The 144,179-nt window shown below is 42.2% G+C and overlaps 1 protein-coding gene across 1 annotated transcript; it reads right to left on the reverse strand.

The window, feature by feature from the left end:
- Positions 1 to 7,761: 7,761 nt before the first annotated feature.
- wdr11 (WD repeat domain 11) lies at positions 7,762 to 120,333 on the reverse strand. The gene is made up of 30 exons (XM_080781806.1): positions 120,172 to 120,333; positions 116,546 to 116,657; positions 112,764 to 112,917; positions 111,771 to 111,944; positions 110,599 to 110,800; positions 103,643 to 103,808; positions 96,333 to 96,435; positions 93,043 to 93,241; positions 90,324 to 90,424; positions 80,692 to 80,868; positions 67,878 to 67,962; positions 63,327 to 63,433; positions 56,485 to 56,560; positions 52,245 to 52,353; positions 50,747 to 50,868; positions 48,765 to 48,912; positions 42,845 to 42,951; positions 42,360 to 42,474; positions 34,852 to 35,023; positions 33,316 to 33,424; positions 30,792 to 30,854; positions 29,660 to 29,725; positions 27,076 to 27,289; positions 24,218 to 24,313; positions 16,958 to 17,123; positions 16,548 to 16,645; positions 16,285 to 16,430; positions 14,742 to 14,833; positions 13,394 to 13,642; positions 7,762 to 12,149 (listed from the first exon to the last, which is right to left on the reverse strand). The coding sequence occupies exons 1-29, from the start codon at positions 120,255 to 120,257 to the stop codon at positions 13,422 to 13,424; spliced, it is 3,786 nt and encodes a 1,261-aa protein (XP_080637932.1). The 5' UTR covers positions 120,258 to 120,333; the 3' UTR covers positions 7,762 to 12,149; positions 13,394 to 13,421.
- Positions 120,334 to 144,179: the final 23,846 nt, after the last annotated feature.

Genomic DNA, 144,179 nt, shown 5'->3' on the forward strand with positions numbered 1-144,179 from the left:
GGAGATATAGCTCTAGTACTACAGGGCCTCAGCGGAACAGGAGATATAGCTCTAGTACTACAGGGCCTCAGCGGAACAGGAGATATAGCTCTAGTACTACAGGGCCTCAGCGGAACAGGAGATATAGCTCTAGTACTACAGGGCCTCAGCGGAACAGGAGATATAGCTCTAGTACTACAGGGCCTCAGCGGAACAGGAGATATAGCTCTAGTACTACAGGGTACTCAGGGCCTCAGCGGAACAGCTCACCACCACCACTCCTGGGCTCGGCGGGGCCCTGCAGTGTCCGCCCCCCACTCCCCCAGGTTCCGCCGTCCTCTCTCTCTCCCTCCCTCTCCCTCTCCCTCTCTCTCCCTCTCTCTCGCACACACATGCAGTGCTTGGTGCGTCCGGCCCGCCTGCACACAGAGAGGAAACACACGTACTCCGCTCGACTAGAAACGAAAACACGACCCGCGCTCGGCAAGAGACCGCCCGCTCCACAGGATACTCACTTACTTTCCTGCACTAACACAGGAAAGAGGCCAGTGCAGCCAGACAAGGGCTCATATAGGGCCGCGCACACACGCACACACCATAGTCACAGAACATATGTTCGTACAGTCACGTGCAATGATACACAAACACATACATGTAGCACCCACGTTAAGGTATACCCACACGACACATAGGCTACCAATACCACTACAACCCCCCCACACACACACACACACACACACACACACACACACACACACACACACACACACACACACACACACACACACACACACACACACACACACACACACACACACACACAGGAAACATGTCGGCTGCAGCATCGGTATGGTATCTCATGCAATCTCCCTCTGCTCCTGTTGTGTGTATACCACTGTAAGGGAACCCACCCCTGGGCTTAGATGGTCGGGTTTACAGCAGCCTTTAAGAGGCCATTTCCTTCATAATCATCCCTGCCTTCCCCTGGTCTAATCTCCCAAAGGTCAGTGGCAATTAGCCCAGGGGGGGCCCCCCCTCTGGGTCCACAGGGGGGCCCTCCCTCTACAACAGGGACATCTCTGGCATCGCCGTTGCCTCACAGGCATGGTCACTGTGACCAATGGCTGACCACCATCCAAGAGGATGCTTGAACTATCATTATACGGCGCTAACCAGACAGTGGATTTAATTGGCTAGATAAAGCGGTTAATCAGTTGGGGTACATTTTCACTATGAATGGGTATTCCTTTTGATTTTGAATTTTCCTTTGGCGCTTTGGGTTTAGCATGTGTAAATATATCTTTTGAAGCCTCGCCAACTTCAAATTACACACACACGTTCCACACCCCCACAGGGAGTGCAGGGCACGGAGTCGAGTCAGTCGGAACCCACGGTTGTCCAGAACCGCCACAAAAGGCCTCTGCCCGGGCTCTGGACAGGAGCTGGCCTATTCTGACATCACAACACTCCTTTTGGGCATGCCTGACACAGAACTATATATATATATATACACACACACACACACACACACACACACACACAGTAAAAGGACACGGATAGAAAGATACAGGCATAAAGGGGACACACACAGATGGGTGGAACGGGTACTCTGACATGGATACAACGGGACGGGTACAGCCGGGCACCGGTCTAGTACTGTACTTTTAAATCAAATGTAGCCTATGTTTATGCTGACGTCGACATTGACAGTGATATTTGACTCTGAACAAAATGATACATCATTTTGAGCTTGCTTAGAGCATAGTACCCTGGATTTGTGTTGTGCTTTGGTTGACAAGTCGTTTTTCCAGTTTTTTGTTAAATGTTTTGTATTTGTATTTGTATGTGTATAAAGTATATTGCAGTGCGTTCTTTACTACCCCCTCGGAAACGAGATGCTGCATCTCAAGGTGTTATTCATAATAGAACAGAAGGAGCTACCAATCTCTCTAATTTGTACTCGGGGCCACTTTGGACATTTGGATTCGAACATGCATTCATTTCCGTTACCCCTTCACCGTCCATTGCTGCCAGCTTAGTTCATGTGTCTTTTCCTCTCTCTCTCTCTCTTCCTGTCTCTACCTCATTGTCTGCTTGTTATTAATTCACCTCACAGTCTTTAATGGGAACCCTCTGTGTCAACTTCTTGTTTTCACATAGACATGCACACACACAACCAGAGGGGAATGAAAATGTGTTTACAGATAAAATGTCCATGTGCGCGCACACGCACACACACACACACACACACACACACACACACACACACACACACACACACACACACACACACACACACACACACACACACACACACACACACACACACACAGACAGAGCTCTGGCAGTGGTGTGTATGTAAGCTCAGTAAGTGAGAACAGTTAAGGTGGGGATCTTTCAACCGTGAGACTATGTGGGGGACTGTTGACAGAGCAGCTAGGAGTCCTCCTTTGTATGCGGCATTAGCATCATTAGAGGTGGCAAAAGCTCATATTATACTGTCTGGAAATGTCTGCTCCCCCCGCCGCATTAATCTGTCCGATGCAGTCTGCACATCTCCAGTGTCTGAGGGAGAATTAACCTGGTTGGATCATAACCCTTTGTGTCGCCCCAACACAAACACAAATACTCATAAAGCTTGTACGAAAAAAGAAGAAAAAAAGACACACACACACACACACAATTCTGTGAGGGATTAGCCGTGTAGAATCAGGTAAAAGCATGCCTTGGAGCCAGAGACCACACTACAGTAATTGACACAGGCGACTCACACTGCACGCTCTCGACACAATGTGTACATTGATTCATTCGCCCCGTGTGCTCCTGTAAATAACGCTTGTGACCGCAGCATGCAGGCGTGGAGGCCACAGAGGAGCCGTTTTGAGAGACGGCGCACACGCTTTTTTTTCTCCCCCTTTTAAAAAGAAATAATAAAATAAAAAGATTATCCCCGTCGTCGAGAGTCATTATGGGGGATGTCGATAACAGCATGTCATCGCACGGTAATGTTCCAGAGATCCTGTTGTTCCCCTATGCCCCCCCCCCCCCCCCCTCTCTCTCAGGTCTTGTTTTAAATAGATCCAGTGTGGTGCGGTGAGGCGAGGCCATGGCCTGCCGAGTACTGTGACATTCATCTAAATGGAATCAGATAAAGCCGAGGGGGGGGGGGGGGCTGAATACCTTCAACATAAACATCACCTGGGGGCCCCCGGCGCGCACACGCACAGCCCTATGGGGGCCAGCCTGCAGGCCATGGCCAATAAATAGCAGCGCTATACGGAGTAAAGTGAAAGATGTCGAGCCTGGCCAATCGGAAGAGTGGTTTGTGGGCTGCCTGCGGGTATATCAGATGAGATCAGGCCTAGCCTGTGGGCCCTGGTTTCCTGCCATGCCAAACGATACCCCCCCCCGCCCCACCCCCAGATGTGGGCGACGGGACGGGAGGTGATGTGGCGGTGAGGAGGCCGATAGAGTGTGAGAAACGGATATGACCTTTACATGTGTGGATCAGGTTCCCCCTGTAGAGAGGCTGAGGGAGGAGTGAAGGAACAGTTGATGGACCTGGTGAAGAGAGAGCAACACACACACACACACACACACACACACACACACACAACTACAGTGACGCCGGCCGGGGCAAAAGATGGATTGGTTGTTTAGGGGTTTTTTTTCTTTTGCACTGAAAAGGAACAAGAAACACGATAAGATGTAGGTCAAACTGGAGGACAGTGTTGATTTCTTCGACTAATACGACAACAAAAATGTTCGTCGACCGCCTTCGTTCACTGGACGAAAACTAAATGAAAACTAATCTATGATGACTAAAACTTAGACTAAATATATTGACAATTTTAATGACAACTAAAATGTTAGGAAGGGACTAGTAGACAAGAGATACAGGCTTGTAGATCGGCTATTTTCAGCAAGTCTAAAATCAGCCATTACGGCCTGCCAAAATACATTTTAGTCAACTAAATCAACTGTAGATTTAGTAGACTAAAATATCCTATTTAGTCGACTAAAACAAAACACTAAAACAGTCCAGGTGACTTCTAGAGACTATATGACTAAAACCTAAAGCCAGTGTTGGGGAGTATTAAGCTACATGTAGCTGAGCTACGTAGCTTAGCTACATTTTGCTGTAGCTTGTGGTAGCTTAGCTACATTCATATTGGTGTACCTCGTCAAGTAGCTCAGCTACTTTTTGGGTCATTTTTGGTAGCTTAGCTACTCAAGTTACAAGCTACAATTTTGGGCAATAACATGAAATAAATATATTCATTTTGACCATTGGTTGCTGTGTTAATTCTTGTACTAGAACCCCCTTTGAAAAATCAAGGACTGTTCCTTTTTCTGATTGCTTTGAGGGCATGTCAGCTCTTGACAAGCCAACAGCTGCCTCTAATTGTTTTATCCTTTCTTTAATGGGGGAAAATCTGTCTAGAACAGGGGTCTTCAAATGTTGACGATCAAATGTCATCATGTAACAGTTGTTTAGTTATAATGTAGGTGTAGTTATCTCATTATACAAGGGTTTCTTTTTTTTTTACAGTTAAGATGTGTTAACATTGACGATCAAATGCCATGTATAACACACAGTATCCTCAACAGATCCTCTTTTATTTGTGTAAGTCTCTAAGTCTTTTTTATTTATTTTTATTTTTTTAAACAAAACCGTTGAGAGGCATATTTCAGCTGGCATCGTGGCATGTGACTTTTTTGTAGGTTATTATATTTTGTTTCATATGCACCGCATGTACATTCTCAATTTAACGCTGAAAAATAAAAAGTAGCTGAGCTACTTTTTCCATGTAGCTGTAGCTTTACAAGCTACATTTCTCCAGGGGTAGCTATGTAGCTTGATCAAGCTACTGCCATGGTGAGCTACTTGTAGCTTTACAAGCTACGCTTTCAAAGTAACTTCCCCAACACTGCCTAAAGCCTGTAAGGTAGTTGGAGCTATGGCAAGTGCTGCGACAAGTGCTACGGGCTAAGAACCATACATCGCTACAGCATTGAAATTGTGGACAAAATCTTATCCAACAAACAAAATGTTCGGTAGTTTTGGGGTCTGCAAGGCTAAATCTCATTGAATGGTGGTCCGTGGTTCAAATGGCAAATGGATAGTGGGCCTTGATATGAAAAAAACAAAAGGTTGAAAATCACTGCTACTGTATATGCAGTGAAGCCTCGGAGGTGAAAAAAATGGGCTCAAATGAGGGGTTGAAATGAATACAGTGCACAAGGGGAATAATGAGGAATAGGGTGATTAGGGTGGGTATATAACCCTCGCTGAGAATGAACACACACAGAAATGAAGAACACTATTATAGCTCAGAAGGGGAGAGTGGGATTTCTTCCCATGTTGTGGGAAGGCAGGCTCCAACTTGTCCATTCTTTAGATAAAGCCATCTGTCAACAGCAAGAGGAGAGACTCCTGTATGGGAACTGCATGATCGACTGCACTGACTTGATGACTTCACCACATGCACTAGTGGGTAGTGTGGGCTATGCCTCTGCTTGCCAGAAACAAGCAGTGGTGGAAAAAACAAAGTACTCAAGGTTTTTACTTATACCTATAAGTCAAAGTATCAATACCTACTGCAATATAGAAATTGTGAAGAATGTCCCATAAACAGCAGATCTACAAGCTCACATTGCGTTGCATTGTGGGCTTGTAGTTTGGCTATTTTCAAATGGCTGAAATGTATATACAGTACTGTATAGGGCTGAAGTTGTTAATGTATACGTTTTGTAATAATAATAAAAATCAACAAAGTTTTAAAATAAACGTAGTGAAGTACAAGTATTGGAAATTGGAAATACTCAAGTAAAGTGCAAATACCTCAACATTGTACTCAAGTACAGTACTTAAGTAAATTTACTTTCCACCACTGTAAGCAGGAGCCTGTGTGGACTGCTCACTCGCACAGGTTACATGACTGAAAGTACACCATGTTGCTTGAAATGAGGCCGTTTGCCTTCAAACAAGAAAAGTGCTGCACGCAGACCCACATGACCCAAATGCATTTCAATTTGTATTATTGGATAGGCCTGAATGGAGTCTGTGGCTGTGCTGTGGGGGTATACAGAGAGGTTAAAACCAAGAAACACATGAATGGGTTTTCTTTAGATCTCTGTAAACAAAGTCATCCAAAAAAAGGGGGGGGGGAAGTAAAACCCAATTAAAGGTATTGTACAGCAGAACAGTGTGTTGGCCCCATGCCTCCCAGCTGTCCTCCAGTATGAAACAGGCATGATATATATATATTGGAAAAGGGAGTGCGGCTATAGGGAACCAGCGAGCTGGAATATGTGGGGAAGTTAAAGCTAATTCATAGCCTACTCCGTCGCACGACCATGTCACTTAATGTGAATGATTTTCAAGTAAAAAATAAATTGGTGATTTGGCTAGGTGGGAGGTGGTGTCCAGACTGCTGGGGATCGGCCCCTGCAAACACCACGCATACTGATGTCCTGGCTGTTAACGGCTGGACCTGAGCTCCGGCAGTCATTCATTAAAAGCCATTCGAAAAAGAACACACAATCGGCCCATTTGACTGGCCTTCTGTTTCAGCCTGCTCTCTCCCCACCTCCCTCCCTCCCTCCCCCCCTCTCTCTCTCTTTGTGCACTGGCTTTCGTGAAAGGGAGAAACGGAACAGAATGGACGTCAGTGAATAAATCGGAGGGAAACCGTTAACGTGTTGATTTATGCTTCGTCGTTAAGACCGCGCTGCGCGCAAACAGATCGACATGCTCACGACGTCACATCCACATCAGCTATTTTGGGTGCGAGAGACAAGTCGTACGATGATGGAGCATGAATTAGGCTTTACCAGACCTTCGGCGGTGAGCTGTTGAGCCAGCTGTTGGCAGTGGTGGAAAGTAACTAAGTATTACATTTATTTAAGTACTGTAGGTATGAACAATTTTGAGGTATTTGTACTTTACTTGAGTATTTCCACTTCTACTCCACTATATCTCGAATCCAGATATTGTACTTTTACTCCACTACAATTAGTTACTATAGTTACTTTGCATATTTTGATGATTATTACAAGACATACATTAACCAGCCATTTGAAAAGAGTCGATCTACATGTACTTGTAGATCGGCTATTTTCAAACCATTTATATATAAAAAAAACTTTAAATGTGACATTGTGCACAATGACTACTTTTACTTTTAGTACCTTATGTACACTTTGACTCCAATACCTCTGTACTTTTACTCAAGTACCTTTTGAACTCTGGACCTTCACTTGTAACGGAGTAGTTCTCCATTTCAGTATCGATACTTTTATGTAAGTAAAAACAGAAAATGTGAGTACTTTTTCCACCCACTGGGTGGAAAAACACATACCTGGATGGGCAGTGAGAATCTGTTGAGCCAGCTGTTGGCCGTCCCACCTGGGGCAGGAAAGGAGTTAATTCATTCTGGGAACCAGTGGAGCAGCAGGGCATGCAGGAACCAATTCACTCCTCCTGGGACAGGTTGATAAATGGACCTCCATGCCCCATTCGGTCTATACCTGGCCTGAAATTAAAAGAGCAGAACTCAAAGCAGCACTTGATATGTGTGTGTGTGTGTGTGTTTTTCGCAGAGCCACTGTCACTGAGAAGCTTCAGGGTTTACAGGGCAAGATCTTCACTGCAGCCTCACTCTTCTGTTTCTTGCATTTTAAGTGCAGGAGCGACATCTTGTGGTGAGAATATTGGATAGGAAAAAAAGAAAAACATAACACACAGACACCCCAGCCAGTGAATTATAATATAAGTAATTTAAGATTTTTTTGTTTTTATTGCTATCCATATATACATATATATCTTTCTTCCCAGAATATTTATAAAGCTGAAAGCAGACATATAAGTCACTGTGTAAACAATAACGTAAGAAAAAAAGACACTGATTTTGTATTTGTGTTTTGGACCCCATTACAGTGATTTGCTGTCTTTCTGCATGTTATTATTTTCTGTAGTACTCATTTAACTACAAAACGACGACACAAAACAATATGATCACAAAGTCTAGTGACTCACGATTAGGAAGGAGTGGAGTATACATTGCTTCTTTTACAATACTGCACAATATGATTGGAGCTGAAGCTATACAGTGTTGTGTATATACAGTTTACTTGGATTAAAGGAGAATACCATGCTAGAAGGATTTCTTACCTTTATTTGTAATTGTTACATGCCCACCAAAGAGGTCCAGGTGTTATTTTGTGCAAAAGCGCATTATTGGCCATTTCCCCTACCATAAGCCCTCAATGGATTGCATTGAATGGAATGGGGCTATGGGGTGTTGTGCTAATTCGCTTATTTCCATCGCTCGCTTTTTGTATATATCCTCTCTTCATAATGTAAATAGTATCCCAAGCGGCACACTTTACCACATATTTTGATGGAAATAAGCAAATTAGCACAAAAACCCAACCCCCATTGAGGGCTTATGGTAGGGGAAATAGCCAATAATGCACTTTTGCACAAAATAACACCTGGACCTCTTTATTGGGGACGTAACAACTACAAATGTGGTTGGTATGGTAACACAAGGCTGGCCTGGGGTCACAACAGCATTATAGAGAGGAACAACATGGAGGTACTTCTGGAACAGAATGACACACTTCTGCAATTAAACACACAATGCACCGTCTACAAACTATTATTCACATTGCCGGGTGCAACAGAGATATGTTTTCTTTTTCTTTTTAAGTGTTTTAAGTAGATATCTTCCATGTTAATTCCATACAAATTACACACAGACCACAGAAACATTGGCTCCAACATTGACTATTAGTCTCGCATAGCCAGACAACTATTCCACAATCTCCGAATGCTATATAGACTAGAGTCTAGAACTACACCTCTCAAAATCAGAGTAATCTCCGTTCACAAAAATATATTTTAAATGTTATATAAATTTCTGCTAAGCAGCAAGCTATATATGCTTAGATGCTTTCTTTTTATATTAGGATACATTTGCGCGACTGTAAAGACGAAACGGAAGGCAATTGCGAGAGGCAACAGTCTGGCAACACGAGACTACATAGTTGACTATGGACTACTGTATGCATATGATTGCGGGATATGTAAATCGTAGCTCAGTGGTCTGATAAAAAAAGGAAAGATATTGCACGCACGCGCACACACACACACACACACACACACACAGACACAGAAGTACATTATATTTATACCTTTTTTTTAACCAGCATTCTAATAAAATGAAAAACAAATTAACAATGACAACGCGACGCAAAACCCTCCACACATCAGCTAAACAGCCTTGCCCACCGCATGTTACCGGCTCAACCGTTTTCCATCGGGCAAAAGTTGTGGATAGTATGTATATTGGTACGTACGTACCTGGTAAGTTTTTTTTTAACAGTGGTCCCAATCCCTCTTCGCTGTGTATGTGCGTGCACGCACGCATGCGTGTGTTATTACAATTACAGAAGTGGTTTTCAACCAGGGACGCTTGAGGGTGTTCCAGGTGTTCCCCTGCAGCTAAATGATGGAGAGTTATTAACCAAATGGACCCTTAAAGATCTTTAACTCTTGAGTGTAAAATGAATCATTATAAGCTCTCAAGAGTTAGATTATTGTTAAACATCTGCATTACTTAACCTACAAGATGTCTACACTATTAGAGAATGTAGATTTTTATATATCTTTTGATCAACCTGTTCAACTCTCTACAGTACTATGGTACCACAGAACCACACCAAAATCGTATCAGACAAACAACAACATATCCTTTAGTTTTGGGTCTGAGAAGGCTAAATGTCATCACATGGTGGTCCGTGGCTCAAATGCTGAATAAATAATGGACCTTGACATGAACAAGGTTGAAAACCACTGCATTACAGAGGAGGCATAAACCACTGTATTACAGAGGAGGCATGGCTGAATAGAGGACATTGTGATGCATTGCCACAGTAACGGCTGCAGCACCCATGCTGTGGTCCCTCGCATGTACGTACTGTACTACTATAATGTATACTGTACTAAACTACTACTACAAATGCTATACTTAGTCGCTTCGCGGGTTTCGCCCCACTAAAAATAGCTCCACCGGCACAGTGTTGTAAGCTTGTAGAGTGGCTATTTTCTCGGGGCGACACCCACGCACAACTATGTACAAATCGAGCCGTGTGTGGTCCGACTGGGCAACATTGTTCAGTGTACATAAGGTGTCAACCAAACAATGTGGATTGGGTTCAATTAAATGTGCAAAAATATATTATCTTTCAAATTCAGTCACGGCGTAGAGGCTAGTGATCACACTAGAATTCCATAAATGGAGTGCATTTACAAAATGAAAAGGGAAGGGGGCGATAGAACTTTTGGGGGTTGAAATCAGGGCACAACATTACCAAGTGGATACGCATCTACACACGACAAGCAAAGAGTAGCACTTTGGACCGATATTTCACACAGTGGCAAGATAAAAAGAATGCACTCTGAACATAAAACTTGACAAACCGATCACCATTCAAAATGTCAAATGACTTTGCACAAATCAACACCGTTTAACACTCAGGATTTACAGTGCGCTCGCATGCACACACACACACACAGACCGAGGAAATGATCCATTTCATTTTGATGGACACCACTGGGGACAAGTTGACGTGCGCATGCACACGCTGTTCAAATCAAAGACATCAAAGAACATTAGAAGTCACAGGCCAGACTCCAGTGACAGACTGACAAGTCCCTCCTCTCTCGATAGAAAGATGAAGATCACACTGCCCTTCCCCAACGAGGACAGCACTGACGACACTTTGGCCCATTTTCCACCTGGGTTGAAGCGGCCCGGTTCTCAGTCCATGAGCCAGAGCTCCAAAATTGGACCGTTAATTATAAATTGAGTGGGCAAAACCATACCCATATTACATTTTTTATAGGGTCAATATAAGCAAATTAATATATGATAACCCTTCCACAAAAAGCTACTGAAAAATCTACTACAGCTTTTTCATAATTTCTATCTCTTGCATAATGTCCTATATAATGCCTAATAATTTGCATATTTAAATGTGCAATTTCAGAAAACTTAATTAATTAATAAATCATTGTCTTCGTGTAAGTAATCAACTGGGGAAGTTTCATGGTGATAACTATTAATTTACATACATTTTTACCTATTCACCTATCCTGTAGGTGAAAATAGGTGTGGTTTTGCCCACTCAATTTGTAATTGACGTTCTAATTTTGGGGCTCTGGCTCATGGACTAAGAAGCTGGCCGGTTCAGCCCTGGTGGTAAAGAGGCCGGTTCAGCCCTGGTGGTAAAGAGGCCGGTTCAGCCCTGGTGGTGAAGAGGCTGGTTCAGCCCTGGTGGTGAAGAGGCCGGTTCAGCCCTGGTGGTGAAGAGGTCGGTTCAGCCCTGGTGGTGAAGAGGCTGGTTCAGCCCTGGTGGTAAAGAGGCCGGTTCAGCCCTGGTGGTGAAGAGGTCGGTTCAGCCCTGGTGGTAAAGGGACCGGTTCAGCCCTGGTGGTAAAGGGACCGGTTCAGCCCTGGTGGTAAAGGGACCGGTTCAGCCCTGGTGGTGAAGGGGCCGGTTCAGCCCTGGTGGTAAAGGGACCGGTTCAGCCCTGGTGGTGAAGGGGCCGGTTCAGCCCTGGTGGTGAAGGGGCCGGTTCAGCCCTGGTGGTGAAGGGGCTGGTTCAGCCCTGGTGGTAAAGAGGCTGGTTCAGCCCTGGTGGTAAAGAGGCTGGTTCAGCCCTGGTGGTAAAGGGACCGGTTCAGCCCTGGTGGTAAAGGGACCGGTTCAGCCCTGGTGGTGAAGGGGCCGGTTCAGCCCTGGTGGTGAAGGGGCCGGTTCAGCCCTGGTGGTGAAGGGGCTGGTTCAGCCCTGGTGGTAAAGAGGCTGGTTCAGCCCTGGTGGTAAAGAGGCTGGTTCAGCCCTGGTGGTAAAGAGGCAGGTTCAGCCCTGGTGGTGAAGGGGCCGGTTCAGCCCTGGTGGTGAAGGGGCTGGTTCAGCCCTGGTGGTGAAGGGGCCGGTTCAGCCCTGGTGGGGAAGGGGCCGGTTCAGCCCTGGTGGTGAAGGGGCCGGTTCAGCCCTGGTGGTGAAGGGGCCGGTTCAGCCCTGGTGGTGAAGGGGCTGGTTCAGCCCTGGTGGGGAAGGGGTCGACGTACATTCATTTCTACCTTCTTCCTCTTCTAATGGCCGAGGCAAAGGATGGAAAAGGGATGATTAACCAATTTAGACCTGAGGACGCCTCTTTGTCACCTTATAGCTTTTAAACACCTCAACCACTATTTAGTGTGGTTGCCCAAATGGCAACCAGACTCTAGTAACTGTAACACTTTCTTACATATTCCATACGTTACTGTAGTAAGACAAACTTTGTCGCACTACTCCTCCCACAGTTTTGACTGTACGCACTTGAGTCACATCGGGAAAAATCGGGAATCGTATGCTTGTGTTTTGCTAAGAGAAATGTTGTATAGTTTAATTGATGTGAATTTATTAGTGATTAAATTTCCCTATTGACTTGAATGGGAAAATGCGAAAAATCACATTCAAGTATTTTTTCCTCGGAGACTGTAAGCACTATAGTTACAAAACTTGGAGGATAAATTCATAATTATCACAAAAATTAATTAACCTATAATGTTATCGGTCGGCCTCATGGTGGCGCTATAACAGCCCACTTTACCTTAAAAATACCATTTTCCCTGGATTCCTTGGGTCATGACGCATCTCCCAATATAGGCCACACCCATTTCCGCCATGATATATTTTCCGCCATTTAGAATTTTGTCCAAAACACACTTTTTGCTTTTCCGCCTACAGATTTTGTCCAAATCTCACAAATCTGTACACGTGATCTCTGGACCTTTTCGATGAAAACTCGCACGGCGGAATGTTGATAGTGTTTAATCAACCAAGTCTAAAAGCAATTCCATTTTCATGCGAGAAATGTAACCGTTTGACGCGAAAACATGAATTTTGGGGGTTAAATCCCCTACGAATTACTTACGCATGATCACAGGGGTGACACGACATTGTAATTGGCTGTCAATATTAGTGGGAGGGGCATATGTAAGCCACTGCGGCAACCACACTCTGCAATTTTCTAGTTTAAGCTTTAGCTGTTGAAAAATAGCAGATCTTTGAATATATATATTCTTTCACAGGGAACGTTTTTAACTCATATCTTTGCTTTTTTGGAGTGGGGGGTCCCTGGAACAACATATTTCCAGATGGAGGTCGGCAGCCAAATGCAGATAATCCTGTGTGTCCTTGACATGAAATAGTTTGACAACTACAACCTAGAAACACAGATTTTTTCAGGAAACCCTCAGACTCGGGTCCTCAGGTCTTAATGGATTAACCGACCTGATCCGCAACAACAACAGCACCGCCCCAACTGCACATTGTCCCACTCTCTCTCTCCTACCCAAACATCCCCAACGGGGAGGAGGTGGTCACTCGACGATGCTCTCCGGGGACGACATTGCTGCGTCCGTCAAGTCTTTGTATGCAGTGGCGGGCTCGGGTGTGGTGGTGGTGGCCGACCCCTCCTCTGCTTGGAACAGCTCCTCCATGAGCTGCTCGCCCGCCTCGCCGGCCCGCGAGGCCCACAGTGCCGCGCCCTCCCGCAGGCCCAGGGAGCGCAGCAGGCGCGCGTAGTCCACGAACGCTGCGCCTATGAGCTTATGTGCAACGAGGAGCAGCATGTCAAGGAAGAAGGATGTGATGCGATTGCCCGATACACGCGAACACGGTACACACATCGTCAAACACAAATATTTGCTGGACTGCCGCGTCCTTTCCTCTGAGAACACGTATATCAGTTAAAGGTTAGGGTTTGATTGATTGGAAATCCGGTACATTTCAAACGAAAGCACAAGTCAATACAAAGACTGCGAAGCGATAAGTGATGAAAAAAAGTAAGGGTAAATGATATTCTTTGGTTCAAACTGTTCAAACGAAACATAATTGTTTTTGTTAAAAGGATAAATCACTATATTCTGATAGTAATTACTGCTATGGAGTTTTGTTCAACAACGGGAGACTCCCTGTCTCTCCAGCTCTTTAATGAACAGAAAATACATTTTCAGGTATGTGACAAAATTTAAGCCAATCAGGAGAAAGTAATAATTTATCAGCTTCATTGAATTAGTGTTCCAGCGCCAATTGTGTCTGCTCATTTCTTTGCGTCATCACTTACAATTCCACTTGATTAATCTGTATCCTGACTGCGTTCTCTATTCTGATTGGATAAAATTGGTAACCCCACCAGAAAATGTTCTGTGTAATAGAAAAGCTGTAAAGACATGGACACTCCTGTTACTGAACAAACAAACTGTATACTCTATAGCAATGAGTACCATCACAATATATTATTTTAACCAAAGAAAACCACTTACCCAATACCTTTAAGGCTTCATTAAAACTGTATTTTATGCAGTGTTTCTCACAGAAAATAGCAGATCCACAAGCTTGCAACGCAACGTGTTGTGAGCTTTCTAGATCAGCTATTTGCAGTGTGCGCCACCAGCACACTGCAACCAGCATCAGGCTTAAGAATGAGCGAGCGTTCACAATTGAAAAAGTACAGCTATTTCATGCTTTCAATCTGGCTAGAGCACATGATGGAACTTAAGAGCTTTGATGACACTGCAGTATTGGGCTAAAACAGATTTGTATTATTATACAGTGCTCTCTGGGGAAATGAAAGAGATATAGTTAGCGAGGCAGGTGGGCTGCATTGTGCAGGCTATTAGGTCCAGTAATGGACTTGCTAAAAAGGATATTGGAGGAATCGTTGGCCTCCATCACCCCATACTTCAGACAGGCTTCGATGAAGAGCGCGGCGCGATCAAAGTACCTCATGCTGCCCATGGGATGGAGGGAGAAGGAAGACAGATATGGGAGGGAGAGAAAGAGAAAGCTATTGTCAAGAGTTTGGCATCATCCCGTGCATTTTGACTCTGGAACCCTAAGGCATATACATCAGCAAGCCTTCCATTTTGCTGCCAAGGGCTTTTCAGAAGGAGAGCCGTCAAGATGCGCGCGCGCGCACACACACACACACACACACACACACACACACACACACACACACACAATTTGTGCCATTTCAACTCTGATTTGGTGTCTGTGCAGTAAGCTAGTCTAGGCTGCATGCCACCCGCCTTTCTCAAATTCTTCTATCGTGCTAAAGGCTCAGCTGACGTTTGGCTCAGTTCAGATGACAATAATATGGTGTGTGCTACTAAGTCTGCCTGTACATGTCACCTTTTCTGGCGGTTCTGGACAACCATGGGTCCGACCGACTCGACACCGGGCACTGCACTCCCTGTGGGGGTGTGGCACGCGTCTGTCGAATTTGAAGTCGATGGAGCGAACGGTTCTCGAGTTATGTGGATTATAGACGTACACACGTACAGAGACTTGGTGCATTTATAGATGGATGGATCTGTGCAGATATTCATAGATAGCTGATACAGCACTGTGTCTCACATCTAATGACAATTATATTTTATAGTTTTACATTTCTTCAACAAAAGGGAAAAAGATTGTTTACACTATCCATTGAACAGATACTGACGTGACCTCTAAATCGAGCACTCCCTAGTTGGCACAGACACAAACACACACACACACACACACACACACACACACACACACACACACACACAGTGACGCTGAAGGACTCGTTTACGGTTGCGTGAGTGATGATGAGGGACAGAGGTGACAGGAGGAGGAGGACAGCCAATCAGAGATCGACAGTCGTCCCCGTCAATCATCAGGGGAAGGACGAAGAGCTTCAACAAAGATGTAGTGTGAGTGAGTCGATAGAAAGATGTGTACCATTATAAAGAGTAGAGAGAGAGATGATGATGATCGGGGCATCGGAGTGATGGAGATGAAGATAGATAGAAACAAGACCGCAAGGACTATTTTGGTTTACCCCTTTAGAACTGAGTGTTTGACTCTGACTGTACTCTGTTGCTGTTTTTACATTTCTGTACAATGAACCATTCAATCAATCAGCCGATCTACAAGCTCACAATGGTCACTGGCCTTGGAACGCCTCGGGATCCCCCAGGACGAAGTTACTAATGCTGCTCTGGAGAGGGAGGTCTGCATGGAGCTCTCTGGTGGTGGCGCTGTTGCCCCCGCGACCTGACTACGGATAATCGGTTGAAGATGGATGGAGGGAAGTACTGTACTTAAGTAAACATACTTAAGTTACTTCACACCACTGGAGATGAAGATAGAGATGGAGCGAAAAAAGTGTGAGAGGGATAGACGGCTGAGAGAGAGAGAGAGAGAGATTACCTGTGTAGCATCTCTCCTACTTTGTGAAAGCATCCGAGGGACAGGAGGACCAGGATGGCCTTGGACTTCTGGTTGACCTGCGGGGAGCAGAGGTGCTCTGCCCAGCGCTTCAACACGTCAGAGCTCTCCGCTGGGTTCAGGCGAACCTGCACAGCACACATGGATTGTACACACATATTAGCATGGGGCCGTTTACCACGGCACCTGGAACCACACACGCATGTACGCGCACATCCCCTATGTGTCATGTAGGAGTTACGTACCTTAGCCAGCCACGCGGCACGGTTCCATTCCCCGTAGGTCTGCAGGTAGCGACACGCGTCTACCGCCTTGTCAATCAAACATAACAGCTGCACACCCTCTGAGAGAGAGAGAGAGACAGAGAGAGGTGGAGAGAGAGAGGTGAAGAGAGAGAGAGAGAGAGAGGTGGAGAGAGAGAGAGAGAGAGAGACAGAGAGAGAGAGAGAGAGACAGAGATTACACAAACATGATGGATTGCTGATGTCTGATCGCAGATGAGGGTAACTACTAGCTCTGTCGATAGTTTGACCCCCCCCCCCAAAAAAACAAAACAAAACAAAAACACAACAAAAGAAAGAGAGAAAATCTTATAATTATTTTATTAAACCCGATAATAATAATAATTAGATAGGAAACGGACTAAGCAGTGTACCTGCCAGCTTGCCATTGGCGATCATGTTGGTGGCCACCAGTTTGATGGTGGACTGGGAGGGCCCTGAAGAGGTGATGGTGGTCACCAGGCAGGCCTTCAGGGAGTCACAGTAGTAGCTGCTGTTGTCTGCTGAAGTCTCCAGGAGCAGCTGCACTGCCCGGTCCGTCTGGAAGAAGATATATTAATCCATTTAGACCCGAGACCTGAAAAACCTAGGTCAGATGCTCCCCAAAAAATATATGTAATTGGCCGGACCCCCATCTGAAAATATGTTGTTCCACAGACCCTCCCAGAAGCAAATATTTGAGTTAAAAACGTTCGCTCTGAAATTATATATATTGATTTATGATGGTGATGATTTATGTGTGCGGCGGCCCACCATGGACAGCTCTCGAACCTTTGGAGATTAGGACGGCACTTTGAAAATCGGGTTATAATGGAGGCTCAACGGAGCTGGATTTCAAAATCCCATCACTGATGCCGGAGCAATGCTAAAAGGTAAACAGACGGACGGCGCATTCATATATGGAGTATAAGTTGTCTACGAACATACCGGTACGCATAGATAGCACCAGTAGGTACCATTAGCCTAGCTACGTTTATAAACGTAGATGGCACAGAAAAGGTTAAAACAGCTTCCGTACAAAGTAGGTACTGTATGTCCCGATCATTTGAAAATGACATGATCGCCCCCGATTTCCGATCACGTGATCAGATCAGGACAACCCTAGTACAAAGCATCATACTATTCTTTTTTTATGGACTTTTGACATGAAAATACAAGTCTCTCTTTTGGCATCTCTACTTAATGACCCTCTATGCTCCGTGTGTGAAAAACATATTTTTCATTTCAGCTTTAAATAAACAAAACTCTGCCAGTCTGCCCTCATCCATTTTCCTCATCTCCTCGACGGGTTGATATGTTGATCTAATTGGACATGGACCGATTCTTCACTTTACCAAACTATAAGGTCTTTATTAACATAATGGCCACGGGCTGTTGGATCTGTAGCTGCAGCAGCAATTGAAGAAAACAAGCAGTACCATTCGATGAAAAGAAAGAATAGTAAAAACTTTCAAAACTTCTCCAAATGATCTTGGGGGCTCCCCAGATTATTAAAAAAAGCATTTTTGCAACAGACTGCCTGGAGTACACATAGTACATGCATAAACCTTTCTTAATGATTATATCTGGTTTCGGTATTTATTTATGATGTATTTTGAATATTTTCTCAATTATAAAGAGTATTGTATGTATGTATACTATGTATGTATGTATGTATGTATGTCGGTAAGAATGGCCAAAAGTCATATGTATGTATGGTATGCATGGTATGGTGGTCTCTAATCGGCTGTTGATGGTGACGTAATTAAGATAATATCTTAATTACGTCACCATCAACAGCCGATTAGAAACATGAAACATATTATGTTTCATGTTGGGTGGGTAAAAGGACATGCATGCATGCATGCATGCATGCATGTATGTATTTGGTTAAAATGGGTGGGGTTTAAAAAAAGGCAAAAGCTTGCTCTGGTGCACTGGCCTAAAAGTGGGTCCTTAAAAACTGCTAAAACGTCTGTAATGTATGTATGTAGGTATGTATGTATGTATGTGTGTGTAGTATTTAAAAGGGGGGGCTTTTTAGTAAAAAGCCCAGCCCACAAAACCTTCATATATTTAAAACAAATCCAAAATAAGGTTACCAGTGAAGGGCAAAATGCCTATTCACTGGGGACTATGCAAGGCAGAGGCGTCCACCCCCCTGAGTCCAAGTTAAGCTAGACCGCATACCTAAACCAATGTCCGAAATGTATGTATGTATGTATGTATGTATGTAAGTATGTACAGTATGTATGCATGTATGTATGTATGCATTTGGTTAAAATGGGTAGGGTTTAAAAAAAGGCAAGAGCTTGCTCTGGTGCACTGGCCTAAAAGTGGGTCCTTAAAAACTGCTAAAACTTCTGAAATGTATGTATGTAGGTATGTATGTGTGTATGTATTTTAAAAGGGGGGCTTTTTTGTAAAAATCCCTGCACGCAATACCTTCATATATTTAAAAATAATTCAAAAATGGGGTTACCAGTGAAGGGCAAACTGCCTATTCACTGGGGACTATGCAAGGCAGAGGCGTCGACCCCCCTGAGTCCAAGTTAGACTAGACCGCATACCGTATGTATGTATGTATGTATGTATGTCGGTAAGAATGGTGGTCCCTTATTGGCTGTTGATGGTGACGTAACTAAGGTACGCTTCAAGGTAGGTATAAGGTCAATAACGGGTCTAAAGGATTTATTAGTTAGTTAGTTTTTATATTGGTTAGTAGTACTTGTGTGCATGGCGCAAGTTGGAACCTCGACAGAGTGCATTTCTAGTTCCAATTAGCGATCGCGAGCGACATACGTAGCCCCTCTAGTTAAAAAAATCCACAGCATATCCGCGATTAGGAGAGGAGTGAGAGGAACAGTGTTGAGGAGGACGCTACACAGGGGGACACATATGGAACCATATGGACTGATAATAATAATGATGCTGTTGTGGTTGATGTGTTGTGGCGTGAGGCCAGAGGGCCCACTGTGCAGTGTGCACACTGAACGACAGGGGTGGAAAGTAACTAAGTAGACTTTACTTAAGTACTGTACTTAAGTACAATTTTGAGGCATTTGTAACCTTTCCAATTCCTAATACTTTTACTCCACTACATTTATTTGAAAACTTTAGTTACTAGTTACTTTGTAGATTGTGATTATTATTAAAAAACAATACATTAACCACTTCAAATGTATATACATTTCGACCATTTGGAAATAGCAGATCTACAATCTTGTAGATTTGCTCCTTTCAATAGATTGTTATACATTTGAAAACTTGAAATGGGACATTCCACATAACGAGTACTTTCTACTTTTGGTACGTTTTATGCCAATACTGCACTCACATTTTCTATATTTCTATATTGCAGTAGATACTTTTACTTAAGTAAAATATGTGTGTACTGTACTTTTTCCACTACTGCTGTACAGCCAGGCTGCCCATTAGGGGGACGGCACTTTGTCTGACCTATCCTCCCCTCTCTGCCCATTGCAGCACTGACTAGGTAGGTGACAGAGAGAGAGAGAGAGAGACTCCATTCTCTCCGTGGGAGTGAATTATGGTAGAGAGTATAGGGGCAGCGCTCATTCCCCTTCTTGCTCCATCAGGCCCGTCATTAAATTGTTATCACAGGGCTCTTGTAGTACACAGCTGAGGAGGTTGGATGTGGATGTGTGTGTGCGCGCAGAGAGAGAGAGAGAGAGAGAGAGAGAGAGAGAGAGAGAGAGAGAGAGAGAGAGAGAGAGAGTAGGTGAGCCTTCATTTGATATATTTACGTGTTCAAACTGCCTGCCTCTCTTGTCATGTTAAGACATTAGTGAATACATCCTCCTTACGTTCCTTATCCGTCTCTGTAAACACAGTTTAGGGCTCCCAGTGCGTGTTCCTGATGGCATGCACAAGTAAAACGTAACAGCACGCACTCGACCCGTTTGAATCTATCCTTGCCGTAGCCCTAGCCTCGACGACCTTACAGGCATAAGCTCAATGTATGTAGACATAGCACTCTATAGTGTACACGCATAGTTTCATTATATAGATATTCCACAGTTAGGTTCTCATCTTATGTATGATTCATGATTTATGTACCAGTATTTGATGTATTACCATGTTTTTTGTTCTTGCTTACTGTAAATCGCTCTGGATTAAGAGCATCTGCTAAATGCCTAAATTGTAAATTGTAATTGTATCCGATCTAAACACAACACTTACAGTATGTTCAGCGGCAGAGGTGGCGTTTAAAGCACTCAATCCTTGATTCATCCTATGAAATGACTGAAAAGGTTGCCACTGTTATGCCCGTTTTGCAGTAGTTGCATCATGCCGTGGTCACTGAAAAGAATATCTGATCTCAAAGCTCACAAAGCATCGCAGAGCGATGCGTTGCGAGTTTGGAGATCAAATATTTTTGAGCGGCAGTATAGCGTGCAACTGAGTGAAACATGTGGATGTATATCAACTCTTTTGGAGAGCTCTGTCCGGCTGTCACTGTGAGTAAAGAGAAATGGGGAGAAACACAACACACTGGGATGCTTTAATATAGTGTCTTGCCCCGAGTGTGCCATGCCTGGATCGCCTCCCTGACTTTTTGTTGCCTCCATTATGTTATATTGCCCTGGGAGGGCTTTCTGAGTTAATTACCGGTAAAATAAATCACTAGCATGTCTGAACTCATCTCATCTACTACTATGACTATGAAAGGTCAAGATGACCGTGTTTTTCATGCGATTTGATTGGCCACTCTCTCCCCCACTCGTCTAATGATCTTCAGACCTCTCCCTGTAGTACCTGCTCCCGTTGACGGCTTGCCATTGTCTTTTAAATGTACATTCCAACTAATTCCTCATGTGTATACAAATGTAGGCTACTCACAACATGTAGACTAAATGTTGTTTTAGAGGTTATATTTTATGCGGTTTGCAGAAATAACAATGTCTGTTTATTTCTCCCGAAAAAGTTTGAAAGCGGATAAAACACTGTCCGACTTTGTTTTACCTTTGGGTAGGCTAGAATTGCGTGTGGGGGACGACGACAGGGAGATTTATTTATTCATTATTTTGTTTATTTCCCCCAGATGGTCTAAAAATGAGTTACTTTGACCAATGTATTACCAATCTTGTACACCATTGCTCACGAAAGCAACACCCTTGACCCAATTATAGCCACTGCATCTAGCTTTTAATTAAAGTTCCCGGGCATCGTTTTGGTATATTTTGGTCAGTATGGGTCTTTTTCTCAAGTCTTAAGTCAGTGTGTTCCCCTCCCGGCTCATGGCTATTCACGGACGGCACACAGACAGCAGCCACTCCGCTGAACATGTCAGTGTGTTCCCCTCCCGGCTCATGGCTCTTCACAGACGGCACAGAGACAGCAGCAGCAGCCACTCCACTGAACGTGTCAGTGTTGCTACAGTGGTGTGAACTGTGAACCGTGCGGGCATTGGTGCTGCCGAGTGCTGACAGCTTCTTCTTCTGAATTACTTTATCTTTGCCTTGAAAAAGACCGTAGCCGTAGGCTATATCCATTTTGCGTTTTGCTGTTTTCCAAAACAAACCAGCGCGCTACCGTTTGCTACAAAGCGACTGGAAGGACGAGGTTATACAGACATACCAAGTATCCAATCTGCTGATTAGGCTACCCGATCAGGCCACCCGATCAGCGACCACACACACACACACACACACACACAATAGAGCGTCGCAGTCCCGCCCCCGCGAGAGACCCGGAAAATAAACCCCCGTTCATTTTCCTCATAGACTTTTCAGAAAGTATTTAGTTAAAGACGTTTATTTATTTTTTATTTTTTCTTCTTTGTAATTATTTGTTTGGTCCAAAATATTGTGTTTGTTGTCATGATTTGTCACGACAAGAGTTGGCACTGTACGACGCTTATAAGGTCTTTAAATAAATATGTTTTGAAATGTCTATGGGAAAAATGCATTGGAAACTATTTCCTGGGCCTGGCGTTGTCATGAAAGGGGGCGGGACTGCGACGCTCTATAGGCTTCTATATAATGCTGCGCACATATATTATATATATTAAAAATACCCAACATACTTTTTGGGAAGGCTAAGCCTTGCCTAACCTTACATACCCGCCCCTATGATCGATGTATATTTGATTGATTGTGCCAGCAGAGAGGTCCGCGGTAGAAGAGAGGGAGAGAGAGAAAAAAAGAAAGAGCCTTGCGTGCGTGCAGGCAGAATTGCAAGTCAGTTCCACGTCGCTTGCAGAAAAGTTTACAGTTGAAGGACGGACAGAACTGTCATATTTTAACTGACAAAACATTTAGAGGTTCGGTAGGTCTATCTGGTTGAAATGATTTCAAACACTGTCATTTTTATTTGGAATCGCAGCGGCAAGCATTCTCGCTCCATGGAAAGGAAATGTCGGTCGAGTCTAACCGAGCATTCAATAACATCCCTCATCATGGATTATAATCATTGTATTCCTATTCATATTATCTCAACATATTAAACAAATTCCAAGTTAACCAGCCAAACATATATTAGTGCTGCCAACGAATATTCCATATTCGAACAAATTTCCGAATCAAAAGAATAAATGAATAACTGAATATATAAAATTAAGGTTTGAATAAAAAAAAAAGCTGTGCAAGTTTTTGCGAGACGGTGCCGTGGGTAAGCGTAGTGAGCTTGTAGATTACCGGTAGTTATATTTTCCATGCGACACGCCGACACTGGCATATATTGAAGAACAAATCAGCTGCCTCGCACTCTTCCTAAACGCAGACTACGCAGGCTGCGTAGGTTCCCCGATTCACAAAAGGCCCCCGCCCACCCTGCGCAAAGTCTGCAAAGAGCGTGCTATGTTATTTGCGCACGGACGGTGCGCAAAAAATGGTGAGCACAGGGCGGACGGGGCTTAGAGTAAGGGCCGGGGCTGCGGGGGCCTTTTACGTTCTTTGCGCACCTAGTGATCAGAATCGGGGACAGGCCTGGCCTACACCGAAACTGTTTTATTTTGCAACACACAGATCTATCACTCATCAATCTTCAATCATGAAGCGACTTTATCCTTCAGGAATTTATAAAAAGATAAATAAAATGCGTAAGGATGAACTGCGGCGCCGGTCCCGAATCGAAATATAAATCCGAATGGCTCGAATCCACGTGGGTTTTTTAAATTAATATCCAAATGTAATTTTTTAACAAATCTGGTAGCACTAATATATGATTGAATTAGTTGGAAATGGAATGAAGGCTTGGCAGTTGAAATACAAATGACTCATTAGCTTGAACAATGCCGTCTCCAGCTGTCGGGAGGTGTGAAACTTCACTGCTTGCGGGGTAGAAAGGGTGACGGCGGTCATTTGTGCGAAAAAGAGCAGACCTACTAGGTATAAGTATGCCTAAAATCATATTTACAAAACGTTTCAGATGAAAAAAAAACAGAGATGATTTGAATCGAATATTTAGAAAAAGTTATGCAAGGGGAACTTTCTCAGAACTTCCTGGGCAAAGAAAATCCACCTAAAAATCTCAAAATCAGTCAGACTGACCGCTTAGACGTGCTAGTGTTAAGTGCAATTCGTTGTTGCCTAGGTTATTCTGCATAAGGGTCCAAATACTGAGGTGTTCCTGACATATCCAGCCACTCTGAGCCACTGGTCTATGGTATGTATGGGTAGTGTAGTACCAACCTGGCCCAGGAGGAGGAGCTGGTCAGCACATTTCTTGGTGTGTTCATAACTGGATCTTTTCACCTCCTGCAGGTGGACTCGATCCAACTGGAATTTCTGCAAAACACGAGATAATCAAGACCATGTCACTTCACACGCACAATGGAGCATGTTTACACACATGCAACCACAAAAATATCATGTATAAAGACAGATGATCAAAGGTGTGGTTGAGGGAATGATCAACCTCATGTGTGTACTGTAGGTGTGTGTGTGTGTGTGTGTGTGTGTGTGTATGTGTGCGTGCGCACGCACGAGTGAGATACATAAGAGATATAGAGAGAGATTAGATTTTTTTGAGGGGAGTTAGCCCCTCCTATGTCCAGCTTTGAGGGTTTGTGTAAACACATTGAAGACAAAAGTGTGTAAAGACAAACATTGCGTAAACACAAACATTGAAGCACCCCTCACTTCACACAGGTGTGATTTCTTTTAGGTTTTAACACACTGTTGACATAATCACATTTCATATTCCCCATAATCACATTTCATATTCCCCGCTGCAGTGCGGATGGAATTCAAACAAATGAGCCCGAATGGTGATTTTAGACACTGAAATAAAAATAATAAATTAGTACTGTTAACTATCTGTAAAACTATCTGCAGATTTTTTACAAAATGTGAATGTCATGACAAGACTGGGGCAAAGACATACAGTACAAATGAAGAATGTATGTGTTGTGCTCTGTGTGTATGTGTTGGTTAGAGTTAACTTTGCCAAAGACAAAACCCTAATTCAGGGGGTGAGAGACAGATGTTTTGTTTGTGCTTGTGTTGATGCGTGCGTGCGTCGGTGTGTGTGTAAATCACGAAGCAGATATGTGTTATGCTTTTGTGAATTCTCCTCTGAGGCACAGCCATTGTTATGAATCCTCACTTAACTTTGGTGCAGCTTGTATTGAAAAAAGTTAACGGGCTATTGTGTGCGTGCGTGCGTGCGTGCGTGCGTACGTGCTTGCCAGCATTCTGGGTAGCTGATTGCTAAATAAGTGTTTCTGTTATAATAAAGAACAACAAAACATTTCCAATTTGGAAATGCCAGAGAGAGAGATACATTTTTGCAAAGAATAAAAACACCATCATTTTAGAACATCCATTATCAGAAAAACCTCTAAAAGCTTGGAATAAATCTGGCGGGCTGTCATGGCCATCGTTTCTCATGAAAAATACAAAAAATAAAGAAAAAAGGAAAGATAATAATCAAAATGCTCTTCCTAGGCCTCATACAGACATATCAAACACATTTTTGATGGCCGCCTCAATGTTTTTCCAATGGGAGTCACAGTCACGTTTGACCTAGTCTGGGCACCATTTCATGGGGGGAGATCCGTGGAACAACATATTTTCAGATGGGGGTTTCCGACCACATGCATATAATTCTGGGGGTCCTTGACATGAGAACCCCCTGACATTCAGAAAACTGTCAGGATTTAGAATCTACATTTTGTAGAATCTGGTCTCAGTCCTAAATGGGTAAAATATTGGTAACATTGATCAATTGTGACCAGATTTGACTCAGAGCCTGCCATCGCGCAAATTCCAGCTTTTCACCAGAGGAGAAAACCATTTTTATTTTTTTCTCCAAAATGAATGAATAGCACAGGCAGACATGCTTAAACATGTAGCTAGGTGTAATGTTAGAGACCACAGAAATGAACCTTTCAAGCCTGTTTTCTCAACTCGCTGTTTTCTGCAAGACATTACTCTATAAGCCATATCTCCAAAACTGGTGGGTCAAACTGAACAACCAATGTCAATTTGAAGCTAATGATTCTCTGCTTTCATATGACAAATGTCAAATTTGGTCACAATGTCTGTCTGAAAGGGAGCTGCGATAACACTGCATACAGAAGAACGGGTTCATCAAGAACTACCACGGCTTCTCCGCCAGCCCTCAGAGATCTTTGATTAAAAGCCTCCACTATCACCTAGGCAACAAACATGGAAGGATGTCTTGTCTCCACTTGGTTGGCTGCGTGGCTGCCATGCCAACAGGCAGCCGTAAGGGAGAAAGAGACGGAAGGGGCCAATCAATGAGTCTTCTATTAAGGTAAACTTTTGCCAACACAGTCTAGGGGGGGGGGGGGAATCTGTGGTCGATATTAAGTTTGAAAAAGTCACGCTGCATTGTTTGTCAAAGCTCTCTACGCTCTACTATCAGCCTCCCTCCTCTCCCCATTCATTTTCATACCGACCCAGCTGTGTCATCGACGAGAGACATTGATCTTCCCAATGACAAAACCCTGCACAAACAAGGACATTTATTGTTTTTTTCTTTCATTGCTGCTCACTATAGCTGGGTATTGACCCAGGGTGACAATGGAACGAATTCGGTGGGAGTATGGAGGAAGCTGAAATGCTAAATTTGAACCGCAAAAGGCTCCCTTCAAGCCCAGGCTTAGTGAGAGACTAGGGAAAAAAAGAAACACAACCACTTTTAAGCCCGGCATCCCTATTTTGGAGACACGTTTCAAGAAAAGAACAAAACAAAAAACAAAACAATGTTTTATTGCTTAAGCTTATGTAGTCACTATTCATTGATTCAGTCGTATACCAAAATCCATTTGAAAAAAATGTTTCTCACCGTTCCCAGGTCGAATATTGATATGCAATTAAAATGCCATTAATCGAGATTAATTAATTACAAAGCCTCTAATGAATTAGATAAAAACTTTTAATCGCATCCCAGTACTAAGACATACACACAACAGTCCAGGTGCTGTATATCTGAATGTGCACACACACACACACACACACACACACACACACACACACACACACACACACACACTCGTGTCTCTCTGTCTCTCTCTGCTTACTTGGAAGTAGGAGCTCTCGCACAAGGTGTCGTGGCAGATGTCCAGGTGGCCCTGCTTCTGGGAGGAGACGACATGTTGGGGGGTCTCTTTCTCGTCGCCCTGGGCCGGGAGGCGCTCCGCCGTCGGCACGCTCAGCTGCCGAGCCTGGGAGAACGACTGGAGGTAGTGGGCCGCCACCGTCCAGAACTGGAGGTCGGACTCGTCCCCGAACAGCCTGCGATGTGTGTGGTGCAGCAAAAGTATTGGTTGAAATTACTCAAGTAAAGTACAAATAACTAGAAATTGAGCTCAAGTCATTGACCACTGACACCCCTATCTGGTGTTTGAAAAAGGTACTCCAGGACCCAACTTTTGGGTACCACTTAAAAAATATATAATAGATGAGCCACAAATCTAGCTTCTTTTGAGCCAAAAAGAAGAATCCGAGACATTACGATTCTAAAAACTGCGTCCCCATAGACCGCAAAAGCCAAGGGAATTGTCATTTCCGTTTTTTCTTCTTCTTTATTGCACTGCTACCAGAGTGTTATGAGCGTGTACAGGACACAGTTGTGAACCGCAATCAATTTATATAAAATTAGGCGCCAAAAGGCGAACTCTGCGCAGAGGACGACCCTATTGGCGCAGAGTGAGTTAAGTACAGTTAAGTAAAAGTTACTTTCCGCCACTGCCCGCGGGGTGCATCACAACCACAGCAAGGCTTTAGTTGAACCCAGTGTGGATAATGAGCCCGATGACATTAGCTTACTGTAGTTAGCTAATGCCTATACTGTAAGTATAGGCTGTATTCTTTGTTGTGTACCATGGAACTTTGTTCTCTAACGGTCTAACCCATTTAGACCTGAGGACGCATCTGTGTCGCCTTATAGCTTTTAACCACTTTAACCATTATCTTAAACTTTAGCAGTTGAAAAATATTTTTCGCAAAAATCGTTTCACAGTGAACGTTTTTAACTCAAATATTTGCTTCTGGGGGGTCCCTGGAACAACATGTTCAGATGGGGGTCAGCGGCCAATTACATATACATTTTGGTGATTTTAGAAGACATTTTGTAGAAGCTGGTCTCGGGTCTTAATGGGCTAATGACCACGTCCATTGTCCAAGCCCACGCTTCGCCCCTGGCATCAAGCCAGCTTTAGGACCTTTCATGCCTTTCGTTATTATCAGAGTTTTGCAGATTACACAAAGCTGTTGCTAGGTTACCTTTACCGATCGAGAAAAGGCAAGGAATACCGAATCTATATAGATGTGGGGGGGGGGGGGGGGGGGTGACGTCGTTAAGATCTCTCTACGAAGACAAAGTTTTAGTGGTATTCTGTGCAAAGCAGGACCTTGGGTGTTCTCAGGTAAATTAAGGGTTTAATAATGCAATGGAAAAAACAGGGAAAAATTACAGTTCAGCTCAGAATAACTCTTCTAGGCATTGCCCGGTGGGAAATTAAAAACTGGGGCGAAGAAGACGCAAGAAATGAGGCTTGTCGACATTTCCCTCGCCTGTCATGCATTGTGTGGAGATGCAGAAGAGTGGTGTACACCACCACCGCGTCTAGTTATTACATCCCAATCTGTCAGGCCAAACACAGAAACTGACAAGTTGAAAAAGTGCATTATGACTGCCGTCTGCCGCACTTCTCAAAACAGCCAGCCAGCCAGCCACAGACAGACAGACAGCCAGCCAGCCAGCCAGAAGAACATAAATCCCTCAAGTCACTGTCAGACATTGTGATGTCTTGCTTCATTTAATTTTTTTGTAACCCATTGTTTCACCCAATGGGTTACATTTGTATCTAATGTAATCCTGGGCTCTACAGGCATTCCCCGGTTGGACGTAGCGTGTGGAAGGAATACGTTATTCCAACCAGTTCCTTCCCCTCCATCAGGCGCCCCGGCTGGCCAGGGGGAGGCAGTTTTAGAGACCAGCATTACTGCATGGTATTTGTGAGGGTACTTTACTTGTAAAAGAGACTTTATAAAGTCTCTTTTACAAGTAAATAAAAAATCACACACGTGTGAACTGAGTGGTGCAATTCCCCTCCCACTCCCCCCCCCCCTCTCTCTCTCTCTCTCTCTCTCTCTCACTCTCACTCTCTCTCTCTCACATTAGACACAGCACTACCCCTCTGTTTCTGGCGCCCCCTACTGGTATAAATAAGTCACATACTCGTGCTCATTCAGGTACACAAACAAACAGGTACACGGACATTGCTGGTTGTAGGAGTGGTTGCACCACTCAAAAACATAAGAAATGATGTCATGTTTTCTGACCGCCAACGGTTATGGTACCACAACCGTGACCCGAAACGAAGCGGTGCGTGAAGCCTGATTGACACTTGGGTGTCTCCGCTGTCTCATGCCGAAAATACCAGATCTACAAGCTCACGACGTGTCGCGGTGCGACACGTCATGAGCTTGTAGATCTGGTATTTCCGTGCACAACACTGATGTGCAACCAAATATAAATCGGGCATTATCGTGTGGTCTTACCTTCACGGTGACATGTTGTTTATGGTCAACGGCCATCATTTCACAATTCACACACCAATTACCCATGAGGCCGTGCAACGACGGCGAGCGGCGACTCACCGCGAGACGAGCAGGCAGCGCTGCAGCAGGTTGAGCTCGGGGTCCTGCAGCACGCTCTTCATGTCGCTGCGTGGGGGAGCCAAATAGTAGTCACAGAAATCACAACAACACAGTTAACAGCCAATTACACTTCAGCATGCGCATGCACGCACGCACGCTGATGGTGGGAGGGTCTGCTGCTTATCTGTCAGCTACATATAGCTGCCTGAGCTCGTCGCTGTCTAAAGACAAAGGGATTGCTGCAGTGTTGTTTTCGTCGACGAATACGATGACGGAAAATGTTTCACTGACGAAAACTAAATGGAAACTAAATGGAAACTAAGCTACGGTGACTAAAACTAAGACTAAATATATTGACAGTTTCGTCAACAAATAAAAACGGTTGCAAGGGACTAGTGGACAAGAGATCCAGTATAAGAAAAAGACAAGTAATTTTACATTTTGTTGCATGTTGAAAATAGCCGATCTACAAGCTCACAGCGCGTCACAGACCAAGTGTAAAATCATCCATTACGACGGCATCAAGGCCCGCCAAAATACATTTTAGTCGACTAAATCAACCATAGATTTAGTCGACTAAAATGTTATGATATCTAGTTGACTAAAACTAGACTAACAGTAAAACATTTCAGGTGACTATTATGACTAAAACTAAACAAAGTTTCATTCCAAAGACTATGACTAAAACTAAAATAGAAAAACACTGGATTGCTGTTGGTGAGGGAGGGAGCCTGGCTGAAGACACCCATCTGGAAGTCCTGAGTTGTGAATGCAAAAGGACACAGCTCACTTCTACGGCCGTGCACGCCCACACCGCAGGCACATGGCCCAGTGAAGGCATACATGTGCTTCAGTAAATTAAACCAAGCATAGTTGCACAGGCCGTGCCTGTGTGAATTCACTAAAGCAAACAAGCATGCATGTATAAACCCACACAAGCATACAGTACTGCAATAAAAATAGAAACCCACATAAACTAAATGTGCGCACGCACGCACGCACCCCAACTCATGCTGTCACATTCTGGCCAGCTCCGAAACAAACAAGGCACTATCAGACTAGTTCTCCCAGCGTGTGCCAAGAGAAGGCCTTGTGCTGCTGCTTTAGAAGACAGCATAGAGTCATAACTCACTTAGACATAGCGTTGAGCTGCTCCTGGATCAGCCCCTTTATCTCCTCTTTTTCAGTGTAGTCCCTGGAAGAGAGGGAGAGAGAGGGCTCAATCTCAGCATGCTACAAAGACCATCCCATGCTATGATGCTCCCCAACATGTAAACCCTGGACAGAGGTTCGTTCCGTAGGCAGCTCAGAGCAGTGGTGGGAAAAGTACTCACATGTTTTACTTAAGTAATAGTATCCATACTGAAATATTGAAATACTTCGTTTTGCACGTTAAATGCACTGAATTAAAAATGTACTTGAGTAAAAGTACAAAAGTATAAAAAAAAAAAAAAAAGGTATTGGTATCAAAATACTTAAAGTACCAAACGTAGAAAGTACATATTATGCAGATGTCCCATTACACAAGTTTTCAAATGTATAATATATATATATATATATCTTTTGAATATATATATATATATATATATATATATATATATATCTCTTTTGAAAATAGCAGATCTACAAGCTCACAGTGCGTCGTGATGCGCAGCATTTTGAGCTTGTAGATTGGCTATTGTATTTACATGTAGGGCTGATGTGGTTTTGTAATGATGTAATGATCAGTTTTCAAATGATTGCAGTAGAGTAAAAGTACAATGTTTGCCTCTGAGTACCTCAACATTTTTCTTAAAGCGCAAATAACATGCATTTTAAAACTACTTTTAATATTTAATATCATATTGTTTATGTCCTCAAAGTTATTTCTAATGGTTTGAGCCTCAATCACCACACCAGTCCATTTCTTTCTGGACTTTGAAAGCAGTTTTAGCTGCAGTAACACAATGTCCTGAGGTGGTGGGGGTGCTGATATGCAGAGTATTTCAAATTTGAGTCATTATAATACTGATGCTAGATAAAACCAGGCTTGTTTCCATTCCATGCCAGCTTGGAAAATCAACAATGGTGGACATTGTAAACAAAGTGGAAATGCAAATTTGGAACTGAAGACTGAAGAAGAGGAGGAATTATATAAAGTAGGGTGACATTGATGACATCACGATGAGGACAAAATCAGTTGAGCTGTTCCTGAGAGCAATTTGCATTAAAGCGCCTACTGTATATGATATGAAAGCCTGATTGTTCAAAATTGGTTATTTGTGGGGATAGAAAACACATATGGGAGCCCCAAAAACACAAAATAAATGGAAAAGGTTGAATTTTATGTTATAGGTCCTTTAACTACAGTACTTGGTTACTTTAATCCACTGGCTCAGAGCCTTTTCTCTGTCTGAAATCAGTCAGACTGAGAAATAATAAGATCGCTCTCATCTAATATTTATGTCGAGGTTAGACTGCATCCACAAGAGCACCGGCAATATAACTTATCAGTGCTTTTATCATAAGCAAGATGTTGGGGCAGGAGGGTGTGCGCTGGATGGAGGAAAAGCTCAATAATGCCAAAGGTCTGCTAAATGGGGATAACGTCAGGTTGCAGTTAAGAGGCATCTACCATAAAAGGCCAGACCTCTTCAGTGTAAAGTTTCTGAGGGGCGCGAGCCCTTCCAATGCATGGCTTTTGAAATTACGTCATAATAGCAGCCACGTCGATCTATGGAAAAAAATGTTTGTTTAGAGCACCTTTAACAAAAATAATTTGCCAGCTCGGACGTGACAACGTAATGTTGTCATGTGGCCAATATTAAATACATCTTGTGACTGATTTTTGCCGCTCCTATATCCAGCTTTTGGTGTGTGTATCCACAACCAACGTTGTCCTACACAAACATTAAATTCCCATTGACAATGAATTTTACGCCATAGCGTCTATTCTACGTCATGATGATGTACGATGATAAGAGCGCCTCTCACTTCACACGGGTGTGATTTTATTTTATACAATAACACACTGCATTCATGTCTCGTAACGTGTATTATAGTATAGTGGCAGTGAATCTACAATAAATGAAACTCTGCCACAATTTTTTGCAGGCTTCTAAAAGTCAAAATCATGCTTCATTTCAACATTACCAGGCAGCCCTCACGTCACATGAGGGTGATTTTTTGTATTCCCATGATGACCTATGGCTTTATGGAGTGCGTTTTACACTGCTGGTAATTGGCATTTCCTTTATGGCAACATTAACCCGAGTGTTAGGGTGTGTTAGCACGGCACCGTCTCATCACACTCGACAGACCATGACAGCCGTGACATCAATGCCGAATTGTTGAGAGTTAAGACACTTAACCCCTTCTCCTGGTTCACAGGTCCCCACGGGCCTGCGTTTCTTCATGGTAAAATAACAAATATAAACAAAAAACACATTTGTTTGTTCCCGAATTCTGATGTGAGCATGTGTAGAATGTAACGTACGCTACAGTACACATTGTGCAACTGCTGATAATATCAGACAGACAATCAAATGGTTTGATACCCTCCTCCTGGACAATGAGCATTTTGCTCTTGCGTCATACTTGAGGAGAAGGAATCAATAATCACTAATCAATATGGTCAATTGATATGGTCCAACTCCATGATAAGAGGTTACACCTACACTTGAGTGATGTCCATGGTGAAGGATCCTGACCATGGCTGCAGCAGCAGGAAGGCCTTCAGGGTGAGGGCAGCTCGGGGTAGCAGCAGGTAGGGACACCACACTGGGTCTGACAGAGGTTCAGATATACAGCAACAATGAATTAAGAACATTAGCAGCAGGTAGAGACACCACACTGGGTCTGACAGAGGTCCCCAGATATACAGCAACAATGAAATAAGAACATTAGCCCTCGTCTCCTTCAGTGGTGATAATGCATGTTAACATAATTAATTGTAATAGTGTCCAGCCTATACAGGCATCGGTAAAACAGTGCCATTGCACGCACACACACACACACACACACACACAAAATATCCATCACTTTTCCTATCAACTGCAATGGGCTATATGCATGCACGCTACATTGGAAAGAACTTGGGCCCCTTCCCTGCTTCCTTCACAGGTGTAACCGCTGACAATAGTGAAGGTCCTGTTCCATTCTGGACAAACAAAGTCAGGGTGCTGTTATTGTGCGTGTTGGCTCACTGGAAACAATGCTACACCAGTGGGTCTGAAAGTGTCCTTGAATGGGTTACAAATGGCCCCGTACGGGTGTGTAACTCTGGCTCAGAGTTATGGGGGTCCTTGAAATGTAAAGGTTTGAGAACCACTGCACACTAAATGGAACAGAGCCTTAATTAGTATTATTGGTAACACCTGTGAAGGATGTAGGGAAGTGGCCCGGAAGCAAGGACGATTATGAAAGGAAGAAGACATGAAGTCACGTGACTGGACGCCATGACACTCATCGGTGGCAATTCTCGCACCGGAAGTTCGATGAAATACATGGCAGTGGATGTGAGCCCGCTGGATAGCTTGTAAACAGACATTATTTATGGACGATTGAGACTTTTGTCATATAATTGGTACAGGAATATAAAAGAAGACATATCACAGGTTGTTTTATAAACACTTGCTGTTCGATGTGCACAGTACATAATTTTATTGCGGCAGCTAAACAGCGACAGATATAGTTTGTCTCAGAGGTATCGCGATATTTGGTTGCCAGACAGGAAACGGTGACAGTTTTGCGATACTTGGCACATACAGAAACATACTTTGTGCTCTATAAAATGTCTATAAAATGACAGTGTACACATCGGAAAGCAACACAGCAGGCAATGATGTGTTATATGTCTTCTTTTATTTTCCTGAGCCGAGTATTTTATAAAGGTCCCAATCATTCAGAAATAGTGTTTGTTCATATGCTTGTCCACTCGGCTCCATTGACTCCAATATACCGTATTCCACCAGAGTTTCGGCCGCAGTTTGCCACCGAGTGAGATGAACCTGCCGGCTGGAATTGCAGGGTAGAGAGAATGATGCTGGCGACAATTCCTCGTAAGCTTCCTTGCCCGGAAGTAGGAAGAGTAAAGGTGGTTGCACACTGGACGCGTTTGACGGAAAACCGACGGGAAAAAAATCCGAAAACGTGTCCGGTGTGTAGGGACCTTTACTGTATTTATTCTGTGTGCATAGAGGCCACTGTGTTACCGGTGAGGTCCTGCTCGTCCATGCGGTAGCTGGCAGACTTCATGGCCATCTCCAGCACTCGAATGCAACCGTCGTCCGAGGCCAGCACCACCTTGTCCGACGTGCACCAGTCGATGTCCAGGATGCGGTAGTTGACGTTCCGACCGATCCTTATGCTGCTCACCATCTGCACCTGCAGGAGATCCAGGGAAGGACTATAGTGTTGACTTTGACAGCATTTCGTCATCATTTTAGTCGACAATTTTTATTTATTTTTATTTAACTTATTGAGACTGAGTCTCTTTTACAAGTGGGAACTGAGGCAGAAATAAAAATTACACTTCAATACCACATCGTCAATGTTACATTTTGAACCAGCAAATACAACCATAATACACCTTAAAGTACCTATGCATAAATACAACAAGTCACCTGTCCTACTTTTTAGTAGCAGGGCAAAATACACCATATACACAATCTCCACGATCTGAGCCTATATAATAAATATATAGGCATGAACATAGGCTAGTACATATCCAAACATGTGCAAGTGTTGGATTGTACATCAAAGATGATCCTTTTTAAACTTCTCAAGGGGATTTTCAAAGCCAATTTTAGTCTGGACTGTAGATCATGCCACGACCAAGGGCCAAAGAAGGCCAGACATTTTTTACCACCCTCTGATTTGAATGCTGGTACTACACACCGCAGCCAAGCATTTGACCTGAGGTTTAGGCCATTTTGGACCAGGTCGAATTTGGATGAAATGTAAGACGGCAGGTCACCCAGAATGGCTTTATAAATGAGAATATGCCAATGCTGAAGCCTGCGAGCTGCCAATGAGAACCAACCGACTGCAGCATACAACGTGCAGTGATGTGTTCTGAAAGGTGCATTTGTTATGAATCTCAATGCATCATGGTACGTACAAAGGGATCCAATTTGGTCAAGGTTGAGGAGCAGGAAAACCTATAAATGGTATCACCATAATCCAATTGGGACACAAAGAGACCAATGACCAGTTTTTTTACGAGCTGAACAAGCAAAACAAGCCTTCAATCTGTAGAAGAAACCCAGAGTGAATTTAAGCTTTTTGACAAAATCAACACTACGGAGAGGACCCAGAGGGGTTGTGAGGCGTGAAGAAACCACTAAATTGTATCTTTGTGTGACACTGTCGAGACCCCAATCAACCCCTGCTACCCTTTATAAAATTCAGAGAAAATGACAATGATTTGATTGAAATAACAAGTGGCTGGTGAGTGGTGCGGGTTGATTGAATGGATCGTTAGTGCCGGACAGGACAGCTTGTCTGACACACACTGCCGAAAGTCTGGGGCTTACGGTGGCAAAAAGACCTGCAGTGGAGCAAACCCGGTCCCCACAATAGCAATTATTTTTGTCTGCATTGCCTCAAGAGAGCCAGTGTCCCTACTAGGGGTGTAACGGTATAGTAACTGTATCGAAAGATATGTAAACAGCAAATATTGTATCGTACCATTTGACTTTGTATCGTACCGTTTTGCGATGGAAATAATCGGTATTGAATCGTTGTAAATAATCAATTGAATCAATACTAAGTACTTAATGGGTTTAATTACTTTTCCATTCCATATAGCTACACTTGGTCTATTGATAAATGTGTGTATTCTCTGCGTTCATGTCAAGGCGTGGGTTTGTCCATATGTGTGTTCAAATACAATGTCCATCTATTTGCCAGAGAATCACTGTTTACTCATACTTATATCCATACTAATAAATCTTTCCCTTAACAGGTCTACTGCATAACCCACGTTCCCTGCTATTTAATCCAATATTCTACGCTGTTCACTGTTAAAATGTATTGTTACACCCCTCTCAGACCCAAAACTAAAGGATATTTTGTGGTTGTTGGATAAGATTGTCCATAATTCCATGCTGTATTGATGTTGTACCATTAGGAGAGATAACAGGCAAACGTTTATCAAAATAGCTATTCTTCTACATTCTCTAATTGTGTAGACTTCTTGTAAATTAGCTGACGCAGATGTTTAACAAATAACTCTTGAGAGCATAACATTAAACCAAATGGACTCGTACAGGTACATTTGGTTTCATTTTACACTCAAGAGTTAAAGATCTATAAGGGCCCATGTGGTTACCAACTCTCCATCATTTAATGTAGCTGCTCGATATAAAAAAACCATGATCCGTTTCATCACATCTCTTATCAACAATTGTGCGAGAAAATAGCCTTACAACTCGCTGTTGGTTATCATGTCATTGCGAACGCAGTGATTGCGAACGCAGTGATTGCGAATGCAGTGAGCACTTACTATGAGACCTAGCAGATCATGTCTGTCTGTGTGTTTGTCTGTCTGTCTGTCTGTCTGTCCCGCTATACGTCCAAATATGGAGTGTGTTGCATCATCAGCTCCATATATGGGCACAAAAGGGGCCAGGTCCAAACAGCGGGACAGACACATAGACAGACAGACAGACAGACAGACATGATCTGCAGGGTCTCAGCTGCGTTCGCTTCCCGCGTTTGCGCGTCTTACTGGTGCATACTAAGCTGACAGAACCAGAGGCTAAAAACTGGCTTAATAAGCCAATATTTGCATTAACCAGTGGTGGTAGAGGGATAGAAGCTGTGTTCGGTGGTGGAAAGTAATTCAGTACTTTTACTTAAGTACTGTACTTAAGTACCACTTTGAGGTATTTGTACTTTACTTGAAGATTTCCAATTTCAAATACTTTTACTACTACTCCACTACAGGCAAATATTGTACTTTTACTTCACTATAATTATTTTACTTTTGTTACTTTGTAGATTTTTATTATTATTACAAAACATACACTAATGACTTCAGCCCCTACAATTTACAATTTACAATTTAGGCATTTAGCAGACGCTCTTAATCCAGAGAGACTTACATTAAGCAAGAACAAAAGCATGGGAATACATCACATAAAAACATTCATCATGAAACATGTGTAAGCTAAGAAAGTAACAGTGGAATATCTATATAATGAAATTTATACGTATAAACTTTACATATATACTACTATGCTATACATATGTACTATGGCGTGCTATGACTATATACAATGCAATTCTAGTGCTGTCTACATAACATGCTATAAGTCTGTTTCAAATGCTATCTAAGTCTACAGAAGTGCTATCTAGGGTAGAGTAAGTGCTATGGGCCCCTATATACATTTCGGCCATTTTAAAATAGCCGACCTGCAACTATATAAACGTGTTGTTTTATTGTCCTCCGAACATCTTAAAATACCATTACAGAGACCTGAAAAACAACCTTTGTTTGTCAAAAAAAAGGTTAAGCCCAAGACATATACAGTAAGCAAACTTAAACATTGATTTTGACGTCATGGGGACTTTAAGTCAGTCAATATGGCATTTTCAAAGCCCCTTTCTCTGGCTTATTTAGGGGCTGTATGGGAGCCATTACAATGCAGCCGTCAGCGAAGCACTGGTGCATTTCAGATATCTCTCCATTTGATTCGCCTTCTCTCCCTTTCTCATCTATGGCTGTCGCTCTCTACTTTCCCCCTCGGCAGCTTTCTCCACATCTGTTGTCTGCTTTTACCACAGGGGAGTGGAGATCTCATTTTGGATCCCCATAGAAATGCATTTCTCCCTTCATACTCCATAGGGGACTCCCCCAACACACCCACCCAGCCCCCATTTCTTTATGTTCCCCACCTCCGTGATTTGCAGTCATGCACCAGAGCATCCATCTTTGTCCAGACTCATATGTGCCTCCATATATTTTAAGTGTTCTCTAAGCGCCTACACGCTCGCCTCTTAACTAGATTTGCTGTTTAACATGCATGGGGAACAGCGGGAGGCTGGTCTATATTATATTATATTATATAATATCTATATTAGATATTAGATTGAGTGATGAGTTGGAAAGCCTGGAATACAAGGTAGACATAAAGGACATATAACATATAATGAAGGCTGCACTGAGAAAGTAGCCATCCCAGAGAGAAAAAAAGACCATTGTGGAAAACAGATTTACAGAGAGTGTATCCATCCATCTATTCATATTACGGATAATTCTATGAGTGTCCGCGGAAAGCGTTTAACCTTTATGCTGCGTTCACACGGGCAGATGCAAAGATTCAGTCTACCATTTATTTTCAATGGAAGCCAGCGACGTCAAGATGCAACGATACATGAGACGTTTGTAGCTGCTGCAAAAGCTACAACAGCTACAGTTGATCTGGCTTCAACTTCAGCTACAAAGATACAAAGACACAAATACGCTGTGTAGCTTTGCATCTTTGTAGCTGGTTTCAACTTCAGCTACAAAGATACAAAGCCACAAATATGCTGTGTAGCTTTGTAGCTTTGTATCGTTCGCATCTGCCTGTGTGAATGCAACATTAGAGAGACCTTTTGTGACATACTGACATTGTTGTTTAGGGACAATTACAGTCCCATGGAGACACATACAACAAATTCAATTCTACAACAGGTCGTTAAGAGGAAGCAATCTGATTGGTTGAAACAGCCTTCTAGCCGGTGGTTTAACCAGCACTGTTCACCAACTAATCAAAACAAAGAATTCAGCTGCTCTGTTCTCCCAGAGCGCTAGCAAACTCGGTGGCTAGGCTAGCTAGTTTCTTTGGACATTTGTGGTCGTAGTGACTACATCTGTCATTAAAAAAATATTTTTTCTCTTTGTTTTAAGGGTAACTGTTGTAGAATAGCAATATTACACTCAAGGGTGTTGTTTAACGTGATTGCCACTTCAGTGATGCTTGCGGAACTTGACTTCGTCTCGTTCCCCTACCGCATCACTGTCGTGGCAATAATCACGTTAAACAACACCCTCTCGTGTAATATTGCTTAAATACATACCTGAAAAAGAAACTTTCCAGACCATTTCGTTTCATCTGAGTTATGAGGTGCTGCTCTGCTAGAATCGATCAATTATGCAGGGGGTGGGGGTGTCAGTCAATGACACAGGCTATTCAGTAATTACAGATTATTTTTATATTTTAATCCGGTTGATTTAAGAGTCTGTTCATTAATTTATGAGGAATTCAGAGCACTTAGTCAATGAACAAAAGAAGAAAGTGACCCTCACCAGCACCTAACAATGAAAAACGGTATAATAGATCAGCCCTTTCTGGATCAGGGACAACTTGAACATTATTCAAAACGTAATATATAGCAGCCTCTATCGGCAGCTGTGTTAAGTGGTCAGATGGGTGGGCCACGTGCATTTTCAGAGAACGTTATGATTAATCAATATAGAATAGATTGTGTTCCGACTTCCGACTTGGATATACTTTAAGTTCCTATCGCAATGAAACCTTACTTTTCAAGGCTATAAAGAAGATGTTCGGTTATCATTAAAGTGTTTTATCAATTATTTGGGGGTGCAAATGCAATATCCTCACAGCTCACTACCAGTGTGCCCCTGGCCTACTCATTTCAAGTTTTCAAATGTATACAAATCATTTCAAAATAGCAGATCTACAAGCTCACAATGTGTCGCATCGTGACGCATTGTGAGCTTGTTTTCAAATGGCCTAAATGTACAGTATACTGCATGGCTGAACTGGTTCATGTATGTTTTGTAATAATAATCAAAATCTACAAAGTAACTAGTAACTAACGTTTTCAAATTAATGTAGTGGAGTAAAAGTACAAAATGCTCAGAGATGTAGCGGAGTAGAAGTAAAAGTATTGGAAATTGGAAATACTCAAGTAAAACACAAATACAATTTGTTTTACTAATTAAGTACAGTACTACAGAACCACTGAAAAGGATAACTTGAGCCATCGATCCACATGGTTTGTGGCCATTGCTGTGAGACAGCAGCAACTCAGCTAACACCCATTTTATTCATGTGATGATTCAAGTTTCTTTATTAGGAAAAAAGACCCCTTGAGATGTACCATCTCGTTTTCGAGGGGCTCCCAACACAGATACATGTCACAATCATTTCATTTTGATCCCTTTTCAACAGATATTTACTTCAACAGAGAGAGACGGCAGCACAGTTGCGGCGCCATGGGGATTGGCATTTATGTCGGATGGCCACGTCAAAGTGGTGGGTGGGCAGAGTCGCTGTGCATAACTGAATCAGAGACGGTATCTTTGGACGAACCCCCCTGTACTGTAGTAGAGAAGGCTAGGGGGAACTGTCATAACCAGCCATGATACTCCCCACTACTGATACGGGAAGTCAGAAGATGCTTTTCATTTTGCCTAAAAGTTTAGCCATTTCTTCTGTTATTTTTCCATCAAAGAGAACTGCTGTAAAAAGTTGACTTCTTGTGTAGATGGTAGTCAGTCTTGAACATGTATGAATAGGACTCCGGTTCTATTTTGCGGGTTTTATGATCTGAACTGAGGCCATAATTAAGAGGGACGGCCGGAGGGATTCGAATTGCGCCGTTGGAGATGTAATTCTCTGAAAGAAATCGATCCCGAATAACATTGCTGGGCTCTAGCTCTGAATATGTTTTTTTTAATTAGCTACGAACATTGACAATCTATAATCTCAATCAGCAGCGAGCCCTCATACGTGGAGAGGACACTGCTTTAAAATGCTAAACATCACCTCATCAACTCAAAATGAATGTCCTATGGAGTGTACATACCTGTATGACTGAGCTGTGGAAATTGCTCTCTGCTCTTATGTTTCTATGTATGTAACTGTATTTTATTTGTTGTCCTGTGTTATGTCAAATGTGTACACTGTGTGTTGCATACAAGGCCGCTGGGTCGCAAAACTAATTTCAGCGCAAACTGACAATAAAGTACTATATCATATCATATCGTATGAGCAGTCAGCTCAATTACCTTAAAATCTATACAACTAATTATGAAAGGTGCAACATTAGCTTTACATTTCTTAAAACTTTAAGTTATCTAGCTAACTGGTCTAGCAGTTAGCAAGAATAGATAACTCCCCATCATCCAGCCCAGGCTCCTCCAACGTGGTACATCCAGGGAAAAGCACAAACGGTATTGTGAGAGAAAAACTGTATAGCTACACAGTTTGCACTGGTACCCCTAGGTAGTGTCCAATGAGTTCAAACTGTCCCACAGGGCAACACACACAGGCTGTGCAGCGTAGCAGCACGGTATCGATGCCAGCGAAGTGCCGCCCAGAAGCACCAACAGGACGCGGCGCGCTGCCGCACGGCTGCCACATTTGTGGTAACAAATCCGCTCTGTTTGCAGCCTGTGTGTGTTGCCCTTTTAGTACTGCGGGACTGAGGCTTGTATGGTTCTCTACAAATGTATGAAAAGAGAATAATGGACTGAGCTCCAAACTCAATAATTTATTTTCTCACCACAGGGGACATGACGTTTCAAGCCTCATGTCCACTGTGGCGAGAAAATAAATTATTGAGTTTGGAGCTAAGTCCAGTGTGAGGACCTTATTCTCTTTTCTATTATTTACCTTAGCCCAGCATCTGGCGTTTTAGTTAGTGGATGTGCGATTGTGCGTGCTCTAGTATCTTTTTTTGTGTTTTCTCTACAAATGTGTACCTCCTTGGTGTCCCAGACTTCTGCCCCATCTGTGTACATGACCAGCAGCTTCTGGTTGCCCTTTCCTGGGGCAAAGCGGATCTTCTTTACCCAGCCACGGTGAGTAGGGATCCCCCTGGAATAATACGTTAAGTTAGTCAAAGCTATTTGTATACCACATTTCATACAGAGGAAAACTTAATGTGTTAACACTGGCGGCACCAAATTTGGAGCGACGCCCCTCTGCACTATTATTGGTTAGCGAAATACAAAGTTTTATTGATGATATTGCATTTTGTTGTTATTCATCATGTCATGTCTATGAATTGATTGCATAGCTTTTTGTGATGCTATCCCTTTTGAACTGAATGTTTGACTGTACTCTGTTGCTGTTTTTACATTCATGTTCAATAAGCTATTCAATCAATCAATGGCACACTTAATCACTCACTGCAGACACCTCGATTTTATCCTATTCCTAAATAAATAGAGGCATGAGCTGTTACCTGGACAAACGGGCCTTGAGGTCCCAGAAGTTGAGGTTGCCATCCACATCTCCAAGAACCAGTGTATCACCTTTCCAGGCGATGCATGCAATGCTGCCCATGCTGCCCTGCAATACAGGAAGAGATTACAGTCAGACACGATGAAGGGGCATACAGTACATACAGTATGTGATCAAAGCAGGGGAAGCCCACTAGCAGTACACACTCTCACATTCCCATTCAGTCCCATAATGTTCACATAATGTAGACTTTGAATAAGCCCAGTGTTGATTCCGTCGACTAACACTATGACAAAAAATGTTCGTCGACTACCTTTTTTCACTGATGAAAACTACCGGTAAGCTATGATGACTAAAACTAAATATAAATATATTGACAATTTTGTCAACAAATAAAAACTAGACTAAAATGTTAGGAAGGGACTAGTGGACCCGAGATCCAGATAAGTTATTTTACGCTTTGCTGAAAATAGCAGATCTACAAGCTCACAATGTGTTGCAGCAGTCAATATGGGCATATAGTGGATATATACTTTATGTACATCTATCAACAGCTATTCCCGATTACATGAACAACAAATCACCCCCATAAGATGTGATGTTTGTTTGTGTCTGGACGTGAACGGGAAACAAAGGAATAAATAGAAGGCAAAAGTCAAAATGATGCAGAAGTGAAAGACAAAGTGCCGGCGAGACAAGATACGATCAGATCACCTTCAGCTGCACTACTGCTGCTGAATGATACGATGGAACTTTAAGGGAGCAATTTCATCAGCTTCCTGACAGAGATATGAAGCTCCTACATCATCCCACTACAAAACCTATTGGGATATGCAAATCCTCTCAGCGTAGAAAACTTTGGCCGTTTCACAGATAGCGCTTTAAATCCCCCAGGAAAACCTTCGCTGTCAGTCCGAGGGCATGCAAGAGGCGCAGCTAGTGGAACAGACTTTTAATCAATCGAAGAGAATGCTCAGAAAAAGGACAACTTTATATAATTAATTGCCTGCACACTGCATTGATTCAGTCGGAATGACTACTTGGATGTTCATGGATGTTACGTGCATGTGCGCACGTGCGTACGTGTGTGTGTGTATGTCCTTGTTTGTATGGTAAGGGGTTGTGACTTGTGAGTGAAATTGTGTTGTGTTGGGAGTTTACAGCGTACCACCGGTGATGCAACAAGGACACAGAGAGTCAGTACACGTTCAATTAAAGGCCTTGTTGTGTCTAATTAATTATAGCTATTAACAATAGGTTGTCAGAGAGATAGACTAGTCATGATAATTAAGGTTATTGTAGTGGTCAATTTGTATTGGGGGTGGGAAGGGGGGCCGGGCAGGGGTCGTGAGACATTGCCAAAGCATTTCCGGGGGTCCCCAGCCAAAAACGTTGAGAACCCCTGAGATAACTCGCAAATAGATTGAACAAATATTTATTATAGAATGAAAAGTGTTCATAATATTTTATCTTGGTGCAACAAGATAAAATCTGCAACAAGGGAAATAGATATACAATAATAGCGCTAGGACGTATGTACGTCCTCTGGATCCATCGGTTGAATTTCATATGACGTTTCCACATGTCCCACGGTCTGAATGTGTTAACAAAGGCTTGATGAAATCCTAATGCTAGGTTCATCAAGTTCATAAAGTCGTACGATTTGTCTAACACAGGAATCATTTGATTAGTTGATTTGACCCAATCCAACCTATTGATGCTGAGTGCCAGGCAGGGAGGCATTGGGTCTCATTTTTACAGTCTTTGGTATGACCCAGCCGGGGATCGAACCCCCGACCTCCCAGTTTCAGGGCGGACACTCTAACCACAAGGCCACTGTCTGGTCATCCTAGTTAATATCCTAGTTTTATGAGGCACTACATTGTTCTCCCGGCAATGATCTTGCACGTAAGTAGGACACCTACTGATTGACAATGTCAATAAAGTTATTTGAAGCAGATGGTGCATTGGAACTCAACCCGGAAACGTATAAGTTAACATTTGGAAGCGTATGTTTCGCCATTATCGCAGTCAGCGATCTGTAGGCATTTCATAACAAAATTTTACTTGCAAGTTCATTCAAATCATCTATCCAGTTACATGGCTCATCAAGTAACTAGAGAGCAGCAAAAACACAGCGAGGACTCGGCCTTGTGAGAATGGTTTAGAGAGCATTCCGAGGATTGGTAATCATTGTACAATATGCACTCAGGTAGCTTTACTAGGTGATAGCTCACTTTCATGGGACATCTGTGGCTCAAGAGGTAGAGTAGAACTGTTACATTCCAGGTTCAATCCGTTCCTGGTTTAGTGTCAAAGCGTCCTTGAGCAAGACACTGAACCCATAACTCCTTTCGATGAGGGTGGTTCCCTTTCATGGTTGCCTCCGCCATCAGTGTGTGAATGGGTGAATGTGCACATTGTAAATTGCTTTGGAAATTGCTTAACAAATGCAGGCCATTTTAATGGTTAATGCTGAGAATGCAAATTTATTTTATAATTGAGTTAATGTCCCACTGTCGCCACCACGTTCGGCAAAGAAACAGTTATACAGACCCGTCTGAAGTGAGTGGTGCTGTACTGTACTTATGCTGTAATGTACTGTACTGTGGTGTACTGTACTGTACTGTGCTGTACAAGCCCTCCTCCCTGGCCTGTGTGTGTCTGTGTGTTAGGCTGTGCAACAGTGACACATGGTGGTGAACAAACGCCATAACGCTATTTTCGTGCTCGGACACAGCCAGGGACACAGGGACATACCCAGGGACACAGTCTGTGGTTGCACCACTCAAAAAATGCTAAGCACAGACAGTGCACATAAACAACACATATTATAGGTGCAGTAGAGTTACACTTACAAAATCATGGCATGTGTTTTCAAGGTACATTAGGCATGTCACTCAGTACTTTATGGGTATGAGTAGCAGTGCCCCCGCCATATATAACGGCTGCCAATTATAGCAGAAACACCACAATACTTTGTGAGATAAGTATAAGATCCCAGTGATCGAAACGTGAATTAATAAACCAGTGGAAGCTGAGTTTTCCTTACCAGTGCTGCGGACTCTATTTCTTCCTCCTACACCACAATACTTTTCCAGCCTTTTTTGCCTCATTTTTCAGCATCCCAAGTTGTTGGAACCCTCTAACAAAGACAAATAGTCTGCACCTATAGCGTAAGGATATGAGACCCCACCAATGTGGGAGAGTTTTTCAGAAAGCCTGTGCAATGTTTTTTTACTACATCCACAAAAGTAGACCATGTAGGTCCCCCCAAAAATGGTCTGATCAGACATTCTGCCACATGCATGCAGCTCACGCACACACCTCCCAGGACACCCAGGCCGCAGAGCTCACATTAGCATAGCATTAGTGATGCATAGGCAAGTCACTGTAGCGGTGTAGCCCATAAAGAAGGAAGATAAGCTTTTTTCCCACTGCAATATGTTTGAAGAAATGTTAAGACGTAAGGTACGCCATTATACTTATACATAAAAGGTTTCACTCTCAAGCCAGTTAACTCATCATTACTTGCGCAAACAGAGCGTGCAAGTAATAGTTTCTCCCGGTCCGTATGCACCGTCCCAGCCAACCCGACACTTTTGATGCGTATGCAAATAAAACAGCAATTGTGCCTGATTTGCTGGGACCAGATTACATACATGACCATATGTCTTACGTCATCATTGAGAGCTAGTCATACATATACTATATATATGTAATTTGTAAAAATAAAATAGCAAATTGTGCCTGATTTGCTGGGACCTGAGTACATGGTGTGTATATGTATAACTAGCTCTCAATAATAACGTAAGAAATATGTGGATTAAAGGACCCAATGCCAGAGTGTAATTGGTCTTCGATGGTGACGTAGTGACGATATGTTTTAGTGTTGGGAGGATTAAAGGTAATGTTCCTGTGTATACATGTATGTAACCTGGTCCCAGCAAATCAGGCACAATTTGCTGTTTTATTTGCATACGTATCAAAAGTGGCGGGTTGGCTGGGACGGATTTTGGCGCAAAGTAAACACAGTATACCGCTAATCAACTTACAAATTACATATATATGTATAACTAACTCTCAATGATGACATAAACATAAAATATACCGCTAATCAACTTACAAATTACATATACATACATGTATATGTATAACTAGCTCTCAATGATGACGTACGGTAATAAAGATGTGGGTTAAAGGACCCAATGCCAGAGTGTAATTGGTTTTCAATGGTGACGTAATGACGATATGTTTTAGTGTTGGGAGAATTAAAGGTAATGCTCTTATGTATACATGTATGTAATCTGGCACCACTGCCATATCAGGCACAAGTAGTCATTACGTAACATGCATAAAGTAGGTAGGTAGCAAATAGTTAAACCTAATCAACATTTCAAACGTTCCTTCACAGAGAAACTGAGATTTGACAGTTTGTAGCGGTCGAAAGTACTTGCGCGCTCTGCTTGCGCACTAGTAGGCCATTTATGGCCTACTAGTGTGCAACAAGCAAGTATGCACTCGACAGAGTGCAGTTCTAGTTAATTATGCTATCGGAGAGCCTTTACTGTTGCTGTTGTCGGATGCCATCAACTTTAAGCAGTAGGTTGCGCCCGGCAGGACACACAGATCTAAAGGAAATTGCGGAGAGCATGAAACATCTGCAGTGCTTACTGCTCACTGAAACTGCATTTACATGGACCCTAATAATATTCTACAAACAGATTTACATGGACCCATAATCCCATATGTTGTACTAATATCCAGAATGACAGCCCGGAATGCCTCCTGTAAACTGGAAGAGAATATTCCGATGCAGTCTGATCTGAAAGAACCTTCATCCTGGTTGAGAGGAGTGGTTGAACCTTTTTTGATAATCAGATAGAATATCAGCATCTAAACACTTATTCCGAATTGTTTCTCTCTGGTTGGTATTAGGCATTAGCCTATCTTATGTATGATATATTATCTTATCCTTCACCCAATGTACTATGAATCCTCTGTATCAAGGCCTCGAGGCCTGAGGAGTAACGAGCAGGCTGCTGCGGGCGGTAAATTAATAAACACATTGACTGCCAACCTAGCCTGGGATGCATACCATTTTCGGGTTTATGATCCGGTTGGGAGTGGATGGTAACTTATGTCATGTTTATAGTCACTGGTTTATTTGTAATCATCAGGCAAGGAACCACAAACCCAAATCAGAAGAACCCAACATTCCACGTGATCAAGGGCATCATCATTTTAGGGCCTAAAAGACCGGATCACATGATGTGGAAAGTCTGGTGACGTGAGGTTGTCTCAAACCCGACGCTTGACTCACTGCCATGGACGTAGATTTATGTCATCTGGTGTTTTCAGTGATTACGCTAGAGGGCGCTCTTCGCTAACCTATGAATGATGCTATAACTTGCAGAGAAGAATACACCCGGAAAGCATGGGATCCAAAATAACTCCAGCCCATCCACTCCAACGCAAAGATTTATACAAATGCTTCCTTCTCCTATTTATTTTCCGAGGCAAAATCCATAGTGGCTGGCTAGACACAGGTTCACTCACTTATTCCCGCTTTTCTGTATTTTTACGGTGGATGGATGGAACAACGAGGCTTATCTACACCATATTATTATTATTATTATTACACCGCATTCTGATTGCCGTTGTGATCAATTAAAAAAAAATCACACCCGTGTGAACCGAGTGGTGCAACTCATGGTGCAAACATTTGAAAACTTGAAATGGGACATTCTGCATAAATTCTACTTTTGGTACATTTTGATACCAATACTTAAGTACTTTTACCCACGTACATTTTGAATTCAAGACTTTTACTTGTAACGAAGTATTTCTATATTGCAGTATTGATACTTTTACTGAAGTAAAAAGTATGCGATAAAGAGCTGCAGTGAATATGGACTCACGTCAGGGGGGATCCGCGCTCCATCTTTCACCGTGTTGCCTTCCACGGTGATGTGGTACACCTGTCCATCTGTGTCCGTGAACACAAAGTGTTCCCTGGCAGAGATGTTCTGACTGGTCTCAGTCTTACTCTCCGCATCCTGCAGGAGACTGTGAGGGCAACACACACACACACACACACACACACACACACACACACACTTCAATTCAATGGCATAAACTAGGGCATCTCTGTATGAACATTTGCAATCATCAAAATATGTTTTTAATTGATCAATTAAAAAGCTTCCCATAGTGCCTTTGAAAGAACTGCTAAACTCCGATAAGCCTCACATTAATAAAAAACAAAGAAAAGAAAAAAAGACTGCCAAATCCTGAGTGTTAATTTCATTCGCAGAGTGTACAAATGTACCATCGTTTTGTGCACTCTCCCGAGTTAGATTGTATGATGTTGACTGGTACATTTTTCAGATAACACATTACATACATGGGAGATCCAGGCACTCGAGTCAAAAGAGGGAGCAGCTTTTACTAAAGTGCTTGGACCACAAGCGCCTGGATCTTTGTTTTATCTGATGTCTGAGCCAGGAGCAGCTTTAACTCTGTTGACTTAGGTCTCCGGTAAGAACCTGGTTGCCTCGTTTTCTGTCTGGTATATTTTTTTATGATGACCACTTCTGTAAACACTATTAAATACTATTGTCGGGGGCCCGACACTCACCCACAAATAATGTAGTCACGTAAATTGTAGCGGAGATGTATTTATTGCGACCAAAGGTCGCAGTTAACTATGGAATCGTGCGCAATACTGAAAAGTACAGTACAGCACCACTTACTTCAGACAGATCTGATTTTTTAGGCTAGTTTTTTAAGATTATAAAAATGGCTGTGGCTGCGACGGTGTGAGTGGGTCATCAACAGGTGCTTTGGCTGGGCACACAGCTTGGCAGTGTGGGCACACACTGTGAGGGCAGCTGGGAGCAGGGCACACAGCTTGGCAGTGAGCACACACACTGTGAGGGCAGCTGGTAGCAGGACACACAGCTTGGCAGTGAGCACACACACTGTGAGGGCAGCTGGGAGCAGGGCACACAGCTTGGCAGTGTGGGCACAGGCCTGGCGGCTCTGTGAGGGCAGCTGGGAGCAGACAGGCGTGGAGGTGATAAACGGAGAGATCACGCTGCTACACTCTATGCGTTGTAATTGTTGACGATAAAACGGTCTTGTAGTTGTTGAATCTGTTGTACTGGTCTGCATGTTTCTACAACATGCCTAATAGAAACTAACGTTTCGGTATTACCCCTATTGCTGGCAAGATCATCAGACTTCCCACACCTTTCCCACAACTTTCTGATAATGAACAATAAGGCCATCACACGGCTGGCACTGAGCATTACATACACGCGACACTGATCATCCCCAATCGCTTTTTCACCCTCATGCCATTTCCTTGGCAAGAGCCTTGCCAAGGAAAAAGTTACATTTTAGTAGCAGTTTTGTCCCCTCAGCCATCGCAGCATAAAACTAAACTGCCCTGCCGATAAGATGGTTCTGTATACTGTACAGTGGGGACCATGTATACATGTTTTTGTATTGTCTTGGTGTAATGTTTTCTGTACCATGTGTTGTTTTGTTGTGGGTGTTGTTGGACAGACCTGTGAAGATGTATATCCTTTGGGACAATAAAGATTATTATTACTGATTAATATTATATCGACAGATGCTGGTCCGTTTGATCGCCTCGATAGGGCAGACATACAACAAAGGCGGTCACGGATAGCCTTGTTCCATTGGCTACTGTAATCACACAAATCAACGAGTTTCTGGGTTTCACAGGAATCACGTGACGTGTGTAGAATCAAATGATATGATTTCTGGCCGTATCATGGGGTAGTTATTTAATAATGTACAGTGCCCTCGCACTTGCACTAGGCTTGTCCATGACTTGACTGCTAATGAGGCGCGGTTGGCCCGCGATGCTGACCTGATGACAGACGACTCCACACTGCTCTGCTCATTGTCCGACACAGTCTGCCGGGCGATAGCCTCCCTGGCTGCCATCTGCTTCTTCTTCAGACTCTTCAGATTATGAGATGGGGACCACTCCTGTTTACACACACACACACACACACACACACACACACATTTGAATTATTTTATTTGGTCCACACTTTAAAAGGAAAATGCATAAGGACACAAACAGTATGGGTGCAGTTATGTTACAATCACAAGCCTATGACACGTGTTTGGAATCATGATACAGCATGCAAGAATGTCACTCAGCAGCGTCTCTGATAGCCATATACGTTCACACGACGGTGCTCAGGATTAGGCTTAGTCTCATATGGTGGCATAGACAGTACAACAGGGACAGTACAACACCTCGCAAGTCCTTCTGCCTCATCCTATGGACACTCCAAACTGTCGAGAGTTCGAAACGCTTAACGCTCCCACAAACGCTCCCACGCTGTGGACATGTCCCATGGACCATCAGAGAGAACGGAGCCAGCAGTCTCACTCTCACACCGCCGCCCGGTGACAACACGCGGCGTCCGCTTGCCGTAGGGAAGTTGCCGACTCACCGGGGGTTTCTCCCGGTGACGCTGCACCCTCCACACTCCACAGCCGCTCTCATGGGCCTGCAAGTCCACACACCGCTGCCCCGATGGCGGACCGACACACTGTTGTCGGACCGACACACGGGAAGTCTGTTGTTCACGGGAGGGACCAACAGGCAGCGTGGTCGCCGGTAGTAGACTACGTCGCTGGGTACATCTTGACGTGATATCCTGACACACAGCCACCGCCACAGGAGTTGCAAAAGTTCCAAAAGCTGTACCCACTACATTAACGATCGTAGTTAGAACGGGTGCTGTTGTTAGATGTACAAGCAAAGTTGGCGTCCACCGGCGTTTCCACCGTGCCGCCATTGCTGCGCGTGCGCACACACGCACACGCACACACACACACACACACACACACCATTATGATAAAACTAATATTGAGATAGAGACAGGAGATAAGACCTATTTCTATAATAGGTCCATAACAACACTATAAATAAACCCACAAAACTGCGGCTCCCATCGTACAGTGGGAATAACGACAGAGGGCTGCAGTCCGTTGCGCCGCAGGCCGCAATCAGTATGGAAATGAGGCAACAATGAGGGAAGCCAGCATGCACTATTACGGTTACATGGGCTGTTATTTGCACTGTGGAGGAATTTACTGCCACACCGTAAAGTTTGTCCAGCATAACTCTTCTTTTTTATGGGCCTTTCTTCAGCCTTAATGAAGCTGGTGTTCCTTGCTGAGCCCAGGAGAAATGTCTCCAGACTAATCTTTCAAATGGCCACTGGTAGGGAGGCAGAGTATACACACGGACACCATCGCCCGAGGCATCGGCATGGGAGTTCTGGACAGATTTGTTTTTATTATTATTATTAATGTATGGTATATAATGGACGCGTGTGCGCCATTACCAGTGCAGTGACGGTGGGGAAGTTCTTGGCCATCTCTCGAAGCAGGGTTCCAGTCCTGACATCCCAGAGCTCCAGGGGCTTGTCTCTGAACACCACTACCAGGTACTGCCTGGGGACGACCAGAAGGGGGCGCACACACACACACACACACACACACACACACACACACACACACACACACACACACACACTTAAAGATGGAGTCTTGGATGGGGGTCTTTATGTGTGTAATATGTGGTTTTAGATATTTTAGATTGTAGCAGTGAGCACAGTGTCTCTGATGTCATGGACACTGGTCTCACTACCTTCCTGGACTACAATTCCCATCATTCTTTGGTGCACTGCTCCTCCTTGTGGATAGGGGGAGAGCTGTCTTAGAGACAACATGTAGTCCAGGAAGGAAGTGAGCCAAGTGTCCATGACATCAGAGACACTGGGCTCACTGCTACAATCTAAAATATCTAAAACCACATATTACATACATAAAGACCCCAGGAAAGTGTTCTAAAGCTTCTAAACGTCATTAACATATATTTTTTTGCAAAAAGGGTGAAGTGTCCCTTTAAGTATACCTGCTTTTCACCTTAGCACCACCCACCTGAACTTAAGCCTCGCCCACAGCTATGATAATGGGAAGGGGTTAGGGGAGGGGATGATGTTATGAATGATGTCACTAAAGTGGTGTATTTCGATTGGGCCTATTGACTCCAAGGCTTTCAGCTTTCAGGAAGAAACCAATAATACACAGGGAAGACTTATTTGAATATTATAACCAGACCTGGGGGTCTATTAGGGTAATCTTAACTCCATAGATACATACAAAACAGAAAAAGTACAAAAATCACGGCACTTGTTTTGTGATCACGGCACGAGTTTTGTGGTCACTGAAAGAGCTTCTAAGACGCTCGATGCCAAATTAATCTGGACCCTCTATAAACCCATTATTCCAAATGGCCATTCTCCAGCTGTACTTTGATAGAAACATCTCAACACAGTAGCCTAGCAACACTCTTCAGACAGAGTTTAACTGGAGGCGCAAGTGGCATGCCTGGGGACGTTTCCAAATGACCATCAGACTGCAGGCTGAAATGGTAGATAGGAGCTACTGTTGAAACCGAGTAGCCTCTTAGATCAAGTACTGACTATCTACAATGGCTTGGTTTGAGGCCACATCATGTACAATAAACGCATGCAATGTCTGATATGTCTCCGACAATTACTGTACAACATACAGTACATGGGCAACTGGTGACGGAAGGTGGGTCCGTGGCCCTCAGGTTAATACTGATATATTATTGATTTCAGCTGTTACAATTCCAAACATGCAAACATGACCCGCTTTAATTACTTCAGTCTAAATTAGGAGCTTAATAAGTAGTATTAAAATGTTTTTTTTAAATGTCCAATGTATTTGTGTTTAGTTCATAAAGTTAACATAACTATAATTAAAGGCATTTGAAAGGCTTTTAAAAATATATACTGTTCAGGATTCCAATTCAAAAATAGCAAAAACATATTCAAATTCAAATAATAGCAATAGCAAATAATAACAAAAATAGCTGATTTACAAGCTGAAAACGCGTCGCATTGCGACACATTTTGAGCTTGTAGATCGGCTATTTTTGCTACGACAGTAATATGCAACGTGGCCCTCTGCAGTGAGTGTGGAAATGTAGTGGCCCTCTCCATCGTCAAAGTTGCCCACCTCTGCTGTATGCAAACACCATAAATAACATAGTCAAACACCCAAAGTAACTTTCAGTAGAAGAAGAAGAAGACGACGAAGAAGGAATATATTTAATTGAATTCAAGATGACTACAGTAAGAGCTTTTATGGCAATCGGACAGATGCTCATTCATTTATGGTCAAATGGATGGCAGCTCACCTCAAAGACTAGGTGCTCTCAACTCAAAGAACGTGGGGTCAAGCCGAGTGCAGATTCTTTACTACATAAACAATTTTGAAAAGAGCATTACTCACGGTAATTGAAATCTGGAGGTTAAAGCAGATGTTGTGAGCACAAGAACAAGATTGGCGGTTCAAATCCCGAGCTGGCTGGGAAAATCAACTATGCCTACATGTCCTTGAGCGTGACATTAAACCCACCAGCTGCTCCTGTCAATCTGGACAGAGCCCAAGTGTATAGGTGCACTGTGTGTTAACTGCTGAGCAGATGCCTGGTATGATTGTGTTTATCCTTCCCTACAACTTCACTGGCCAGATTAAGTGATAGTGATGATAAAACTGCAGTGTTCATTTTGACAGCAAATTTAGATTTTTGTCATAGTCTTTTGAATAGTTTATGTAGTCACATTTTTGTCACCAGCAATATTTTAGTTTTAGTCTAGTTTTAGTCGACTAAAGATAAGATTTTAGTAGACTAAATCTACAGTTGATTTAGTTGACTGAAATTAATTTTGGCAGGCCTTGATGCCGTTGTAATGGCTGATTTTACACATGCCGTGAGACATGGCCAAAGCATTTCCGGGGGTCCCCAGCCAAAAACGTTGAGAACTGCACTGAATAGATATTACAGGGACCCCCATAAAAGAAGATTTGTACGGCTCTAGCAGTGATTCTCAACCCGTTTAATTTAAAGGACCCCCAGTTTGACATGCATTAGCCTACAGACCCCCATTTAATGGCATTTTTTTCTACCCTGAGTCCCTGACCCCCAATTTATATTGTAAAATCAATGTTAATTTAACTCTGAGAGTGTACAAACGATAAGGGTCCATTTGGTTCCTAATCTATAATTATAACTGGGGACCCCCTGGAACTCTCTCAACGACCCCTGGGGGTCCCCGGACCCCACTTTGGGAACCACTGAGCTAGAGGCAGGATGCGTCAGTGACATCAGTGTCATGCGATAATTGCAGACAACTTTGCATTGCGAGGTTTCAAAGACCGTCAGCGCACACTGCTTTGGTGTGTGTATTGTTGTTCTGTTATGACTCAAGACAAGGTCAGGAACACAGTAAAACTTTATAATTCGCTCTAAACTCTGACAAGTGGCACTTCTTCTGTCACATCTTTATCATCTTTTACGATCCAGACAGATGGAGGAAAATCCAGGACTCTCTGAAACTGAACAAACTGGTCTCTATAGAATCATTTAAAGGGATAGTTCTTGCCATTTATATAGTGGTTGCAACTGTATTAATTGATTGCCCGAGTACCGTGGTGGAGTTCGTGCTCTGGTTTTGGTGAAATATTAAGTAGTTCCGGTCATTTTGTGGGGGTCACTGGGGGTCACGGATTAAAAGTAAATGAATTCACAAAACTAACGTCATTTGTATTGTTGACCTATTTCTAAACTAACTTTTAGAACTTTCGTTCAAAAAAGAGCATGCTCTCAATGGTGTTCCCTGATTAAATAAAGGTAAAAAAAACCATGACATTCTAAAACGGTTAGTCCCAATACTTCTGATTGGCTGGTTTCTGATTAGACCACGTAGTAAATTCTATTCTAGTACTATTCTATTCCCCCGTCACAGAGACTGTCCGAGTAAAAACAAGGAAGTGTGGCTCGCTCTGGTGGGGACAAAGCGGCGCAAAGTGTAGATACGTTAGTGAATTAGGAATAGCTTTATGAGGTTAATATTGCTATATGTTTGTAACCGTTATAGAAAAGCAATAAGCCAGGTCTCAGGTTACAAGGTATTTTATAATGTCTGAGAGGGTCGGAGACACTCCGCTTCGCGTCGTATCTCACTACGCCACTCAGCCATTATAACCCGGTAACCTTGAGACCTCTTGTGGCATATTATTGCTTTATTCTCCATCTCCCAAATCCCCAGAGGTCCTCGGACTAAAGGGAGGGCAGGCGCCCTCCCTTTAGTCAGACATGTGATGTGGGTTACAAATCACCCATGCTGCAGGTAACAAATCACCCGTGGCTTCCTGTGAGGTTGGGGATAGTGTTAGTAATGGTCTGACTAAAGGGAGGTCTGAGAAAGTACCACTACAGTTGAATATACATAGTGTACTCGGGCACGGAATGTGAATGCTGGCCAACGGGGAGAGGGCAATCGTACTCGGGAACGATTCAAATCGATCGTACCCGGTCTGAATCTACCCTAAGGGTGCTAGGCTGCTGTTTTTAAGGGTGTTTAGAGGGGTGTGGTGTCGTTTTGAAGGGTGTTTGGGTGTGGTGTTGACAAGAAGAGCGGTGTGGTGATCAAGCAGGGTGGTTAAAAGGGTGTCTGATTGTCCTTTTGAAGGGGTCTTAGAACTCACTTGAGATGAGACACTTTAATCATCTCAATGGCTGGCTCATCATTCCCTCTCTCTCCTCGGAATGCAAAGCACCTGCCTGAGAGAGAGAGAGAGAGAGAGAGAGAGAGAGAGAGAGAGAGAGAGAGAGAGAGAGAGACGGAAGAGAAAAAGTAGAAGTTTGGGTAAAGATTGAAGAGAAAAATAGACTGGCCTATCACATCAAATCAAACGTTATTTGTATAGCACATTTCTAACGACCAAGGTCGAACCAAAGTGCTTCACATAATGGAGCATAATAACATACAGTAGACTGAGGCAAAGAGGATGAGACAGATAAGAGATAAAAGAAAAAAGGAAGGAAAAGCATTAAAACAAAGTGTCAAAACCGTCTAACACATAATCTTTGATTAGAATTGGACGGAATGATTTAGATTTAGATTGACGTTTTAAGATTTTTCTAAAATATATCAAAAATATCAAAAATCTACAAGCTATAAGTTCGTAGGTCTGCTATTTTTCAATAGCCAAAGTAACATAATCCTGAATGGGTTAAAAGCGAGTGAGAAAAAAATGAGTCTTTAATAACTTTGTACTGGTAGTGTAGAAATCGTTTAGTGGTGTGGCAGTGGTTTCATCTCCCTGCTGGAGCAGGACTGAAGCAATGGGTTTCATTTTAGTGGTGTGGCAGTGGTTTCATCTCCCTGTTGGAGCAGGACTGAAGCAACGGGTTTCATTTTAGTGATGTGGCGGTGTTGGTTTCATCTCCCTGTTGGAGAAGGACTGAAGCAACGGGTTTCATTTTAGTGATGTGGCGGTGTTGGTTTCATCTCCCTGTTGGAGCAGGACTGAAGCAATGGGTTTCATTTTAGTGGTGTGGCAGTGGTTTCATCTCCCTGTTGGAGCAGGACTGAAGCAATGGGTTTCATTTTAGTGATGTGGCGGTGTTGGTTTCATCTCCCTGTTGGAGCAGGACTGAAGCAACGGGTTTCATTTTAGTGATGTGGCGGTGTTGGTTTCATCTCCCTGTTGGAGCAGGACTGAAGCAACGGGTTTCATTTTAGTGATGTGGCGGTGTTGGTTTCATCTCCCTGTTGGAGCAGGACTGAAGCAACGGGTTTCATTTTAGTGGTGTGGCAGTGGTTTCATCTCCCTGTTGGAGCAGGACTGAAGCAATGGGTTTCATTTTAGTGATGTGGCGGTGTTAGTTTCATCTCCCTGTTGGAGCAGGACTGAAGCAACGGGTTTCATTTTAGTGATGTGGCAGTGGTTTCATCTCCCTGCTGGAGCAGGACTGAAGCAATGGGTTTCATTTTAGTGGTGTGGCAGTGGTTTCATCTCCCTGTTGGAGCAGGACTGAAGCAATGGGTTTCATTTTAGTGATGTGGCGGTGTTGGTTTCATCTCCCTGTTGGAGCAGGACTGAAGCAACGGGTTTCATTTTAGTGATGTGGCGGTGTTGGTTTCATCTCCCTGTTGGAGCAGGACTGAAGCAACGGGTTTCATTTTAGTGATGTGGCGGTGTTGGTTTCATCTCCCTGTTGGAGCAGGACTGAAGCAATGGGTTTCATTTTAGTGATGTGGCGGTGTTGGTTTCATCTCCCTGTTGGAGAAGGACTGAAGCAATGGGTTTCATTTTAGTGATGTGGCGGTGTTGGTTTCATCTCCCTGTTGGAGCAGGACTGAAGCAACGGGTTTCATTTTAGTGATGTGGCGGTGTTGGTTTCATCTCCCTGTTGGAGAAGGACTGAAGCAACGCGTTTCATTTTAGTGATGTGGCGGTGTTGGTTTCATCTCCCTGTTGGAGCAGGACTGAAGCAACGGGTTTCATTTTAGTGATGTGGCGGTGTTGGTTTCATCTCCCTGTTGGAGCAGCACTGAAGCAACAGCAGTTTGTCTGATCTCCTCCTTTATTCATGGGGTTCCTTCCAAACCGCCGCAGACAGACAGACATTATGCAAAATGTCAACGGATATTAAACGACCTTCAAGCTGTTTTTCGCCGCGCCTGTTTTTAAGGAAGCACTGATGCACTTGGGAGATGACATACTCTGTGGTCTGTTTAAAATGCATGAGAGAGGAAGCGGACGGGTCCCAAAGGTGAACTAGATGGAAATTAAATAAAAACTAAGCTATGATGACTAAATATATTGACAATTTCGTCGAACAAATAAAAACTACACTAAAATGTTAGGAAGGGACTAGTGGACAAGATATCCAGTATAAGTCATTTTACAATAAAATAGCCGATCTTGTAGATCGGCAATTTTTAGCAAGTGTAATAACAGTAATTACGACGGCATCAAGGCCCGCCAAAATTTAGTCGACTAAATCAACCGTAGATTTAGTAGACTAAAATATTAAGATATTTAGTCGACTAAAACATTGCAGGTGACTCAAATGGGACTAAAACAAAATGAAAACTATTCAACAGACTATGACTAAAACTAAAATCAAAATTTGCTGCGAAAAAAACACTGTAATCAGGCTAATATGGAAAAACCTTCACATACCCCTTTTTGTGTTTTTCCTCAGAAATACACAATGGCCAGTGTCTAGCGTCCTGATTAGCGTAGCTCTAGAGATGAGCAGCCCGGAGCGACGTGCCATTGTAATCACAGCAGTGTTTGTCAGACATATGTATAGGTAGGAAAGGCACGAGCATTGTCTGAAGTGAGTGGGGCTGTACTGTACTGTACTGTACTGTACTAGCTCTCCTCCCTGGCCTGTGTGTGTGTGTGTGTGTGTGTGTGTGTGTGTGTGTGTGTGTGTGTGTGTGTTAGGCTGCACAACAGTGAGACTTGTTGATGTGTTAGGCTGCGCAAATTCTCACCACTTGGTGGTGAGAATTAGCTATTTCCGTGTTCAGACTCAGGGACACAGGCAGCCAGGGACACACAGCTGTCTATAGGAGTGGTTGCACCACTCCAAAAAAAGTTACAGTTACAGTACATTTTAGGCATTTAGCAGATGATCTTTGCAACAGTAAACCCTGTTTGAAGTTCAAAGTTAAACAATTGAATAGCAACCAGGGAAACATCAAAGCATAAACTAGTGGCAAACTGTATGAAGTGTGCACAGTATGTCTCAAAATAATACAACTGTAAACCTGTATTTGAACAAGCAAAGGTGGAAAATGTGGAGTGAATATTATTATACTTAATAATAAGGGGTGTAATGATACATTTTAACAACGATACAATGCGTATCACGATACATGGTTGACGATACGATACATGGACGATATTGGTTCATTATGATACGATTCAATGATGTGAAATCGATACAGTAACTATTAAAATACATTGACATTATTTTAAATTAAGTCATTAAACCCCTCTTTTTATTTTTTGCGCGACACTGGCATCGAACAAAGAATAAATCAGGCATGAGACTGCAACCCTGACAGCGAGGGCGGGGGTGGAGGTCATTCCACACCTTGGGAGCCAGGAGGATGATGCTGCCAGGACTGCACCAACCTCGGTTATTTCTCCACGGATAGTAGCTAAATGTGCAGTCAAGGTCTCTTTTTGACCTTGTAAAAGCTCAGTAGAAGTATTTTGAACACACATGAACTTGTTACAGGAACTCGGGATAATTACTAGTGTGCTATAAAATAGACAGTAACCAAAGCTAATGCTGTGGACTGTTAACTTTGACGACTCTCAGCACAAAGTCATTAAGGAAGTGGCTCACCCCTTTGGATGAACTGAGGGGAAAGAACATTTACTATCTCTGCCATTTTTAACCATTACACTGTTTTATGTAGTCAAAGTTCATAAGCCAAGGCAATATAAGTGATTGGAGAGTTCCAGGGTTCTACAATAAAAAGTTGGACAAGGAGCACTGTACAGACATTTTTAACACTTCGTACTAAAACAAGAAGGAAATAAACTGATTGATGTGTACATTTTATTTAAGAGCAAAAGGCCTATAAAAGGAGCAAATAAAAATCATGGCATATGCCATATTTTATTAGCAAACTCATTCCCCTTTTGTCGTTCCATTGACGTTTTATAGCTCTCCCCTTTCAAATTTGTCGACTAGCAACGCCATCCATCTCTTCCCAACGCACTCATTTGTCCTCTACTTAACTCTGCCACCATACCCTGTGTCCTCTTTACCCCCTCCAGGATCTATGGCCACTGATGGGGAAATGATTCTATGGGCTCAGCAGGCAGGCTGCGTCAACCACCATCTCATTTTCAAAGTCAGACACCCTTCAGTGATGCCTTCAGAGACAGACTATACTCCTGGAGAACGAGATTAGACGACTAAAGACAGAAGTAAACAGAGGAAAGGGGATCAACCCGAGAGAGCAATGGAGAGAAGATGGGAATTAAATTGTCCAAAGTGTACCAGATGATCAGTATGCAGTGTAGAGATTGGACAAAGAGCCCTGCTAGTGGCCCCTAGAGGCTCTGTGCTGCTCCTTACATCCAAACAGAACAACGTGGTTTGAACCAACAGACATTGGCATCCCCAATTCCTCATGTTTGGTGGGACTAAAACTTTATAAAATAAATTTGTATGGGGGCTGATTGGAGAATATAAATATTATCTATGTTCAATTAATACGCTTTAACATGCTGTTCTCCAATTTCAATGCATTCAGCAACTGTTATAGATTCCGAGCAGTTCCTAGAACAAACCAACTGCTTAGATATTTCTGGGGAGTACAACTACTGATAAGTGAGGACACGGTCAGAAGGCCTCTCTGAGCAAGCAGATGCCGCGTATGCTATACCACTGCTGGCGCTTCCTAATTCTCAGGAGTTTCACCTTATCAGGTCAAGACACTTCGCTACATCCATCAATGGAACCAGTCAAGTTACCAGTTTAGGCTGGTTGCTGGCTCGGCTCTCTGCCAGTTGTCTCCCACTATGTTAGAACCTGTCATCTTAAGACCCACCCATCAGCTAATTCTGTGCCTAGATATACCCAATGAATGTGCATTTTTCCCTCATGTCTGCCTAAACTTTTCTTCCAAAGAGAGAGAGCTTGAAACGTTCATCACTTGTATACATTTTAACTGGGTCACAAAATCAGTAGGGCCATTCTCCAGGGAGCACACATTAAGAAAGCAGCTTATAAGGGGAACCAATGGTACAGCCCCGTCATGACACTAGTATATCAGAGGGACTGACGATCCTTGATGCCTAGATGCCGAGTGCCAAGCAGGGAAGTATTGTTGATTTCGTCGACTAATACTAAGACAATTACCTTTTTTTCACTGACGAAAACTAAATGGAAACTAAATAAAAACTAAGCTATGATGACTAAAACTAAGACAAAAAATATATTGAAATTTTTGTCAACACAAAAACTAGAGTAAAATGTTAGGAAAGGACAAGAGATCCAGTAGAAGTCATTTTACAGTTTGTTGCATGCTGAAAATAGTAGATCTACAAGCTTGTGAGCTTCTAGATCGGCTATTTTCAGCAAGCGTAACATCAGTCATTACAACTGCATCAAACTAGACGAACACTAAAACATTACAGGTGACTAAAATGTGACTAAAACTAAATTAAAACTTCCCAATGAATGTCAGGACAGACACAAGGCCACTGAGCTGGTGGAGGGCATGGAGGTGCACAGCCAATGCTGTAGCAATCCAGACCAACTTCTTTGGGACCGATTATTGTTGGATGGACCGACCGATCAACATAGCCAACCCTAACGGCACTCACATCAAAACGACAACAAGAAGTCGGTAGTCATTCATTTCCATTGGTAGATGGCAAATTGGTGACAAAAAAAAGGTTGAGGATATGTACTGTACTTCCCCTTCTTCCTCTGTGAAACATTCCTGAATTGTTAAAACTAGTTATAAATGTGAAATGAATCAATATTAACCATGGCCTATTTTTCCTGATAAAATATTATCTATTTTTGATAGAATCTAAATTGTTGTACAGTATGCGTCACCCATTATAGGTCTCCTCATTCCTTGTGTCCCCTTCTTGTCTGCAATTTTGTGATACAGTAGATGCTAAATAATTACACTATGCAGATAATACCTACTTGTTGCTTACTTCACGTACTGTATGTCATATTACTTACATAGACAAATGCTGTTTGCTTGGCCACAAATGCTACTGTTAAGAATGTTATTTCCCAAATGTTATGTCGTACATAGCACGTTGTTTAGTCATATGCCAGGTTTGATGTTTACCAGACATCCTAGTTACTTTGTTTGTAGTACTTCATTGTTTTTCTTTGCACTCACGTGACCATGTATCCTGTTGTCATCAACAGGTAATACGGTTCATGGCATTTACTCTCAGCTTGCACGTGTAGGCTATAGTAAGTAGGGGTGGGACGATATCGATATTGCTATATTGTGATATATATATATATATATATATATATATATATATTATCATCCTCCCAATCGTGATATTGATTAGTTAGTACTAGTAGTAGTAGGATACCCATTATTGTGGACAAGTTGCAAAGTTGCAGTCAGTGTTTTACCGTTTAGACTACTAGAGGAGGCAAGATTCATTATTGGCCAGTTTGTGACGTGTTTGAAGATTGATGAAATCTCTTGCAATATTATTGAATATCGCGATATTATCATTATCGAGGGCCTAATATCGCCACGGATATCGTATCGTGAGGTCGGTACCCATATCGTCCCACCCCTATTAGAAAGTCACAAAAGAGCATCTGCTAAATGCCTGAATTGTAAATTGAAGTAGGAGGGAGCACCACCTGGAAACTTCACTAGAGGGAGAGAATTAAAGTGCGTGAAAGAGTGACTGGAGGTACACTCATGCTGGGACAGTAGCAGCACTCACCCAGTGTGTGTGGAACGAACGTGCATGCGTGTGCACGTGTGTGTGCGTGCGTGTAATCGACTCACCAGTGGGCAGGTCGATGTGCTGCAGTTCATTCCGCACCATGCCCATGTTGTTGGGGGCAGAGGTAGCAAAGCTCAGGAAGCTGGTAAGACTCACCCATTCAATCCCCCTACATACACACACACACACACACACACACACACACACACACACACACACACACACAGTCAACAAGAGAAAGTCAACATTCTGGGAGATGAGCCCAGTATGGGCGGTCAGCAAGCATTGCACCATAATGAGATGCTAAATATACGCATGATTAATTGCTACAATTTCACCCACAAAAATGTAGATGAGATGCTAATTATCTGGACCTCCCTTGGTGTGGCTAGGCTGAGGCAGAGGCTGTTACACTGACTTCAATGCAGTGTCCCTTATTGCTTTCAGCCAAACAACCATACACTTATAGAATTTAAGAGACAGTTTAGTCCATATAGAAGTATACAAGCATGTTATCTTAACTGAGCTACTGTAGTTAACACAGGAACAGAGAAAAGGAAAAGATAAGGAAGGTGTGTGTGTGTGTGTGTGTGTGTGTGTGTGTGTGTGTGTGTGTGTGTGTGCGTGCGCGCAACAACTGCGTGTGTGCGTCCGCATTTGAATTATGTATGTGCTTGTGTAGTGCATCGTTTATTTCACAGTTTATGCTTGTGCGCCTTCGCCCTGGCGTGCATGCTTTCATGTGTATATTTGTTGTTTATGGCTTCATTTGAGCAGCCTCTGTAGCGACATAAATCAACAAGTCAACAAATGGCAAAGCTCTAGACAAGCAAACTGAAGGGAATGGATACACATTAAGTGTAGGGGTGTAACGATATAGTTACTGTATCGAAATATCGATATGTATAGATATGTAAACGATATGTATAGTATATCGATATGTAAACAGCAAATATGGTATCGTATCGTTTGACTTTGTATCATATCGTTTTGCAATGGAAACAATCTGTATCAAATCGTTTTGCAATGTAAATAATCAATGTTATCAATACTATAATCTATCGATAAATGTGTGAATTCTGTGTTCAACTTCACCTAGACTGTATTACCTTAATAAACATGGTCATGAATACTTTTTGCTTCCAGTCACTAGTTTAAAGTCTCATTTCTAATGTCATAATATTCTTTTTGGAAAATGATGGTCCCATTTATTAAAAAAATGACCATAAAGTCGTGCATGTTCTGAGGGGCGTGGCTACCGTTACAGTCTATGAACGGGATCCCCCACCCACTCGAGTCAAAATAAAAACCAACGAAGAAGAAGGGGGAAGTCCCGCCTCGTTGTCTGGGCCAGCTGGCCTGAACTGGGCCAAAACGGATCTAGAAAGATGGCGACTTCCATTGCAAGGACTGACAGGCTTCATTTTACGTTCACGTTAGACCCGCGGAACGCTTTGTCCATATTTTTTACAGTCTAACACAGGGCTGAGACGGGGAGCTCATGAAATAAGTAAAACAGTGACAGGCTCTGATGTTTAATATTGTATGCAGTGTGTAAGCGCACTAGATTCAGTGACAGCTAACAAGCAGCGTCCATGTGTTAAGTGACAGCTAACAAGCAGCATCACGAATGGAGAGCGAATTACAAAGCTCTGCTTTCTTAAGGAAGCAAAGACAAACCCAGGTCCGTGCATGAAGCAGATGCTTTGAGTTGCAAATATTACAGCCACCTCTGTCGGAGGAAAAACTAAAAAACATCTCTTGGGAAATAAAGTAAAGATTGATTTGCCGCATAGTGTAGCAGCTGAACACCATGCACGATCAAACTGCTTCTGGTGGTGGGCAGGTTGGCTAAATTGTGCATGCGTGTTGGCATGGCAACACGCTATAATATCACACCCCCCCTCCCCCGCCCCCCAACACACACCCATAGCCTAAAAGGGAGTCGTGACAACAACCTGCATGATAAACACAGTTTAGCTCAAAATGTAATTCTCAAAAATTGCCAACAGGGGAATCTCATACAACAGTAACAACACCTGTGGATGAAAAATGGCATAATTATATCTGGCTGCATTAGAGCTGGTTATGAGCCCTTGAAAGTTTGTGTTCATAGAGAGAAACTTAATCTCACTGGGGAAAAGCCTGGTTCTGCTTGCGGGGATGGTGTTCCCTCCCAATCGATCTCTTAGTGGTAATAATTAATTCAATCCTGCGGCTAATTAATCACGTTGATATAGTTTCACTGCTCGTTAGAGAGTAATAATTAATGAGGCGAGGCCTGCCCTTTTTGCTGGCGTTTTGACCCTTTCGTTGTATGGTGCTGTGGGGGGACTACCGCTCTTGACTTTAACTCTCATCAAGGCTGGCTGCCACTTAAACTGCAATTAACCTTCACAGCGGTAGAGCAGCACATAGCAGGGGAATGGGGGTTGGTCTGGAGCGTTAGTTGAACTGGAACAAAGGTAAATAAATTACCCGCTCCCTCAATTACCAGCTCGATATATACTGACTCCATCATTATACTAGTCTCGCATAGCCAGACAACTACGTATTCCACAATCTCCGAATGCTATAGAGCGCCGCAGTCCCGCCCCCTTTCAGAAAAGCGAGTGGCCCAGGAAGTGGAAGCCCCATGCATTCTCCCATCGGCACTTTTAATATAATTTATTTAAAGACGGTTACGCCGCGGACAAAGCCAATTCGGATCGTGACGAATCATGACAATGAACACAATATTTTGGGCCGATCAAATAATTTATAAGACGAAAAATAAAACAAATAGTGTTGTCTCCTGACTTTCTTTTCTTCTTTCTAATGATTTGATCGTCCCAAAATATTGTGTTCATTGTCATGATTCGTCACGATCCGAATTGGCTTTGTCCGCGGCGTAACCGTCTTTAAATAAATTATATTAAAAGTGCCGATGGGAGAATGCATGGGGCTTCCACTTCCTGGGCCACTCGCTTTTCTGAAAGGGGGCGGGGACTGCGGCGCTCTATAGTCTGGAACTAAAGCTCCCAAGAGCCGAGGAACGGAAGCTGTCTCTAATGCTCAGATCGTGAAGATATTCGACCAATCACGACGCAGTACTCACTGAACTGTAGTGCCATTGGAAACACAACCGAGACGGGACCATAGAGTCATACAGGTGGGAGATTCATGTTATTTGTGCACGGATACTTTAACACAGACAATAATCATGTAATTAACACCGACATAACTAGTGGAAGTAGAAATAACGCTGAAAACGAACTAGCCGTCTTGGCGTCAACAATCGACATGCTGTTTTGCTTTGAGTTGGACTTGTTTTTGCTGCTGCACCAAGTGATGACCTCGCCAGGAAGCTGTTCAAATCTAACTTCAGGAACTGGCTACCTCCCCTAGATCTCTGGACGTCAAACTAGAAATGGAGATGACCTGGACACCTGATCATGCAGAACTGAGACATACAGAAAATCACCAATTCCATATATGTGGGGGACTTGAAAATGATAGTGGATTTTAGATTTGACTTTTACACCATTTGGAAAATAATTCAGTGTTTTTAATGGTACCTCTGTCTTTTAAAACCTGTGATCATGCTGAAAGTTGAATAAACATTTTCCATGGCTTTATCGCTTACTCATGGAACGAGCTTCCGTTCTCCAGACTGTAGGATGGAAGCGTTTGGAAATTGCGAGAGTGTGGCCACGTGAGACATTATCATTATGCTGACTCCATCACCTACTGCTTCATCAATACCAATATTAGCAGCAGATAGATAAGTAGATGTTTGTGAGAATTTTACCACGGAATTAAAAGATTCCATGATTCTGAGTTCAGATTGGTTTCGTGTTATTGAGCTTCATCGTTTTTATTTTTTTATTCCATAGGGTCTAAGGCGTAGAAACAACCATTTGAAATGTGTATGTACTGTACTGTACTGTACTGTACTGTATGTAAGAATTTCTGTGACATATTATAATTTAGTAATAAACAAAACATGTACACTTTGTTGTCACAAATGTCAGTCTTCTGATTTACTGTATGTCATTTTAAGGTTTAGTGACGGGGGCCAAACTCTACGGGTTTGCATACGCAGACCCGGGTGCCATTTGACTACTCTGAGTTAAATTAGCACTCAGGACCTTTACAGTATACCCACTGAACTACAGCAGTGGTGGACAGTAATTTAGTGCATTTACTTAACGTACTCCTACTTAAGTACAATTTTGAGGTATTTGTACTTTAATTGAGCATTTCCAATTTCCAGTACTTTTACTTCTAGGCATATATTGTACTTTTACTCCACTACATTTATTTGAAAACTTGAGTTACTAGTTACTTTGATTATTATTGCAAAACATACATTAGAGCCCTTTATACATTTCGGCCATTTGAAAATAGCCAATCTACAAGCTCACAATGCGACACATCGTGAGCTTGTAGATCTTGTATTTTCAAAATATTTGTATGAAATAGTGAGTACTTTCCACTTGTGGTACTTCTGAATCTGATATCAATACTTAATATACTTAATTTTGATTACCGGACCTATAATTGTAACGGAGTAGTTCTAAAGTACTTTGCAGTATTGATACTTTTACTTTTTTCTCCAGCACTGCTCTTACCTGACTTCACATGAGTGGACGCTCAGCTCCTTGTGGAGGAGACCACTGGTGAGGTTGTACACCAGCACGGAGCCGTTACTGGTCCCTGGGGAGAAGAGAGACACAGAGAGAGAGAACCAGGGTTCCTTTTTATTTCGTTTTAGTCATAGTCTGGCCTGACGCCGAAATAAAAATAATGTCTTCTAAATTCTGACAGTTTTCTGAAATACCTATGTTTCTGTGAAAAAAAAGAAGAGGATCCAAGGCACTCTGTTCCAGTGAAGTGAAAAAGCCTTTATTGTACGTTTTAAGGCTGAAAATACCAGATCTACAAGCTCACATGTCGCAGTGTGCGTCACGTTGAGAGCTTGTAGATCGGCTATTTTCAGAGCGCAACACACTGCATGGCATTTTATTTTGAAGTTTCACTCTGAAACAGAAAGCTGTGTTTTTTAACCAATCAGAGCGTCTCATCCCTCCAGACTATTGGACGTTGCATATAGTATACTCCAAATGATATAACTTAGCCATTGAGTCATCACAGATGTCTAGATATTGCAGGCTATTATTATACCACCAGTAATCCTCCAAAAAAATCTGTGCACCCCCCCCCCCCCCCCCCTTCCCTTGAGGGGAGAGCCAAAGATCGCCTATGATCACGCATCACGTTTTCGTTCAAAGGAAGTAATTAAAAATGGATTTTATGGACTTTTGATATAAAAATACACAAACATTTAAATGTTCCCATTGTTTTGGCATCCATAGGTATGCCCATATGACGTCCACGGATATGGTCTAAGTGTGAAAAACGTATTTTTCATTTCACTAGAAAGCAGTGGCAGTGATGCAGCAGCCCCTCTCCAGTGGATCAGGTCGACAGCACCGTCAGTGTGACATGTTCTTGTGCGTGTCCTTTGTCTCAATATACTGTACAGCAGTTGGAGGCAACGTGCCAACAACGCCTGTCACTAAGCAGCACCCATAGGACTCTCACGGCTCTGAAACAATACCAAGGGCGAAAATACCACCCACGCCACCAAATAAATGTACCCGTGATTAAATGGAAACCTCCTGCGACCAGGTGTTGCGGTGCACGACAGCAACCCCTCTGGGCAGGTTTGATGAGGCGAGGACATTTTTGGCAATCTGTTAAGTGTTTTGAATGTTGTCCATTTCTATACAATGAGAACCCATCGTCAAAAAAATATTGGAAAAACAGTCAGTCTGTGTCGAAAGACTAATTTCTATGAGCCGTCACTGTGGAATGGTGAAAACCTTTCTCAATTATTGTCCCTCTTTTATGATGAAGCAATAAAACCAATTCATTTACCACAGTAATTACTAATCAGCGATTTAAAGCATGAATACTGCTGAAAAGACTGATTTAATTAAAATGTGTTTCATGCTGAAGAAACTACAAAAACAAACAGCAAAGATGCGTTCTGGATCCAAGCTGTAAGTAACTAAGTACATTTACTTATACTGTACTTAATATTTGGAGGTATTTGTACTTTACTTGAGTTCTACTCAACTACATCTCAGAGGCAGATATAGTACTTTTACTGCACTATACTGTATTTATTTGAAAACTTTAGTTACTAGTTACTTTGTAGATTTGTACATTATGACCATTTAAAAATAGCCGATCTCATCGCAACGCCTTGTGAGCTTGTAGATCTGCTATTTTCAAACGATTTTTATACATTTGAAACCTTGAAACGGGACACTCTGCACAATCAGTACTTTTTTACTTTTGAATTATTTCTTTCTACTTGTAACGGAGTAGTTCTACTGTACATTGCAGTAGTGCTACTTTTACTTACACTTCACCACTTTTCAATTTATGTTCATATAATTGGTCCTCACTAATGTTCATGATAAAATACCACATTTTTTTTCTACTCAGTCTGTGTCTCATAGGAGGAGGGCTGTGGGCAGTTCAGAAACCCGTCCACCAGTGACATAATCGTTAGGCAGATTTTTTTTTTTTTAAACAAGATTTTTTTTAAATAATATTTTGATTTGTATTATCGTGAGAACGATGGCTACCATTATCGTATTGCAACTTTTCAGGAATAGAAAGCCTGCCGTTTCTATTAGCTTGGATTCCCCATCGATGATGTCACTGGTGGACGGGTTTCACCAAGTAAAACATCTGAGTACTTTTTGCACCATCATGAATAAACTCCTTTTTGATGGACACAAGGAGGCGCAACGGGGACAGTAGGCTCTATAATTAGCTTGCGTGATGTTCGGACGGCAAAAAGAGGGCATCTCAGTCAAAACAGCTTGGAACCAGAGACAAGAGCACATGCAGACAAAACATCTGGACTGCATAGTGAATAGTATGTGTAGAATAGACATCCGACTGTGTGTGTGTGTGTGTGTGTGTGTGTGTGTGTGTGTGTGTGTGTGTGTGTGTGTGTGTGTGTGTGTGTGTGTGTGTGTGTGTGTGTGTGTGTGTGCGTGCGTGCGTGCGTGCCTTGGCATATGTTTTTTTGTGTTGTTTTTCTCCCCTTTCATTCACCATTTGGCAGGTAGTCAGAGATGGTGTAGCGGGGGTGGTTTGTTGGGGGGGATGACTGCATCCACAGGCATCTGTCCTGCTGTGTTCTTTGTTTGAGGATAGCAGTGGGTGGGATTGGTGAAAAAGAGAAAGAAAAAGAGAAACTGAATCTCATTTTCTTCCTGCTTTCTCTTAAGCACCTGCCTGGTTTTATACTTCCGACGTACATGTGGTGTCACTGCTTTGCATTGATTTCATGAATGTTCACAATATGATACTTGAGATGCAGTGGTCTATAGATATACAGTACAGAGGCATGGATGGACCCCTCCTGGGGCCTCTACTCAAAGCTGGTCACTTTTTGTTGTTTCTGTCTTGAAAAAAAGTTCTTGAATCTTCCATCTATCAAATGATATAGAAAAATGTGGCCATTTATCTCTGTGTGTTGTTTACTTCAAGAGTCATGGTATTTCTATTATCTCCATCTTATGGTTCGTTTTAGGGATAGGTGTAAGAAAGGGTTAAAATTAGAGATGTCCCGATACTGTATCGGAAAAGTATCAGCCCTTATTTGTCACATCAGGTCATATCGGTATCGGTGAATATGCCAGTCTAACCATCGCTCCAACACAGGGGTTAAGGGGTTGACACTATATAGCATATAGTGCACCTTTCATTCATTTTAGACCCCTCAATCACACCGAACTATGCTTTTTGTGTCCATATCACTACACCCAACAAAATAGTTCCATGTGATAAGAGGGGTCAAAGTTGAACAAAAGTTGCGCTAATATGTGGATTAATTTACTTTTATTGCGTGGCCCCAGAGCTCCCCACAAAATGACCGGAACTATTTAATATTCACCAAAATCAGAGCAGAACTCCCACCACATAGGAATCAATTATTACAGTTGTAACAACTATATTAAATGTCAAGTATTTCATACAACTTAGTTCAAAAATGGTGAACTATCCCTTTAAGGAACGCAGATGTTTAACAATAACTTAACTCCTTGAGAGTGTAAAATGAAACCAAATGGACCCGTATAAGGGTACATTTTTGTTTCATTTTACACTCAAGGGTAAAAAATGTAACGATTACTTTTCTGCCCAGATTTGCCGGTGACCTGACAAATCACCGAGCTCAAATTTACCAGCTCTCTGAAGCATGATGAAGCCAAATACATTGTAGCAGACAGACAAGAGATTTTGTTTCAGACTTGCTGGCGGGACAGAAAAGTCAATATAATATTTGGCAGACAACCGGAGCGTCCAAATTAGTCTGGATATCCGGCAACTGCAGGTCGTACGATGCCATAGCATCTGAAGATTAGTTTTTAGATTCGTTTTTTTTTTTTAAGTCCTTGCTTGTTGCTACTCTAAACAATGCCGTATTCTCTGAACCCATACAATGCAGAACAAGGGTGAATTTACACTGCTCTATTGAACTGATTAAGATGAACACTGTTCTCTATCTGTCCATCCATAAGGAGAGAGTGTGTGTGTGTGTGTGTGTGTGTGTGTGTGTGTGTGTGTGTGTGTGTGTGTGTGCGCGCACGCACGCACGCAAGTGTGTGCGTGTGTGCAACTGTGCACGCGCACATGTGTGTTGCTATAATCTGTAATGGAGCTGACATACCCCACACACAGATTACAACATTTCCGACAGGGAATCCAGACAACTGCACCCATGGGTGTGCTACGGTCTAAAGACATCAATTTCAACCCCCAGTGCTTTCACAGTGTCAACGCAGAGCTCATCCCTGCTTATGTGCAGGTGCCGTGTATGCTAACCCATGGAGACCTGAGATCGGATTCTACAAATGTTTTCAAAATTGTGACAGTTTTCGTAAAATCCTATATTTCTCAGTGGTTCTCAAACAATTTCATGTCAAGGACCCCCAGAATTATCTGTATTCGGCCACCGACCCCCAACTGAAAATATGTTGTTCCAGGGATTATGACGATAATTGACAGCATACACACATTTTTGTAACTTTAGGATGGCAAAATGAAACATTTGCCCATCAAGATTCATTAAACACAACTCATTACTATAGGCCCTCAAATTATTAGACAGACAGACAGAAGGTCAACTGGTAAACTTTTCTTAATACTGATGACATTGTTTTGTTTAAATTACAATAAATATTTTGTTTGGTGTTGGTTAATGTCTGAACTGTTGCTCCCAATATTAGAGTGGTAAATTTAGCAAAGAAATACCACAAACCATGTGGTATTTTGCACGCATCTCCAGTAGGCAAAGGGGAAAACTGCCACTCTACAGTTCTTCTAATTCGACTCATTGTGGCCCCATAACAGGCCAATGTATGTTTTGGCCTATGATTCTTGACAATTCCATTTCCCACGCAGCTTCCTCGTGTCCTGACAGCTGCACTCCATGACTGACACAGCCCTGGGTAAGCCACTTGTAAACCCAATTGTGCTGCACATGATTATGAATACTGGCACCGACTTTAATTTTGAGACTGACCATCCAGTCGCCAATCCTGGCAAAGTAGCTGAAAACAGCCAGATTCAAATTGGTGGAATTTGTCTACCACACATAATCTGTATGCACACACAAAATAAATATTGATGCCATTCTGACCACATCTGGTGATGATGCTAGAATACCTGGGGTGCATTTCGAATATTTCGGTTGGCATCTACTCCTCAAATCACCTACGGCTAATATGAATAATAGGATATAATTAAGCAATAACTCACTCCAGTCCAGGCAAATGGCATACTGTCATTATATCAGAGCTATGGGATGCTGTTCGGCCCTCCGCCAAAGTGGGTTATCGTTTTTATAAAACGGTTACCAAACATGGCAACATGAAAATCACAAACACGTCCAAATTAAAACAGTCTTTGATAACATCAAAAGAATAATTTCCACAAGAAAGTCATCCAGACTCACTGTGCAAACAAGGCTGTTGCTATGCAACTCTTTTTTTTTTTCTTCCTTTTTGGCCGCTCATTATGTATCTCTGCTCGTCGTCCTTTGCTGCTTCTTATAATGACACAGATACAGTTGAGGTTACGGTCATACATCTGCATCAGAAGCTCTGTAGCAAACACATGCAGTGCTGCTTTTCTGGTGTACAGTATAGTTTGACTTGTGTTGTAAATGAGTGACTGGATAAGTAAGTAGCCTTGCCGAGCCATGAGGACCATAGGGGTGGAGGCTATCTCCTGTTTCTGTAGCGTGAGGCAGCTTGATGTACAAGTACACGGCCCCTGGACATGACGCTAGTATGTCGCAGGCATACAAGTCTTTGGTATGACCCGGCCGGGGATCGAACACAGACCTCCCAGTCTCAGGGCGGACACTCTGAGCGGCCACTGAGCTAGTCAGTGAGTGGATAGCTCACTGACAAATGAATCAAAGTTCATTATTGTTGTGCGTGCGTGCTTGCATGCGCTCTTAAATTCTCAATTTGTGTCATATTCTTTTAAGGTGGTGTTTCCCAGAGACATTGCTCTACACTCTCATGCATAGTTATGCCTCACTGATATTGAAGTTCCTCTTAAATGTTGTTGTGGATTTCACTTGGACTAGTAGTATATCCACAGTGTGGACAGAACAGAGTAGAGGCATAGAACTGACTGTACAAAGACATCAGACTTCAAGTTCATACACATGATATATGGCTATATTTACCACACACAAATCAACTAATCAGATTGTGTGATTTGACCAACGCATCCGTTGTATGTTAATTACAAGCTGGGGCATCGGTGGCCTAAAGGTTAAGAGGAGCGTGCTTTGCTTGTTACCGGAACGTTAGATTCCATGGGCGGTCAGAACAATCTGGAAAGATAGAGCGTCGCAGTCCCCTCGAGAGACCCGGAAAAGAAATCCCTGTTCATTTTCCTCAGACTTTTCAGAAAATATTTATTTAAAGACGTTTACGCCGCGGACAAAGCCAACTCTTGTCGTGACAAATCATGACAACGAACACAATTCGGGCTGAACTAATAATTAGAAAGAAGAAGAAAACGGCAGATTACAACACTTTTTTTGTTGTTTTTCTTCTTTGTAATTATTTGTTTGGTCCAAAATATTGTGTTTGTTGGCTCTGTACGACGCTTATAATATGTTTTGAAATGTCTATGGGAAAAAATGCATTGGAAACTATTTCCTGGGCCTGGCATCGTCATGAAAGGGGGCGGGACTGCGACGCTCTATAGTGGAGCTGTTCATTGGCATACGAGACTGTGGTCAGCTCCCAGGTTTGAGAGTGAGTGAGTGAGTGAGTGAGTGAGTGAGTGAGTGAGTGAGTGTGTGTGTCTGTGTCAGTGTGTGTGTGTGTGTGTGTGTGTGTGTGAGTGATATGAAGTGTGAGGTTACCATAATCACAGTAATTCTCATATTCAATGGATTCCATACAGTCACTTTCAACACTGCAGAGGGGAGGTGTGTGTCTGTGACCAGTTGATGGTCGTTGGTGCTCGTTATTGCATCAAGGAAGGCAATTATGTCGCTGCACTGTCAAATAGGTTCTAAAATAGCACTTACATAAAAGTTGTGAAAATATGGTAACGCTTTGTCAAGTGCACATATGACTGATGATTCATAGCTGGGGGGGATTATTTGGGCATCATCAGCCACCCGCTGCAACATGTTGTGAGTTTGTAGAACTACTATTGTAAATTGAAATGCACAACATGATAAACAACCAAAATCAGGCAATTCAATGTGATCTTCCTGATGTAATGACCCCAGCCACAAGAGCTGGCTGTGTGTTTTAACAGAATGATTAAGCACTTGATAGCGCCTGGATGACTGTGTGTGGAGACTTGACAAATGATGTGCACAGAAACCTGATCGGCACGCTTTGGTTTGTGTGGCGCGTAGGGAGCCAGCTGTGCCGAGTCACCATGGCCCATCTGTGGCACCCCTTACGGATCGGCCTCCTACACTCAGCACACGCTGACATAGAAATGGAATCAAATGACTCAATCACTCTGACAACACGAGAAGATTACCTTGTGTTACTTATGCTTTGGAGAGTCAGTTGCTCTTTTTTCACTTTTTGCAAAAAAAGCCAAACTAAAGACAAAAAAAGAAAATAAAATGTGCAAATGTCAAATGAAGAGGTGGTAAATATACCCCCTCAAGGACGCTAGACAGTAATTGGATTCATTATGAACTTGAAGACCTTCGCAATAACTGCAACATACGCTTCCCTATCAGAGGTGAAATACTCATAATAATAAAAAGATGACAACTGCAGAAGGTTGGGGGGAGGGGGAGGTTTGAGGGAATCATTATCCATCTGCTTGTCGGTGGGTCCACACACAGGAGAAACTGTCTTTGCCATATGATTAATTTATGGGCACTATGTCAGGAGAGTGAGAGTAGCCTATTTTTCAGCTTGACAGCCAAACTGAAGCTAAGCTGCTGAGGGAGGGCTGAGGAGCAGTGTGGTGGAACCCTAAAATGAGGCGCAATAACAAACTCTGTCAAAAAAGGCAAACAAAGACAGAGAGAGGCAGAAACGCACCCATATTCTGCATGCAATTCGGTCTCTAATTTCCCCATTCATGTTGACGCGGTCATCACTGTTTCACCATTACTGCAGGCATGATAAGGGAGCAGCTTTTGTGAAAAGAATGATACGTCGATTTAACGCCAATAAATTAATTCTACCGTCTGGCTCTCTCTTCGCACGCACGCACGCACGCACGCACGCACACACACATCAATTTATTTCTCTCTGATTGTCTTTTCTGTTGCCTTGCACCTGTCTCTGGAGAAAAATAATAGAAGCAGATATTTCAGAACGAGTATCTGCCTTTTGCAATCATTTTCTGAGATCCCATCCTGCCATCATCTCCCTCTCATATCCGCCTCAGGTGGTGATATTCGCAGAAACAATTTCCGCATGCAGACGACATGATATGATGCATTTCATTTCAAAAGCCTCGAGTCCTTAAATTCGAGTTTGATAAATTGTGCAATTTATCAAACTCTAATCTAAGGACAGAAAAATACAATAACATTTGAAGCATTTTCAAGCACTTAACCGCGGTAGACACTACTGTATACACTTTGTTGACCAGGGTTCCGCAGGGCTGAATAGGCCCGCTTCTTTTTCCCTCAACACCAAATCTCAGGCAAAATAGTCAAACTAGAAGGTCACAATGCATCTTTGAGCATGAGCTTGTAGATCAGCTATTTTCCTGCTAAGCGGCAAGCTACTGTACATGTCACTTGTGGTTAAATAATTCGATTTATACATTTACGAACCGGGTGGGGGGCACCCGCAGCATTTTCTGTATGAAGTAATTAAGATGACGTTTGACATACAAAATGTGGCATCTAGTGTTAATTGTATCTCCATTAAGACCACAGATATAAATATTTTTCATTTCATTGAAGGAAACCTGTGTTTACCCTACTATTTGTTTTGTCATGGCTGCAGTGAAAAAGATCAATTATATGGCAGTGTCAACATTAATTAGGTTACACCTGGCATAGTCCTCAGCCTCGAGAAAGACTGTTGACACACAATGTCCAAATACTTCCAGCATACAGCACACTATTGCGGATGTCTGCCTCCTATTGTAAATCAAGTTAGTTGATACATATATTATAGCTTTCTGCTTAGCAGAAAAGTAAATAGAAAGACATTGTAAAGCTATTGTTTAACCATATTTTCCCCAACGAAAATGACAAACGGCTTCCGTTTGCGGGGTTCAGGATGCGTAATTACAGACCCTATAGAGCGTTGCAGTCCCGCCCCCTTTCAGAACGACGATTCTACATTCATTTTCTCCATAGGCTTTTCAAAAAGTATTTATTTAAAGGCGGTTACGCAGCGGACAAAGCCAACTCGGATCGTGACAAATCATGACAATAATTACAATGTTTTGGGCCGATCAAATGATTAGTAAGAAGAAAAACAAAACAAATAGTGTTGTATCCTGCCTTCACTTTCTTCTTTCAAATTATTTGATCGGCACAAAATATTGTGTTTGTTGTCATGATTTGTCACGATCCGAGTTGGCTTTGTCCGCGGCATAACAGTCTTTATATAAATATTTTTTGAAAAGCCTATGGAGAAAATGAATGGAGAATCATTTCCTGGGCCACTCGTCGTTCTGAAAGGGGGCGGGACAGCGACGCTCTATAGCAGGGGTCGGCAATAGGCGGCCCGCGAGATTATAATGTTTTTCTTCTTCTCAATATTGGACTAACTACCACATATATGCTATTATGGCTATAATGTCCAAATAGATCAATTCCCACTTGAAGGATCTGATGCTTAGACTTAATTATATCAGAGGGAGCGAGCAGAGCAGACAATCTAACCTCGCGTCAGGCTCTCCACAGACAATCAGCAGCAGCAGTAGTAGTAGTCATGCACACAGACAGGCAGGTTGCTTGCAGCGCACGGACCTCGTCACATTTTCTGGGTGGAAATATTCTGAAGGTGCTGCTATCCATGCTTGAATGGATCATCTTGCAATCTAAATTATATTCTTTGCAAGCAAGCAGCCAAAATGTCACGGCAAAGCCTTTGTGTAACTTCAAAACGGCTTTGCATTGACAGGAAGGTAGGATGAAAAAAACACATCGTTTACCTTCCATATTCCTCTAAAACACTGCCTGTTTTCACCGTTTCCAATTCCTCTTCTTTTATCTTTTGTATAGTGTGCAATTTCTCTTGTTAACTAGCTGCAGATTAGGCAAAATGTTTTAGCTCCCTCTATTAGCAATTCTCCGACGTCTGACTCACAAGTTGATGCGTCGTGCCGCCCCTCGTTGTGAGGTTTAAGATCTGCAAACTATGAATCTCATGCTTATGTATACTTTGTAGCCTACTTCTGGCAGAAGAGGGTAGTTATGAGAATATCAGTAGGCCTATGTAAAATCATTAAAATTGTAATTAAAATTGTAAATATAATGAGTTACAGTTTACTATGCCCCTTATTAGCTTACATTTTGATTCGTTCCCTGTATCACAAATGTAAGCATGCATATACTTGTAAGGCAGTCTGAACAAAAAAAATAAAAAACAGCAACAGTTGATTATGCCCAGTACAGTAGCCTACTTTTGCATTTTATTTTGATCCGTTCTCTGCCTCTCTGGGTGTGTGGTGGTGGTGGTGACCCAACTGTGCCAACCAACATTATCACCGCCCATGGCCCATGCCAATCACTATTCAAAGTAATGCAGAGAGAGAGCACAAGGAGGCCGGGGAAGCACCTGGCATGGGGTTTAAATTGAGATATTACAGTATATAAATTGACGTTAAAAAACGCAAAAAAAACAATAATAAAAAATCACGACGCTGCCGTCGCACTCCGGGCCCCCAAAACGAGTCCTGGATAGAACTTGGCCCTAGGCAAAACCTAATGTCCTACCCCTGCCCTATAGCATGCGAAGATTGTAGTCTGGCTTGAGAGACTGCATTTGGCACAACAACAACAAAGGCCTGGTTAAAGCTCCACATAAAAACAACACATTTTGAGTACTCTTCTTATTATTGATAAGAAAATTAATTGATTAACATTTACAGGCTACTGAGGCTACTGAAGCAAAGAATGAATCAGCACATCTCGTCATGATTGTGTTGCCTTTCTGAAGTAAATGCCTGCTGGTCTCCGAGCCCCCCCCCCCCCCCCCCCCCCTCATATCTTGTTTTGTGGGTGACCAATTTCCATGGGCACGCTCTGCTGCCGCTCAAATAAAGTGTCGTGGTCCAAAACAAAGCATGGCCTAATGAATTATCATGTGTCTCGGTCAATTATTTTAAAAGATGTTAAAAAAATGGGCGTGTAATTGTTTGGATCTTAATCCTAAAAAATTATTAAAAAGTAATAATAATCTCAAATTGCATCGTGCAACAAAGCACCGCAAATCAGAACAGCTATGCTAAGATAAGCTATGTGTGATGGTCGAATTAATGGCACTTTAAATTATGTTATAACACCACATAGAGAAGCCTTTCACAAAATATAATAATAAATCTATCACATAAAGAACCTTATGCAGGTATGCATAATGACAGACGCCGGAGGGGCGTCTGTCATTTATTTCCCAGACTGGTGCTGTATGCCTGCCAGAGATAGTTAAAGACTCTTACTCAATGACTCGACGAGTATCGACGAGTCATTACGGTATTTTTCTCGGTACATACAGGCTAGAACGCCAGTGAGTCCACAGCTTAGATGACAGCGCTCTTAGCAGGGTTAGAAAGTGCTACAATGATGCTGTTCACAGAGTCTGTTAACCTGCACATAAATCTATACATCAGGTTTCGTAGCACAGCAGGGCAAGTGGGTACATTTATTTCTACAAACATTTGACTGGCACTACAGCATCTTGGGGCTTGGAGGAGCAGTCTCATGCAGTCATTATAGACCACTGTCATTTTTTGCAGGCTGCCATTTTTGTAGTGTCGCCACAAGTGGGCAGTGTACAGCGGAGTACAATAGGCTTTAAAAAGTGAGATTTTCACTGTTGGCTTGAGCATACAGTTACGTCGCTGTCTAAAAATATCTCTGTCATCAGAGATCAATGTGTTATAAAATTTGCATTATTTTAATGACATTCCAGACAGGTAGAAAATAGAAATCAGAGTTATGCTCTTCTTAGCGTTGTACTCAAATGGAGGCCGTACTGTGAGCACATTCTTATAACTGCTGGAGACCAGTACTATATGGACAGCTTGTATGTCTGTTATTTTGGGGGGTTGCCGGCCCGACACACGTTACACATTGGAACAAGCCATGGGTTTGAGAGGCTGATTGATTGTAAACCGTAAACTTACAGTATTAGATATTTAATAGTTGTCACTTGTCACGACGATATAGCTGTAGCTCTGTTTTGGAACATTGCACGAATAATAAGATTAATGGAAAAAGGTTCACGTTTCGAACGGAGACACTACTTGGACATAACGCGCTGGCGTTACTTCACTGGAAACTAAATGGACATATACTGTACTTCAGGCTCCTGTCCTGGAAATGGAACCAATAGAAGGTTGGAACTTTAACAAGCAAAATCAAGAAACAAAACCGTGCCAGTGGGAGCAGTAGCTCAACAGTTCCAGTGGCTCAAGTTCAGACAGCGACTCTGATTGAAGGGAGCATGCCAGTGTACTGTTTTGTGGATTTCTTAAAAATATGTATTTGTGTCTTCTATTTGTATTTCATTTTTCTTTGATTTCTTGATCCTCCTATCTGTGTTATGACTTCCTGGTTGCCAATCAGGCATTTCGGTAATGCTTGAGCGTGTGTGACTCAGTGTGAGTGCGTGTGCGTGCGTGCGTTCATGTGTGCTTGTGTGGGTGGGCAGCACTACTCACCTACAGCCAGCAGGGGCTGGTAGTGGTTGATGTTCTTGGTGGTGAGCGGTGGACACATGCGGAGGGCGAACGGCGGCAGCGGCAGACCAGAGAGCAGGCCCGTCAGGAGAAACTTCAACTGGACCTCCTGTTGGCCGGACGATGGGGGAGGAACTTCACCTCCGATCAGCGTCTGTCCTGGAGATCCACACACGCAACAGCAGTATTAGCCCCATTAAGACCTGAGACCAGATTCCACAAATGCCTTCTAAATCATGACAGTTTTCTGAAAAACCTATGTTTCTCTGTCGGTGGTGCTCCAACGTTTTCATGTCAAGGACCCCAAATATTATATGTATTTGGCCCCCAACCCCCATCTGAAAATATGTTGTTCCAGGGACCTCAAAGATTTGAGTTAAAATGTTATTAATATACTGTATATTCAAAGAATTGCACATATTTTCATGATTTTTCAAAAATAGCAGATCTACAAGCTCGTAGTGCAGCACTCGGTGCCGCGCTATGAGCTTGTAGATCTGCTATTTTTCAACAGTTAAAGTTTAAAATAATGGTTAAAGTGGTTAAACACTATAAGGTGACACAGGTGTGGACGCCCTCAGGTCTAAATGGGTTGATGGTCTACATATAGAGTATGTAGTTGTAATTTGATTAGCAGTATACTGTGGTTACATGGTGCCAAAAAGTGACAGCCGTCTTTTTCAACCGTTTTTATGTGTATGCAAATCTGTGCCCGGTTTGCTGGGACCAGATTACACATTACGTCATCGTTGAGAGCTGGGACCAGAGTACATTGTGTGTATATGTATGACTAGCTCTCAGTGATGACGTAAGAGAAATGGTCATCTGTGTAATCTGGTCCCAGCAAACCAGGCACAGATTTGCATACACATAAAAACGGTTGTAAAAGACGGCTGTCACTTTGAAGAGACCGAGCGAAATTATTACTTGCGCGCTCTGCTTGCGCAAGTAATGACGTAGATCTATGCCAGATCACCATTTTTAACCATTTTTAAGTGACACCTTTACATGAAATTAAAAATATAATAGTTTTAAGAGCTCAAAAGCTAACGGAATATAACTTGACAGTAGTACCGGGCGACAAAGAAGCGTGTGCTTCCGGGTTTTCAGATTGGAAATTTGTCAGTCAGTTGAAATACTGGACTTAAACCGCTGTTTAACAGTAATGTATATTGATGTTGGGAAAATAATAGAATTCCACCGGCACCTCAAACCAGGGAGCCTAACCTTATGTTACTGAATCCCAAAACCAGAGAGTCCCAATGTTGTGCGATGAGAGAGCTTACAGATGTGTACTTTCTCTCAATCGTATAGTGATATTCTATACTTTAAGTCAAGTTACTGAATGTGGTATTCTTTTTTGGCACAGGATTGTCAAAGACCACCATCACAAATGGAAATTAAAATGTTTACTACACAGCAAACATCCAATGAGATATTACACTTATATTTAATTGATCCATTTAGCCTGATGGTCTTATTGTAGAAGTCACTCCCATCTACATGTGCCCATTTTATTTCAACAGTGTCCTGAAATGGCTCTTGGCACATGTCCAAATGAAGCTCATTAGCGTTGCTTTACCAATAAGACTCCTAAATTGGCTTCAGCAACCTGATCCAAAGTTGTGCGTTTTACTGAATTGGAGAAGCTTAATTTGACCGCAGCATGCAGCAGCTGCCAATATTCTGTTAATTTCATTAAGCCTGTTATTGTAATGTTTTTGATGGCGGAGCAGAGGCTATAAAGAGTGATGGCTGATTCAGGGTTTCGGTCATTAACAATGTACTACAATGTAATTCAACGTGTCACTTGCAAATTACATTTAAATACCACAAAAATAAAATAGCCTAGTGGGTGGACTTTCTGTTCTGTCCGTTCACATTCTTCTACCATATATATATATATATATAGGTATTAAAGTATTATAACTGTGTAATAACATGATAGGAAATAATAAAACTACTATAGGATGAATAGTCATAGGTAGACATTACCTAGGCCTGACATTTTACAAATAGTGTTTTTGACATTTACATTGGACCATATGAATACAAATCACACCCATGTGAAGTGAGGGGCACCGCTCAAAAAATTTAATGTTTGTTTGACCTTTAGTGAAAAGGAAGGGATGTTCACACACTGTTCCACTGCTCCCAGGGAAATGTCTATATTGGAGGTACAACGTTTCGACCCGTGTGGGTCTTCATCAGGTATACCTGACGTATGTATTTTTGACCAGCACCTGTATAATTTCTGGGGATGTGCGTGCTTCCTGTTGGATCCTATCTCTGTTTGACCTTTAGCCCTCGTAAACAAAAATTGCACAGGGTGGATGGCAAATGTATTTACATTGGCTAATAGGCAATTACTCCCCTCAAAATGATGATAGCATTACGAGAGGTACCTCTAGGTTCTGATTTGACGCCCAGGCAGAAAGGAAGGGAACACAACCGTAGGTCTGCTATTTTTGAAAAATCGACATGATCGTTCGACTGAACAACGACATAGAAACATAGCTTTTTCAGAAAACTGTCAGGATGTAGAAGACATTTAGGTCAAAATGGGTTAATGATGTTTGGGAGACAGGAAACACTTTTCTGGGGTTCTTATGTGGGTAATATGTGTTTTTAGATATTTTAGTATTTACAATTGTCCACTGGGCTCACTTCCTTGTTGGACTAAAATTCCCATAATGCTTTGGTGCACTGCTCCTCCTTGTGGATATGGGGAGGGCTGTTTTACTGAGACAACATCAACATGTAGTCCAGGAAGGAAATGAGCCCAGTGTCCATGACATCATGGACACTTTGAAATACTAAAATATCTAAAAACTCATATTACCCACATAAAAACCCAGGGAAAGTTTTTCTTGTCTCCCAAACATCATTAAAATAAGATCTGGTTGCAAAAGGGGTGAAGTCCCTTTAACTCATTTACCGCCGTCATTGCCATCTAGTGGGCGAAAAGGATCTCACAGCTTTCCAGCCGCGAGCGTCTTAACACTTAGAATGCTGAAAGCGTTTTTAAACGTTTTATTATAGCCACCCCTAAGATGCGCATAACGTTTTTATACGTTTTATGGTCCAAAAAACGTTTTTTTATTGATTACTATAGTTCAACTATATTTGCGCCCGGACAACTCATAATGTAACACCGATCGGCTCTAAAAAGAGTTAAACCCCCCCCCTGCTGAAAAGAGGTGTTGGTCTGAGAAGCGTCTGGCACCGCCTATTGGTTGGTCTATGCGAGGACGTACGACGTAATGGAGACGGCCGTCCGGCATAGACCAACGCAGATGTCAGGGGATCTAAAATGGATGGGTCCATGCTCTTGTGTGTGTGAATACACTCGATTCCCCCTCCCCTCCTGTTTCTACATGGTTTCTCCCGAGGGAGAATGGTGGGGGGGGGGGGGTCTCTTCCTCTTGGATCGCATTGGCAGTTCCCCCCCCACTCCCGAGTCCCCACTGCTTTCAACTGCAAGGCTTGCACTCATTCTCGGAACAAGATACAACGCGATTTGCTCTCTGCCCGTATATAAACCTGCAACGATCGGCATTTGATTTCATAACGTAACGTTTGCCAGACACATGTGGAGTTAGTCATGGACAGATTGCACATCATTATCGAGGGCCCGCCATGATACGTTGGTCGCTGATCGCAAGCCGTACTGCTGCTGCTGCTGCGCTGCTCGCATCCAACCATCCAATCCATCCCCCTTTCTCGTTACAACAGGCTATTATAAACTCACCGTCGAGCAGCCTGCCCTGCACCTAATGTGATAAAATGAACGGCAGGACAAAATCGGATCGATTATTATCTGTCTATCAGCAACATTTCTTCCAAATACGTTGACGTGCTGCTTCTGCTGCTGCCGCATCCAAACCATCCATCGTTGTTTTTCTCTCCAAACATGTCCAGACACAATCCGATCCAGTCTCGCGTCTCACCTTATAGCTACGCGAGACTGGATCGATGAGGTTAGTGGTATGTCTGGACATGTTTGGAGCGGCACACGACAATCGACAATAATGTTGATTATGCAAGATCATTTCCTCAAAGCCTAGTTGCCCCCCCCCCCCCCCCCCCCCGTTACTGCGATTGTAGCTCGAATCACAGAATGAGTTCAATGAGCGTAGGGAGAGGGCACATATGGGGCTACGATTGAGGCTGATTTATATTTTCTAACAACTTAGGAGAGAGACTGACCACGATGCAGGCAGAAGAAAGTTTCCAAGTCCGTTTTATGATCAGATAATGTGCATCAAGACTCTCTGCTTTCATAAGAAAAAAACTAATACTGTAATTGCGAATGCAATGAGCACTTACTATGAGACCTAGCAGATCACGTCTGTCTGTCTGTCTGTCTGTGTGTGTGTGTGTGTGTGTGTGTGTGTGTGTGTCTGTCTGTCCCGCTTACTGTATATGTGGACCTGGCCCTTTTGTGCCCATATATGGAGCTGAGTGATTTGTGAGTCATGGTGACATGAGTGTGATGGCGTGGTCCTGCTTTGGGGACTCCTTATATGGTTATGGCTGAGTCATGGTGACATGAGTGTGATGGCGTCTTTTGTGACCATATATGGAGCTGGCGTGGTCCAAGCACTAACTATGACACCCTGCAGATCATGTCTGTAATTTATTCTAATTGTTATTGCAATTTACGATCTGCGTTCGCTTTCCGCGTTCGCGCGTCTTACTCGTAATAATAAAAATCACACCCCTGTGAAGTGAGCAGTGCAATGTTGTGAAGTGAGCAGTGCAACATTGCACTGCTCACTTCACTGGGGTGTGATTTCTATTATTATTACAGTATTAGTATTTTTCTTATGAAAGCAGAGAGTATTCTGTTTCATACGGTATATAGTATGTACATGTCGCTATAGGCCTTATTTTGTGAATATTTAGTTGTTAGGTCCATGCTTTCTCTAAAATTATCTTTTTCAGAGAACTTTAGAGATGGCATGGGCCTGAATAACTATTATTCACAAAATAAGGCCTATAGCGACATGTACATACTATATACCGTATGAAACAGTAGACTCTCTGCTTTCATAAGAAAAATACTAATACTGTAATAATAATAAAAATCACACCCCTGTGAAGTGAGCAGTGCAATTGCACTGCTCACTTCACAGGGGTGTGATTTTTCTGGGTGGTATTTTTCTTATGAAAGCAGAGAGTCTACTGTTTCATACGGTATATAGTATGTACATGTCGCTATAGGCCTTATTTTGTGAATAATAGTTATTCGGGTCCATGCCTTCTCTAAAGTTCTCTGGTGGGCGCAAGCTGCATTCAATAGCCAATTAGTGACAAACTGTATATGTGTACAATGTGTACTGTTTTCCTCCTAAAAGTAGACATTCAGGGCTTTCATTCGGTATATGGTTTGTATAGGATATTATTTGTGCTCAATTTTATATCGGTCTTTTGAACTAAAAAAACTGAACTGAAATGTCTGTCAACTTCAGGCCTCCATATCTCTGTTGTTTTTTTTCACAAGCAGCGTGCAGGCAAAAGCAGGTGTTAGAAAAAGGTCAATATCTCCAGAATGGAAGATGGTAGAATCATATTTTTTTTTTTAAATTGAAGTGGACAAGTTGGGCTTTCTTTTGATTTATGCGGTGTGATTCTCGCTATAAGAGGCCCCTCGCTGTGGGCCCCCAAAAAAGTTCAAAAATCCCAATGTTAATCCCCTTAGCACTGGAAATCCTTGGTCCACTAGAACCTGTAGCATTGTATGTGTTAAGTTGAAAGCAGTTTTAACGGAAACTGCGAAAATCCTGTCATCATGCCTATGGAGTTAGATATGTTGCAATTTGCAAGCAAATAATATACGATATGAACAGTTGTAGGTTGCTCGTTGCAATTTGCAATTTTTGGGCACACAGTGTGCGTGGCGCAACACAACGCAACAAGTAGAGCAAGCAGGGCAACTCAGTGTTTTTGTACCATATTATAGTGCTACAGGGATTTTAGTTATTTTACTGTACTAGTTCTATTTTCTTCCGATTTAGGGTGACATGTTGGAGTACCGTATTGCCATTAAATATAGAACACAGACTGACTGCCAGTGTCTATTTCATTTGTATTTGCCATTTTCTCTCAATGATGGTCACGATTCCAGCATTTCAAAGTCGATAGCTGTGTTCTGACCAGAATAGCAAACATGCTGGATGCAGACGACTGCATATTTCATAAGTCTATTTCAGTGACTGGAGACAGAGATTATGTTATGTTTTATTACTATACTAGTCCATTCCCGTTGGGGCATATGAAAAGCCAAAGTGTGTAGTGAGTGTGGGTTATGCGCTGTGCACAGTATATCAGGGACTGAAAGTAACTTTTGTAGTCTACCTACAACAGTTTCAACACACGCATGCACGTCGCACACACACACGCATGTGCAAGCAAAGTGTGTGTGACCCGTCGGCATATTAGACACACACCCGCTCCTAAACAGTTCCAGCACACACGCGTGGCTAGAACACACGCAAGCGACCCGTCATCATGTGGACACACACACACAGGATGCATTCTGCTCCATTTATCAGTGAGTACCCCCCCTCCCAGACACACACACACACACACCTGCACAGTCCCGGCTTCGCAAAGAACACACATACACCCGCTCCTAAACAGTCCCAACACGACTCACACACACCCACACTCAGGACCTGTCACTATGAGGACCCCGTGGCTGGGAGCGATGACACACACAGGGTGCGTTGTGCTCCATTTATCAGTAATACACAAGCGCACACGCGCACACACACACACACACACACACACACACACACACACACACACACACACACACACACACACACACACACACACACACACACACACACACACACACACACACACACACACACACACACACACACACACACACACACACACACACACACACACACACACACACACACACACACACACACACACACACGGCGAACAGAGACACACAGACGCTTGTGCACACAGACCTGTCGCTTCCAGAACCATGAGCAGGTAATGTTGATGTTGAAGCTGTTTGAGCTACGTGTGCCAATAAGACAACCTGAATCTCTGCTTGTGCCGTGAATTAAATCAGCTTTGTGTCTGTGTAAACAGTGTGGGGAACAGAGCGGGTGAATTAAATCAGCTTTGTGTCTGTGTAAACAGTGTGGGGAACAGAGCGGGTGCGCAGTGTAACGCAACAATGCAACAAAACAGTTTTATTTAAGGACATGTCGCACCAATGCAACTCCTTGCAACTGCCATTGGGATAGTGGATGCATGAAACTACTCGCAACTGTTCGGTTGCAAGGAGTTGCATGGCGAAGCATTGGTGCGGTTAGGGCCTAAAGGTGCGTTCAGACTTGGATGGTTAGAGTGGCGTGATTACATACAAAGTCAATGCAAAGTTGCGCGAGTGCCTGGCGCAGCACAACAAACCATGGCAAAGATAGGTCTCATAGCTGTCCCATAGGCTAAACATCAGGGTCTAAAATTTATATAAAGACGCTAATAAACATCTTACATTTTGGGAAAGTGAAAAGCGGGCGTTATTTTGTGCATATGCTAATGGCCAATGCCTGTGTGAAAATTGAGACCAATTGCTCAAGCCACTGAGGAGAAGGGGGCAGCAGACAGGCTATGGACAACCTTTGTGGACAGCGCTTTTGTTCATTAATTGTTAGATTACTGTCCATTGTAACAATCACTTCCAAATCGGCTGAAAATTCTGCAAGTTATGACGATTTTAATTATTAAGAAACCTCCTTCTTCAATAGACATACAGTACATAGGCATGGCTGGCCTTTCATAATATGGCGGCTGCAATGAGGTATCTATGTGTATTTAACTATGGACATAGTGGCCAAAAACTAATCATTTTGAGTTGCAGCCTTAGTGTGTTGAATTCAAGGCTACAGTGATTTTGAAATCAAGGCTAGCATTAATCAAGTTGATATAAAATTAATCTGAAGTATGCATGTCAAAATGGATATTATTTTTGCTTTCACTCTGGCAATAAGGGTAATCCAAAGTCCTTCCAGGTGCAATCCCAATGTCAGACCAAAGCAGGGACCATGTCCCTAGGTCATAAATCAGATAAACTCCCTCAAAAATGAGATGATACATCTCAAGGGGATATATAATATCCTTTTCAATAAAAAAGGTTCACATAATATAACAATCATATGACATAATAAAGTTATACAACATAACTATGACAAGCGCATTAGTCAGCAACAGACCAAAAAAGTAGCAGTCAACCACACCAACAGAAAGAGAGAGGAAGTGAGAGAGTATAGGTGTGCATGGGAGATGGAGCAAACATCACAACTACTGTTGTACTGTATATCCCTGAGGGCCCAGCGCTCGATGGCATCTTGACTCTTGTTGAATACAACTCTCATGGACATTCATTCATGTTCTGATAAGCAGTCCTATTCCCAGCACGAACTCACCCACACACACTGTGACATGGCACTTCTGTACATACACGTAGAGAAAACCCCAAAATCTGTACATATTATACTACTACTGTTTTGACCGCGACTGAGGCGTAGTATTGTATGCACGGAATTGCCAATCTGTGCTATTTCACCTTGTTTGGGTGAGACAGGGTTGACTATTCCAATAGTGAGGGGAGGGAGAGAATGTGGCTAATAGCGGTGGTGTAAAAAGTACTCAAAAGTTTTACTTAAGGAAAAGTATCAATACTGCAATGTAGAACTACTAATGTAGATCTACAAGCTCATAGCGCGCTACGAGCTTGTAGGTCTGCTATTTTTGAAAAATCGAAGAACAACTGACATAGAAACATAGCTTTTTCAGAAAACTGTCAGGATTTAGAAGACATTTATAGAATCGTTCCCAGGTCAACATTGGTTAAGTAGAGTAGCTAAGTAAGTACAATGTACTTAGTTACTTTCCACCACTGGTAATGGAGACTGGAAGAGAGCTCAGTGAGAGAGCAAGAGAGAGAGAGAGAGAGAGAGAGAGAGAGAGAGAGAGAGAGAGAGAGAGAGAGAGAGAGAGAGAGAGAGAGAGAGAGAGAGAGAGAAAGATAAGGGAGGCGTGATGATAAAGACAAAGAGAGGGAGCAGAGGAAGGGTCAGGGGGAGTAGCGCTGGGGGAGTTGTCTGTGCGAGGGGACCATTCAGTGTGAGAGATAATGACTCAGCTCTGTGTGGGCACATTGATGCAGGCAGGCACACCGGGTAGAGATAGACGGATGAGGAGCGCTAAGGGGCAGCCTCGGGCCCAGCACGCATCTCACATGAGGCCAATAAAAGACTATTAAGTGGCCTTGACACACACACACACACACACACACACGCATTAACACAAGCCGGTGGCACATACACTTGCAAAATCATGCACACGTAACAAGGCACGATCGCACACACATGTGTGAGCGGTGCAACTGTACTGTGTGGGGATCCCCAGGGGGTCCCCCACAACATCCAGACCCCATCCAGAATGTTACATTTATTTAAAAGCTGAAATGCAGGTGTGTGTGTGTGTGTGTGTGTGTGTGTGTGTGTGTGTGTGTGTGTGTGTGTGTGTGTGTGTGTGTGTGTGTGTGTGTGTGTGTGTGTGTGTGTTCAGAGACCTACCGATCATAGTGTTGAGGGACAGGTCCAGGATTCGTTTCTGGTTCTGAGCCAGTGGAGCCCCACAGAACGACACAGGCGAGTAGAGCGGAGACAGGCCCGAACTGAAACAACAGAGGAGGGACCATTATTTTAAGATTTGCTGCATGACTTTTCTCCTTCATTTTTCGATAGTACAGTGGAGAGAGACAGTGAACTGGGGAGTTGGGGAGTGACATGTAGCAAATGCGCCACTGGGCTCGGGAATCTAATCCACATGCTGTCAGGCATCACATGTGGTACGTGGTGTTGGTGTAACCACTGGGCCATCAGCCGTGCACCCATTATTTTAAGGATCCGTTTGTTTTATTGCGTGTGTTGTGGATTCACTCTTAACTGTCTCAGTGCCACATGGCGCCTTATGACGCCTCCCCCTTATGACCGAGCGCCATCTCTATTCATGGTGCCTGCCTGTGATTTATTTAGTTAAGTTATGTGGTCGGTAGTCTCGTGTAGCCAGACAACTATTCCACAATCTCAGAATGCTATATAGAGTCTGGAACTACACCTCCCGAAATCAGAGTAAGGGACATGCCATTTCCGTTCACGAAAATATAATTTAAAATATCTTTAAATTAAAAACATTGTATTTCTATAAGCAGCAAGCTATATATGCTGAGATTATTTCCATTTATATTAGGATAAATGTGTGCAACTGTAAAGACGAAACGGAAGTGGGGAGGAGGCTCCACTTCCACTTTATTGCTTACTTATGATCCGAGCTGCCATTGCTTCCATTGCTCCAGACTATATGAGACCGTACAGACAGTATTTCAAGCTGCCCCGCACTCAAGCTTGAGAAGACTACCAACCAGAAGAAGAAGATTTGTTTTGTTGTATATCCCCAATCAGATCCAGGCGGCAAAATTACTGTTCCAGCAGTGCATATACAGAAAGCTGGTTCAGCACTCAACGCAGTGCCACATTGAGTATAAAACTATTTTATCTGCAGAAAAGTGGTTTCAACAAGTAGAAAAATTATTCTACTTCTTTTGAACCTGGGAGGCAGTCAACTGCTCACAAGTTCACAAACAATACTGTACATCCAATGCATGATGCATGATGACAGCCTTTAACGTGTCACTGAGGGAAATAAAGGACTATGGGTGTCCGTGAGGCGCCCGGGGTGAAGCACTCACAGCCGAGACTGGGGATTTGATTTCTCCACGGTGCCTCCACCATGGCAGACCAGCAGGGATTTCTGTATTAAATAAAAGTACCTCGCACACCTAGAGCCTGATACTGTAGTACTTAGTAGCCGGGAATAAGGAACGCATCAAATCTGCCGCTGTGCTGCCGCTGTGCTACGTAGCTTCAAAGATAGAAAGATGGATGTGTGTGTGCATGCATATGTATGCACTGTATGCATGTATGCACTGCATGCGTAAGTGCGTGCGTGCGTGCATATGCTTCTAAATCCTAACAGTTTTCTGAGAAATCTATGTTTCTATGTCAGTAGTGCTCAACCTTTTTCAAAACGTTCACTCTGAAAGAATATACCGGTATATAAGATGTGATTTAAAAAAAAAATAGCAATCTACAAGCTCATAGCGTGCCACACTATGAGCTTGTGGATCTGCTATTTTTCAACAGCTAAAGTATAACATAAAACACCAAGAGGGGTTCCTGTCCTGAATGGGTTAAAATAAATTAAACAATGTGGGGCAGAGCTGTGTGTTCCCTTCTTTAATACGTATAAATGTTTAACCACGTACTGTACACAAATAATATTAATTATTAAAATAGTGTATGTTACTCTAAATATAGACTGTATAAGTGTGTCCTAAAAGCAGAACAAGCGTGTTTACACTGTACACGTTTGTTGTGCTTTTCATAGTGACCGTCAAGCAGTTCCCAGTCCTTAAAGTGCTTCATTCTAATGCATGCTGCTTTTTTCCCCCAACCTACTTGTTCCAGAGAGACGATTAACATGAACTTTATCTTCCAACAAATGCATCAAATAACGTGGCTGGCAGCTATGAAATATATCCTATTAATACAGTATCAAACCAAGCGGCACATTAAGGAGAAGGGGGAAAAAAGCCTTTGTAAACCCTAGGTAAGATCCACTTTCATTTTAATTGCTTGGCTCTTAAAACGAATGAAAAGCTTTACTCTGAAACAGCAGTTGATAAGGGAAATCAAGGAAGTGGAAAGCAATTTATCAAAGATACATGATTATATACTCAGGACATTCAATGACATCTCAGCTTACAGTATACGATGGTTTCATGGTTAGCGGACCTTGCTTCGTCTACTTGATTGTAAAGCTACATTATTACTGTGGTTTCTTTCTAGTTTATGGACTAGTGGACAAGAGATCCGGTATAAGTAAAAGACAAAAGTCATTTTACACTTCATTGCATGCTGAAAATAGCATATCAACAAAGCTCACAACGCGATGCAGCGTGACGCGTTCTGAGCTTGTAGATCTGCTATTTTCAGCAAGTATAAAATCAACCGTTACGACCTACCAAAAAACATTTTAGTTGACTAAATCAACTGTAGATTTAGTCGACTAAAATCTTATGATATTTAGTCAACTTAAACTAGACTAACGCAAAATAATTCCAGGTGACAAACTACTCAAAAGACTATGACTAAAACTAAAATGAGCCGTCAAAATCAACACTGTGTGTGTGTGTGTGTGTGTGTGTGTGTGTGTGTGTGTGTGTGTGTGTACCTAGGGTTTGTGGGGGCCCTGCCGGTGTGAGCTTTGAGTTCCCACAGCATGACCCTGCCATCGCTGACCATGAGGGCGGCATTGTTCTCGTTCACGGGGCAGATGACCATGCGGTACGGACGGACCGTCTTGGTGATGCGGATGGCGTCGCACTGGGAGCGCAGGTCATACACCAGCTCCTGGACACTATGCTCCGGGTCTGACCGGAGAGGAGAGAGAAGGGGAGAAAAGATTAAAGGGGAGAGAGAGAGGAGACGCAGAAGGTTTAGAAAGTCAGGGCAGACGGGAGCGGAACGAGAAAATAGAGAAAATACAGGAGAGAAAGGGTGAGATATTGAGTTAGAGAGAGAGAGAGAGAGAGAGAGAGAGAGAGAGAGAGAGAGACACACTCTCTATTTGGCACGAGGGCCTGTTGTACAAACTGCTAGAAAGTGGCATTGGAGGAAAAAACTATGACATCATAAAATCAATGTACAACAACAACAAATGTGCTGTAAAGATTGATGGAAAACGCACTGACTTCTTCTCCCAAGGACGGGGAGTTAGGCAGGGCTGCAGCCTGAGTCCAACCCTCTTTAACATACAGTATATCTCATTGCGAATGCAGTGAGCACTTACTATGAGACCTAGCAGATCATGTCTGTGCGTGCGTGTGTCCCCCCTTTGTGCCCATAGATGGAGCTACGTCCAAATATGGAGTGTGTTGCATCAACAAATCACTCAGCTCCATATATGGGCACAAAGGGCACAGACACTTTGTGCCGCCTTCTCGTGGCGGCCCCGTTTTCACTAATTTTATCATTATGTCATATTGAGTGCTATATCAATGAACTGGAAAAAACACTAGAACAATCCACAGCACCGGGCATCCCCACACAGAAGTCAAATGCTTACTATTTGCAGATGATCTGGTGTTGCTATCTCCAACCAAAGAAGGACTACAACAGCAACTTGATCTCCTGCACACTTTCTCCCAGACATGGGCCTTGACCATTAACCTAAAGAAAACTAAAGTTATGCTAATCCAAAAAATATCTAGTCCCCAACACCAACAATTTGTACTAAATACAACCATACTAGAACACACAAAGAACTATACCTATCTCTGCCTAAACATCAGCAGCACAGGTAACTTCAAGCAAGCTGTAAATGACCTGAGGGACAAGGCAAGAATAGCTTTCTATGCCATCAAAAGAAACATAGAGTTAAACATCCCAAAACAAATCTGGGTAAAGATATTAGACTCTGTTATAGAACCCATTTCCCCTCTATGGTTGCATACAATTTCAACATACTAGAGACTCTGGGTTACTTTAGTAACCTCAGTTTATTCATCGAATGGAGCGATGAGGATTGCGTTCACGCCACTAGATGGCGGGCACTCCCCCATTGGCGATCCTCTGAGCGGAATGAGTTCATTAAATAAACACTAGGAAACATGGGTATTCCAGCTGCTATACAGCCAGCTCTTTATGGAGGACTGATACTGGTGTTCTTCATACAACAATGTAATACTGTCTGTGTGGCAGAGGAATTCACATGTGGGCTGGTTAAAAAAAAGGTCTCCTCCACCGTGCACTTTTCATTTCATTTTATTTGTCCTACAAAGATGCCTTTGCCTGGCCCTGTATCTCAAAGAATGGTCAAATATTTGAATAAGGAAGATAATATGCCTCTTGAATTCTTTCTGTATATGCCTGAAGATGCCTGAAGAAGGTCCGGAGGGACCCAAACGTTGCATTATTAAAAAGAAAATACTCATGTACTGAGCAAATACACAGTGTGCGGGTGTATTCTATTCCTTTCATTTCTGTATATCAGCTAAATGTAAATTAACATTCTCAGGTTTAAAAAGAAATGAAAAATAAACAAATGTCGCTTATCAAACTAAGCGGTTAATCAATCGATAAGGTTATCAAAACAAATCAATGAATGAATTAACCGATAATTCCCATCGCTGCATGCATGTTCCTATCTTTGCATACATCATTCCTGCATGCATGTTCCTATCCCTGCATACAGTACATCATTCCTGCATGCATGTTCCTATCCCTGCATACAGTACATCATTCCTGCATGCATGTTCCTATCCCTGCATACAGTACATCATTCCTTCATGCATGTTCCTATCCCTGCATACAGTATATCATTCCTTCATGCATGTTCCTATCCCTGCATACAGTATATCATTCCTGCATGCATGTTCCTATCCCTGCATACAGTACATCATTCCTTCATGCATGTTCCTATCCCTGCATACAGTATATCATTCCTTCATGCATGTTCCTATCCCTGCATACAGTATATCATTCCTGCATGCATGTTCCTATCCCTGCATACAGTACATCATTCCTGCATGCATGTTCCTATCCCTGCATACAGTACATCATTCCTGCATGCATGTTCCTATCCCTGCATACAGTACATCATTCCTGCATGCATGTTCCTATCCCTGCATACATCATTCCTGCATGCATGTTCCTATCCCTGCATACATCATTCCTGCATGCATGTTCCTATCCCTGCATACAGTACATCATTCCTGCATGCATGTTCCTATCCCTGCATACATCATTCCTGCATGCATGTTCCTATCCCTGCATACATCATTCCTGCATGCATGTTCCTATCCCTGCATACAGTACATCATTCCTGCATGCATGTTCCTATCCCTGCATACATCATTCCTTCATGCATGTTCCTATCCCTGCATACATCATTCCTGCATGCATGTTCCTATCCCTGCATACATCATTCCTGCATGCATGTTCCTATCCCTGCATACATCATTCCTGCATGCATGTTCCTATCCCTGCATACATCATTCCTGCATGCATGTTCCTATCCCTGCATACATCATTCCTGCATGCATGTTCCTATCCCTGCATACATCATTCCTGCATGCATGTTCCTATCCCTGCATACAGTACATAATTCCTGCATGCATGTTCCTATCCTTGCATACAGTACATCCTTCCTGCATGCATGTTCCTATCCCTGCATACAGTACATCATTCCTGCATGCATGTTCCTATCCCTGCATACATCATTCCTGCATGCATGTTCCTATCCCTGCATACATCATTCCTGCATGCATGTTCCTATCCCTGCATACATCATTCCTGCATGCATGTTCCTATCCCTGCATACATCATTCCTGCATGCATGTTCCTATCCCTGCATACATCATTCCTGCATGCATGTTCCTATCCCTGCATACATCATTCCTGCATGTATGCATGCATGCGTCTCGTGTCTGCATGCATGCACGTCTCGTGCTGTCACCTCACCTGCTGCATCGTCTGCTGTGATGGTGGAGCGGCACACTCTCAGGGTGATGCAGCCGTTGTCGTGCAGACAGTACAGGGCGTCCCTCTGGGCACACGGGATCACCTGCAGTGCACACACGTACAGAAGAGTCAGGGAAAGAGACAGCATCCCATCCTCCGTGGGGATTTAGCCATTAGTAAAAAAGTATCTACGTCAAATTTTACTGGACTTTAAGTACCAGTAAGTAGAAAGTGCTCATTGTGCAGAATGTCTCGTTTCAAGTTTTCAAATGTATAACAATCATTTGAAAATAGCAGATCTACAAGCTCACAATGTGTCGCAGTGTGACGCATTGTGAGCTTGTAGATCGGCTATATTCAAATGGCCAAAATGCTGAAGTGGTTACTGTACGTTTCGTCATAATAATCCAAATCTACAAAGTAACTAAAGTTGTCAAATAAGTGTAGTGCAGTAAAAAAGTACAATATTTGCCTCTGAAATATAGTGGAGTAGAAGTAAAAGTACAGTAAATTGGAAATACTCAAGTAAAGTACAAATACCTCAAAATTGTACTCGCATACAGTACTTAAGTAAATGTATTTAGTTACTTCCCACCACTGCCTGCACACATACAGTACTGTACAGAAGAGTTAGGGAACGAGAGAGCATCCCATCCTCCACAGGGATGTAGTGATTATCGAGGAGCTTTTTATTATGACACTGATGAAAGAGCTTATGCTGTACTCTAACCCTGTTAGATCTCCACACACACGCATGAATCAGAGGTGTCAAGACCAGAGGTACATGGGGGAGTACTTATGGGTTGCTGGGCTAACACTAAGCGCCCGCAGAGGAAAAGCGTAGTATTAGGACTGCACCAAGTACGGTCTGAAAGGTTCAGGAGGATTACTTTGTCGAATACTGTAATGATGACAATAAGATTGATCCTGATTATTGGTAATGATGACCTTTGGTGGGAAAGCAGTTTCTTAACCCATTTAGACCAGAGGACGATTCTACAAATGTCTTCTAAATCCTGACAATTCTGAAAAATTCTGTTTCTATGTCGGTGGTGCTCATACTATTTCATGTCAAGGACCCCAAAACTTATATCTAATTGGCCGCCGACCCCATCTGAAAATATGTTGTTCCAAGGACCCCCAGAAGCAAAGATTTGAGTTAAAAACGTTATAAAAAATATATATTCAAAGATTTGCTCACATTTTAAAAAAAATTCAAAAATAGCAGACCTACAAGCTTGTAGATCTGCTATTTTTTTCAAAATGAGTTAATACCTTTAGAGCTCATTGGGCGTATCGGTTAACATACAGTATACCATAATTGTATGCAATTGCCTCTGTGATTTCACCGTTCCTTTGTGACCCCTGAGGGAAGGGTAGATGGGTTGTGCAGTATATTAGTTTGTGTGAAGGTGAGGAGACAAGGGAAACAGCTGACCAAATAAAATGTGTCAAAGTGCATGATTATATAATTAGATTAATTGCACAATGAACCCTTTGCGCTTTGTCTAGTTTTTATTTGTTGGCAAAATTGTCAATATATTTAGTCTTAGGTTTTAGGCGTCATAGCTTAGTTTTCATATAGTTTCCATTTCGTTTGAGTCAGTGAAAAAAGGTAGTCGACAGACATTTTTTGTCATAGTTTTAGTCGACTAAATCAACACCGCTCAATTAGCACTGAAAATAGCAGATCAACTGTACAAGTTCACAATGCATCACATCCACAGCACGCCGCAAGATAAATTTGGTGTGTCAACGTATATCGTCAAAGTATAAATCAGGCTTAATCTGACATGAGTGAGTAGAGTGAAGTCATGTTGCATTGCTCTCTCCTTTGGTGCGTATCTCTGGGCACCCACATACAGAGAAAGCGCAAGCTGGACTATTGCTGGCGCGTGTATCATCAGTCATGCAAATTGGTTATCTGACAAGCACTTTATAACACTTAGCCCATTAAGACCTCTGAGACCAGATTCTACAAAATGTCTTTCAAATCCTGACAGTGGTGCACTGGTGCTCAAACGTTTTCATGTCAAGGACCCACAGAATTTGACCACGGACCCCCATCTGAAGCAAAGATTTGAGTTAAATATGTTTACAGTGAAAGAATAATTATATATTCTCTCACGGTGCCACGCTATGAGCTTGTAGATCTGCTATTTCTGAACATCTAAAGTTTAAAATAATGGTTAAAGTGGTTAAAACTAAGCTATAAAAGCGTCCACAGGTCTAAATGGGTTAGAGGGGGATGTGTTGGCTGGACAGAGCTTAGGACGCTGAGTAATGCTCACAGCAGTATAGTGGCCACAGGCCAGTGACTTAGGGCTGGCCACAGGCCAGTGACTTAGGGCTGGCCCCGGGCCAATCTACACGTTGCAACGCAATGTCACTTACTGTACTACTCACTTTTGACAATATCTGAAAATATAAAACCAGGAAAACACTACAGTATCGTGATATAACAATATCAATCCCAAACTATTAGTCTTGAATCACAATAATTGATAGACTACAATACTGGTTCTCAAAGTGGGGTCGGGTGTCCAGGTGTCCTTGAGGGAGTTTCAGGGGGTCCCTAGCTAAATGATAGATGGGAACCAAATGGACGCTTATGGGTATGTAACTCAGAGAGTGTCCATTCGGTTCCATTTGTACACTCCGAGTTAAATCAACATTGATTTTACAATATAAATGGGGGTCCCAGAGATAGAAAAGCCATTCAATGGGGACCGGTAGACTAAATCATGTCAGGTCCTTGAAATTAAAATGGTTGAGAATCACCGCTAGAGCTGTAAAATTATTCTCTTATGGGGCTCCCTGGCATATATTTTTCAAACGGGGGGGGTCAGCGGGCTAATAAATGTCAATTTGGGGGTCCTTGACATGAAAGTTTGAGAACCACTGGACTACATTCATTAAAATAGGAAAGATAAAAGGGCAATTTTGAATATGTTTCACTCTAAAAGTACTGACTGGTCCATTAGGGTCTGAATGGGGTCTGACCTCATCCGAGAATGGGTGGAAGGGTTCTGTTCCATTACCGGCTCTCTGGCCACGGCAAAACCTTAATCATCGGACACCATCCGGCTTTCATTACATTTATACTTTTTGAGTGGTGCAACCACTCCTACAACCAGCAATGTCCATGTACCTGTGTACCTGTGTGTGTCTATGAGCACGAGTATGTTACTTATTTATACCAGTAGGGGGCGCCAGAAACATAGAGAGGGGTAGTGCTGTGTCTCTAATGAGAGAGAGAGAGAGAGAGAGAGACGCGTGTGATTTTTTTTTTTACAATTTACAATTATAATTCAGTCTCCGAAACAGGGAAATGTGCGCAGAGAAGTCAGAGGTAAATAGGACTACCAAGACAAGCAAAAAGTCTTATCCATCAATGTGTGCTGTGCTGTGCCGTGGGGTGGCTATAAAGCCCATGGTATTTCATCCCTGCTGAGCTCCAACCCAGGGAGGAAGGACACGAAGTGAACTTTATCATCCACAGCAAGGGGGAATTGGCTTCCTGGCAGAATCATCCATAAAGAAAACAGTTAGTGAACGCGAGCCAGCTCAGCAAAGGCAGAAAATAGAAAAGTCTAAATTGCGTCTCGAGTTCAGATGAGGCGAAGGGAATCTGTGATGATGATGAAGGGAGGCAGCCAACGTTTCTAGTGTGATTGACTGAGACAGTGTGTATGTCAGGGAACCTGTGCGTGCGTGCGCGTGGATGCGTGCATGCATGGCTGCGTGCGTGCGCGCGTGGCTGCGTGCTTGAGTGGCTGCGTGCGTGGCTGCCTGTGTTGCATTTTCCCTGTGTATTAAATTCGTAGGCAGCTCACACAAATATTTTATGTTTCGGCCAGCTGAAGAAGAATATCTAAACCCGATGTGATGACAAACAAATCAATATCCTTGCCTTCTAGAATACATTCTGCATGAGGTTGTCTTATACTTGACAAACAGTTCTAACAGCTTTATCTTTGGGTCCATCCATGCCAGAGGCTTTTCTACACACAACTCTTCTACAATCCCCAATTCCTTCCCATTGGTGACCTAAAATCTGCTAACTTTATCTTATACAGACAGTCACACACACACACACACACACACACACACACACACACACACACACACACACACACACACAAGTAAGACGCCCTGAGGTCGAGAAGCTAAAGGGCGAGGTTGCGTGCACGGCTGCACGCATCCGCCCATGGGTGAGCACTGGTGCTTTGGCATGGGGGGTCAGATCAACATGGAATTAATTCTGTACTGGCCATATATGGAGCGTGTCTTGAGTGTACAGGGTTTGATGAGGTCAGATCAACATATTATGGAATGTCAGAACAGGTCAGCTCCATATATGGAGATCTAAGAGTGGCATTGGGGGCAGTGTGTTGAGTGTACAGGGTTTGATGAAGACCCAGGTAGGGCCGGGCCATAATGTTTGGGCCTGTTCTCCTGTACTGAACTCCAGTTTTTACTTCTGACTTCTGAACAAGTCAGCTCCATATATGGAGGTGGAAGCGTGATGTCACGAGACGTGACCATATGGAGGCGTGACCATCTATGGAGGCATGAGGTCACAAGGCATGACCATATATGGAGGCGTGACTGACGGAAAATGCAGGTTTTCATTGTAAACTGCGACATACGGTCACAACAAACGAGCAATACATAAACATAACCAATACGAGGGGCTTCCACATACTGTAGGCACACTGCAAATAACATCTCGTCATCCTCTGGGGCAATGGCATGTACAAACAATGAGCAGACCCAGTTGACCTCAATTTTGGATCAAAATGGCAAGAGAAGAAGTGAAAGAGGGGGCACGGATGGCAGGAGCTTCAGTCACAGCTGGCTACTGTTGAATAGGAACAGTCTAGAAGACTATGGGGGAAAAAACATCAGTGAATAGGGTTGGATAAAGGGTTGGAGAATAAGGTTAACAGGGCATGCTGTAGTAGTGCATTAGTGCGTTTTGGAAAGACAGGAACAGGAACACTTCTTTGCGTGACTGAGAATGCATGTCAATGCACGACGCAACGCAAGCAGACTGTCGTCAAGAACATTCTGTGGACAACTACATAGGGAAGGATGTTACAGTGCATAAACCCCTCGTTACAAAGACAAACACACATTTGAGAGTTCGGTGGAGGAAAAAAAACATAAGCACTGGATCTATAGAGAGCTACGGCATACATGATGTACGACAAGATAACAATACAGGCCTGAATGCCCCCCCCCCCCCCCAGCGAGTGTCACATTTGTTTGGTGCCTTATATATACATGTGACAATGGCATTCATTAAATATATGATGTGCTTTATTCTGTTCCTGTCAATGTTCATTACTGAAAGGGAAGACAAAGCTGTATGCGAGTGATGTTGTGGAAATACTGTAAGCTACTGTATGGCAAACATGCTTATTATCTGTTTGTGCACTGTGAGAACACATCCAACACCTCGGACAACACGCCACATAAAATGTATGTGGGCTGCCTGTGATATTATATATACTGAACCGTGAACAAATCAACAATTGGATCCCACGTGCGATACGTACCGGTAATCATTTTTAAAGCCATGGAAGACATTAAAAGTCAGCGGCCCCCCAGCTTCAAATCGGTAATGTTTAGTACATTCAATAATCAATAAATGATCATTTAATCACAAAATCAGCCTATTACCTAAACAAATTCATCAGACAGCTGCTGCTCGAGTCCTAATACTAATACCAACAAAATAGAGCATATCATTTATTTTCTTTCGGCTTTTCCCTTCAGGGCTCGCCACAGCAAATCATCTGCCTCCATCTCACCCTGCCTCAACATCCTTCTACCGATATACTCTATCTGTATCTAGTATATACTATCCCTCCTCTGTACGTGTCCAACCATCTCATCTCATCTCGTCTCGTCTCGTCTGGCCTCTCTGGCTTTATCTACAAAACATCTGCTCTGTCGTTCCTAATCCTATCTACCCTTGTTACTCCCAGAGAGAAAGAACCTCAACATTTTAGTCTGTGCTACCTCCAGCTCTGCTTCCTGTCTCTTTAGGGCCAAAACCCATTTCTGATCTTGCGCATCATGAACCATGCAGATCTCTTAGGTCATCTGGGAAAGGTCAGTGTTCTGTCCCTAAAACCAAAATTAAATGTGGGGAAGGAGCATCCTAGGGCTCCAATTTTGTCTCATCTTTCTAAATACACTGTATTTTGGTTACCTGTCTAAATCCCTAAAACACCTCCGTTACCCGTTATATTATGCATAGGTATGGTTTTGGCGTTACAATAATTAAACCAATCACCGTGCCACATATGCCATTGCCTTTAAGAGATCCCTTATCCGTTGCCCGTTATGCCCAGTGCTATATTGCTTCATAGCCTTACGGTCTATAGCCCATGGAAGAGTGTTGCGCAGCCCGCACCTCTCTACCAAACTAAAGGTAATGGCCCTATGTAAGTAATCCGACACTACTGCCATAACAGGCATAAGTAATCATTACGTCATATGCTGGCACGGGACATACGGAAGCAGACCGTGCAGGTATGTTTTCCATCATGCTACGAAGCGTATGTTCCATGACGTGATGAAGATATGTACCAATACCAGGGTATAGTTGGTTTACGATGGTGACGTAATGATATGTTTCAGTGTCGGGTGGATTAAAGGGACATACGCATCAAACCACCCGAGTAACCACAGTATACCACTAATCAACTCACAAATTACATATACATATATACATAGACATATGAGCATATGCGAATAAAAAAACTAGAGGACAGAAAGAAAAAGAAAAACCGTAAGGACCAAGAAAAACTTAATAAAAACCGAATAAATGAAACCAAACTAAAGGAACGGCTTTCAAAAAGACGGAATTCATACGTTAAAAAGGATACGAGTAAAATACCACTTGAAAATACGTAAAGAAAACCAAAAAAATGAAACCGATGGACAAGGAAAGCAAAGTTATGGAGTTTAAAATAAATAATACTATACTGTATACGTAACATTATTTTTTTCAATTAATATATATTTTTTATCTATGACAAATTTTTCTTGTATTTCCTTTATAGATAGAAGATTTTACCATACTTAATCAAAATACTACTTTTTTACCTCCAAAAGCAAGGTACGCAAATAGCTAAACCTAATAATTCAATATTGCAAACGTTCTTTCACAGAGACTGAGATTTCAAAGTTTGTAGCGGTCTACAGTACTTGCACGCTCTGCTTGCGCACTAGTAGGCCATTTATGGCCTACTTGTGGTAGGAGGTTGAATGAACGAACGAACAAACAAACAAACCTGGGCGAAGGGCACCCCGGAGCGCTCGATAGCCACCACGCCGACAGTCTGGCTGAGCTCCAGGTCTAGGATGAGGATCTCCCGGGGGTAGAGCAGCAGCATGTGGTTCCTCTTGGACGGCAGGTAGGACAGCTGCAGACAGTCATTGAGGGTCACCGCCTCCGCACTGTGGGGGGGGGGGTGAAAATAGTTTGTAATGATGTAATGAAAATTAACCTGTTTTATTACCCCAGTGTTTCCTTCCATGTTTAGTTACCATCTTGGTCTTTAATGTTTTTGTGATGTTTGATGTTCCAGTATGTAATGACCTCTCTTGTCTTGGGTATTCTGAAAGGTTTATATTTTTTTACCTCAGATGTATCATTCAGATTTTGTTGCTCGTTTGATTTTGTTATTTGTGTGCAAATAAGCCAAGAAAAACGTAAACTAAATTCGGCTGAAGCATATTTGCAGAGTGGCAGGCGTGGCTGAATTTCTAATGCATGTGCTGCATGTAACGAGCAGGCCTAGATAAGCTCCCATACTTCAGCCTCATTAATGAAAGAAATCAATCAAATAATTGCAGAATCACAGGCGGCATTATTACAGAGTGCAAAATAGCTGCCTAAATGTTGAGGCTTAGATATAAGGGATATAATACACTGAACTATTATAAAGAATGTTATAGCCCTAGCCCTAGCCTCGACGACCTTCAGGCATATGCAAACTTGCAAAGGCTCACCTTATGTAATTTAGATAGCATTTTATGTAGATATAGCACTCTATAGCGTAAACTCATACCGGTAGTTTCATTGTACAGATATTCTACTCTTAGCTTCCTTATGATTCTTCATGACAATTTTGTATGTATTTGATGTATTACCATGTGTTGTTTTTGCGTACTGTAAGTCTTTCTGGATTAAGAACGTCTGCTAATTGCCTACATTGTAATAAGTGACTTTCTCATTTCTCTGATGGACAAGTAGATCTTTATTCATGTCTCCTCAGTCCTCATACAGCAGGCTGGGTGAGTTCCAGGCAAAGGAGGGTGAGCTGCGAGTGAACTCTTTAAAGATGGGAGGGAGGCGGTTAAATTACGTAGGTATTGGGCAACTTCAAAACAAATAGTCTTTCTAGATTAAAATGTCTCGTCTCCGAACTGTTGTTTGCCAAGCCTTTTAAAAAGTTAACCCTAATTTAAATGTTATACTTCGTCATACGATGGTACGAAGAAAGCAGGCGATTTATAAGTGGACTTTGCGATGAGCCAAGCTGAAAGTGGTTAATGTGAGATAACTTCATTAAAGCCTGTACAGGTGGTTTATTGAACTACTAGGCACGTTATTGACCATGGCACACAAAGAGCCCCATCTCTCTCCTGGAACAAAGCAGTCACAGATGCTTAACTGTTGGCACAAAGAACCTCAAGAGACTTTTCTTTATTCAAAGAATTGAACAAAGTCAGCGGCCATAACTCATTCGTATAGCTGCATTCCTCTGGTTCCAGATAAATGAATAGATTGACTACAGGAGTCAGGACCATGCAGATCATTAGCATTGGCAGATGGAGGATGTGGCTGCTAAGTTGTCTCAGGACAGGATACGACATTTTAAGGACACGCCGTTTCTTCTAACTCACACTGAATAAGTGCATTGTTGTGAGAGTTAGGAGCTAGAACTGCTGACCACGGCTGACCAAAGCTAAGACAACAGTGGAAGGAGACAAAAGAGAGATAGTAGATGAAGAATGAGAGGCCAAAACAGAAGACTGTGCCTCAGCATATCTGAATAACAGCAGCAAAGGCATCACCCCTGACTTTACACCTGAAGTTACCCCACACTATCATCAATAAACCAACAAAGAAGGGGGGAAAAAGCTCCCCAGTTCCCAACCCAACAGACCCTCCTCACCTCTGCCTTTGTTGGGTTATGAAATGTACTGCAGTAGATGATGCACTAAATAATACAATGACACTCTGACACAAGCACACTAGACCCGACGCATTTTATTTAGGCCTTGCGGTTTTATTTAGACTAGTCGTTTGGGTAGAGAGAAACACACACACCACCTTATGGGTGTTTCTCTACAACTGATGAAGCAGGTTTGCCAATTTTTCTTGAATTAATGCAGCAATCAATCATGTGTGTGATGTGAATATCGAGCTCCAAAGGAGAACACAATAAATATAATTTTGAGTTCCCTAGCAGTAAGTTAATAAGATTTAGTCATTGTTGTTACAGAACTGTTGTGGTCGTGCTCTCTGCATACAGTATTTCCAAATAGGTGTTTTACAACTAAACTCTTGTCTCAGGCATAGCAGATATAGAATCCAGGTTTGGCGCAGAGCACTGCACCAAACCTGTCAGGGTATGATGTCACATACAATAAGAGCGTGCCTCCGTTCCTGACACAACGCATGGATCAGGAAATGAAAAACAAAAATTAATAGCCAAATTTTCATTCGTAGACTGCAGTATGTGTGTGTGTATACTGTATGTGTGTGTGTGTGTGTGTGTGTGTGTGTGTGTGTGTGTGTGTGTGTGTGTGTGTGTGTGTGTGTGTGTGTGTGTGTGTGTTTGGCGCTTGCAGGCATGAAAGCTAATCACAAGAGAGTTTGGAAATGCAGCCTTTGGAATGGCAGCCAATCTCCGGACAACCACCATTCGAATCAAAGCACTGTGCTGGCCAAAAAGAGTAACATGTGCCAAGATGAGTCACAAAACATGAATGGTACAGTCCTGTGTTTCGTCTTATAGAGCTTCTGATAAGAGCCTGGCTGAAAGGAGCTGCCCAACGGTGCAACCCCCTTTTTCTATCATCCAGATGGAGAGAGAGAGAGAGAGAGAGAGAGAGAGAGAGAGAGAGAGAAAGCATAAGAGATTACACCCGACTTGGGCTATAAAAGAAAGATCCAACACATGGACAAAGCCAGAGAAATTGAAAGCGTAATTCGAGGCGCCATTACAGAACAAGAGACCAAGCCATTACAGGAAAAGAGACCGAGAGGGGAAGAAAGAGAGTGACGTGGGGGGGGGGCAGAGAGAGAACATGATTAAGAGAAGGACAAATGGCTTTCGGAGAGCAAGAAGAGGACATGATGTGAAACTCAAGGGGTAGAATATGGACAAGTACGATTAATCCATTTAGGACGGGAACGCATCTGTGTCGCCTTAGCACGTAACCACTTTAACCATTATTTTAAACTTCAGCTATTGGAAAAATATCAGATCTACAAGCCCATAGCGCAGCACTCAGTGCCACGCTATGTAGATCTGCTATTTCTTTTTAATCGTAAAAATGTTTTTAACCCAAATCTTTGCTTTTGGGAGGTCCCTGGAACAACATTATGTTCAGATTGGGGTGGACGGCCAATTAGATATAACTTTTGGGGTCCTTGACATGAAATAGTTTGAGAACCACTGACACTAGAAACATAGGTTTTTCAGAAAACTGTCGTACTTTAGAAGACATTTTGTAGAGTCCTAACTGGGTTAAGAGAAGGACAAATAGCTTTCGGAGAGCAACAAGAGGGACATGATGTGAAATGCAAGGCTTAGAATATGGACAAGTAAGATTAATGGGAGGGTTTGATATTACTGCTAGTTGGGTGGGTGGCGAGGCTAGGGAGGTGCTGCTATAAATAAAGTAGACCGACACGTCACAAATACAACCACTCTGGGGACTGGCTGGCAGCACATCAACCTGGATCTGGGCTGGATCCTTCTCAACTTCTTCGAAACGAATGCCTTACGTACGTGATATTAGGGAGCCAACATGGTAAATAGTGCAAAAAATGAGGTCAGGCATGAATCTCTGCACGCTTGTTTTTATATAAATGAAAGCCCTACGTAATACTTTGTCAGGTGAGTCAAGAGCAGTGAATGGCAGAGGTGCATACTTGTTGTATGATGTACACATCTGTGATTTTCAATTGTTGAAAGGGGGGGAAAAGAAACGTTTTTGAAAACTACTACAGGTAATAATGACATTCCTAAATTATGGATTTGTATTATTTAATCAATGAAAAGTATTAAGCAGAGCTTGTGACTAAATAACAACTACAGAACATTGGATCCATTGGAACACAGATCACGCCACGGATAATTGTGTAAATCAGTCAATTGCTAGTCAATCTTTCCCCCGGTTGCTGTAAATCTTGACTCTAACTTTAATACTGTGACCAAACACATGCTTGTCTTGATTAATTGTGCAATTAAATAGTCTTAAAATAAAACATGTGACACCCCCCCACTGCCAAAGCACATTTAGATCTATAGTCCTGGCTGCCAAATTCTCTCCTCAGCCAAGTGTTAATAATTAAGTGGAACATTCTACCCAGAGTTAATTTCTTTAAAATCCTTAGTGTTAATGGTTCATTAGTTCCATTTGGACAGTTGTAGATCTAATCCATTTGGTTCCATTTGTACACTTTGAGAGTTAAATGAACAGGATTGTACTGTGTACCGTTTCACCCACCGCAACAGCTTGTACTGTACATGACGAGGTAAGCGACCATGCATCAAGCTCTACAGTGGGAGAGATAGATAGGATACTGGTTCGTCCCAAATGTTAAACACTTATTATTGGGCCTCTATGAGTAGACTACTAGGGCTGTATTTTGCGTGTCTTAAGTACCAGGTCTTATTCCCTAACTTAAGTAAGCTAAATACCTTGAGGCGTGATCAATGCCATTTGGCTATTCTGAGTGTCCAAAGAGCATTGATTGACTCTAATTGGCCTGGCTTCAGCCTGAAGCATCGGTGCCGCAGAACTCTGGAACATTGATTGTGAAAATTGTGGTTGTTTACTGTAGGTGAGAAAATAAAGGGGAAACAAAATCACACTTGTGTAAAATGAGGGGCGCTCTTATCATACATCATATCACATTGGTCATCATCACAGTGGTGAAAAAAGCCCAACAACGGCTCTACTGCCTGAGGCGCCTGAAGAAGTGAGTGAGCCCCCGCATCCTCAGAGCATTCTACAAGAGCACCATCGAGAGTGTTCTGACTGGTTCGGGAACTGCACCACTGCAAAACGGAAAACACTGCAGAGTGGTGCGAACAGCGCAGCGCATCGTGGCAGGGGAGCTTTCCTCACTCCAGGAAATACACAAGAGATGTTGTATGGCTAAGGCTGAAAACATTATCAGGGACATCCATCACCCCAGCCATAGCCTGTTCAAACCACTTCCGCGCCCACGGCCGGGCAAACGCTACATGACCATCAAGAGCAGCACCTCCAGACTCTTGAACAGTTTCTACTTCTCAACAATTAGACTGCTGAACAAGAACAAGGACTGGTGACGCCGCACAGACTGAACTGAATTAGTCTCCTTTTAGTAGAGACTACTTTATATATACACATAGGCTACATTGTTTAAAAAATATATATGCATACATATTGTACCATGTAGATTAGTCATGTACTATGCACTTTCTTTCTTTTAACTGCAATGATGAGCATGCACAAACAAGAATTTCACCCATGTTACTTGTAATGTCATGTGACAATAAAGTTAGATTCTGATTCTGATTCCAACCAAACACAATTGGCACCCTCACTTTTCTGTCATTCCGGCCAATCACAATTGTCTTCTTCAATTGTCTGCCCTCACTTTTTATCCTCAATAATATGTACTTTGCTCAGCCAATGAAATCATCGCTAAGGGGTGATCAGCCAATCAAATCTAAGATTCACACAGACAGACAAAGCCTGGCATAGGAAAAAATATATATAGGTACACTACAGTACACTACATTATACACGTGTCCTGTCCTCCTTGTGTGCCAATGAACATGAAGTTATCTGCACATCATGTTTAATTGCCAGATTAATTGCCTGCTTTATTTGATTTGTTATTCTGCTGTTTTATTGTTGGGAATCACTTTGTTACTGAAACGTGACATCATCATCAAATAGGTCTACACATTATCATCAAATAGCATCTACAAAAATCTGAAGCCTGTCATTTCATACTTCAATTCATTGCATAACAAATCATACTGACAAATAGCTTTGCCTGAATGGGTTAGTTAGATCACAATATAATATATGAGTAATGGGCAGAGCTAAGCACCGCAGAGGGAGCATGTCTTTCTGTAAGCTGAAGTGCTAAATTGATGGCAACTAAAGAGCACCTGTGGATTTCATTGTAGGAGACGTTATTGCGCCCACGAGACTGCCGTTTCAAATTGAACTTTGCACTCATATCGGCAGATTAGAAAGTTTAATTAAACAAACAAGGCTAATTCCTCACCATAACCATCTTTACACCAGAAATTGGGCATAGCTTTAATAAGCGTATGATAAATGAGGACCATAGGCTTGTTCCACCTTCGGTTTGTAACGGACGAAAAAAACATTACTGTGCCATGTGCGCGCGCAACAATACTTGGATTTCATGTTGCGTGCCAGCCTATACATGCAGTATAAACTCAGCACAGTAACGGCATTTGTCGTCTAAGATCTCCACTCAACCTTTTCAACCTCTTCTAAAAGAGTACAACTAGCTCAAAATGACCTGTGCCCCTCCACCAGGGCAGGTCAGGTTGTGGCCTCCTGGTGGCGCTATAATAGGCCATTTCTTCTTATGCCTTGGATGGCAATTTGAGGCATTTTGTTCCAAAAATGTGTTTTGCAAAAATCCACCTGTTGGTGGCGCTATAACAGGCCAATGTGAAAAGGGTGGGGTATATCCCTCAGCCTAGTAGGAAAATCTGTGAAAGATTTCACGTAAATTGCACGCTGCGTTCATGATTTGAGGCTTTTTGTTCAATACGGGCCAATCAACACGGACGGACACACACACGGACAGAGTGCAAAACATACTCGCTCCCATGCCTTCGGCCTGGTGGAGAATGAAAGATTGCTGTACTCATCATTATGCAAGCATTCGTCATCGATGAACAATGTCAATAGTGTACATGTTCGCATGGCATTCAGTGGATTATGAGGCCAAATAAGTGGGTCTTACGTGGGCTTCTCGTTGGTGATGAGCACTTTGACCTTGTTGAGGGCCTTCTTGGCACCGGTGGGCGCAGGGGCAGCAGCAGGGGCAGGCTTGGTATGGGCAGGGCTAGCGTGGGGGCTGGCGATGTAGACCTTCTTCCCTGTGCTGCCCGGCGGCTTGGAATGGGAGAAGTCGTTGATGAAAACGATGCCTTCACTGGTGAGCACTGCCAAGGGGAGAAGTTGTAACAGAGCGTATAGTAAAACACTGTGGATCTGGGTCAGCCATCTCTACTGCACCCCTTCTCTTAAATAGTGTTAGCTAGTGGTAGACAAAATCAGTAACTGTAATATCCATGCAAAATAGTCTCTATAAGACGTTATCACTCTGCAAACGATTATAATTCGATTTACTAAAGTTTTCCACTTATGTGTGGAACACCTGGACTTGTCTCACGGCATACCGTTTGAGATCCACAAGGTTCAAAAATATTATTTCTGAGTCAGTTGGAGATGCAAGCCAAAGCTGATGCATGGTTCTCTCAACATTATGTACTATGTAACCATTAACATCTTTAATTTGGTACAATAATGTGCTAATTTTGGACTAACGATAACATATTCAGGCGACAGGTAGAGACATGAGCAAAAACTGAAAAAGGGCGTCAGACTGGATGATCAAGATCCGAATCCGATATTTGACACGTGTGATCATACATACCATGTTGGAGGGGTCAAACGGGTCGAAAGAGAACGAGAGGATGTGCTCATACATACGTGCCATGTTGAAGGGGTCAAATGGGTCGAAGGAGAACGAGAGGATGTGCTCATACATACGTGCCATGTTGAAGGGGTCAAATGGGTCGAAGGAGAACGAGAGGATGTGCTCATACATACGTGCCATGTTGAAGGGGTCAAATGGGTCGAAGGAGAACGAGAGGATGTGCTCATACATACGTGCCATGTTGGAGGGGTCAAATGGGTCGAAGGAGAACGAGAGGATGTGCTCATACATACGTGCCATGTTGGAGGGGTCAAATGGGTCGAAGGAGAACGAGAGGATGTGCTCATACATACGTGCCATGTTGAAGGGGTCAAATGGGTCGAAGGAGAACGAGAGGATGTGCTCATACATACGTGCCATGTTGAAGGGGTCAAATGGGTCGAAGGAGAACGAGAGGATGTTCTCATACATACGTGCCATGTTGGAGGGGTCAAATGGGTCGAAGGAGAACGAGAGGATGTTCTCGGCATAGCTCTTCTTCCACAGCTTGGTGCCCGTGTCTCCATTCCACAGCACAATGTAGTTGGGAGGGTGCACGGCTAACAGGAGATCACGAGACGCATCTTGATTCCACAGCCACTCCAAGTCTGAAAGACAGTGAGTGTGTTGGGGTTTGGGGTTTAGAGACAAAATCACAAGTAACACCTACAGTATGTGTACTCATATCCATGCAAAATAGTCTCTATAAGACCTTTTGCACACTCAAAATCCACCTTTTCAGAATTGCTTTCCCTACATAATTCCCCACCCGCACTTTAGTTTTTAACCTTTAACTTTTTTATTTAGTTTATTTTTCTAATAAAACTGTTTTTATTTTGTTCTGTAAAGCGACTTTGAGTTCCTTCTGAAAAAGCGCTATAATATAAATGGTATGTATTATTATTAGAGAAAAGGAAAGAGAGAGAATGATAGAGTGGTACAATAAAGAGAAAAGGAGTATACTATTATGGTTGCTATCTTCCTAATGTTTTGTTTTGTCTTGGTTGTATACGGGTAATATGCAAATTAAATAACATTATCATAATTTCAAAAGCATGGACAGTATGTTGCAATCTGTGAAGGACAGACATGCAAGGACATGCACACATTACACTTGCATAAAAGGACATGAAGTCTACTCTACATTATAAGGAAGTGATTTAATGGACACAGATACTCACACCATCAAAGGGACATGATGTTTCCACAATAAGTGATCACACACACACACACACACACACACACACACACACACACACACACACACACACACACACACACACACACACACACACACACACACACACACACACACACACACACACACACACACACACACACACACACACACACACACACACACACACACACACACACACACACACACACACACACACACACACAGCAGTGGTGATGGTGGTCTTTACCCTGGATGGGTTTGGAGTGTTCCTGGATCTCACAGTGGGCAGTCCCACTGACCACATCCCACACAATGATCTTTCCCGCGGCATCTCCCGAGGCCAAACGCAGAGAGTAGGGCGAGCTCAAGCTGTGGTGGTAGTTTTCTCTGGACCATTTCACCTACACACACAGACACACAAACACACACACAGTGAGTGGGGGTGGGTTCGTGCTTAACCGGCACACACCACAATTCCACAGCAAAATACAAGATAAATACTAAATATTTCACTCTTCCTGTGTAGGTGTTTACACCTGTTAGGGAATTCTGCATTGAATTACATTGCAGATGCGCCGGAATTAATTTCTACGGGAGGGAAATGTACATCATGACAAGGTCCTGTGGCTGTGCAGACATCACTGAACGGGCATATAGCAGCGTTTACAGTTTTGAGCAATTAAATTGCAAATTAAGTCACTTAGCTGAGGTTAGAAAATCCAACATTATTACTGCAGACCGATTGCATAAATACGCTCGCAGCTCAAACATTCTCTCTCTAAAACGCACACAGTCTGAGTCTACCATACCTGGGGTGAGGGAAAGAGAGAGAAATAGAGCGAGCGGCTGCGGTGTTAGCACAGCAGTCTCAAGCGGGAGAAAGGAGAGCACATTTTAAATAGGAGTATAAATACAGTACTTTTAACATGGCAATGTGGTATGGCAATCTCAATGTAAAAGGAAGAAGCAAGCTGCAGCGAATAGTGAACCTAGCCTAAAAAAATCTTTGGGAAGAGACAAACAATTAAGTTGTATACAAGGAAGTACCAAAAGCTAACCGTAACATCTTAAAAAAATCGTTCATTCCTAATGCCATTAAAGGCACTAAATGATACCATGTATCGCTATATTTGTTTTTTTTATGTATTTGCCACTGTTGTCCTGCATTTTTGCCATGAAGATAATTGTGTAAGTGTTGTTGCCGTTTGTTGTTACTGTTGTTTGAGACCGAAGACAAATTTCCACACGTGGACAATAAATTAAACTAAATAACGTATAATATATACATAATATAACATGTAACCCTTGAAAGTGGACCAAAGATCCCCTAGCATGGGATGCATTCCTTTTCGGAGTCATGATCTGGTCAGGACCGGATATCTTACGTCATGTTTTTTATTCCAACTTGTAGTGACTGGCAAGACTAAGAACAAACAGGGGGGACCAAAACAAAGCGACGCCGAAAAAGCAGGAAGCCCCAAACCCGGAATAAGAGTTTTTATGTTATTTTATTCATCATCTGGTCTAAACCACGCCTAGACTGGATCACACAGTCATTTAGGGCACTTTCAAACCGGACATGTTTGGTTCGTTTAAAACGAACCATGGTCCACTCCACCTTAATTTCCTCCAAGGTGGAAAGCCTGGTGACGCCAGCTTAAAGGTCCACTGGCCAGTGGCCACCTTGTTCCAGCGCATGTAAAGTTGGAGTGCTGTGATTTGTATAATTTTTCCATGTGTTTATGAGGTATCAGTACATCGTAGTAACATCACACTATCATTCCTCCCCTAACCCTTTATCATAAAACAACAGCTGTACCATACAACGGCTTCAGTTCACCACCCACCAGGCAAACCAGGCATACTTAATGAACTGGTGGGGGTATCCACATAAAAACGACATTTTAACAAATACTGTACACTTCTTTTTTTTTAAGAAATCTTCCTCCTAACAGTATATAATAATAATTATTATTATTATTATTATTATTATAATAATAATAATTTGATTTGCATGCAGAACCTTTATACATCGTGTAGAAGGCTGTCACAAGGCTGTCAAAAACACTTTTCCCATCTAAGAAATGAAATGAAAGCTCTTTCCGTTTGAAAATCGCATTAGGCATTATTGCTTTCAATATTATTTTAATTAACGATTCCACCCTTTACAGACATTTTATAAACTGATTGAAGCAAATTATTACATGCCAAAGTCTGCACACATAATTATATTTTCATTCACAACACAACTAAGATGTAAGGTTTCCAATATGATGACTGATACAGGTCTAGTTATAAATTAAGCTAGTAAGTTACTTAGAAAGTTTCTCTGCCTATTTGATAGCACAGTTGAACAGATACAGGCCAAGAGGAGTAGAATGCAGAACTCCAAACAACGGAGAAAAAAACTCGAATTGAAAGTGAAAACTAGAAAAAGTGCTCCTCGGAGTCAAGTCAGAACGTTTGTGATGTTTGGACAAAATGTGTAGATTAGAAGATAATATAAAATGTGTTTTTTGCAACATGTATAATAGGGCAATGTTAAAAGGGTGGCATTAATTGTTCCTCAAGTAGTGGAAATGTGCATGCAAAGTTTCACAGTAATTGGATGCTGCACTGCGTTCATGATTTGAGGCATTTTGTTCAAAACGTGCCACACCTTAGATGTCTTAGATGTCAATCTTAGCCAACCACGATAGAATGTGTGTACCGATTTACATGATATTTGGATACAATCTGAAGGACTAAAAACGTGTGTGCATCCAAACAAGGTAAAGATGGGATTGGGCCTCTTATATTGCCACCATGAGGCTGATTTGACATTTTTTAAGTGGCATTTCTTCCTCTGCCTAGTGGGAATATGTGTGTATATAATTTCCCGGAAATCACATATTGTGTTGCGTTCATGATTTGAGGCATTTTGTTCAAAACGGACCAATCCTACAAACTTGGAAGGCAATCTTAGCCAATCGGGATAGAATATAGAAAAATCGGACAGATCTGTTTTGATCACATGACTATAGAGATAGTGTGTATCGATTTGCGTGATGTACAGTATGGATAAAATCTGTACGAGTATTTTCTTTTTTTTAAATGCGTTTAGCAAAAATCGGCCTCATGGTGGCACTATAACAGGTCATTCTGGAAGATGTGGGGCAGAGGTGGCATCCAGAGAGTGTGTGTGTGTGTGTGTGTGTGCACATTTACAGTACTGATGAGCTGGTTGTTTCAATAATTGATATGGCTGTCTTTTTGTTGTGAGTCTTTGCTCTGGCTACTGCTTTATTTGCCCATCTTCATCTTATCCGTCTGGGTGTTGAGGAATGGGCCGGTACTCTAGCTGTGGTGCTTTACAAGATTAAGTGTGCTCTGGAGTGAGGAATGAATGTCTAGGATTGAGCCCAGGCACGGATAATCACTGTGGAGTTTATTGGCTATTATTCACCCTCTGACAAACACACCAACTATCACACACTCACACACAAGCATCTCTGAATGCATTCGCACACAGGAATCTCTGCGTGGGTTCGTGCGTGCGTGCGTGGGCACACGCACGCGCATGGGCACACACACACACGCGGGCACACACACAACACACAAGTATTCTCCATCAGGGCTGTAGAAACTTTTATCGTTGTACCACCGTGGCCAAAACACAGTGAAATAGATAGAGGAAGAAAAATGACTTGGCTCAATGTCAAATGATACCAGTGTTCATTCAGTGTGATAATACAATATTACTTCACTTAAACTTTCCACACAACTAACAAAATACTGTTTAAAGTAAGTAATTGAGTATTGTGATGATTAGCTTGAGATTATGCAACTCAATGAACTAAAGTCCAAATGGATTCATCCCAATCGCCATTAAACCATTTCTTCTTCTTGTGCATTATTTAAATTGGCTCAATGTTGATTCTGATTTGCTGTAAGCAATGCATTTAGGTATTTGGCATAATATGGAAAGACCTCAGTCTCTGAGTGTCTTGAAGTGCAGGAGAATAAAACAGGTTTGCAGCCGGCACTCACCTTTACCACATTGGCTTTGTGCCTTTCCAGCACCTGGATAGTCTGGGAAGTCTTTGGATCAATGATTAGGATGCTGGAGTGACATCCCTGAGCTATCAGCCCCTGGCAACCCCTAGGGCAGAGGACAGAGACAGGGGTTAACTGAGCCAAAGTGGAAAAGTGATTAGAGAACTGAACCTTAGGACGGAGGCACAGGGTTTTGAGATGTGGCGTGGACAAACGATTGGACGAAGTGAGAGAAAACTGTTTTAAATTGGGAAGCGGGAGATAAGGTGACTGGAGGGGGGTGCGGAAGACAACAACATAATCTATTACAGAGAACATGGAGAGGGTATGCTTATCTAATCACCCCTCTTCAAGGTTAAGACCCAAACACCACAAAAAGACTATAGTGCGATTTAGGAGGCTAAATCTATCTGACCATTATTCACTAAAGCTCTATAAATAAATTGCATGAATCACTTTGGCTTTCATTTATTATACTTTTATGTAACAGCAGTCTGGCTGTTTCTTTTTGATATGTTTGAAAGAGGCTCCACCAGCAAACGAGCCTGTTAGAGAGCCTTTATTAACCAGACAGTTTCCAGTAAGCCGTGTCATCACGTATTCTACTAACTCACACAAGATTAAGTTAAATCTATTTGGCAGCTATATTCAGAAGATCCTCCGCTTCTTTCATTTAGAAGGGGCAAAAATCTTACATATTTTCAATCTCTGAGCACAGTGACACAGAGACAGTCACTTTTGGCTCCCCTGCCAAAGAACTGTCAGTGTCACTGTGCAACAACACATCTACCTGTAGAACTCAACCCACTTTTTCAGTCACCCTCACACAGGTAAAAACGTATAAGGCCAGTCCACAACAATGCAACTTGCAAAAAGCAACTACTTTCAACCATTATCCACAATGCAAAGAGTTGCATTGGTGCTGTCAGGCCTTAAAAGGAAAAAAAGGAATTACTTGTGCTTCCACTAATGTTGTTGTGTACCTGATCCTTGTGTGGTATTTTAGGAAAGACCTCTAGACAACTCAAACAGAGGATGGATTAGTGAACATAAAAGTTATATATCTGTAGAAACGATCAGGACTCCATTTCAATGATTTTAAACATGTTTATAGTTTTCGGTTCATTGGTATTGATCAAGCCTCTAGGGCTATAGCTGCATATGATTTGTATTATCCTACGGATGCTGTTCTGTTATAATTTCACTCCCAGGCACTGAACATAATTTAAGGCCAGATGAAATGCCTTGAAACAAACTTTTAACCCTTTAAGACCCGAATATATTTCTACTTGCAAAAAAAGAGATTTCAACCTTACTACTACTTTGTACTACTAGTACGTTGCAAAGGAAATGTAAGATAAAACAGTTTTATGCAAATGTATAATAATTATTAAAATAATAATAATAAATGAATCATTTACATTTGGGGGATATCTTTCATAATAATAAATAAAACATGTTCTAGGCATTATAATGATCAGAACAACAATATTATATTACAGCCCTTTTACTGATGCTGTTCCGTTATAATTTTTCACTCCCAATTCACTCCCAGGCACTGAACACAATTTAAGGCCAGTCCACACCAATGCAACTCCTTGCAACTAACTGCCATTGTTGCGACCAAAGGTTGCAGTTAACTATGGAATCGTGCATTTTCCGTTAGTGTGTTGGTTGGTCGGGCACCAGTGTGTTGGTCGGGCACCATGGTCTCGTGACATCATGTGACATCATCAAGGATGGAGATGTGGAGACCCTGATGTCATAGTAAATGTGACCTGCTGTCGCAGTTAAGCCGATATATGGAGATCCCTGATGTCGACAATATTGCCCAGCAACTCTACATCTGACGTCAAACCCTTAGATCTCCATATACAGTGCCTCCGGAAAGTATTCACACCCCTTCACTTTTACCACATTTTTTTTGTTGCAGCCTCATTTCAAAATCGATTAAATTCGTTTTTTCCCTCATCAATCTACACACAATACCCCATAATGATGTGAAAAAAGTTTTCAAATATTTTGTTAATTTATTAAAAATAAGAAACTGGAAAAACACATGAAAAAAGCTGTGCAGCGACGCTCCCCGTCTAACCTGACAGAGCTTGAGAGGATCTGCAGAGAAGAAGGGGGAAAATAATTTAAATTCAAGTGTGCCAAGCTTGTAGGATCATTACCAAAAAGTCTTAAGGCTGTAATTGCTGCCAAAGGTGCCTCAACTTAGTACTACCGTAAGTCAAGAGTGTGAATACTTATGTACATGTGTTTTTCCAGTTTCTTATTTTAATTAACAAAATATTTGAAAAAACTTTTTTCATTATGGGGTATTGTGTGTATATTGATTAGGGAAAAAACGAATTTAATCAATTTTGAAATGAGGCTGCAACAAAACAAAATGTGGTAAAAGTGAAGGAATGTGAATACTTTCGGGAGGCACTGTATATGGATATAGGTCAGAACCTCCTCTTTTACTTAAACCTGTCCATTCAAATTTCAAACTCTAGACGGGCCTGCCGCAAAGTCATTAGTGCAGCCGCGCCCAGCAGCCAGCGAAAACTAGAGTTCTCAACAGGCCCGAAAAGTAAGGCCCAGCCCTACCTGGGACCTCATCAAACCCTGTACACTCAAGAGAATGTCCCCGCTACCACACTTAGATCTCCATATACTGTATGGAGCTGACCTGTTCTGACCTCATCAAACCCTGTACACTCAAGAGAATGTCCCCGCTACCACACTTAGATCTCCATATACTGTATGGAGCTGACCTGTTCTGACCTCATCAAACCCTGTACACTCAAGACATGCTCCTTTTGGCCAGTACAGACTTCCTTCCATGTTGATCTGACCCCCCATGCCAAAGCGCCAGTGCTCACCCAGCAGTCTGCTGTCAACGAGGCAGATGCGTGCACGCGACCTCACCCTTTGGTCGATTCTCGTCCTCAGGCGTCTTACTGGTGGATAATGGCTGCATGAAGTTGCATTGGTGTGGACTAAGTGCCTTTACACTCTGCCCAACAAAGTTGTCATTTGTCACACATTTTGTATTTTTGTGTATTTCCTTTTTTCATTTGAAATGTGATCTTTCTAATACTGTTTTGATGAGTTAATAATGCTTAAATTGAATTTATTTACTGTATTTTTATTGTATACTATAGACAGTCACAATTATCTTGTATGGATTGTATAGATCAGTGATTGAGGACATTATTGAAATGTTATACGTGGTATTTCCAGTCAGTATAGATGCCCGAAGAAGGTCTTTGACCGAAACGTGAGGGTGTCACAGATCCTGTATTCACATGAGCAATGAATGAGGTCCTGTCACTGCAGCCATAACAACATAGTTATTTGATTTGCTGAAGAAAACAGCAATATATAGCATACTGCAGTCTACGATTTGATACATTGCATTTGTCAACTATTTCATATGTAATATTCTCCTCACATTATATACTTCCGAGTCTGATGCTTAATGTTCGTGAAAGTCAAATTGCTCGGTTAATTTACAGTAAAACAAAAACGTGCGTTTATCCTAATATTTGACAGTGACAGACTGACAGTCGAGCATCTTAATTAGACAGCTATAGCTATCAATGCTAAAGACAAGATGCAGGACTCACCAGTCCACAGCGGGTTTGTTCTGCAAATTGAGCGTGCCAGTCAAAGTCCGAGCAGCGAGTTTGATGTTGACAGTGTAAGGAATCATGGTATTTGGCAATTCAATCCGCTACATTCGCATTTGTAGACCAAATAGTTCACTAAAAATGTATCTTCCTGGCTCGAATGCGTTGGATAAACAGGAAGTGGAATGGTGTTCTGTAATAGAATTCCGAGTGGGAATCTCATTTTAGAAATGGTTCCTACCGGTCCCCTTCGCTCATATAGTGTACTGTCTGTATAAGGCGAGTAAATCTATGGAAAAAAAAGCACCTTACCCCAAAAAAATTGCAACAAAAGGTTTCTCAACTTTTTTGTAGTAGTATTAGGTGTCTCTAATAACATACTAAAAGTTTACCAAAGTTTGATCACCCGAATTATTTGCCCCCCAAAATTATTTGCCCCCCAAAATTATTTGCCAAAATTATTTGCCCCCCAAAATTATTTGCCAAAATTATTTGCCAAAATTATTTGCCCCCCAAAATTATTTGCCCCCCCAACATTATTTGCCCCCCAAAATAATTTGCCCCCCAAAATGATTTGCCCCCCAAAATGATTTGCCAAAATGATTTGCCAAAATAAAAATCGATAAAAGGTTATACGCGTGGCAGCCATGGCTCACCTCAGTTGGGAAAAGCTATCTTGAAGAGGTGGTGTTTGGAAGGAAGGGATTCTTTAATCTTGTTGGGGAGTGCGTTCCAGACGAATGCCACTCTGTTCCCGACAGGAACAGGGGATAGTATGTGTATGTCGCAACTCGCAAGGACTTACCCCCAATCTAACCCTTGATGTGCCAAGCAGGGAGGCATTGGGTCCCGCAGTCTTTTGTAAGGCAACCCCGACCTCCCAATAAGGGCGGACACTCTATCCACAATCAGCCACTGGGCTGCAGTTTGCAGGCTATTTAGTAAGTCCATATTATACACTTGTACCTTTTCCAATAAAAGTATGTCAACTAAGATACAGTGTGGGTAGACAGGAAAGCAGTATCTTTGAAAGCCAGTTCATTTGAAGTTTCACCTGCTCCATTATGTGCAGCCTCAAAGTTTTCAAATGTGAGGAATAAGAAACCAATAAAGACATAGGCTACTGTTTAAAGTCACATTCACCATAGGGAATTGGTAAGGACTCAGAGAGACAGGATAGGTGTTTCATTGAATTTATTATTACATCTTGTGTACGAGTTAGAACTGTATAACCTCAGTTGTCACCCTCGGCCTTGCCTTGAATGTCGCTGATGTTTAATAACACAAACACATTTTACATAAAATACCTGTAAAGGAAATTTGCCTCTCTGAAGAGACATAAACAACTCAAAATGTCGCCATGGACGTGCTTTAGAGCCTAGGTTGTATTCATATGTTGCATATTTTGGGCTGTGTTGATTGAATAGGCTACACCAAAGGACCTTGGCAACTAAGCGATGAGACAGTGACAATGTGTTTTTTAAATAACTAGACCTGTACGTGCCCGTCAGCCACCGGCCTACTTGAGAACGATGCAACTTGGGAACCTTGTTGTCAACTTGTGATAGCACCCATTGAACTGTCTGTCTGTGTCCCACATGGAGATCTCTGTATCTGTCTGTCATGGAGATCTTTGTATCTGTCTGTCTGCCTGTGTCTAAAGAGTGCAAACTGACTGTGAAAAGTGGACTGGTTAAGTAATCAATTGGCAGGTGTGGCCTGTGGGGTTGCCATGGCAATCAATTGGCTGAGGCAGAGGCTGGAAATGGCACAGGTGAGGGCACTTGGTCTAATTAGGCCCACTGGCAGAGCCTGACCAGAGGTAAGGTAAAGTAAGGTAAATTTAATTTATAAAGCGCCTTTCAAAACAAATGTCACAAGGTGCTGTACAATAAATAAAACAAGAGCAATACATAGATCATCAATAAAACGAAAACACAATGACAGAGTAATAATACAAGTGTGTGTATATATATATATATATATATATATATATATATATATATATATATATATATATATATATATATATATATATATATATATAAACATGCAGTACCATATAGACAATATTACAGACAAAAGTGCTTTTGAAACAAATGGGTTTTTAGCAGCTTTTTGAACGTCTCGGTAAAGGGGTAATTCATTCCATAGGGAAGGGGCTACAACTTCAAAAGCTCTATCGCCTTTTGTGACGCATGTGGACAACCGTGGGTCCGACCGACAATTAAGAGTTTAAGGGGGGAGGTTATGCTGAATATTGGTTATATGTGGTAATAAGTTTATTGCTTGTTTATATTTATTCCTAAAAAAAGAAAGAAACCTGGACCTTTGAGGAAAATACACAGTCAAATCTTGGTGGTTCATTTTGCGGACATACATACAGAATGAAATTGACCTGTAAGATTTTGCAGTGCAAGTTTTAGAGTCGCACCCAACATTATTCAGTGCAATCTGTATAGCCTGCAGTGCTGCTGACAGATCCCACGAAGGCGGAAACAGTAGTGACACTCATGGTCATTAAAAGCCTCTGGCTCACACACAGCGACAAACTGAGAAAAACATTCATCCGAAAACCTCACTGTGAATGTGCCCTATGCACTTTTCACATTTTCATGATGCTCTTAATAATGAACGTCATTGTGCACGGAGACCGAATGCTGCTGGATGTCCTAATAGAGTAGACTGTGGCAATTTAATGTCCAATTGTGGCAGTTTTGACAATGACAACTTTATAACCGGTAAATATAGCCGTTGCCAGGTTTTATTCATGGCTGTGGATGCAGTGACATTCTATTGGCCGTGTCTTTATTGAATCTCATTGCATTATATGACACATTGGCTGCATTGATCGTGTACCATTTATGAGAGTATTAAGAATATTGATTTGAATTTAAATTCAAGTGAGCCGTAGGATATTGAGGGGGAGAGGCGAGAGAAAATGTGAAAGAGCGCAGGAAAGCCTGCCACTCAAGTTGATATCTGTGGAGGAGGACAGATAAAGGTGAGGAAGCATTCAGAGGCTACACTGTGAAATCCTCAGTGATATTTTGACCTCATTAACCCTGGGGTTCCTATTTTTTCCTATTTTTTTCATTATAGGCAAGACGATGTCAAACAAATCAATCAAAAGCTTCAAAAAGTAAATAGTGGGGAAAAAAAGGCTGATCTACAAGCTCACAATGTGTTGAGATGGGTGACCATTCAATAAAGGGGTGACATTAAACTACCAAAACTATGCAAAATAGTATAATTGCATGACAGAGTTAACGTTGTTAGATTAGTTTCTTGCTTGTGTGTATCGAGACTAATGACAATTTCTTTAATTGCACATTAAGTAGGAGATTTTGTATCTGTTGGTTTTTAATCTAGATAACTTAAAATCTCTATCCTAAATGATGCAACTGAAACTGATATGACAGCAAGTATAGGCCGGCCTATACCACTGTGTGCTGACGGAACTGTGAGTGACCTCACTGTGGAATGAGTTCTTCATGTCAAACTTTGTGAATAAATGGATATGATTAATAAATCAGGTAAAAGAATGTCACATGCAGGGGAGCTTCTGGACAACCACGTTTGTCCTTATATGTCCTTGTATAATTCCTTAGATTCACCGGTAGGGAATGCAAGTTTTTTCACATTTCTGTGCAAAGCGCAGTCATGAGCTATATGGTTCATACTCATTGATCCCAATGCATAAATACTGTCTCACAGTTACGTGACCAGAGACATATATGCTGCACAAGAGGCTGACATGTGCACATACAGTATGCTAACCTTAACTGTAACCTCTCTGACCATGTTATTTTCATCGTCTAACACCATAGAAGCTAATCTGCTGATCAGGCATATACACAGTAGAGTGTAAAAACCTCATCGTCCCATCACTTTATGTGATGTTTATAACTCTGTATGCAATAGACTAGAATATATGTTTATCTGCTGTTAGGTTCCTCTTTTCTGTTCCTTGGTACTGCAGAGCGCTTCTATAACAGGATGCCTCAGATGGAAGCGTCTCGCCACAGAAGGGGCCCCGGATTAGCTGGGCTACGTGGGATGCCTCGGGGCATATGCAATATGCATATATGCAATAGGGGCGGGTGAAGTGTGGCTGCGCCAGGCTAGCCCCAGATGGCCCCTGAGCTCAGATTCTCATAATGTCACCTTATAGTATTCACAAATTATCCGAAGGAGGTGTAGCTCCTGTATAACTGTCTGTATAAATTATGCATTTGTAATAAACGCAGAACACATTGAACTCAAACGCTTGAACTTCAGTCTGTTCCCGGTGACCACTGTATATCTTGCTGCTATTCTGAGACTTTGACAATCATCAATCCTTTTTCTTGGGTTCACTACTTTTTGCATCCACACTTATCTGTGCAGACTTACTGTAAGAGCGCAGATAGCAGAAAAATCACATTCATCCTAACAACACATCTGTCCTTTTGAAAACTTTAAAGGACCACTTCACCACTTTTCAACCTATCTTCATATAATTGGTCCTCAATAATGCCTACTCGGTCTGTGTCTCATGGGAGGGCTAGCTGTGGGCAGTTCAGAAACCCGTCAGTGACATCATCGATGGGGAATCCAAGCTAATGGAGGTTTTCTAATCCTGAAAAGTTGCAATGCGATATTGGAAGCCATTGTTCTAACGGAAATAAATCTGCCTAACGATGATGCCACTGGTGGACGGGTTTCTGAACATGAATCATGAACATTAGTGAGGACCAATTATATGAAGACACCGGTAGGTTGAAAAGTGGTGAAGTGGTCCTTTGTAAGAATACTAATAGACAATGAAACCATATTAGTCCATTAGGCTACAGCTAACGCTGCACTATATTACACTGGATTTAATTAGTTAAAGTGAAGTGCATCTGCAGGGCCAGGCGTACTTTGTTCTAATTAAATTAATATTGTAGCATCCTGGCATGCATGTGATACAGGGAAGGGACCTCCCAGCATGGCTTGGGGCATTTATTGTTATAATTGTTGAGTTATTGTGTTGCTATTTGTTATGGGAATGAGTTAATGACAGTTTGTGTTCCAATTTGTCATTGGATTGCGTTTAGTCAACCATTTTATGTGTTGTGATTTTGAAAGAAAGTAAACAACAATGCACACTCGAAACACTGTGTCCACTTTATTGACTTTTGGTCATCTGACCCTCTTCACGCATGAACAGTTACGAGTGTTTTCAGTGTGCTCTGTTGCTGTTTTCTTTCACTGCCATAATGAACACATTTCAGTTCTCAAGTGAATTCCTATGATAAATGGATGTTAACTACTGTGTACAGTCAGTAAATGTGAAAATATAGTCAAAAACCTTCCCATCCAAATAATGCCAGACAGGTGAGGAACTGCACTCATTAATGCTGACCATGAACAGCTGTGGGAACAGCAGCTAGCCTTAAAACCTCTGCTGAGGGCCAGTCAGTCACTTCTTCCTGCAGCACTCTGCCGATTGCCGATCTACAAGCTTACAACGTGGTGTGAAGTGACACGTTGCGAGATTGTAGATCTGCTATTTTCACTAGTTTGGGTCCCAGGGAGACATTCAATTCCTCTTTTGGGTCACAGTAGCTCTGGTCCATAGCTCGAATGCCTTCATTAGAGCTACAGTATATGGGACTGTTGTCTTCCTGCGCTCGCATGAAATGCAGACAGGCCTCTCCTCTGTTGCGGAAATATAAAGAATGTTTTACCTACTCACCAATACAAAGGCGTCCAATAAGGAAAGTAGGCTTTCTAATAACACAAGTCGCATTTGTTTCGGAAAGAAAGTAGTAGGCAACCAGACTAGTTACATTGCCTGACTTTAGTCCAGATATGTGGTTTGTGGATCAATACATATCATCATCATACAACATCATCATCGTACTGTACTTAGCAAGCTAAGTGTGTGTGGTCGGTGCAACCCGTCATTATTACCAGTGTGTGGAATTAGATGTGCAGCAACCGGCAATCAAGCCAACAAATTGTTGTGATTACCATGCAATTGGGACCGCATGCTCTTTGGAGAGACATCCCCTGCATCTCTTCTCTTTTTTGCCACTATATCGTGGCCAAAAGAACAGTGGCTGGCACACACACACAGGCACACGAACACGCACACGCACACACACACACAGAGACAGTCCCCGACGACACATCCGTTACCCTCACTTTACGTCAAAAGTCCTTTCACTGTGTATTTTATGAATTGAGCACATTGATAAAATTCCCTGCTTCGTTTCCTTGCTGCGCTTGACACAGCCAGTGTGAAGGCAAACCCCAGCAAATTAAATATGCAAGAATCGCAACTTCTCCGCCCATTCACATCGAGTCTACCGAAGTATTAGGTGAGAATGTGACCTATAAGATAAGATACTACCAGTAGTAGTTTGCCCCCCCCCCCCCCCCCAAGCCAATGTCAAAGTAATATTTCCCACCACGGAGCAAAGCCAGGCAGTGCTGTCCTCCTGGAATAGAGGCACAGAAGGTGGCTGGTGAAATTTCGGGGAGGACAAGTGGGGTCGCCTCAGGGACAGACAGATGTAGAACCAGAGATTTTGTTCCGAACTGAGTTTGTACCTCCAGGACAAACCTGTAAGTGGTTGCAGTGGACTGTATCGTGTATCTGAGTCGCATTATGAATCTCCTTTGGAGCTATGATACTATTCAGTCTGCTCTGCTGCAACTTTTACAAGCAGGCAGCAAGAATGATCTTGCACTTGCTGTAGGGGATTCTGTGCCTCTGTGGTTTAGTATAATCAGTGATACTATAAAATAATGTAAAAAGAAAGTTAGGCTGAAAATATGTCTCAAATGTTACTCTTTTGTATTGGTGAGGTCCACCAGTGCTGGACTTTAAAAATAAGAAAAACAGGAAGAGCTGCTGTGGGTAAGAGTAGAGGTGGCTGGGTACTGATGGGTAATCAATCACTTTCACTATACCAAGAGGAGAAGTGGGCAGGCAGAGACAATATGAAGAGAAAGGGGATTCTGAGACACAGGGCAGCGAAGTGGAAAAGACAAAGAGAAGATTTGATCTTGATGTCTCCTCTCCCAGCCAAAGGGTACAGGCTTTAAACACACAGCCAGTATAGGCCTGGGATTCTGGGAGATGACTAATAACCCAGTCAGGATTTCACCATGGGGTTTATTTCGAAACTGCAGTGACTGAAGATAGATAACTGTTCTTTTTGTTCAAATTAGTAATTAGTAACTTGTAATTTTAAATGGGTTCTATTGTGGTTTGTTTGCATTTGCATTTGTGACTGACAGACTGACCGACTGACTGACTGACGAGAAATTCACGATTCCATATAGTTAACTACGACCTTCGGTCGCAATAAAATAGTGGTGAACTTGCAAGGAATATAACAGCTGCAAATAGATTATTTTTTTTCACATGCAAAGGCTAATTGTTTTCTACTTGCTCGAAGCCCACAGCACTGTAGGTCTAAATGCAAATGATTGTTTGTTGCCTTGTGAAGAAATTGAGCTCCTTATATGATTACCATGCCTGAGGGGGAGTAGATCATTGTTATGAGGTGGTTTCACTCATCATGTACTGTAGCCTAGTGTTTATTCTAGTTTCAACTTGAGGTTAATAGGACAGATGATATTAGGTCTGTCCTGCTGTATACTATTTATTTGTTAAAATTGTGGCTGTGGGGTAAGATGAGCGTGCAAGTGGGTTTGCTATATTGTTGAGCCTATTAAATCGTTCCTATTTAATACAGATATTTTATGAAACAAAAAGCTCTGTTTTTGTTACACCACAATGTAACTTGTGCCAAAGGAACACTTATTGCGGTGATGTGTAATTTGTACTTATTATCTTGCCAAAATATTTGTATTTGTAAGGGTGCAGATTGCAGAATAACCTCAATTATAGTGTGTCGTCATTGTTTTTTTTTTTTAATATATTTTTTATCCCACGATTTTGTAACCCATTTTTCACCCCTGTGTCAATCAACTAATGTGATCCTGGGCTCTACACATCCTCCGCCAACCTGGGGAGAGCAACGGACTTGAACTCATGCTTCCTTCATGCCTGAGTGTCCAAGTTGCTCCTTTACACCTGACAGGAGGGAGTTTCCCTGGTTGGACGTAGCGCGTGGAAGGAACACATTATTCGAACCAGTTCCTTTCCCCTCCATCAGGCGCCCCGGCTGGCCAGGGGGAGGCAGTTTAGAGACCAGGATAACTGCATGTTTTTGTGAGGGTACCTACCCTAGGGGACACGGGGAGAACATGCAAACTCCACACAGAAAGGCCCTTTCGTCAACCCACGCCTCGGGTATGGGCACTGATGACGCGGAGGAGGAAACACGCCGCCAGCACCCACAGCGCCCCGAGCGGGAATCGAACCCAGGACCTTCTAGCTGTGAGGCGACAGCACTACCAACTGTGCCACCGTGCCCCCTGAGTGTGTCATCATTGTTGTATACTGTATCCCATATCGTTTTATACATCTAAGTCCAGTTGGGTGAGCAAGAGTGTATCCAAAACAACTGAAAGATGGGGAACCAATTTATTAGAAACGCAATGGAGCAAATAGCATTTCCTCCAAAAAGTATTTCAAAGTACGCTGAGGAATTCAGCCTGAGTTTGAGAGCAAAAAATGCAGTATATGACGAACTGGCACTTGCGTGCCGGTCGGTGTCTCCCACCGAAAATAACCGATCTACAAGCTCACAACGTAACGTGCTGCGACGCATTGTGAGATTGTACGTAGATTTGCTATTTTCAGTGCGAGACACGATGTGCAACCTAGTACAGGTATATGAATCAGGCTTAAAGATGGAGTGCTTTTCCAGTTTTCCGTGTGTTTATGAGGTGACAGTACTTCATTAGACCTCCTCGTGTGATTGTTATGTGCAAATGTGCAATGATGTCTTTCCTTTGTATTTAGGGTTTCTTCCTAGAGGCTGAAACCTTGACAGTCAAACGTTTATTGTTATCTTCTGTTGTGTTCTATCGACAAATCTCTTCTATTGTATTCTATGCCTTTTTGATCCATGTTTTTCACTATATATGTTTCTGTTAAGCACTGTGTGACTTGTTCTTAAAATGTGCTATATAAATAAAGCTTTATTATTATTATTATTATAAACGTGCCAATGAAACAGTGACATCACGATATCATCACCTCCCCTACCCCCCAAAAGTCATGGCACTCCATCTTTAACACATTCGACAGATATGCTGGAACAGCACAGTACACTACAGAATGTATCTGCAACAGCACAGTACACTACAGAATGTATCTTTGAAGAGTGCTGTCACGCAGTAGTAGGCAGATTCTTGCTGAAAATTCTCCCCTCTATTCCACTCCCTCTGTACGGAAAGAAATCTGTGTTGTGAGTGTTTCTTCTCGGAGGTTATGTTGAATAAAACATGGCATTGTTGCTGATGCTGTGGCTCTGGTATGGTTGTTCCGTGTCATATACAGTGACACACACCGACATATAACCTCATGTGCACCACATGAGGTCACCACAATGAACCCCAAGGCCCAAGCCACCGTTGTTGGAACAGAGCTTTAGAGAAAATACCTTCGAAATAAAGGAAAAGCTGTGAAGCACACAAACCGAAGTGTCGGGATCATCATCATCACATGGTATGACTGGGGTGGGAGGGGGTCTTTGAAATTGAACGGGTTGAGAATCTCTGCTGAAGCCGTAAAAAAAAAATCTTATGGGGGTGTCCCTGGCATCTTTTCAAATGGGGGGTCCGTGGGCCAATTAGTGTCAATTTGGGGGTCCTTGACATTAAAAAGGTTTGGGAAGCACTGATTTATAGGCTATACACCTCTCATGGCGAGGCCATGAGGTGCCAGGCAATCTGTCCATCGGCTGCATATATAACGAATCCATTAGAAGGCAAACCCGTCACCAAAAAGGGCACACCGATTTAATGGATGAGCCGTGAGATGCTCTGTTGAATAAACAGAGCCTTTTTTACCATGTAATACTTTGTTCACGAGATGTCGTTGCAGGAACATCCTGTCCTTGTAGCCTTATAACATTGTAGAGTGAAAATATGTTTGCTGAAGAAAGAGGGGAAAAAATCATGAATGAAAGCTACTAAGTTATAATACATAAAAAGCACATGATTTGTGTAGTTAATCACGTGATTTAATTGCATAATAATCATATATTTTTTATTGGCTCAAACTTGAATGATAAAGTGAAAAGCAGTGCATTGTGTTGTATACGGAGCAGGATGCATGTTGTTAATTAGTCTTTGTGAGTTATAACGAAGTAGCCTAGTTGAACTGCTGCCCACACGGAAAGGACTACTTATGAAACTTATATGTTCATTATGTGCATTGTGAGACATATATGCAACATATATGCCACATTCAGGTCCATATATGTGCATATATGTACATAGGACATATGTACATCGTATAGAATATATTATTATTATTATTATATTGACATATAATATTCATGTTCGTAATATTGCATATAGATCACAATGCATCATATTTAGCTCCTATATAGTGCTCCTTTAAGACAAAAACATTTTTTTGTGCTTGTGCTTAATAAATACAATGTACCGTATGTATTTAATTACTAATATAAATAACATGTAATTTCCTTACCATATGAGTTGATATGCCTTTTTTAACATTAATTGAATAAGCCATTATAAGCCAAGTAAATCCTTCTTGAATCTACAATGGTATAGGCAAAAGCCACTAGTGTCGTTGTCTACACATGAAGTATTGGACCCCTAAATTAAATCAGTTCGAAAATAATTTAGTAATATATATATTTTTTTATTGCAAAATTGGCTACAGATAGTAGGCTAATTACAACAGCTGCCTTTAACAGCTGGCTGCTTTTAAAATGCAGCGAAGCATGCTGAGCACCCAACATTTTTTGTAGTGGTCTCGTAAAATATTCAAATTCATTGGGATAGGATTTTTTGATTTTCATGAGCTGTACATAATCATCAAGATTTTTATAAAAATGGTTTTAAATACTCTATGCACAATGTTGAGTCAAAACTCGTAAATGGAGCATGGATCTTCTACAAGACACCTCAGACCTCAGACCTCACACCTACATCTCCCAGAGTGCATCAGCTGCAAGATGGCTGCTGGTGCTCATTTGGCTGATTGAACACCTGTTTAAGGCTGGTGGTGGTGACACTCAAACAACTAACAAACAAGCAAGCTGAAGGTCTACCCAAGAGCTCTACCCCCAAAGACGTCGGTTATGTTTATTCTACTTCTACTTTATGCTTAATGTGGTTAAAAATCTGGCCTTAATGGGCTAATGTCTGCAGTAGATTAAGTTCAGTTTGGAACTTTCAGTAGCCTATAGCCTCAATTAGTTTGAGTTTGCATTTCAATTTATGTTTACTAACTTAAAAGACTACAAATGTGAATCTGTTTAAAGGTATGTCAAATGCCTAGGTTACTTGCAGCTGATCTACAAGCTCAAAGTTCAGTTTTTCCCTTTAATTACTTTACTTACTTACTTAAATACTTATACATAATATTTGTTGTTTACCAAATGTTCCTACATTTATTCAATCTTAAAGTTTATTCCATCTTAAAGTTTATTCAATCTTAAAGGTTACAGTAATCTAAAATGTTTAATTGAAAATGACTAATTTGGTTAAAATGTCGACTTTTAAAGTTAATTTAAGACAATTTGGCATTGTGTAAAAACACTTTATTGTTAAAACACATTGTTTGTTTAGAAGACTTGTTTAGACTTTGTTTAGAAATATATTTAATGTTTAAAATCAAGCATGTATAAAAATAACTTGTTTGAAAAGATAGGTTTATGGTTTGGCATTGTTGTTAAAACCTTGTTTCCTTGTTTTCGAAGGTTTTCAACTTAATGGAAGAACCAACCAGTGAACAAAAGCAACTGTGCAAAAAAGTTGAAAATAAAAGTTGACTTTGAGTTGGATCTTGGAGTTGTTTCCTTACCTGTCATTTGGAGTGGAATTGGGGTTTGACTTAACACACAATGAATTGAGAATGTATGAAAGTTTCACTTTTTGAATTATATTACGGAAGAAAATTAACTTTTACAAAATACCGGTATTGTAATTACATGGGATGGACCCTTATATATGTGTTAGACATGTTCTTTCCGTGTGGGTGCTCACAGCATGCTGCTCTGCATTTTAAAAGCACCCAGCTGTTAAAGGCATCCGTTTGTAATTACTAGCTGTAGCCAATTTCAAATTTTGTTTAATTATTACTAAATTATTTTCACCACTGTCTAATGCTGTTGTTTCTGTTCATTTCCTCTATGCTTTGTTCCCTCCCCTCTTGTCTCACCCTCTGCATTCACCGTCCCATTCTCAGACTCCTCAATAACTCTCTCCTGCCAAACTGTATACAAATCACTGAGGGGTTTATTCATCTCATTCATAAAAGCAGAAGCAGAAGACATTTTGCTGTGACAATTGTGTCATGCTCTGCAGAATGTGCAAATAATAACATAATTACAAAATGATAATATTGTGTGTTCAAGGTAGTACTGTACATCTTGTGTACAGGTAGGCCGTCACAGAGTGCGTTCAGTGTCCTTGGCTTATTTACGAATGACCTGCACAGCTGTGACGCAATCACACCGATTCACACTGGACATCCCCAGCTTCAGGGTAGGGTCGCTCAGTGCGGGCACTCGGCACACCAGGTGCGCACCGAGTGCACTGAAAAAACGAACGACAAGAGAGCACACCGGTGCGTTCAGGGCACAATTCCGAACGCACCATACTCTCCCAAACCACACCCCACTCAGGTGTACACAGTTGGCCTGACGGCCTGCTCCACTCTGCCCTAATCACCCTGGCTTCCGGATAGCCTACTGTGCAGAGGTACTGTATGTAAACTTTCCTCTTCTACCCCGGATTTGAACCCGGTTTCATGCGTTTCAAGTGCTGACATTTTTTATAATAGAGCCTGCCTGCTTGCTCAGGGAATGTATGTTTTCTAATCAAAATTAAAATCTCCAAAGTAACTAGTAACTAAAGTTTTTAAATAACTGTAGTGGATTTAAAAGTACTTTTCTTTTTGGCTCTGAGATGTAGTGGAGTAGAAGTAAAAGTATTTGGAAATTGGAAATACTCAAGTAAAGTACAAATACCAAAAAATTACTTGTAGGTACAGTACTTGAGTAAATGTACTTAGTTACTTTACACCACTATCCTCCAGTGACGCTGTACGGTTGTACTTGTCTGGTCTCTCTCTCTCTCTCTCTCTCTCTCTCTCTCTCTCTCTCTCTCTTCCCTTTGTGTCTCCTCTGCTTTCCATAACCTGCCCCCTCCCTATCCTCCTGTGTCTCTGCATTCCGCATTACATTGTTTCTGTTCATTTCCTCTATGCTTTGTTCCCTCCCCTCTTCTCTCACCCTCTGCATTCACCGTCCCATTCTCTGACTCCTCAATTACTCTCTCTCCTGCCAAACTGTATACAAATCACTGAGGGGTTTATTCATCTCATTCATAAAAGCAGAAGCAGAAGACATTTTGCTGTGACATGCTCTGATTACAAAATGATAATATTGTATGTACTGTATACAATAGTATAGTGTAGTGTTCAAGGTAGTACTGTACATCTTGTGTACAGGTACATAAGAGTAAAACGTATTTTTGTTTGGCTTCCTTTATCAGACAAAAACGGCAAACACAGCAAGTATACATGCACCAACCTGTAGTAATAGAGAAGCACAACTAATTACGATTTGGTGCTGGATCTGTTATCCGGATCGGCTATTTTCACTACTTCTTACAGTTTTTCACGATTGTTAACAGTAACACACGTTTTTCACAACCTAACGGCATTCTCAAAACGGCACACACAAAACTGAAAATCTCACACACAAAATGCTAAACCATGACTCTCCTTTTCCATAATGACTCTTTGCCATCAAAACAAATCAAAACTGTTCCCAAAATGGAACACACATACCATTCATTGAGTACACACAACTAAGCATTTGCTGCACACTACCAAGCATTTACAGCACAATGAAGTGAAAAATTGAAAACACAATCATAGAAATGGAACACAGAATGACAATGACTGGAGAATGAGCATTTGTCCTTTTGTAAAATGACTGATTTGAGTCATCAACAGAATCCTAATCACGGAACGTGATTAAAGTCAAAAACAGGATTCAGACGATCGGACGCCCACAGTGCCGGTATAGGCCTTTTGAGGCCCTAGGCAACATATTATACAGAGCCCCCCCCCTCTTGCTTTGCCACGCCGGATAAAAATTGTAAATTTGCCATGAAAATGCTTCAATCTGGTGCACTTTGAGATCAAAATTAAGAAGCTAGGTGGGGGCCTCATGTGGCCAGTAGTAGTGGTCCTACCCCCCCCATGAGATTTACAAATCCCAAATGTTTATAAACAAATCCCAAATGTTTGTAAACAAATCCCAAATGTTTATAAACAAATCCCAAAATGTTTATAAACAAATCCCAAATGTTTATAAACAAATACCAAAATGTTTGTAAACAAATCCCAAAACCCATGAGACTTGGTCCTACCCCCCCGACCATGAGACTTACTGCAGGTCAACTGCTAGTGGTCCTACCCCCCCCATGAGACTTGCAAATCCCAAATGTTTATAAACAAATCCCAAATGTTTATAAACAAATACCAAAATGTTTATAAACAAATCACAAATGTTTATAAACAAATCACAAATGTTTATAAACAAATCACAAATGTTTATAAACAAATACCAAAATGTTTATAAACAAATCCCAAATCCCTTGGTCCTACCCCCCCGACCATGAGATTTACTACAGGCCAACTGGTAGTGGTCCTACCCCCCCCATGAGACTTACAAATCCCAAATGTTTATAAACAAATCCCAAATGTTTGTAAACAAATCCCAAATGTTTATAAACAAATCCCAAAATGTTTATAAACAAATCACAAATGTTTATAAATAAATCACAAATGTTTATAAACAAATACCAAAATGTTTATAAACAAATCCCAAATCCCTTGGTCCTACCCCCCCGACCATGAGACTTACTACAGGTCAACTGGTAGTGGTCCTACGGTAGTGCCGGTTCTAGGCCTTTTGAGGCCCTAGGCAACATATTATACAGAGCCCCCCCCCCTCCTGCTTTGCCACGCCGGATAAAAATTGTAAATTTGCCATGAAAATGCTTCAATCTGGTGCACTTTGAGATCAAAATTAAGAAGCTAGGTGGGGGCCACATGTGGCCACATGTGTAAGGGATACATGAAAAAAAAAATCTTCTCCCTGTGACGAGGCCCCCTCAGTGGTTGAGGCCCTAGGCCTAGTTCGCCTATGCCTAGAACCGGCCCTGGACGCCCATGACAGCTTGAGGACACCTTACTCTGATGGGACCTTTCAACCTATTGAAATGTGACAGCTGAATTCTGAATCTATGACATGTTTTTCAGTATATATGTTTGTGCAAAATGTTGTGACTTTTATTCAGAGCACTTAGGAGAATTCTCTCTCCGCTATTCTTTACATTTGTACAAGCTCTGGATCTGAAGCAAAACTAACTAAACTTAAGAAATACTTTAAGAACTACTCTAAGTTTCACTAGAGTAAAGAGTTCCTCTTTTGGGTTTTTGATACTTTGGGTTCTCAAGATTTATAAGGTTGAGGTATCTGGTATTTTGGCTATTTTAATAGCCTCATTCAGATTTCTTATCTGTCAGTGATGTAGTGCAAATTGTGTCGAGCGATTAGGTATATGAAGTGAAGGTTGTGAAGTTTTCGATTTTTGTGTGTTAACAATCGTGAAAAACTGTAATCATTATTTGTAATTATTTGTATTTCATGGTATTTCTTTGATTTGTTTTTTAGTCATGAAGAATTGTGCATTTTGGGTGCTTTTATTTCATTTTTTAAACAAATGTAGGAAACAAAAATTAAATGGTTAGGCCTATTTAGACGCGACCCATACAAATTGGTCCACAAGCCACAAATGATTATATTTACAATGACATTTTTAAAATAGGGATATCAAGAGAAACATGATGGATGGGTATCAAGAGACGGCATCATGATGGATATAGGCACGGTGACTGCAACATATAGTGCAAGCAGGAGCAATACATCAAATCATATGTCTGGGGATGAATGACATTGAACAGAAGCAGTCCACTAGTCAAGTTTTCCTATATCAATGCTTCACATAGATCCGCCTGTCAGGTTTCCTCAAGCTTTGGACAACAAAGTCTAGGGCAAGTGCTAGTGGAATGGTAAGTGGACTCTGAAGAGGTGAGTCTTCCATGTGATGCAAGAGTGCAGTCTAGCCACCAATCTGCAACCTTTTGGAAACAAAGTGCCACGTTTTTATTTTCTAGATGTGCCATGTCAATTGTCAGCGGTAATTTTAATGACAATCATTTTGATTGTTCACAAATGTAACTGTGCATGGGGTTTGATTTGGGCTCTGCTGTAGGTATGGGAGTGGCTCATGGGAGCAGTCAGTGTCAGGGTTTTTTGGCAGGTGTTTGTGATTGTGACTAACGAGGTTGATCTCTATTTAGTAGAGTGTTGGGAGCGGGGCTTGGCCACACAGAGAGCAGAGAGTGCAAGAGAAGACCAACTGAACTAAAATCTGCGTGGCAGGCAATGTTCCCAGCACGGCTGGGCTGACTTTATTTGTCAAGTATTTATGTTATGTTTATAACCAAGTGTCTGTGTGGAGCCAATAAATGAGTGAACCTGCATCAAGCTGTCTGTCATTCCATGTGACTGAGAGGAACCCACAGAACAGACAGCGCTACAATAATCTTTTACATTGTTTTACATTGTTATAATGATCATTACTCAAAACAATAACCTTGATTCTCTCCCAGACTCCCTCCAAAGTCAGAGTTCAGAGTTTTAATGAATGTAGAATTATGTACACAATGTAATTTGCATACAAATGTGAGGGACTTTATTTGACTAAATAGTTCATCAAAAATTCTCTCTCACACACACACATGTGTCAGTGTGCCAGTGATCACCATCCTTGGTGCCAATGTTGGCACCGGTGCCTAAGGTTGCCTACCCCTGGTCTAGCCCTCGCTGCGCTCCGAGGTTTCGGCACCGCGAGAGTCTATACTCTCTCCAAAAGGAAACACCTATTTCCCTAAAAAGGAGATTGGTGACATCAACGTTTCGACGAGACATGTGTTGACATGTGTTGAACATGTACACACTGATGTCATCCTGTAGTGTAGAGGATCACACAGTGACGTCCAAAGGAGAACACTTGGGAGCCCACTGTCACTGCAGTGTCAGTATAGTTATTTGGTTCCTCTCTCACACTCACTGTACATTTGCAAATAGTTCAACTACTAGCAGAACTACATCGACACATTGTGAGCTTGTAGATCGGCTATTTTAACTATTTTAAAAGGTTTTACAAAATCCCTAGATATATAGATACCCATTACCAAGATACGGGTAATGGGTGACGCAAGATATAGCCCTTCATGTCATTAAGGTTATCGGCCTGTGTTGAATTGTTTGATGTCTATAAATGAACACAAACATGGTTTTTAAACATTCAGTAGATGCTCTTATCAAGAACAACCTACTCCCAAATAAAAGCATTTGAATAACTACTGCAATCAGCCATGATAAACTGAATTGATGCCTATTGACCTTACAGTATGCACACCGGTGCACGGCTGCCATCTTGCTAGCAAGGCACTAACTACTGTAGGTCCAACTTCCCGTTGACAGCCAATTCATCCAAACAGAAAAGTCCTATCTGATGGTATTAAACAACACCAAACTCACCAACATTGCAGCTGTACAAAAAGTATCCTCTTACTATCTGCAAAGTGTTTGTTTCATAAAATTCCACCGTAGGCATGTTATGAGCTACTTGCCTACTTCCTGTCAAGAAATTCCTTGCAGATGATTATTTTGTATAAGTGTCAGAGTTTGGAAGCACTGGGCTGTTGAGTGATTCCAAACTCCAGCACTTCGAAAAGAACATCACCTGCAACAAATTTCCTGACAGAAAGGAGCTCATTTTTATGAAACAAACACTTTTCAGGTAGAAAGAGGATATTTCAAGCTTTTCGTACAGCTGCAATGCTGGTGAGTTTGACGTTGTTTAATACAATTAGATTATTAGGACTTTTCTGTTTGGATGAATGGGAAGTTACACCTAGTTAGCACCTTGCTGGCAAGATGGCAGCCGTGTGCATAAGGTCAATATGTTGTTCACAAAAATATGTTGTCTCACAGTGCTCAAGTATTCCTATATACTATATATATCATCCTATGTGTCCATTAACTACTGTGTGTGTGTGTGTGTGTGTGTGTGTGTGTGTGTGTGTGTGTGTGTGTGTGTGTGTGTGTGTGTGTGTGTGTGTGTGTGTTTGCGTGCGTGCGTGCGTGCGTGCGTGCATGCATGCATGCATGCGTGCGTGCGTGCATGTGTTGTCTCATTTTCACCCAGTTTCCATTACGAAAGGCGTTCATTTGGATTGGCTGACATGTTCCTCTGTAGATAGTTTCTGAAAGTAGGGCAGCTCCAGCCGTTAGTCAGTGAATATGATGTGCTCCAGTCTCTGTTTTCTGTGCAAGAGACAACCCAGCAGCAGTGAAAGCTTCCGTCAGGCTGGTGGAGATGGATCAACTTGGTCTATTTTTGTGCATGCATGCGTGTGTGTCGATTGAGCTTCACATTGCTAGAATAGTTTGTTGTGGTGAGGGCTGTTTGCTGTAGCAATTATGTGTACTTTTATATAAATCACTATGAATTGTATGCACCTGGTGAATAGTGTTGCTTAATGTTGAAGTTGAGTTATGTTCATCTGCTGCTTCTAATAACTGATGTGTAATTAATTTAAGTCCTAAAAATGAGTCAATCATTCAGAGACTATGCTACAGGACGCGCTGTGTGACATATACTGGGAGATGTTCCAGTCTTCCAGATAAGCTCTGACAAACAATGTCAGTATGGGGGTGGTTGGTGACGATCAAGCTTCATTCTTGGCAACAGTGGATGATGTTGTTCCCGCAGTTGATGGTGAAATATTTTCCCAATCACAAACTGTGGGCTGGCAGTTAATGATCCGTCTACATTGCGCACACTGCTGCTTATAGGCCTATACTGCTGGACTGACTTGTGTCTGGAGAATGAGATTATGGGGGATATAAAGTAGCATGCTACAGGTTAGAAGTAGCATGGACATGACATATCCATATGACAGCCAAAAGTATATATGTAAGGAAACTGTCGCAAATTAATACTGTTACATGAAACAGTGGCTCTCAACAGCCTGTGGACGGTGGATGTTGTGGTGGATGCATCCTGCTGTTGGTAAGATAATTAATATCCATAAAAAGATATCACACACCTAACACCGGGGGTGTTACCCTAACACCCCACAATATCAACTTCGACCCGCAAGTGACAATCTCACAGTGTGCAGGCAGTGTGTCTGACTTTCTGACGCACGGGCTGCACGTCAGTGAAAAACTAAGATTAAACCAGACACCCAAATCACATCGATAAATCTGTGGAGTTTTCAGTGCCACACACGCAGACGTGTACATCAAAAAATATTACGTACTAATTACCTAAATATTCTGTAATGTGACTTTGCACATATTCAGAAATGCAACTGGTGACCACTCCAAAATGTTTGGTTACCCCTCCGGGGCTGCATCTAAAGATTCTAAGAAGGGGGACAGGGGGAGGGGGGCCATTGAAACAGACGGGCAGCACCAGGAAAGCGGCAGACCCAGACGCCATCTCCATGTGAGTAATCAAGACCCATGCTGATCTCCTGCCCTCCAGCGTTCACCGCATATTCAACCTCTCTCTGACCCTGTCCGGAGTCCTCACATGTACCAAGAGTGTTCCTGGACCCCCAAAACACCTTCCATCCAGCCCGAATGACTATACCATCAGTGTAAGTACCACTATACACTGACCTTGGTGCAGCCATGAATGCACTTTTGGACCTACTTTGACTATACTTGTCAAAAGGCTCATGGAGAGTAACTCCCATCCAATCAAGCCTGAGTGAGTGGCAGCTTGTCCATTGGCCATGCACAGGTGTTGGAGGCTCTATAAGTAGACCTGTCCTGCACTCATTCCCTCGTTCATGCTCAGAAGATCACCACACCAGTGCCGCTTCTTGTCCACCACCCTCCAGAACACCATCTCTCTCCATCCTCGGAACCGTGTGCGTCAACGAGCAAACGTGAGTCAGAAACACTATGGAACATCCACTGTTTGTTCATCACCTCATCATGGACTCACTGCACTGCCCATGTGCTTTGGGTCAAATGTTTGTTCAGTTATTTCCTTTGGCTAACTAGAATGTGGACTAATCAGACCTATAGTGTTTGGCCTGCCTAATTGGGCATCATGTATATATATTTCACATATTATATTTATATGTATGTTTATATATTTCATATATGATTGATTGATGCTTTATTTATAGATATAAATAAAGCATCAATCAATCATATATGATTCCATTCCATATTCCAAAATATGTATTTGGAATACATTATTACTGATTATTTAACATAGTTATATCGTTTCTCATATTTAATCCCATATTTGATGATTTAAGATATATTATTATTATATCTGATCTGATTTATGAATGATTTACCAAGTGCATCCTGACTTGATGATTATATGAATATGATTTATTATCTTGAATATGGATTGAGCTGCCATTTATGATTTGTTTGTTGGGATAGGTTTATTGATGCCAAATATTTGTACAGCACACACACACACACACACACACACACACACACACACACACACACACACACACACACACACACGCGCACACACACACACACACACACACCAATTTAACTGTGTAAAGAGAATTCCTCTGCCTCTGCCTCTTCTGTGGTCAGCCTGGCCGGTGGCCTTGCCTGCTCACCATTACTGTCCATTACAAACCTGAACTATATCCGAGTGCCACTCTTTCAATACTCAGTTTGAGTATAGTCAGTCATTTACTGTTCCAAAACATCTACGAATAATGCCATCTCGCAGATTGTGCATGCAGCACTGTCCCACCTTGACTAAAAGGAGAGATGGGGGGTTATTCTGCTATTAATTGACTTCAATTCAGCACTATCGTCCCTACCAGGCTTGGTGTAAAACTGTATAACATGGTATACCCCAGGTTGTCCCGGTGGGTGGACACACCTTTCAATAAAACCCATAGACACAATTCTCCGTATTGTGGAGAATTGGGTACAGAGGCCACCTGGGAAACAGAAGGCTGTTTGCGTGTCCCTGAGCAAGACACTTAACCCTACCTGCTCCCAGAGGCAGTGCATGGCCTCATAGCACCCACTGCTTGTTACTTAGGATGGGTTTGAACAATTCATTTCACTATACAGTGACAAATACTGCAAAGGAGTGCAGACCAAATTGTTATTGACATTCTGCATAGTGAGTGCTTTTCATAGTGAGTGGTAGACCCAACCTTAACCAGATGTCCCTCTTTGCGTGGGACAGTCCCTCATTTCCAAGACTTTTCAGGCGTCCCACAAATTGAGACCCTGTCCCACAGGCAATTGCATCAGTGTTCAAATGCCCTAATAGTTTAGTCCCCTAATAGTTGGCCTTCTATTGTAAAGCTCTCTCATTGTCTCTTCCTGCAATATGTTTTTAAGCTTGTTAAAATAGAGCATGATTTTAAAACAAAATGTGAGAGAGGAGTTTATAAATGATAGCCAATAGGCCTATGGTCGAATATGACATCAAGGCATTTAATAGCAACTCAAGTAGTAAGTTGCTAACCTGGTACTCCAGTATCGCTTGTGTGGGACAAGTGGGATGGGGGGACGGGGTCCCCCAATCCCACTTGTCCCACACAAGCGATACTTCTGTCCCTCAAATGAACAGTTTTGATCTGGTCACCCTAACCTTAACCCTGCAAGACCCGGATATATTCTACTTGCAAATGCTGGAAAAAACACTCAAATATTTTCCTTAAGTAAACGTATCAATACTGCATTGTAGAACTACTCCATTACAAGTAAAAGTCCTGAATTAAAAATGTACTTGAGTAAAAGTAGCCTATGAAAGTATTTGGCATCAAAATGTACTTAAAATCAAAGTAAGTTATTTCCACATTTATAATGCATTTATAACCTATATATAAACACACATTATAAAGGTTTATAATTATGCAAAACAACTTATAACAAAACATTAATAGTAGAGGAGTAGTCACAGTACATGCATGTAAATGTAGAATACTTTTAATTGTATGATTAAGCCCTATACTTTGTTGTATAACACATGATCTATTGTTCTATTGTATATCTTCCATTTGAGCAATTGAATCTATGCCTGCCTGGCCAATGTGCTGAAAAGGATCATAGTTTGTTGATCTGTGTTCATTATCCCCACATGAGTTTTGTAGTTTGTGAGCCAAATACAATTAATTCTATTGAATGCACTATACTAGCATACAGTAGGTTCCGTGTTTCATTATAGTGATGGAAAGCTCAGCTATTTGTGTCACAGTTGGTTCTTGCATGATAAATGATTCATTATCTGGCTGCTACAGATGATCTTGCCATTGTATCTGCCAGAATGCACGGTGGACTGAATTAGGGTTTTATGCCTCTCCACTGTGTGCTCAGAACAGCAAATCTCTCTCCCCATGCAGCATTTATATGCTGTATTTCTTAGATAGAGGAGTGTAGAAAAAGAAACCAAGGCCAGAGATGGAGAGATCTGAGAGACAATGGGAGTCGGTTTTCGATCATGGAGTCCTCGTGGCTCACAAGGAGGTCTGTGCAGTAACCATCGAGAATGCTGAGGTATATGGCCATCACCCTTTACGACCCCTCATGCTTTATTCTGTTCTCTTTGAGCCCAATCTCACCCAAAGTCCAAACACGGTGAAATAGCACGGATTGGCAATTCCATATACTGTACATTGCACGGCTACAAAACCCCAAAAATCCGTACATATTCTACAGTCCACTACTGTTTTGACCGCGACTGAGGCATCGTGGCTTTAACTAGTATAGTATGTATGGAATTGCCAACCCGTGCTATTTCACCATGTTTGGGTGAGATTGGGTTTGACATTATTTACAATTCTGTGCTATTGGGTTACAACTCGGCTGGGGCTGAGTCTGCTCTACCGAACTTCGCAAAGTTCGACAAGTTCGGTAAAGATGACGCCTCTCCGTCAGTCTATGGGTTGTCTCTTTACATCGGAGCTGTTTTCTGAGAAATGTACAGTAGCTTCGGTCCCAGCCTTACTTATCTGCGAAGAGAAAAGCCTGCATGGTCACAACCTAAGGCAGAGAGTGCATAGCCGGAAGTGTTGGGCCAGAACATCCGTCACATGTATTTCCCCCGGATATGATATTTTCCGATCAACACTTGTTTCATACATGGAGAATGTAAACAGATTTGTAAAGTGTCAACATCATTTCCTTTGGTGGTACTTCAACCAAAATCCTGCTACTTACAGCGTTAGTGTAAGTATTGTCCAGCGTGAGAGAAATGGGGAATGACAAGCACTGATGGATGATATCTTGAAATGAGCTGCATGTCAGCCACTACTACTACATAGAGCCAAGTAGAGAACATTAACATGAAATGTCCTCATTTAATTTCTTGGTTGCCAGATCGGATGGCATACCCCTGGGTTTGGATGGAGGGGTGATATAGAGCTGAGAACTCCAGGCCAGCTGGGTTGTTTATGTGTGTACATTAGTGTGCATGCATATGTGCAAAAATGTTTGTGTGCACAATTATGTGTAGAAGGGTAGGGGAAAACAATAACTGATTAAACCAAGGGAGGAAGAGCAAATCCATCCTTTTATGGGTGTCACATTTTTTTTATTTATTTTTATCTCAGTTTATTTATTTCTCTTCTCACGCATGCACACATACCATCACAGGCCAATTCCAACACCCCTTCTCCCTACCACTTTGCCCTATACCCATCCACTTCTGCATGTTCAGAGGTAGGTGCATCTACAGTAACCTTCCTC

The sequence above is a fragment of the Protomyctophum bolini genome, assembly GCF_963924005.1.
Source record: "Protomyctophum bolini genome assembly, chromosome: 14".
NCBI classification, from domain to species: domain Eukaryota; kingdom Metazoa; phylum Chordata; class Actinopteri; order Myctophiformes; family Myctophidae; genus Protomyctophum; species Protomyctophum bolini.

What these genes read in the sequence shown, in the direction of transcription:
- wdr11 (XM_080781806.1), bottom strand. Translation starts at nt 120,257, where the DNA reads ATGATTCCTTACACTGTCAACATCAAACTCGCTGCTCGGACTTTGACT. An exon ending in GCACATCGACCTGCCCACTG is followed by an intron (nt 56,561 to 63,326) that starts GTGAGTCGATTA and finishes TCTCTCTCTCAG; the next exon opens with GCAGGTGCTTTGCATTCCGA. An exon ending in GTAGGAGAGATGCTACACAG is followed by an intron (nt 14,834 to 16,284) that starts GTAATCTCTCTC and finishes TCCCATGGGCAG; the next exon opens with CATGAGGTACTTTGATCGCG.